The sequence below is a fragment of the Ictidomys tridecemlineatus genome, chromosome X, assembly GCF_052094955.1.
Source record: "Ictidomys tridecemlineatus isolate mIctTri1 chromosome X, mIctTri1.hap1, whole genome shotgun sequence".
Lineage (NCBI taxonomy): Eukaryota > Metazoa > Chordata > Mammalia > Rodentia > Sciuridae > Ictidomys > Ictidomys tridecemlineatus.
The window spans coordinates 41,031,257-41,164,034 of NC_135493.1; the positions used below are offsets into that span (position 1 = coordinate 41,031,257).

Below are 132,778 nucleotides of genomic sequence, written 5' to 3' on the forward strand. Positions count from 1 at the left end.
CACCGAGTTAATAGCTGCATAGCATAAACATGAGGCTGTGTTAATCTGCTGTAGTAAATATATTTCATGTAACAGTGTAGAAATTAGGGTACCACTCTGTTGCACTTATAGTGGTCTGGTCTGTCATTTTCCAAGATCTTTTCCCCTTAGTTTTGTGCATTAAATATAGATATGACAAGTTCTAACACCCTCACATAGTTAGATGTTTAAGAATGACACTAATTTCCACATCTCCTTGCCAAATACAATATTAATTTTCCAAATACTTCATTTTGGAAAATTTTCAGACTTAACCAAAAGTTGGAAGTACCATACCACAAACATCCATATAGACATAAAATAGATTCTAAAATTTACATTTTATTATATTTTCTTTATCATACATTTTTCCATTCTTCTATCCACCCATCAACCCATCTAACTTTTGTATGTATTTCAAAGTAAGTTGCAGATATCAGGACACTTCCCTTGAAATACTATAGCATGCATATCTTTAGGGATCAGTGTTTGTCTACAATTCCTTTTTTGGTGAAATTTTCAAGAATGAAATCTTAACCATACCATTTGATGACTTTGACAAATACATATAGTCCATGTACCATATCATTTAAGCACTCCTCCCCAAACATACAAAAACACATGGTAGGTTCCACCTATGTGAGCCAACAAGTTACTCGTTTGGTACTTTATGCATAGGTTAGACTAGTACCTTCTTTTCTCTGACCACCACATGCTCAGGGAACACATATCCTTGACTCACCACTGAAGAGTAGTGCCCATGGCCAGCTGGCACCAAGAGGAAAAACCCGCAGGGAGGTCAACTTTTGGTGTGCTAACAGTACAATTTTTCCAGGCCTGGAACACACCTCCTCACCATAGGTACCCATTCCTATGTTCCTCAGGTAGCTAGAGATTCTCTTTCCTTCCCCCAAGACGCTCTGAGATCCTCGTCCTGTAGGACCCAGGAGGACAGGCTCCTCAGATGTATCGGGATAGGAAAACAAAACCACTGAGAACACCTGTTCTCAGTTAAGCCAAGGCCCAAGTCCTAGGACAGGTTCACTAGGGCCTAAGAAGACCCCAGGAAGAGAAAGAAAGAATTGAATTAAAAACAAACACAACCCAGGCAGAAGAAGGCCTGGGTTTGGCACTGAGCTGGGGGAAAGTGGTGTAGTGCTCCTGGTGCTCGGCCTGGCCCTGCTAGAGTTTCTTGCCAACTGGGAAAAGGCAAGAAGCCCCTCCTGGGCCTGTTTGGGGTTTGGGGGAACTGGGAGGGAGAAAGAGGAGGCTCATTTAATACTTGGTTCTGTCGTCTGCTTCTGACAGGCAGGTGCATGTGAGTGTGCACTCCCCCACCACAAGCCTTTTGCCTCTCTTTTTTGGGGCAGGCCTTTATGCACCTCTCCCACAGCCATCACTCAAGCTGGGAAGGGAAGTTCTTTCAGTTCACACCCCCAGCCTTTAAGCTGAGCTCCCTTCCAGGCCCTGATATGCTCTACTGAGCTTCTCCCACAGAGCTCCCTTGAGTCCTTGGTGTTTCCTTCCCAGGCTCTCAGCCAGCCCTGCTGCACTCCAGCCCCCACTCCTTCCCCAGGGAAGGATCCATAGCTTAATCATGCCCAAGTGAGGCAGTCCCCTGCTCCTCTTACTATAAAACAGCCTGGCTAATGTAGTTCCCTAGATCTATTTAGATCTGTAATTGATCTGTCATTTGGGGAGTATATTTCCTTCACCTCTGCACTTTATTTTCTCTTTATTTTCTGAGATCTGTTTGCCCTCCCTGAGTGTTCATGACTGCAACTAAAATCAGCTGTAAAACACACCATGCCAGTGGTTGTAATGAAACTGGTTGAAATCTGTTCAAATTGCTTATTTACATTATATCCCAAATGTTCTGTTTTGGTGCCAAAGCTTTTACCAGTAGCAAAAACCTACTGAAGAAAATAAGTATTAAGTGCAATCAAGTTAGACCAGCCACAGGCACCATTCAAAATCACCAATTAAGGCAGATAAATCCAGAGAATAGTGAAAGGAAGTTCCTCTAGTTAGTAAACATGGCTTTAGATATCCTCTCCATCAATGTTTCGTCTTCCTTTGTATCTTCTGTGTAACATGGAAGAAGTAGCCAGAGAATACAGAGTCTGAAAAAGCAAATGACGTTCACCGTTCACCCTATATTTTTAATCTAGTTGGCACAGTACAGCCAGTGACATTTCTCAAACTTAAGCCTGTGTCAGAATCACCTGGGAAGTCTGGGGTGGGGCCTGAGAATTTGTGTTTCAAACATGTTCCCGAGGGGTGCTGGTGCTGTTGGTCTGGGGACCACAATTTGAGAATCACAGCTTTAGGGGTTGTGCTGAGTAGGCATGAAGCTTATGGGTCTTTGGTCCTGGGAGGATATGTGCAGAAGCAGGGGCTGTACCAGATGACCTGGACAAGTTCTGTGAGGCAAGCAGTGGGAAGAGCTCAACAATCTGCCCCTGGGCCTCCTACAGTCACCAGAAGAGCACAGGTAACACCCAGGCCTCCTGGCCAAAGTTCAATTTCCTTTGGCATTGTCTAACTTCTGCTGTCATGCCTCCCTCTTCTTGGGTGAAGAGAGGATAGTGAAGGAAACTCAGACACCAGTAAACCCTGGATCAGATGGCCCAAGATGAGCCCTGAGCCCTAGAGTAGTGGCAGTTAAGAATTCCCTGGGGTAACACATAGTCCACAGGCCCCACCCAGGAGTTTCTGGATAGAGGCCTAGCTGAGAATGCACATTTCTAAAAAGGTTCCAGGTGATGCTGACTGATGCTTCTTGCCAAAGGGAATAAAAAGGTTTCTGTGTTCTCATGACTGAGGCAGAAGGGTCTTGGCAAGAGAAAGAACAGACCAGGAAACAGCTTGAACATACCTTGGGAATTTATTTGGCCCTAGACAAAATCCTAAGTGACTTGATTTTTCTTAAATTAAATATTAGCAACAAAGTTACCAAATTATATACAGCATTTAGTAATTCTAAAATATTTTTGAAACACATCATTGGATGATATTATTTACATTCATTTATTTTCACAAAGGGAGAAAACTAACATTTACTGAGCTCTATTAAGCTTTGAACTAGAAACTACCTATGTTATCTCATTTGCTTCTCATAACAACCAGACAAAGAAAGCATCAATAATCCTTTTTTTTGTAGATAAAAAAGCAACTTCAGACAGCTTAAGTGACCTGCCTAACGTCACACATCTTATGAGAGCTGCACCTGGATTCTGCTACACCTCGCTCGGGAATGCATAAAAGATGCATTATTATTAAAAGAACAGAAGAAAGAGAAAAGAGTGTTTTCAGGAAAACATGATAGAAACAAAATGTTCAACATGGAGAGTACATAATGAGGAAGGAGGCTGAAGGAATAGTTTGGTGGTAGATTGTAAAGGGCTGTGAAAGTTACCTATGGAATGTGTACTGTGCCACAGCCAATGAAGAGTCACTGCAAATAGGAAGAGCTGGGATGTTAAATCCAGTGTAGCTTAAGAGGAAGGAGAGTGATAGTAGAGGGAATGGCTGTTGGAGTCAAAAGCCCTGAGGTCTGAAGGGCCCCTAGAGCTCATCCTAGTTATTCATCTTATAGGTGAGAAAACAGAGACCCAGGGGAAGTAATTTTTTGAATTGGATACTAGAGGGTTTCCCTGGGCCCTGCCCCTCCCCTTTAATACCAAAGCACTAATTTTCCCAGTTGTAGGGAATGCTGGTGGCTGATGGCATACAATGAAGTGCCTCTCTAGGAATGGCCTTAGCTGAAGAGAGCCACCATACCTAAGGCCTTGCCTTGAACACTTCCCAGGTAATGGTCTGTGTCCCATGACTGCTCCATGCGAGAGCATAAATATCTGGCACTTTGTTGCAATTCAGGACCTCTCTGAGCTCCATGGGATCAGCTGAGGTCTTACCTGTGGCTGCATCAAAGTTTGCCCAGTCTTAGTTTATCACACCACTGCAGGTGTTGATCCTGAGAGTGCTCCCAAATCCTTCTGCCTACAAAACTCTGGCTCAGTCTGCTTCCCTGGGAACATGCCCTGTGATGCAGCTCCAAGGTTATAGGCCAATTCAGAGAAGGAGTTTGGAAAGGATCCTGGGCCTTTCTAACTTTCTAACATACCTGGCTGACCTCCCACCCTGATACCTCTAGGGTTCATCATATTCATCCAGAAACTAAAGACATGTGACCTTAGAGAATGGGTCAGAACATGCTAGGAGAAAGACACACAGAGAGATATACACACATCCTGGTTGCCTGGCATATTAATGGTTACATGCTTGTGGAAAACAATTAGATATCTCTATTACAGGTCAATTTACCAGGAGGAAATGCCAAGTACCTCTCTGACTTTTCCAGGGCAGGAAACAGCGTGGACCAGGAGAAGGGAAGACTCTACATAAAAAAGATTACATAGGGGCTGGGATTGTGGCTTAATGGTAGAGCACTCACCTGATAGACCCACTCTGATTCCCTCTTAAAATTGGGAGCCATCTCACCACAAAGACATGAAAAGCTAATTTTGGCTTTACTATAACTTACTGCAAATTCTGAACTGTCTAACACACCTAGCATGTGTGAGGCACTGGGTTTGGTCCTCAGCACCACATAAAAATAAAATAAAGGTATTGTGTCCAGCTACAACTAAATATATATATATATATTTAAGATAATGTAGACACTTCAGAGATTCAGACTTAAGGCCCTGGACCAAGGCTGGTTTTGAGATCTAAAGCTCTGCCGTAAGAATCCTCTGGTGTTTCACCACACCCTGTTGATGTACTTCCTACTCCTCATTTTGCAGCAAAACCCAAGGTTTTACGACTGGCACCCATGGAGCACCAACTGACAGGATATGTTCACTGAAATCCTCCTTCACAAAGATGCCAGCCACTGTAGGAGCCTGCTTGGTGGTGAAGAATGTGAAACCTCACGTTATGGCCTTTATATAGCCTCAGGGAGCCACAGTGATGGGATTTGTATGAATTCATTTACTGCTTTTGTTTATTGCTGCCCAGTGGCGGTAAGGATAGAGAAGGCCAAGCTCTAGACTTTAAACATCTCCTTTGGCTGCTCAGGATTGCCTGTGTTGTGGGGAGCTGGAAAGGGGCTGAGAGGGGGCCTCTGACCCCAGCTGCCAATCAGAAGACTAAATTGCTTGGAAAAGCATCAAGCTTTTGTTTTAACATCAAATCCCACAAGTAGTAAACAGGCAAACATTCAGAGTGGCATTCACAGTGCCCAGCAGCAAGCAAGACAGAGGGACCACACAAGCACATCTTAGAAGAAGGTAGTAAATGGTCCTTTTAAAGTTCCCAAGTTTTGAGCCTCAAGATCAAGAGCCAAGCAAGGATTTCAAAATGCTGCTTTGTGCTCAGGAGGAAGAAATAGCAGTGGGTCACTCTGCAAAGAAGACTGAATGTTCCATCTAGGCATAAGGGTTCTGGTTAAAATGTCTCTAAAATAGGCATTTATCATCTCTGCCTATATAGATTTTCCCTAGGGAAGCCATGTTCTATTTACTATTTCCACAAGTGTTTTCTAATCTCTCTGGCTGCTCTTTCAATCTTGCTACTCATTTTGATAATTAAACCTACTTGACTTTAACTCAGCCATGATGTCTCTATCACTGCAGAGTTCTGCAAACCCCACTGCTGTAGTGAACCTAGTTGTGTATCTTCCACCATCATGCCTAAACTACAGAGGATATCTTTGTGAACCTCTCTTTGAGTTTTCCAGGCTTGTTTGATATATCCACTTCAGTATGCACACTTTTGAGTCTTTCCATACCTTATTCTGCTATTTCTACAACAATGTTGTCCTTTCAACCTCACTTAGCACAGAACATCACTTTTTCAATACTTATAGGAGTCATCTAGTATGAGTTCACACCATCTCCTGTGGGCCTTGTCAGGGTATTATATATTCCAGGAGAGTACTCCCACATTAATAAACTCTCCTTGGCCTAGGGTTGTGGCTCAGCAGTATAGCACTTGCCTAGCATGTGTGAGGCCCTGGGTTTGATCCTCAGCACCATATACAAAAATTAAATAAATAAAATAACAATAAAAAAATAAACTCTCCATTATCCAATCCTATACTCTAGCTCCCTTAATGAAGCACACTCAGAATCCAGTTACACGTGAACCATTCTAGCTTCTATCAATCCATGGTGGTTACATTTGTAGTTCCTTGGAGAATAATCACTCCCCTCCCTTATCCAGCCTATCATGTCCATGCTGTACCTCAGCTCTTGTTACAGGCCTAGTTCCAGGAGGGGAGAGGAGTGTATGTGTTCTTTTGAGGGAGAAACTCTCTGTGTCTCTAAGCAAGGGGGGTGGGTCAGAGACTATCAACAGGGTAGTTCAGCCAGTTTTACAGGCTCAGAGAAATCTGAGGATTCAAAGATTTTTGGTGGCATCAATTTAGATACTCCCAAACAATGTAATAGTGTCCTATTCTTTCCCAAGCAGCATTCAATTTTTCACACAGCAAAACTCTCTTCAACTGGGAGGGTTTTTTCCTACCTGTTTTTCATTGGGAGATGAGTTTTTTTAAAAAAAAGAAAAATATTTTTTAGTTATAGGTGGACACAATACCTTAATTTATTTATTTGTATGTGGTGCTGAGGATTGAACCCAGTGCCTCACAAATGCTAGGTGAGCACTCTACCACTGAGTCACAACCCCAGCCCCAAGATTGACCTTTTTTAACTACCGCATTTCATGGATCTTATATCTACTACTTCCTCCATATTTCTCAAACAGGTGCTATATCACACCAGATAATATATTCCCTTGTACCAGTATACAATTTCAATTTACCCCCTGGTAGAAATCTTAACAATAAAAGAACTGACATCTCAGGGCAGGGGGCAACCAATGCCTCACCTACTGCCCTGTGATGTGTTCCTGTCAATTGGGCAGTGAGTGATCTAGCTCCCAAATAATCACCTTCATGCCAGATTTCTTGGATTACTATCAATTTCAAGTGGCATAGTTTGAGTTTCCCAGGAGGCAAACTCTAAAACATAGTGTGCAGAGATATTAATGGGATTAACAGCTGTGGAAAGAAGCGGGTATGGTCATAGGGGGAAGTTCAGCTGCAATATAGACCCAACAACAGTCTCTACCAACCTCACAGAGGGATATGACCCTTTTGAATTGTCCTAGGTTGGGCTGAGATGGCCTGGCCTTTATATTCCTGCTTTGGTCAGTCACTGTTGAGCTATTGCAGAAAAATTTACAAACTTGGATGAGACAGAGAGACCTGAAGGAACTAATAGCTGAAGGTAGCTTGTTGACAGGTTTCTAAGGAGCTTAGCCAACAAGTCTTTTATTGAAATGGGAGAGGTGATATGATAGATATTACAATATCTATCACATATACTCTTTCCTGTAAACATTGTTGATTAATAATAAAGAGTTAGCTGGGTACCTGTAATCCCAGCAACTTGGGTGGCTGACACAAGAGAATCACAAGGCCAGCCTCAACAATGGAGTTGGACTCTGTCTCAAAATAAAAATTTTAAATGGGTTGGAGATGTAGCTCAGTGGTAGTGATCTCCTGAGTAAAGAGTTGGGCTGGAGGTGTAGAGCAGTGGGAGAATGTTTACCTAGCAAATATGAGGCCCTAAGACCCATTTCCAGCACCAAAAATGGGGTCCTATTTGAATTGTATTACAGAGAAACTAAATAGTCATGGTTTATGGGTTTAGATTCTATACAGAGAATCCAGCTAATAAATTAGAAAAAAAATGTGAGATTAGACTATCAATTTTGTGAGCCTAACACATTTTTTTTTCAAACAATGAGTATCTGGGCTGGGGTTGTGGCTCAGAGGAAAAGCACTCACCTAGCATGTGTGAGACACTGAGTTTGATCCCCAGCACCACATAAAAATTAAATAAAGGTATTGTGTCTACCTACAACTAGAGAATAAATGTTTAAAAAATGTGTATCAATTGATGGAATCATAAGATAAAAGGTTATGTGGAAATTTATAGTGGAATGGTAGTGGAATGAGATGGGTTGTCCCCATCTGAACCCATTGTTGAACCTGAACATTTCTAAGTATTGTATGTACCTCCTGATGTTATGCAATAGGACATGTACAACATCATCTATGAAAATCCCTGCTTAAAAAGTCATTGTTCTGGAATCTATTTAGACCTTTAGAGCCAATTTATAATTTATAGTTAAGTTACACTTACTCTCTAACCAGAGGAGAACAACATAAGTGACAACATAAATAAAAAGAAAAAATGGGAATGTAGGGCGTTCATCCATACAACTGACTTGGTTTCTTCAACAACTCAATAGCATGAAGAAAAGGGGGGATGTTTTAGATTAAAACATATTTCAGATACATAACCAAATGCAATGTCTGCATGTTGTTTGAATCTGGATTTAAGGAAACTAAATATAGAGGACATTTTTTGATACAATTGGGGAAATCAGAATATGATCTAGGTATTAGAGGATTATCATAAACTTTGTTTAGTATGAAAGTGGAGTGATAGTTACATTTGTCAGAAAATGTCTGGTTTTTATAGAACAGAAATGAACATATATAGGGTAAAATGGCATGCTGTTTGAGATTTGCCCTATAACGCTTACAGAAATGAAATAAAATAAATATATAAAGCAGGTGTCTGTTGTTCAGGCTGCTGTAACAAAGTACCATAGACTAGGTGGCTTCTAGAAAATAGAAATTTATTTCTCACAGTTCTGGAGGCTGAGAGTCAGACATCAGAGTACTAACATGGCTGGGTTCTGATGAGGCATAGATGGAAGACTTCTCCTTGTGTCTTCATGTGGAGGAAAGAGGGTTCGAGAGCTCTCTGCAGTCCTATTTATAAAGGCACTAATCTCATTCATTAGCCACCTCCCTTATGATCTAATTACCTCTCAAAGGCTCCACCTGCTAATACCATCACATTGGGGTTGGGATTTCAACATATGAATTTTGTAGGAATGAAAAATGTTCAATATGTTGCATCAAGCATGGCAGTCTTGATAATTTCTGCATCAGAGCAATAAGTATATAAGATTTATTATGTTGTTCTATGTATTTTTGTATATTTTTTAAAATTAAAGAAAAGGTAACTTAAAAAGATAAATGCAGCCAGGTGTGATGGTCTACACATATTCCCAGTGACTCAGGAGACTGAGGCAGGAGGATTGCAAGTTTAAGGCCAGCCTCTGCAACTAAGTTGAGGCCCTAAGCAGCTTAGTGAGAACTTGACTCAAAATAAAAAAATAAAAAGGGCTTGGGATATAGCTCTGTGGCAAAGTGTCTCTGGGTTCAATACCCAGTACCCACACACACACACACACACAAAAAATTCAAACGACCCTGTAGTGGGAAAATGGTGCTCAAAAGATACAAATAGGTGGGCTGGGGATATAGCTCACATGCATAAGGCCCTGGGTTCTTATGCCCAGCACCACAAAAAAAGAGATATAAACAGGCAATAAAATTTGAAAAGATATTCAGCCTCACTGTTGATCAGGAAAATGCAAATTAAAACAATAAGATGATACTATTTTCTATCCAAAAGACTGACAAAAAGTTAAAAGGTTAGTTCCATGAACATAGCCAAACAGCTGGCTGTTGCTGGGAAGGCAATTGCCTTTACCTTACAGTATTTATAAAGATTAAACCACATGCATATTTTTAGAAGCACCCATCTCACTTTCTGGAATTTATTCTGAAGAAATAATAGTACCAGAAATTAGTGACCTGTGCATGAGAGTATTTGAGGCAGCACTTTTTGAACTGTCAAAAAAAAAGTTGAAGACAACCTAAATTGTTATAGAAGGATGGTCAAACAAATTTATAATCCACTCATGTCATGGAATATTATATTTTTACAAAATACATGAATAATAGGGTTGTGGCTCAGTGGTAGAGTGCCTAGCACATGCAAGGCCCTGGGTTCTATCCTCAGCACCACATAAAGATAAATAAATAAAATAAAGGTATTGTGTCCAACTACAAATAAATATTTAGAAAAAAACAAAATACATGAATAATAGTACAAAATACAAATAAAATGGGAAAATGCATAATTCTAGACTCAGAGATATCAACTTGATTTATATTAAATGTTTTTCATTGTGTGTGTATATAGTTGGCTTTCTGTATCTGTGAATTCTGCATCCACACATTCAATCAACTGCAGGTTGAAAGTATTCAGAAAAAAACTGTTTCTATACTAAATATGTACAACCTTCTAGTCATTATTCCCTAAATGATATAATATAACAATGATTTATACAGCATTTACATTTATTAGGTATTATAAGTAATCTAGAGACAATTTAAATGTATGGAAAGATGTGGGTAGGTTATATGCAAATACTACAACATTTTATGGAATGAAGCATCCATAGAATTTGATATCTTCAAGGGTGATGAAACCAATCTCCTATGGATACTGAATGATGACTGTATCTGTATGAATATATTTGTATGTGTGTATAAATACGTGTGTATGTATACACACACACACACACACACACTGTGTTAGGTTTTCATCACTGTGATCAAAATACTGAGACCATCTATTGCTGGGACCATCTAGCACAAACAACTTGGAAGAGGAAAAGTTTATTTTGGCTCACAGTTTTAGAGGTCCATGGTTGGCTGGCTCCATTTGTTTGGGCCTGAATGAGGCTGAACATCAAGATGGAATGGTGTGGCAGAGGAAAGCCGATCAACTTATGTTAGCCAGAAAGTAGACAATGGGGAGGAGCGGAGACAGGGAGGAAGTGGCCAAGGACAACATAATCCCAAAGGGCACATCACCAGTGGCTTATTTCCTCCAACCAAACCCCACCTAGCCTATAGTTTCCACCATCTCCAATAGTCCATTCAGCTATCAAGTCACCGATAAGGCCAAAGCCTCATAATCCAATCACTTCCCCAAAGTCCTATGTCTGGATATTGCTGCACTGCAGAACAAGACTTCAACATGTGAGCTTTTAGGGGGACATTCCAGAAACACCGTAACATATGCATACATATATTTGGTCTTCCAATAAAAATATATCACATTACACATCATGTCATTTGTTTTATTTTGTTTTGGTACCAGGGATTGAATCTAGGACCTCTTAATCACTGAGCCACATCCTCACCCTTTTTATTTTTTATTTTGAGACAGGATATTTCTAAGTTGTTCAGGGCCTCACTAAGTTCTGAGGCTGGCTTTGAACTTGCCATTTTCATGCTTCAGCCTCCTGAGTCACTGGGATTATGGATGAGTGCCACCATGTATGGCGCATCACAATGTATGTTGCAACCTTTTGTTTTCTTAACTCCCTCATAAATTCATTTTACATCAATAAACAGTCACCTAGAACTAACATTCAAAATACGTGAGACATGTAATGCAACAGCAAAAAATTAATACATAAAATTACCAAATTAAAATGGGCAAAAGACCTTAGACATTTCTCAAAAGAAGACATACAAAATACCAACAAGTATATGAAAATGCTCAAAATAATTTGTTATCAGGGGAATGCAAATCAAAACCACAATGAAATATCCCCTTACTCCTGTTAGAATGATGATTATAAAAAAGACAAAGAAAACCAGTACTGGTGTGGATGTGGAGGAAAGGAACACCCACCACACATTGTTGGTGGGGATGTGAATTAGTACGGCCATTATGGAAAACAGTTGGAGGTTCCCCAAAAAGTTAAAAATAGAACGATCATATGATCCAGTAATTCTAGTATGGGGTTTATATCCAAAGGAAATCAAATCAGTACAATGAAGAGACATCTGCATTCCCATGTTTATCCCAGCACAATTCACAATCTTGGAGACTTTAAATCAACCTAAACATCCAACAATGGATGACTACATAAAGAACAGGAATACTATTCAGCCATAAAAAAGTAATGAAATTCCATCATTTGAGACATGACATGGATGAAACTGAAGGACATTATGTTGAGCGAAATAAGACAGATGCAGAAAAGAAACCACCATATGATTCTACTCATATTTGTAGTCTACACTAAGAGTTATCTGATAGAAGTAGAGAGTAGAACAGTGGTTACCAGAGGTGAGACGAGCTTTGGAAAGCTAAGGGTCAGGAGCAGGTGCTCAATGGATACAGAGTTAAGTACTACTGGATGGTCCTGCACATTTTGAAATAGCTATAAGAGAGGTTTTTGAACGTTTTCATTTCAAAGAAAGATAAATACACGAGGTGATGGATACGCTAACTATTGTCACTTCATCAATATACAATGCATACATGTATGTGAAGGGAAAGTGAAAAAGAGAGAGGCAAACGAGAAATGAAGGTCAGAGACCAGGAAGAGACCTACACGAAAGTTTACTTGTCAAAGCTGACAAATAAAGGTCATGTCTCTATAGAGAGGATAGAAGCCCTAAGATGTTTGGGTGTTCAGCTTTTGTGGGGTAGGGGTTTGGAGTTGTAGTTGTGGTGCTATGGGATAGGCTGGAGGTGGGGTGGTGTTCGTGTCAGAGCTAGGGGCGAGTGTGGAATAGCATGGGATTGAGTTAGGTCATGGTACCATGGGGTTTTCCAGAGCCAAGGGGTCCTGTCCTTCTGGGATTGGCGAAGGGTTATAGTACCATGGGGTAGGTCACTAATGGGGATTGGGGGAGTTCAGTAACAAGAAGTACAGGAAAGGGAAACTTATCTCATAAGAAGGTGGTTAACATTTAAGATGGCTGCTTGAATATTAATCAATACTTTATAGTATGCAAACATCAAAATGTGCCCCATAGGGGCTGGGGTTGTGGCTCATCTTAGAGTGCTCATCTAACACATGTGAGGTGCTGGGTTTGAACCTGGGCACCACATAAAAATAAACAAATGGAGTAAGGATATTGTGCCAAACTATAACTAAAAAAATATTTTTTAAAAATGTGCCCCATAAATACATAAAATTATAAGTGTCAATAAAATAAAGATTAATCTACAAACATGGCTTTAAAAATGGCTATCATTTTATTTCATGGATATTCCATAACTTAACCAATCCACTGTTTGGCAGGAACATATTTAAGTTAAGTTCAATTTCTCCTTTCATAAACAGCCTCCCTACAGGCCTACAGTCTCTCTAGACAGTTTGCCAATCATATTCTAGAAAGTTCTGGGCACTTCCAGAGGCATTTGAGGTAGCTAGTCCAAATGCTTTCCCTTCACGTAAGCCTCCTATTTTCCCAGTTATAGCAAAACTGTACTCTTTAGAACTTGAAAAACTTGTCTTATCCTGCCCGTTAGTCATTCAGCCTTAGAGGGACTCAGTTCCAGAAATCCCATGCACGCTCTTCCCTCCTCTAGCCTCATTCCCGCCCCTCCTCACGCGCCATCCCCCCGCCACCCCCCCACCTCGCGCTTTCCCGCTCGGCGGCCTGGCCTATGGCAAACGCCAAGAATTAATTAGGGGCGGGGATCAAGGAGCGGCTGTCAGGAGGTCGCCATATTTCTGTACGGCCCTGAGGCAGCTCTGGCAGTCCGTGGATCCGTAGAGGTGCTGACAGGGCGGGGCCGTGGCTCGGCTCAGCCGGCCTCACCCCTCCCGCTGGGGACAGGTGGCTGGATTGCGCCCCGCCTCCGCCAGCTGCGAGTTGGGAGCGGAGGAGAGCCAGTCCCGGACGGCCGCCGCCAGCTGCGACTGGGAGTGAGTGAGGGCTAGTCCGGGACGGCCGGGGCGAGGAGTCCGGCGGCAGCAAACGAATATCGTGGCGGCCAAAAAAATGCTCCTGTACCGAGGGGCCCCCGCGGGCCCTGGCGCGCCAGTCGGCGGGCTGGCCCGGCAGGGCAGTGGCCCGCAGGCCTTCGGGATCCGCCTCAGCACGGTAGGTCAGGGGCCCGAGGGGGCGGACGCGTGCGCGGGCCCCAGGGCTGAGGGGGGCGCGCGGGGAGGGCCTGGCGGGCCGAGGCCTCACGCGGGACGGGACCTTCTCTCGCCCCCAGATGAGCCCCCGCTACCTACAGAGCAACTCCAGCAGCCACACGCGACCCTTCAGTGCCATCGCGGAGCTGCTAGGTGAGTGGCGAGGGCGGGCCTGGCCGCGATAGCCCGAGGCAGTGGTGCCAGCGTGGTGCTGCGGACTCGAGAGGAATGCGCGGAGCTGCACGGGGTGGGCCGGGGCTGGGGTGGGGGCCTCTGGACGGTGGCTCCCTCACCGGGGACGAGGTTGCGTGAATAAAGCAAAAGCCGAGGAAACGAGGTGTATCCAAAGAGTCAGGACTCACGTATGGTTTTTCTCTTTGGTTCGTGATGTTCCAGGCACTTTAGGGTAGCTTAGTTAATAATCAAAAGGAGATACATAAAAATATCGGGCCCCAAGGCAGCTGGCTCAACAGCGCCTGGCGACCCATGGAGGGCTCCAAGTTAGCAAAGGGGCCTAGTACAGGACTTGGTAGGGTCGTTAGGAAAGGTCTGGAAAACAGAATTCTCTAACTTTTGGGCTTAGAAAGTCTAGGAATGATGGGACATCTCTTAAGAGATGACACGAGTGCATTTGGCTCCCTGAGGCTGCAAGAGGGCTGGGTCCATGGTCCACGAGCGCCCTCACACCGCTGGAATGAATATTGAGGACTTAACCTCTCGCTCCACCGGTGTTTGCTTTTAAAGCGTTTTCAGTTGATCCCTTGAAGCCAAGTACATCAGCTTTTGCAGTAGTATGCTAAATACTGTGTGGAAGGCAAAGAAGAAAAGCAGTCCTGCATAAAATGCAACCGCATACAGAGTACATTATAAACACTTCAAAAATTGAAAGAAGTTTGAGAGATTTATGGGGCTAGGTAACACAGGACAAAATTGAACATGATTTCAAAGCTCTGTGAATGAGCACTAGTCCTCATTTAAGCTCTTACTGTGGCTATGCCATGAAAGATGTCTTGATCTAGAAGTTGGTGGGTCGCAGGAGAAGTGTCAGGAGAGTTATTTGGAAGATGATGGAAAATTTTTATGATTAATTTGACTACAACAATGAATACTTACACGCACGTTCTCTCTCTCCCTATATGTGTGTGTGTGTATATATATAAAATATGACTTTATTAGAATATTCAGAGGAAAAAAGTGGCATTGACACATTTGGAATCCTAGATAACAGGGCCTGTATCCTTTAGGTTTTACACTATGCCTCCAGTGAATGGCTGTAGCATGGAATAAGATTTGTATGCATGTAACTTACTAAAACAAAACAAAAAAGGTAAAATTAACAATTAACATAGTGGGAGGTGGGAGAAATGTAAGAAATGTCATGTTCTTCACACAGTTGCACCGTGTTGTACCTATGTTGTATTGTGTGTACTGTATTTTAAAGGTGACTTAATGAGTTTTCAATTATTGTCTTAAGCATTAACCTAAAGAACCATATCTTGGCCTAAGATGTCTAACATGGGTGTGGATATGTATGAATATTATACACACATATGTGCATGCTTCCAGATATATAAAAACATATTTTAAAAGTAAGTAACAAATGTTTTTGAAAATAGAGAATAGGGAGATCAAAATATTAATGGCTTGTCTAAAGTTTTCATTTTCAGTTTTCCTTCAGTAGTTAATTCTATTATGCATTAATTTGCTAGTGAATCATATATTGTGTATAAGCATCTATTGTGTATAAGACCACTGTGGTAGGTACAGAAATGAACAATATGGATTCACCCTTCAAATAGGGAAGATAAGAAATATACTGCAGGCTTAATCTTTGTACAACAACATAGAAAATAATATATCAACAAAGATACGCACAAGTGCTGTGGGAGTTCAGAGGAAGGAGAAATGACTTCCAGCTTATCAGGAAGAGGAGAGTTAGGAAAGGCTTTGTGGAGGAGGTGACATTTGAGCTGAGATTTGAAGGATTGGAACATATGGACATGGTAACATGGAGGGCATTCCAGGCAAAATAAACAACTGGATGAACAAAAGCATGAAGAATATTGAGTTGTTGCATTTAATTAGAGTATGGAGTTCATGTATAGTAAAAACTATAGGTCCCTAGAGTGTTTACAAAGAGCTTTCACAAATACCTTCTTCACCCTTTGAGGTAAGCAATATTAATTTTTTTCATCCTGCAGATGAAGAAACACAAGATCAGAGAATTAATTTACTTTTCAAAGGTTTCATGTCTAGTAATGGCAAATCCAGGACTCAAACACAGGTCTTTTTACTCCAAGTACCAAGGAGCAAGTGAGGATAGAAATGTGAACTGGGACCAGGATTCAGACCTGAAGGCTCTGGTATTTGGCCTGTTCATCTGAAGTTTTCTGACCAGAATAATGTCATGATCAGAGTTGTGCTTCAAGAAAGTTAAAGTTGCAGCAGCATATAAGATGTATTAAAGAAGAAAGATATGGATTTGAAAGACAAGTTGGGAAGCTGTTTCAATAATTCAGATGAGAGGGATCAAACTCTGCAAATAAAAGGACAATGGGAATAGAAAAAGCAAGATATAAGAGAATCTAGGGTTGTGTTGAGCATCAAGAGGGAGAGATTTTAAAAATTATTTTTGTTTTTGCTATGCTAGGAATTGAACTAAGGGTCTTGAACATGATAGGAAATGTTTCACCACTGCCTGGCATGAGCTACTGCCCCAGCCCAAAAAATTACTTTTGAGTTTCAAATTTGTGGTCATTTGAATGCTGATATTCCCTCTCTCTTTATCTCTCTCTTTCTTTCTCTCTCCCCTCCTTTCTTCCCTCCATCTGTGTGTGTGTGTGTGTGTGTGAGAGAGAGAGAGAGAGAGAGAGAGAGAGACAGAGAGAGAGAGAGACAGAGAGAGAGAGAGAGAGAGAGAGAGATAAAGAATAGGCTTGTGACAGAAGGTAATGATGTTACTTTCAGGCAAGAAAATTTTACCTACTTGCAGAATGTCTGTAGAGCAACAACCCTGCCCTGGTGACCTTACATGTACCTGATAGAAGGCATGTGAAGTGCTACCTTAAAGCTATCTCTTACCCACCATCTTCTCTCTCCTGAGGGACTATCATTGAACAGTTTTTCATTGCCTTCCAGGTTCTGGTGAGGCATGAGGCTTCAGTTGCAATGCCTTTTTAGAAGACAAATGATTGAGTGGACCACATTAGGGTGTAAGATAGATTCCTCATGCTCTTGCCGAAGGGGTGCATGAAGGGGGAATACCGATAGGATTTTCCTTATAAGAGATAACACAGGCCAGGTGAGACTCCATGGAATCTGGAAGCAGATAGGGTTGTGCAGCCAGGATAGGGGATAAAGACACTCCAGGATCTGATAGTGCATCTCTTTTTACCTAAGTATTAGTTGAGGAAAGAGAAGTAAGGGATCTCTCATTATCCTACCTGTTCATAGGCTAAGTGGGCTGGGCCATGGGAGAAGATAGATCTCCTGGAATTTGATAGCATATGCTACATATTGAACAGTTTTTAGAAGGTTAAGAAGCAAGAAATAGAATTGAAACCAGTTGCTAGTTTGTGCCTTATTAGTATAAGTTCATCTGTTGAGGCCAACCTTGTTATTATAATTTTATTTGTTGAAGCCAGGCAAAAGGCCACATAAAATGGAAAGTAAGTGCAAAACTGTGCTTGTGGGTGGCCACCCATTGATCACACTTTCCCTGTTGCTCCAACTGACCCTGGCCTCTCATGTTCTCCCTCCCCCACCCTATATTCCACAAGCTTCCAACCAAGGAGGTAAAATGTCTACCTGCACTTAGCAGCTACCGTGAACTCTTTAAGTGCCTATGCTAAAATTCTTTGGTATATTCCTATTGAAAAAACCTAGTAAAATTTGGGAAAATTTTACAGTAGAGAGCTAGGCGTGGTTCTGCATGCCCGTAATCACAGCAACTTGGGAGGCTGAGGCAGGAGGATGGCAAGTTTGAGGCTAGCCTCAAGAATTTAGTGAGACCCTGTTTCAAAACAAAATATAAAAAGGGCTGAGTATGTTACTCAGTGGTAAAGTGCCCTTGGGTTCAATTTCCAGTAGAAAAACCAAAACAAAACAAAAAAAAACCTTACAGCAGAGAGGGAAAAAAGAGGCTGATGTGATTTTTCTAGAGACCCTGTTTTATTCAATACACTGTTGTAAAAATGTGTAATTGGATCCATATGCTATATGTTTGAATTGTAAATATTCTTAAACTGTTAGAAAATAATTTCACAATGTCTGAAGTTTTCTATGTGTAAATGACATCTGGTTGGTCAACAAGTTATCAGTCTCAGTGTCTTTGGCTATCCATCAATAGGAGTGACTGATAAGAGCCTGCATGCCAAGTAAAATTTCTTTAAAGAATGTAGGCAGCTATGCAACTATGCAGGGCTGAATCCTTCTGTCAGTTAAAGAAAAAAATACTGCTGCCTCTTAAAAGTAAAGAACAATATTTCTGAGAAAGGTTCCATTGCATGCCAACTTGTAACTCTTGCTTGATGTTAGCCACATTATATGGAATTTAGGTGCTACCTGGGCTTTAAAAATCGACTGTATCAGACCTCTTAACCAACTTTTGGGATTATTGATGATGACTTACTGCTGTTCAAATGTTTTTAGTCAGTGAAAATTTTATCAGTGACTCTGGAAATACTATTGTAGTTTTTGAAATTAATCTATGTCTTGTTTTATTTGGAGGACATTCCATAATCAAAGTGATTGTAACTGATACTTTCAATTGTATTATAAAAATTTGGAATATGTGGAATAATTTTCTTGATTATAAGAGATGCTCCCAGTGGAGAAATATGATTTATCAGTGATAATGGGAAAGTATGCAACCAAGACCCTATCTGACTCTCTGAGTGCAGCCTTGTATCATCAGTAAAGCAATATAAGATGTCAGGGCAAAGGAAGTGGTTTGAAGGAAAGATCTTTATCTTGCTTAAAGAAGAGCTAGTAGAGATAGGAATGATTAAGGACTTTATCTGTACTAGTCCATTTCATGTTGCTATAACAAAATACCCAAGGCTGGGTGTTTGTCAATAAAGATGTTTATTTGATTCACAATTCCACTGGCTAAAAGGTTCAAATGTCAAGGGTCCTCAGGCTACATCACAACATGGTGGAGAAGCCAAAACGGAACTAGCCATGTGCAGAAGAGGCCAAGCATGTGGGGTGACCTCACTTTAAAACAACTTACACTAGCAGGAGCTAATCCAGTTCTGTCAGACCTGACAGCATGAATCCCTTCCAAGGCTAGCATCCTCAATGACACAATTACCTTGCACTAGGCCCCACCTCTTAAAGGTTCCACCACTTCAACACCACCACAATGGGGACCAAGCTTCCAGCATATGAAATTTTGGGAGACAAACTATATCTAAACAATAGCACTATCCAACAGATTTTACAGATTGTCCTTGTATTGAGCCACTTATATCAGTGATTGACAATAGTAGATACTAAATTTTTTTTTTTGATGGTGCTAGAGATTGAATCCAGGGCCTTATGCATGCAAGGCAAGCACTCTACCAACTGAGCTATATCCCCAAGCTGACAATAGTAGAAACTGGACTGGTACTTGTGACAAAAAAAAGAAAAGTAAAGAAAAGAAAAATAAATGTGGCAACTAGACAATAGCACCCTCTGGAGTGGGGACATGGTGCATATTTTAGAATATGGATAAATTTGATGTCTTTGGAGTTTTAAATAATTAACTCATCATAAAGATGTAACTCAGGACAAATTGTTGAACTTTATATGTACATTTTCCACTTTTTTTAGTTGTAGTTGGACACAACACCTTTATTTTATTTATTTTTATGTGGTGCTGAGTATCGAACCCAGTGCCTCACACATGCAAGGCAAACACTCTACCAACCGAGCTACAACCCTAGCCCTGTTTTTCCAATTTTATTTGGTGCTCTCCCTTTCATGAGAGAATAGACAGCCTCACCTTGAAGACTAGTATAGAGAAAGGCAGCCAAATTGCTTTTTTGCTCTAAGCATGCTTGCTACCATCACTGGGATTTAGGCAGGATTTTAACCTGTAATTCTTTCAGTAGCACTTGTACTATAAACAGGGATGGTGATGATATCTATGTTCTTTAACACATGAAGTAATATTTTAAAAAGTAGAAAATAAAATTGTCATATATAAACTGTAGTATGTGTAATATGTATTTATTTTTACCAAATTGTTGGTTCAGTTTTTCTCTGTAGCCAACCTTTACTGTATGCATTCATAAGCAGTAAAGTAGCTAAAAGACAGGAAATAATACAGTGAAATCAGAATAAAATTGGAGTAGTTACTTTTCTTTTATACCCTGAAGTTAATAGGGAGAAAGGCAGACTACAGATCAACCATGAAATCTAGAAATCAGCTGGGCATGTGGCACATGCCTGTAATCCCAGCAACTCAAGAGGCTGAGACAGGAGGATTGGAAGGTTGAGACTAGCCTCAGCAACTTAATGAACAATTTAGCAAGATCCTGTCTCAAATAAAAAATAGCTGGGGATGTTGCTTGGTGGTTAAGCACCCCTAGGTTAAGTCTCTAGTGCCAAAAAAAAAAAAAAAGCTAGAAATCAGCTTTATAACTCAAACTGGCATCACATGTGTTTTTATGTATAACTCAGGTATATTATATTAATGTCCTCTGTTTAACTTCTGAGACATCCATATGAGGGTACTGTAGGACAGTTTTCCATGTACTGGGGACACTAAATTAGAAATTTTGATAGACTATTGGAAAAGGGGATCTAAGATCACAGATTTCTACCTTTTGCAGATAATGCTGTAGATCCAGATGTATCCGCCAGGACGGTCTTTATAGATGTTGAGGAGGTCAAGAATAAATCTTGTTTGACCTTTACTGATGATGGATGTGGAATGACACCTCACAAACTCCACCGAATGCTCAGGTAAAAATGCTTTTATTCTCTTGAGTTCACAAGCTCTATTTAAGTTTTTATAATTTTCTTTAATATTTTAATTTTACTTTATTCATTCAACAAATATTTATTAAGCATCTGTTAGTGCCAGGGCACTGGTTATGAAATAGACACTGTTCCTGCTGTCACAGAGCATACAGTCTAGCTGGCAACTCAGTTAAGCAAATAATCACAAGAAAATGCAATAAGCGTAATGGTAGGAAAACACAGGATACATGGGATGAGTCAACAGGGTAACCCAATCTGATACCAGAGGTTAGGAAAAGCCTCCTAGATGAAGTTATATTTAAGCCGAGATCTAAGGGTGGGTAGAATTTAACTAGGTGAAAAGGTGCAGAAAGTAAGGAATGCGAGTTCAAGCAAAGAGAACAGCAAGTATAAGGACCTGGAGGCTTTCCCTGATCTAAGACCTTCTCCAATTCCTAATTAACCTAAAATCACTTTTAAATCAGAAGTATTAGAGTTGGAATAATTTGTGGATTAGAACCCTGAAGGTATCTGGACATAAACAAGCCCCATTAAAATAAATAGAAGGCAACCACACATATAATCTGGAGATTTTGCAGTAGAATTGCAAAGTTATAAAATTCTCTTTTTTAAACATTAAAACTGGTGATAAATTTCTGTTGCAACTCTGTTCACTGGTTGATGGTTAAGAAAATGTTTGTTCTTCATTACCTTCACACATCATTTAGTTCAAGATGAATGTTTCCTTAACTTCTTTCTCCTCTCTTCTTTCTTAGCAGATGAGATTGATTATTCTTCTATGTGTCTCCCTGAACTAGAGTATGTGAAGCATGAGCAACAATGGAGGGGTGCTGAGGAGGAGGGAAAGGGCTCAGGACCCTAAAAATGAAAAACAAATTCATTTGGTTGTAGTTGTCTTTGAATGTTTTCTAAATCAATAACCTTGTTGGTAAGGAAATCCCTTTGATCCATTAAATAAATAAAAATGAAATTTAGTCAAAGTAAGTAAGTAAGTGGTTATAATTTACTGTCCAGTAGTCTATATACCTTGTGTATTAGACCCTTCTAAATAGAAGAATATTTGAGGAAAATCTCTAGACATGATACAAAAATATGACTAGTATATTTGTGAAAGTAGAGAGTTGGCTGTATCCTTTAACTTATTCTACCAGTCTGATTTCCTAAACTTAATTTTAGATGGGAGAGAACCAAAATATGTTGAATTCTGTACATACTAGTTTTCCCCCTAAATTCACTTATCTTCTTTTTTTAAAATTTCTTTTTAGTTTTTGATAGACCTTTATATTAGTTATTTATATGCGGTGCTGAGACTTGAATCCAGAATCTCACTCATGTCAGGAAAGTGCACTACCACTGAGCCCCAGCCCCAGTCCACTTATCTTCTTAATTACTCCTTCCTACCACACTTTATCCAGTGACATGGGTGTCAAACATTAGGCCCAGCAAATCTGATCACTTTCCATTTGTCAATGGAAATACATATGAAAGTTGGTATAATTATAAGACAGGAGGGAAAAAGAGGATTATTTCAGAATAATTGTAGCAATTTTTGCTCCATATTTGTTGTTTTATTTTTTTAAATTTATTTATTTATTTTTGCATTACAATTCTTAATACACCATTATACCATAATTTATCATATCTCTGATTATATATAAGGTATGTTGACACCAAATTCACATCTTCATACATGTATTTTGTATAATGATGAAGGTGTCCTTTCACCATCCATGCTATTCCCCTTCTCCCTCCCTTTCCCTCCCACCCCTATTCCCTATCTAGAGGTAATCTTCCTCCCTTGCTCTCCCTCCCAACCCCATTTTGAGTCACACCCCCCCATATCAGAAAAGACATTTGGCATTTGTTTTTTTGGGATTGGCTAACTTCACTTAGCATAATCTTCTCTAATGCCATCCATTTCCCTGCAAATGCCATGATCTTTCTTTTTTATTGCTGAATAACAAATTCTTACTAAGTACCTGTGCATATGGTATTGGAAATAAAGTGGTGAACTAGACAGATATGATCCTTGCTCTTAAATTAGTGAGAAGTAAAAGTTGACTAACAATAGTCAACTTTTGACTAAATAGGCTATTCTACCAGTGGTAAATTATATAAAAGAAGAGTACAATTTCTTTGAGATTATATAGCACAAGGATCTAATCTAGCCTAGGGAATCAAAAAAGGCTACCCTGAAGAAATGACATTTGAAGTGAAATATGGAGGATCAGTGTCATCCATTAAAAAATCTGTTTCCTTCCCAGGGATCAAAGTTGGTAGAAACTTCTTTAGCCATAACATTTTCCATAGCATACCAAATATACTCTCCCCAATAGTTTGCTCTGGAAATTGTTCCACTTATTTAAAAATTAATTTTGGAGAACTATTTTAATGAATTTTCAATGTATTATGTGTACTCATTTTGCTATTATGTCTTAAACAAACTTGAATCAGCCAGAAGATATCATTTATTTAAAAGAGATTATTTTTAATCAGATCCTAAATTATAACAAACAAGTCCACTTTCCACAATTTTTTTAAATAATAGAATTTTAGAGGTAGCTTTTGTATTGGAAAAATAATGAATAATTCTGAAAAATTATTAAGCCTACAGAAATTCTGTTGACTTATAATATTGGTTATCCTATCCACATTTTCCAGCTCTTTATGCTAACTCTTCCTATTTTCAGGCTGATAAAATAGGTGGGTAACTACAGCAATAGTTTCTTCCATAAACACAGAATCAACATGAAAATCAAATTAAAAAGGAAAATCCTATCTTTAATTCCTTAAAGGTTAACTTTTTATTCTCTTTAGCTTCTAGGGATAGTGTGTGAATCAAGTAGTTTATATATTCAGCTGCCTTTTTTAGCAAAGTGGAAAACCTCTTTCAAAGGTCAAGAATTAAAAACAGCCATAGAGCCACAGATTCAAGGTATTTGCTACCTCTGCACAGAAGTACATATAGGTCTATTCTAAAGCACCAGCTAGACAATAACAGAAAACTTATCATTCTTTCATTCATTTATATTACATATTATATCACCAATATATCTAGAAAACAATAGTGCATCCCTTTGTATGTTCATGGATTTTATTAAGGTTTGTTTCAGTGATCAGCATTCCAAATTTAAATTTATCTCTCTAGAGTCTAGATTTTCAACATATTAAGGTACTCAAGAGGACGTTGCTTATTATTGGATTCCATTCAATGAACTAGTATCTAAGCCCCGTTGGTGTGTAAATAGTGCTGTCTCTTACATGAGAGGATAGGACTGACTTAGAGAATAGAAACCACCTGCCTAAGCCAAGATTGCTCTGTAGAAAATTACTGAGCTATACCAAACTATGTAAAATTTATTCCTATAATATTATCAGTATTTATATCATTATTTGATTGGTATCAGGCATTCATTTTGCAAATTTGCAGTCAAATAGAATAACTAACATGGAAAATTAGGTTAAATAATAACACATGGGAAGCATTAAGTGAAACATAACAGCAAAAATAAAATCTAGAACTTGTAGCTCCTTTCATCTCACTTTTATCCTTTCCCATTCTGGTTCTGGCCCCACCCTACTACTTATCTTTTCAAGCTTATATAGTCATCTGGCCTCCCCAAAATAAGTAACATGAGGATTTATACATACAAAGGGAAAAAGAGGTGATAGGTGGCAGAAGATAGTAGAAAATTAATGTAGTAATATAGTCCCCCTATTTTTATCCCTTTCTTTGGCCACCTAATTTAAACTTTGTGGTATTAGAGTAATTTTAAATCCAAATAACCATACAAATTCATTTCACATGGTAGATAAGATTTCTGTTTATGAAAAGTCTGAGTTTAGAGGTGATATTAGACCAGAAGTAAGGGTATAGAATAGCATATAACAATTCTTAGAATGACTTCTAGAGTTGGCTTAAAATTTTTAAAAAATTGACTTTTGAGTACTACTTTATAATTAGTATATAATTTATAAAATTATATACTAGTTATAAATTATAATTTATAATTAGTATATAATTTAATTCTTATAATGACCTCATGTTTCCTAACCAATTCTTCCATAAGAGGAATAAGAATGTCTGAATTTTACCAACTTATACATCTGTTTTCCTGGAATACCCACAAACAGCATTAACTCAGCTCTCTTTTTTTCCCCAAAGGACCAGTTCCCTGGAGATTACATTTCTATGTCACTAGATTTATTCATAGAAAGCTTTAAAATGTTTGTATTCTAGAAGGACATATGGTACTTTAGCATTACACTTTGAGATAGAAAATTGAAATATAGTCTACTTTCTTGGGGAATAAACACAAAACCACAACCTTCAGGAAATGGAAAACAGGCACCTTACCCCTCCGTGCTCAAAAGAGTAAAGCCAAGACCAAGCTGCTAAGTAGCATCTAATCTGTAATATATGAAATCCTTTCTTAGACTACAAGCTATGAGAGCAAGAATCATACCTGTTTTATTAACAACTGTATCTCCAGTGCTTAGCATAATGTACAGCACATAGTAGGTGCTCCATTATTATGTGTTGAATGAATGCTAGTGTACACCATAGTAAAATTAGTCAATCTGGAGAGAAATAATCCTTAAAATTAGTTTTATTTGTAGTGTGGGAAAATATAAGAAGATGATCATCATTTTCTAGAATTTATATCATTTTGGTTTATATCTTGAAGGGAAAGGTTCTGGTTCCCAGATCAAACTGATCATGAAGGGCTACAGAGTTTGCTGAGGTGACTCATTGAAAAGCCCTTAATAGAACAAGACAGACTTTATACTGCAGCTGTTTGCAGATATTCAGAGGCAGAACTACCTATTTTTATCTCTTGGCCATATTCCAATGGACTGTCCCAGCAGATGGAGCAGAGAGTAAGAATTGGAATGGTCATCCTTTGGGTGGAGAGTCGAAATTGTCAAGATATATGATCTCTGACTTTCAGATTTCTAAAGGATGACATAACAAAGTTAGGAGATGCCTTGTCTAGTGCCTTTGATCAGTGCCACTATTTGGGACTTTTTGTTGCCCTTTCTAGGCAACTATCCTTTGTACATTATCCTAACTTTTAGAAGTCAGGACTGTTTTATCTAGATAAGAAAGGCAGTAGCACAAGGCCTTCTCCAGCTCTCTCTGTTAACCAGTGAAAGGGGGCCTTCTTTGCATTTCCAAAGTGTGACTCTTACACAGTAGTACTATTTAAGTACACACCATCCACACAGGAATATCAGTGTCATCACCCCATAGTAGTGTCCTATGTTTTTAACTTAATAGCTTTACCTGGAAATACCAAAAAAAGTAAAAAAAGGAGGAACTTTTTATATGTGTTATTCATGTGTCAGCCAAACATTCTGCCTCTCACCTATCTTAGGATGCTTTTTACCTTTCTAATTCCTTTTTTTCTTGTGTAATTACAGCTTTGGCTTTACAGATAAAGTAATAAAGAAGAGCCAGTGTCCCATCGGGGTCTTTGGTAATGGTTTCAAGTCAGGCTCCATGCGGCTAGGAAAGGACGCTCTTGTCTTCACCAAGAATGGGGGTACTCTTACTGTTGGACTCCTATCACAGACCTATCTGGAGTGTGTCCAGGCCCAAGCAGTTATTGTACCAATTGTTCCATTCAGCCAGCAAAACAATATCCTTTCTGCAAATGGAGAATGTTGGTTAAAAATTAGTTTAATTTGACTATTTTAACAGAAACTTTTTCCTTCAGGTCAAATCCATATTTTTTTCATATTTCAAAAAAGTGTTCATGTTTTTAAAGTATTGAAATGTCTTAAATTTACTACCATTTCTATTAAATATTTTTAAAATAAATGAACCATTGACAGAAGCATAAAGATATTTTTGCTATGTTGAAATTTTTATATTATGCAGTTTGATTTGTATCAACTTTTCCCAACTACCACCACCACTATAGTTCCCAGGGCTTTTTTACCTTAAGGCTAGCTACATTTGTGTTTATACTTTTAGAAACAAATTGTTTTCCAGCTTATCTGATAGCATTTCCCAATACCTGGACAAGCTATTATTTCTGTTAGATACCAGGTTGTTTTCATAGGAGCAATATAGCAGTAAGATTTGAACTTACTGCTTCCAAATAGTTTAAAAATTAGCCTTTGATCATCTCCATAAATATAATACTGTCTTTGTTTGCACTGCATCTTTGAGGCTATATCCTGCAGATGAAACTGAATTTGGTGTTTATCTCCACAACCTTTTCTCTTTCCTTCCTTCTGTAGCAGTAATTCTCATGCTATAAAGCATAAGTCTTTATTTTTTATCTAAACATGCAACCCAAAAGGTGCTCTTCCTTCTTGATAGCATATTCTTTTTAAAAATATTTTTAGTTATAGATGGACACAGTACCTTTATTTTATTTATTTTTTTATGTAGTGCTGAGAATCAAACCCAGTGCCTCCCATGTGCAAGGCAAGTACTATACCACTAAGCTACAACCCCAGCCCCTTGATAGCATATTCTTAAGATATTAATTTTTCTTTGACTATATTTGGTTTTACAAAAAATGATTATTACTGAGGATTCCTTGCCCAGCCTGGAAGCCATCTTGAATTATTCAATTTTCAACAGTGAAAATGACCTGCTGTCCCAGTTTGATGCCATCCCAGGCAAAAAAGGCACTCGTGTTCTCATTTGGAACATCCGCAGGTATAGTATCTTGAAGGTGACAGATTCTAATAAGCAAAGGTATTATGAAGCACATTTTAATAAGTCTTTATACAGAAGCAGAGTTGATAAATTTATACATATATATATGTGTGTGTGTGTGTATGTGTGTGTGTATATATATATATATATATACACAATTGCATACCTTTCTATATCTTTCACTTGAGGTAGTGGTTCTTGTTGTTAATATGCTATGTATTTAAAGTAAAGCCATGCATATCCTGAGACAGTTGCCACAAATAGTATTCTAACATCCTCAGAATCCTTTATAAATATCAATTTCATATTCATGGACCTTTTATTGAAATTGATAAAGAAAGTTATTTTATATATTTGACAATTAAAATGAAGCATAAGAAAGAGAAATTAGAGTTACAAAACACAACATGATCTTTTAAAATAAGAACCTCTATATTAGTGCTTTTAGAATAGCACAGCATTACAAAATTATTTGAAGCAGATCAATTTTAACTATAATGTGTGGCTTAAGATCATGTCTTTAGAACTAATAAAACAATAAAGAAATACTCTATGATACATTATTTGTTTAATCATGGCATGTAAAATGCAATAAATATTAAAACCTAAAAATTAAAAACCTAGAAATATTAATATAAAACAGATGCATTACTGGTGTGTTTAACAGAACAGAGTATCAGTTATATTCATTCTTTCTTTTCAACTTACATCACCTGTTTTGTTTCATTTCTTAACTGGGTAAAACTTATTTAAAAACAATACTGGTTTATATACAGAGAGTACTTAATAATTAAAAAGAAAAAATAAGGACTCACACAGGCCTTCCATTTGTCCTACTGGGAAAAACTTCAATAATATCATATGTATTATTCAGGATCATTTTCCTGAGGAATATCCAATGACTTACACATATTAAGCAGACTTATTTCTTTGCACAAGTTATATGTTATATAAGTAAAGAAACATATAAACACTTATGTAAAGTGTTATATAAGTAAAGAATTGCATGGTCAAATAAATTTGGGGAAAACTGGATTAATGAAGCTTACTTTGTTATTTTGGCCCAGGACTTCTCAGAGGCATTCATATGCTAATGTGCATTGAAAATACTTACACTGTGGTGTGGTGATGCAGGTGTGTAATACCAGTGGCTTAGGAAGCTGAGGCAGGAGGATGCAAGTTAAAAGCTTCAGCAGGACCCTGTCTCAAAATAAAACATAAAAGGTTTGGGGATGTGGTTCAGTGGTTGAGCACTCCTGGGTTCAATCCCTGGTACCAAAAGGCAAAAAGAAAAGAAAATACTTAAGGGAGCAATATAATATGTTGCTCAGTTTTTAAAAATGTTTCTTCAAGCCTCTTTTTCTTGGGTAGGGATGATAGAGGCAGGGAGGACAGGCAACTCTCAGGATGTATTTGTTAGAGTTGGGTGGGATAGTGAGGATCAAAATTATCTTAAAAAATTCAGAATTATACTATTACAGAGGCATGGACTTTATACAGGTGGCATGTCACAGTGGCCCTGATTTGGTTCTAAGAATAGGGCTAAATTTTCCATATAGTAGCTCTGAGCTTATGGAACCTGAATTATAAAGCAAGTAGCACTAGACCTTGATGTGAATCTGATGTTGCTGAGAATTATTCCTCAATTTTACTTTTATTTGTTAATTCTTATTAAATAATATTTCCAGGGACTGTTGTTCCACAAAACAAATTTTGGGAACTATCATTCTGAATGAACTATATACATTTTCCATATAACCCATCATTGTTTTCAGTTTTTTTTTTTCTGGGGACAAATGGCTCTTAACCTTTTTTTCCCTATGATATAACTAAGGGTCTTAGAATGGAGCAAAGTTAAGTGACCTGAAAACATTATGGCAATAAGAAAGTTTCTTATGAAAAGAACATCAGTACTATTATATTTAAGTGATAATTCCATAAATAGTATTCTAGAGGACTAGTAAATATATGTTGTTTGTATAATAATCTTTTCCTTCTAAGATATAGAGTTGGATATGGGGGAAATCTTAGTATCTCATTAATACTTATATGATTACAGAAGTTAGTGGAAATAGATTTTGATTCATCTATTCAGTAGGGTAAAGTGATATTGGGTGACTTATCCAGCAACACCAGAAAAGTGGGATCTATTTTAGGATTCCTCTTTGAGGATAGCTGATACTCATTTGATTTATCAGATCACAGACATTCAATATTCCTTTTCTTTACTTATGAACTTGGTATCACCACCAGTGTGAAACATAGATTTCTATAGACTAGAAATACCCTTAAATATTGTGTGATTTCAAGTTAGTAGTTTGCAGTTCCCTTGGATTGGTGGTCAGTGTAAGAACCAGGTACCTGAGTGTTGTTCACATTGTTTCTTTTGGTTCCTAGTACAATTTTGTCCTTTGGAGCCAGTTTTTGTTAGATTGGTACTTGTCTCTTTTACCCAGAAACAAAGATGGGAAATCTGAGTTGGACTTTGATACAGATCAATATGATATCCTGGTGTCAGATTTTGATGCAGAAGAAAAAGAGATTAGTGGTTCTGAGTTGCCAGAAACAGAGTATTCTTTACGGGTGAGTAAGAGTGGTTTTCTTCAACATTAAGAGGTAAGATTTCCTATAATATGAAAATATTATAGAATAAGACCAAAGTTTACTTATGTAAAGATGACAACCTTTTAGCTCTGTACTAGAATTCTTTTCACCATGTCCACTAAAACAATTTAGCTAAAATAGCAGCATTTTAATGTTGTGGTTGATGTGCTACAAGGTATAGAAAGTAAGGTAGATATTTGCCTAAAATAGACTCACTTGGCTAAAAGTGGTTAATGGGTATTTCAGTAGAATTGTCAGTATTGCATATAAACTTTCCCTTTACTGTTCCATAGGCATATTGTAGTATTCTATATATGAAGCCACGGATGAAAATTTTTCTGCGTCAAAAGAAGGTGACCACCCAGATGATTGCCAAAAGTCTGGCCAATGTAGGATATGATATATATAAACCTACCTTTACAGTATCCTTTCAGCTACACGTAGTTAACCTCTGCATTTTGGGATTAAGTTTTCTAGGTTGGCACAGAAAAACAAAAACTTGTCTTTCCCAGATCAAAATTGTGTCATACACACAAATCCTGTTACACTATACTCTTAGGAAGTATTTCTTATATGTCAGACTATACTCCAGTTTTATCAGAACTCATAGGGAAACTCTTAAATAAGAATCTTGAGATTTTAGATTCTGGTTCAGTAGATTCTGAAATCTTTTTTTAATAAGAAATACTTGTCTGTTTTAAGATACTTAGCTTTTAACAGAGGAGCAGTTACTCATTTTCACTTCTATATTCCTTTGGAATAGATTTTAGATTCTAGAGAAAAATGTTAAAATAAACTATGGAAATGAGGTCAATCTTCATTGATGGCTTTTTTTAGCAAAAACAGGGAAGTCTTTGAAAGGCTGAGAACTCATAAACAGGAAGAATTGATCTTTTAATTTATTTTCTAGTAACCATGCGTAACTCTTGATCCATATTTGCTTTATCAAAGATATACTCTTTCTCTTTCTTCACCTGATCAAAAATTAGAAATTGTTTTTCCTTTTTATAAAAGTCCATGTAGTTTTTATTCATATGCACATTGATTTTATCCTTTTGGGGAACACATACCTTCTCCACTAGGAAACTTTTTTTAAATCCCTAAAGAACCTGAACAAAGCCAGAACTCTGAGCATATTAGTTATAATAGCACCTTATATGAGCTAGGATCTTAGTGCTGTAGGTTCAACAGAGCTGATATAAAGAAGTGCTTTCCCAATTACTATATTAGAATATACCACATTTCTGTCTGTAGGTTCTTTTTTTAAAATATTTTTTTAGTTGTAGTTGGACACAGTGCCTTTATTTTATTTATTGTTATGTGGTGCTGAGGATCGAACCCAGCACCTCTCACGTGCTAGACAAGTGCTCTACCACTGAGGCCCAGCCCCAGCCACAACCCCAGCCCCTCTAGGTTCTTTTTTTTCATGGGTTTCTATAATCAGGCCAACTTCTATGCATGCATTTTATATATACCCAAATTCTTCTCACCCTCCCTTCCCATTAAACCAGTTACCTTCTTATATTAGAATTTGGATTAAATGGATTCACTATAGGCATCAGTAAAATGATACTGCTAATAGAATTTCCCCAAGGTTACTAAGGAACAAGATCATTAATGCTGGCTTATTTGGTTTCCTCCTCAGTTTTCAAAGGCCTCTTTTCTTTTTTCTTTCTTGGCATACTAATTTGGGGAGCTTTCTACCCCATTGTAACCCCATTTCATAATTTAGAATTTTAAAAATATATAATAGAGAAAGGGGATCAAGAGGGAGGGAGAGCATAGGGAAATACTGGGGAGCAAAATTTACCAAATTGTGCTATGCCCATGTACCAATATACTACACAATGAATCCCACTTACATATATAATTATAATGCACTAATTAAAATAATAATAAAAGGTCAATAGAGTAGAGCAAACAGAGGAGGGGAAGGGAGGAAAAGAGGGAAAGGGAAGGTACTGAGGAATGAGATTGATCAAAGTATGTTATGTGCATGTACAAATATGGCATAATGAATCCCACTATTATGGGCCTTTATTTAATTTACTTATTTATATGTGGTGCTGAGGATTGAACCCAGTGTCTCACACATGCTAAGCAAGCACTCTACTACTGAGCTACAACTCCAGCCCTTAGTGAGCCTCACTATTATGTATAATCATAATACACCAATAAAAATTTTAAGTGTACAAGAGAAGGAAAATATTTGGTAATCTTTAAGATGTTAGTTTTATAATGTGGGAGTTTGGGTTTGTTTGGGGGAGTTTTATCTTGTTTCATTTTTGCATTGTAATAAGGCCTTACTTGAGGTTCCACTTGAGCTCAGAAAATTGTGTTCCGAGTTAAATATTACTGTTGAATACCCACTTGTGTTTGTATCATACCTGACAGAGACATTTTTATATGGTTTTTATGCATGTAGTTTATCATTTGGAGAGGGCAAAAGATCATTTTAAAAAATAAATTTTCATTCAATCCATTTGAATATTAAGAATTCTCACTATTTTTTTAATGAAAATATCAGTTTCTCTAACTCCTCTTTATCATTGTCATTCTCTTACATTGGACTGCTTTTTGTTTTATTTATTTTATTTTATGTATATATGTATGTTATTTATTTTGTGGTCCTGGGGATCGAACTAAGAAGTACTTTACTACTGAGTTACATCAGCCCTTTTTAGTTTTTATTTTGAGACAAGGTCTTGCTAAGTTACTGAGGTTAGCCTCAGTCTTCCCACCTCAGTATCCAGAGGAGCTGTGATTACAGGCATGCACAACTGTAACTAGCTTAACTTGGTTTTTAAATCAAGTAGAAATTTTTAAAAATTTACGTCCCAGTGCCTTTGGAGGCTGAGATAGGAGAATCATAAGTTCAAAGCCAGCCTCAGCAATAGGGAGGCGCTAAACAACTAATGAGACCCTGTCTCTAAATAAAATACAAAATAGGACTGGGTATGTGGCTCAGTGGTTGAGTGCCCCTGAGTTCAAAAAATTCATCATTACATATGTTTTACATATAACGATTCTCATAATTTGATCTACCCAAATTTGCTAACCTCTTCCTATGAAATATTACTACAAGACTATTCATTGTCTTTTACCTTTCAAAGTTGTTTTGTTCTTATTGGTTTTGCTTCCATTGTATTTTATATGGGTTAACTGGACTTACAAATATTGTCTGTAATTGAATGTATTTGTATTGTACCATTTATAACTCTTATCAGAACCTGTGAACCTTAGCAGCAAAATGAGCAACTAGGAAGGCTTAAGAATTCTTTTTTATTATTCATGAATTATTTAATCACTGGTAGAATTTTGGTATTTTTCTTAGTCTTTTCTATGCATGTATAAATATTATATTTTGTTATATGTGATGTATTATTACATCACATATTACTATTATACATATATGTGTTATATAACAATGCTTGTTATTATTCTGAATATTTCCTAATATTCCAAAATATTATTCAGGAACACAATTTTAAGAGCTGTATAATAGACCATATTTATCTAATATTACTTTATTGTTGGATATTTAAATTATCTGTTTTTCTGCTGTTGTGATTAATTGAAAAAAAAATCTCTTAACTCATCAACTTTTGTGGGCTTCCTCAACGAATTCTTTTGGATAAACTTCTAAGAAGACAATTCCTTGGTCATATCTTAAAAATATAGTTAAATTATTGCTATAGATTTTTAAATGCCCTATAAAAGGTATCAATCTACATCCAATGGTGTAATCTATAATATGGTGCAAAATTTTGTTTGCCAAATCCCCTGGTGTTTGTCTCCTTAATAATTTTCTTCTCAGAATAAGCAGGTGAGAATCACTTTTGGATTCTCCTGCAAGAAAACTAACCAGTTTGGAGTAATGATGTATCATAACAACCGGCTCATAAAGTTCTTTGAGAAGGTGGGATGCCAGGTAAAGTTGAGTGGTTAATGTTTCTTTGGCATAGAAGACTGAAAAGAGTAGGGAGAGAATTTAAAATTTGCAAAGGACATAGATTGATTAATGGTTCTATTCCCATACTGGAATTCTGTGTTATCAGTGAGCATTCTTATGTTGGTTTGCCATAATGTAAAGTAGTAATCCCCATGAGTATCCTCTTAATTTATAAATTAGATGGTTAAAGCACAGTGAATTATAGACTGCTTTATATTATGCAGTACACAATTACATAGGGCCCCGGATAGCTATTTTCAGCCAATCATATTTGTTCTTGTTATGTCATTTTTAGACAACTTATGTTTATTTGCTGGTCTAATTACACTTTGACTTAGTTTCTTCCACTAAAATAACAAAGAACTATTTTAATTCACAAAACATTTTACATCAACTTATAATTAATAAACACAGCCAGTCTGACTTTCTTTGGTAGTTATTTGGTAGTCTATATATGTGGGGAAAATACTTACTTGAATAGATAAGGTGTAACTATCACATAACATCCCTAAAATTTGGGGGTAGTGATGAAGTTTCCTTTCAGTTCCCTCAAATAGTAGTATATAATCTTGCTTTTTTAGCAGTGTACTTTATAAAAAATATTTTTTAGATGTTGATGAGCCTTTATTTTATAATTTATTTATATGCAGTGCTGAGAATCAAACTCAGTGCCCCACACATGCTAGGCAGGTGCTCCACCACTGAGCCACAACCCCAGCCCCAGCAGTGTACTTTTTTATTCAAATGAAATCTTATGGCAATGCTGGAATGTGAAACTGATAAAATTGTAGGTTTGTAAGTGAAGAAGAGTTATTATTCCTTGAAAAATCCTATGGATCTATGAATCATTGAAAATCTCTGTTCTAAAATTTTTCAGATTACAGTTCCCTATATATTGCAAGTTTCAATATACTTGCAGTATATTGAAGTACATTCTAAGTGTTTCTCTATAAGTTAATGGTCTTTCCTTGCCCATGAACATTATATAATCTTTCTAGAATCAAAAGGAAATGCTCCTAGGAAGTCAACAGTAATGTAAGTATTGAAATTAATATTTTTCTTTTAAGCCAACTCATGGAGAAGGTGTGGGAGTAATTGGAGTCATTGAGTGCAATTTCCTAAAACCTGCCTATAACAAACAAGACTTTGAGTACACCAAGGAATACCGGTGAGTCGCCCCAACCTGAGGTGCTTCTGATAATTTGTTCAGATACAATTCTATTCTCTGCAGTCTGTAAAACCCAGCCAGATGAGTTAACTTAAAATTACTTCAAATCTGTTTTCTGTGATTAAAGATAAAATGATTTTATTTTAAAACAAAGCTTACTGGTATACTTGATATATAGAGTTCAGAGATATTCTTACCTTTAAAAAACTATGAAAAGAACATAGGAGTTATTTAGTAAAATATTTCTATGAAATGAAAAGCCTTGTTATTGATCTTTGAAAAATATGAGTCCATATAAAGTTGTTGAATACTTTGGAAGGGGTGGAATTTGAAATTTGTTCCAAAATATTTTCTTGAAGCCAGTAAATAGTCTTAGAAGAAAAAGTTGAATGACAAGAAAGATGTGTGCTTTTATAGAAACATCTAGACTTGCTAGTAAAGACAAACACATAAGAAACAGAAAGGAACTTGACATTGAGTCTGAAGCAGTAGGTACACTTTTAGGAGATGAAGAAAGAAGTTGGTAAAGCCAGATGAGAAGATTTTTTTTAACTTTTGGGAAAAGAGAAGTCTTCTATTCCTTCTTTCAAATGCCTTCTATGTCATGTACAAAGGGCATAAGAATGAAAAATTAGAGTCCTTGATGCCTATGAACAATTGTGATAAGACATATGCAAATAGGAAACTTAAATACATATAAAATAATTGTTTTAATGGGGGTACATATAAAAATGAGAAGAACCTTTAAATATGCCTGAAGGAATCAAGGATGGCTTTGTAAAGCAGATTATATTTTAGATTAAACTTGAAGGAAAACTTGAAGTTTTCTAGATAGACATAGGTAGACATTCTAAGCAGAGGGAAGTATATGTAAGGGCACAGAAAGGAAATGAGTGTTCTGCAAGTATGAAGAAAGACAAAGCAAGAGGACATTTGGTATCATTTCTCCTGAAGTTCTTACAGCAATTTTTCTTAGAGTGAAAGAAAAATAATTCCCCATATCTCTTATTGTGTTCAAAACATTATAGTTAATTAAAAATTTACCTTAATTTACCTGGAACCATAAAAACTTCAGGTTTAGTGTTTCACAAAGAGAAAGCTGTTTGAATGGCAGTCCCAAGTTAATTTCAGCATAGTTGGATTTGGGTCACTCAGGCTACTCAGTGGTTATGGCAACTATGTTCCCTCAATCAAAATAAATTGATAATTTAAATATAAGTCTGACCCATAATGGAGATCTTTGACCAGCACTTGACTCTTAAGAGTGAAAATCTATAAATGACATTGGTTTAACAAAAGTCTCAGAGCTAAGTCATTTGGGTTCTCTTGAGCCAAAGGAATAAATGACTTCCAATGATTATCTAACTAATTAAAATATGTGGAATGCAAATATTAGATATTAAAAATTACTTAATACCTTTCTATGTTACCTTTGCCATCTTCCCTCCAAAATCTGTTTTGGATTTTAGACACATTAGACTTTTCATTTTTGATGTCTAATTTTGGTAGGATGAGTTTGAGATGATTACAGAAGATCTAAATAGAGATATTCTGTAAACAGCAGATTAATTCAGTTAAACATATAGGATTTCTGGCTTAAGTAGCTTAATATGTACTCTATATTAAAAGCAGAAAACTAGTACATTATCCTGCATACAGGCTTCTGATGATAGTAAATTTACACAATTTTATCCAATTCTGGCATTATTGCCCCATCCTTTTTGAGCCTGAGAGTTGAATCCATGGTGTTGCACATGGCTGAGCATGCACTGTAGAGTAGCATTTAGGTAAAAATTCAGGAATTTGAGAAAGGGATTAGAGAAGGTTATATGCTAGCATAAACTTGTCCTATGTGTATTAGAGATATCAAATCTGTAAATGATAAAAGAGATACCGGCAATCACATTGCTGGAATGTCTACAAATAAATCACCTGTAATATCACTTAACAGTTGTGGATATCAGATTTCATCTGCAATTATCAGGGATCAAACTTAAAACATTTTTAGAGTGAACTTCACTTTAAAAGATGCAATCAATGCACTGAGCACTCCACTGGTACATAAACATAGTGGGTAGGTTTTGTGGAATTTTCCAGAGAAATTCAAGACATAGTTGCTTTTTTAAAGAACCTTACAGTCTATTTGTAATAATAGATTGTCACATGTATGAAATAAATTGGACAGCGGTAACATGGCTATTTGATTAATCAAAATCTAATTAGTACGGTATAGGAAAAATGCCTGATAAGTAAATAGGGAAAGTTTGAGATATGCCTTAAAGGATACAAGATTTAGTGGGAAAAGGAATAGAATTCCAAGAGGAAGTTGTATTATGAACTAAAGTAGTGACAGGAATTCAGAATGGTAAGTGTAGAGAGTGCGGATATAAGATTGTAAGTGGAGTGAAGGGAAATCAAGTTAGATGGATAGAGTAGGGTCAGGTCCTAGACAGGGATTGGCAAATATATTCTGAGAACGTCCAGAAAGTAATTATTTGGGGCTTTGATGGCCATATTGTCTTCTTTTACAACTACTTAATTCTACCATAGTATGAAAGCATATATAGACATTAAGCAAAGAAACAAGCCTGGCTGTGTTCAGTACAAGTTTGTTCACAAAAATAGGCAGTGAGTGGGATTTGCCTTCTGGGCTACAGTTTGCTGGCCCCTGTACTAGAACCACCATTCCTGAACTATGTGTACCAGATTACACATAATGAACTCATAGGAGAGCCATGAAATATTTTAAATTTTAAGGGAAATAGCAGTACTTGATGTCTGTCTATAAACAATAGAAAGTGTCTTTAATTGTTGTAAGAAGCTACCAGAAACTTGGTGGCTTCCAATACTAATTTAACTATCTTAGAATTCTATAAGTTAAAAATTTGACCAAGATCTTGTTAGATTAAAATCAAGGATTTAAAATCAGACTGCATTCCTTTCTTGAGGCTCTAGGGGAAAATCCATTTCCTTGCCTTTTCCAACTTCTAGAGACTGCCAGCATTCCTTGGCCCAAGGCCGTCTTCCTCCAACTTCAGAGTCAGCAGTGATGGGTTGAGTCCTCCTCACTTTGCATCATTCCAGTGGCCTTGTTTCTGTCATCACATCTACTCCTCTGATTCTGACTCATCTCCCTCATTCTTCTGTTTTTAAAGACTAATAATCCTGTCTTGAGGTCAGTTGATGAATGACCTTAATTTCATCTGCAATTTTAATTCCCTCTTGCTATGTAATCTAGTGTATTCATAGGTTGTGGGAATTAGGACATAGGCATCTTTGGAGAACCATTATTTTATTTACAGGAGTCTGTCCCTTGATCTTCTGAAATTCACTTATTTCTCACATGCAAAATGTGTTCATCCCAACACATTTCACTCATGCTACAACTCCTTCCTGGTATTCCCAAAAGTAAAATCTCAGTTAAATATCATCAGTTCAGCCAGGCACATGGTACATGTCTGTTATCCCAGAGGCTTGGAAGGATGAGGCAGGAAGGTCACATGTTCAAAGCCAGCCTCAGCAACTTGGCAAGACCCAAGCAACTTAGTGAGACCCTGTCCCAAAATAAAAAATAGAAAAGGCTGGGATATGGATCAGTGGTTAAGCACCCCTGGGTTCAAGTCCTAGTACCTCCCACAAAAAAATCAGCTCAAGAGTCTCAAATCTCATGGTTTAAATCACATATGGATGATAACTCTTGAGTATGATGCATCTTGGGACAAAATTCCTCTCCATCATCACATGTCTTTGTCTCTTCCTCTCTTCTTCCCTTCTTCCTTTATTCCTTTCTCCTCTCCCTCTCCTTTTTCCTCTCCCTCTCCCTCTCCTCACCTTGCATTTTACACCTAAAATACCATAGTAGGGCAGTCACAGGACACTAGTTTTAAATCTGGGCCATGTGGGAGAGAAAATGGAAGGAAAAAAAAGAGTCACAAATACCAGGTAATATCTTAAATCCAGCTAAACAAATTTTATTAAATTTAAAAGACTGGGAATAGTTTTCTAGGGCTTGCATCTCTACCCTCTAGTCTTTGAGTTTGGTGCCTCTGGTTTTATGGTTCCACTCTTGAAATCGTCTTTCCTTGTTGATGAAGGGTAGCATGTGTTTGCAGCTGAATAGTTTCATCAGCTAGTTTCCTGGTGGTAGAAATTTGAAGTTTTAAGGTACAACAGACTACATTCATTTTACACTCTCTCTATCCTTTTCAGTCCAAGCTAAAAATTTTTGTGCTTGTGGCATTCTCAAGAACCTTGTGGAAAAAAAGAACCTTGTGAATCTCCCATGAATATCATGGATATTCACTCTATTCAACAAGAGACCCTTGACAGGTCTTTCCTAGATAATCCTATTTCTTTTCTGTCTTCAGCTGAGATTGCTGGAGAGAACTGAGTCATGTACCTAATCATTTTAAAGAGCCTTTTGTTAAGACTGTGACCTTTTGATCTATTGCAGTATTATTAAAAAGTTATCCAGCCCTACCTTTAGGTTTTTTTTTTTTTTTTCTCACTAAGCACACTTTCCTGGTGGGGAATCTCTAAGTTTCAATGTCTTCTGCAATTTGGATAGACTGAGAGTTTTCCAAATCATCAAATTATGGCTCCTTTTAACTTAACAGTTCTTCCCTCAATTTTTCTCTTTGTCCTTGCATTTTACATGAGCAACCAAAGGCCACAAACTATACTTTTAGCACTTTTCATGGAGATCTCCTCAACTAAATGTCCAATTCCATCATTTACAAGTTGTGCTTTCCACATAACTGGGGGACACTGTTCTGCTAAGTTTTCTACCACTATTTAACAAGCACCACCCTCAAGTTTTCCAGTAAGGTGCTCCTCATTTCCTTCTGAGTGTTCTTTAGTAATGCCTTTAACATCCACTTGTCTATTAACAGTCTGTTTAAAATGATTTAAGTATTCTCTAAGGCACTTTATATTTTCTCTACCATGCTTCTCCACTTCCTCTGAGCTCTCACCAGTGAAGTGTTTAAAATCTATATTTCTATTAATAATCTGTTCAAGGAAATTTAATTTTTTCTCTCATGCTCCTTAAAATTCTTCTAACCTCTGCCAATTCTCAATTCTGAAACTTAGTCCTACATTTTTAGGTATTTATCAACAGTATTGCCCATTTCTTGATACCCAAATCTGTTGTATTCTTTTTGTTCTATCATATCTTTATGAATCTGAATTTAATCTACTTACTTTCAAAGTAATCACTGGTAAGAAGAGAGTTAATTCTATCATTTTGCTATTTATTTTTAATATGCCTTATATGCTTTTGTTCCTCATTTTCTCTATTACTGTCTTATTAAAAAATTTTAAGTTGTAGATGGACACATTATCTTTATTTTATTTATTTATCTTTATGTGGTGCTGAGGATTGACCCCACTGCCTTACACATGCGAAACAAGTGCTCTACCACTGAGCCACAACCCAAGCCTACTGTCTTCTTTTTTGTTTAGCTGATACTTTTCTGTATGCTCCATAGCTGTTTACCTTGTGGTTATCATGGGGATTACATTTAACATCCTTAAGTTATGACATTAATTTGAATTTATGCCAATTTAACTTCAATTATGTATAAAAGTTCTCCTTTAACTCTGCTACTTCCACTTTCAGTTATTGATCTCACTAAATTACATCTTTGTTCATCATGTGTCCAAAACCATAAGCAAATAGATTTAATGTATTAGTTTCTTAAATTACATAATGCAATTTAATTACAAAATTTGGACTTACAAACCAAAGTCATGATAATACTGTCTTTTAGACTCTTTTCTTTTAAAGGTATCTTTTAAATTTTTTCTTATAAATGTATTATCTTAAATCCTGTAGAAAAAAATGTAGAGTTAAATATTCCAAGTATCTCTTGAATATGACAAGTTACTACTCTCTTGCTACTTTCAAGGTTCTCTTTGTTTTTGTCTTTCAGTGGCTTGATTATAGTTGTGCCTTAGTGTGAGCCACTCTGAGTTCATTCTATTTGGAATTTGTTGAGTTTCTTAGATGCATATAGTCATGTCTTTCTTCAAATTTGTGAAGTTTCAGCCATTATTTCTTCAAATATTCTCTGTCCCTTTCTCTCTTTCTTGAACTCCACAATGTGTATGTTAGATTACTAATAGTGTTCCACTGGTGCCTTAGGTTGTGCTCACTTTTATTCACTTTTTATTCTTTCTGATCCTTGGGCTTGGATAATATCTTATCTTGGAGTTTACAGATTCTTCTTCTGTCTGCTCAAACCTGCCTTTGAATCCCTCTAGTGAATTATTGATTGCAATTTTTGTACTTTTCGATGCCAGGCTTTTCTTTTTGGATTCTTTTTAGGTTTTCTGTCTCTTTATTGCAATTTCCATTTTGTTCATGAATTTCTCCTCATCTTCCGTTGGTTCTTTGGACATCTTTATATCTTTATGAGAGTTGTTTTAAAGCTTTTGGTAGATTCATTATCATATCTTTTCATGGATGGTTTCTGTTGGTTTTATTTTTCCTTTGAATGGGTCATGTTTTCCTGGGTTTTTTTTTTTTTTTTGTATGCCTTGTGATTTTTGTTGTTATTATTGAAAACTGGACATTTGAATCTAGTAACTCTGGAAATCGCATTCTCCCCCTTTCCCAGGATTTGCTGTAGTTTTTGTTTTTATTGTAGTATGTTGTCTCTGTTCTAAGGATCAGCCTGAAATATAAACTTAAGGTCTTCTTACTTGTTTTCTAATCCTGCCTTTTCCTGGGAATTCACAGTGACTTTCTTATTTTCCTCATATATGTATTTGCTTTTGAATATCTTACCTTTTAATGTCTGGCTCCCAAAACAGAAAAAGAGAAAAATGAAGGAAGTCCCCTCTTTAGCTAGAGGGTAAAGGGTTCATACCAGTAAAAGGTACAACAGAAATGGCTACCTGTCTTTTTTGTCTGTACTTCTGTGTTCAGAAAGAGCTATCAGAGATGGAAGCAGAGATCCCCAGTATTTGGAGGAAATCATCCTTTTACTTGTGCTGTGTTCTACAAATTGCTCTTAGAATACATACAGGATTGTTAGCCATGGAGTTGAAGGTGGGGGATGTGTAGCTGCTACTGTCCTAAAAAATGAAATTAACCAAAATTAACTACAATTTACCATCCAAGCTCTCTTCTAGAAGTTACAAGCCTTCAACAGATTCCTGAGTTCAAAAATACTTACATCAGACAAATTCAGCTAATGCGGTTATTATCTAGATGAGATAGATTCCATGCATACTACTCTTCCATCTTCCCAGAAGCCCATCTGATATATTTCTTTTCAGAAACACACTACCACTGAGCTTCATTCCCAGCCCTTTTTATTTCTGATATTAAGACAGGTCTCAGTAAGTTTCCCAGGCTTGCCTCAAACTTGTGATCCTCCTGCCTCAGCCTTCTAAGTCATTGGAATTATATGCACACACCATCACATGCTGCTATACTTCTTTTAAAAGCAGATTTTAGTAGATTTTTAGGGGAACACAATGTATAGTTTTATGTTCTGTGTTGAGGGAAAGATATAAATATGGAGGTAGGAACACTAGTAGGTTAGAGGGGAATAAGAGTTATAGGGGGTCTCATGATTATTTTATTCTTCTCCATAGTGAGAATCTAATTTAATATGAGTAATTGGACGTAAGATTGATTTTTTTTCTTAAGAAGAGAAAAAGTCTGCAGAAACCTTGAGGAGTGGTCCACAGGGCCCAGACATTTTTTAAAAGTATATTTTTCATTGTATATGGACACAATACCTTTATTTTATTTTATTTATTTTCTTGTGGTGCTAAGGATGGAACCCAGTGCCTCACATGTGCTAGGCAAGTGCTCTACTACTGAGCTACAACCCCAGCCAGGGCCCAGACATTCTTAAAAATTCTAAATTTATGGTGTTCTAGGTGTATATAGGTCTGTATTGGGTTGTATTCTTGGACTGTAGTGTTCTGTATAGGTCTGCATTGAGTTGTATTCTTGGGCTGTATAATTAAGTAGGAGTTATTAATTAGGAAGTTACAAGTTTTTAAATATATTTTTTTGTTGTAGATGGACACAATACCTTTATTTATTTTTATGTGGTGCTGAGGATCAAACTCAGTATCTTACACATGTGAGACAAGCACTTTACTACTGAGCCACAACCCAAGCCCAGGAAGCTACAAGTTTTTACAATTAAAATGCATGCTCTGACTTTTTTATTTTAAATGTATTTATTTATTCTAATTTGTTATATAAGACAGCAGAATGCATTTCAATTCATAGTACACATATAGAGCAAATGTTCATGTCTCTGACTTCTAAAAATCACATTTTTGGTGACCCTAAATCTACCCTTGTTTACATGGGAAGAGAGAGAAAAGAAAAAAGAGCACAAACCAGAACTCACACACAGCCTCCAATAACAGCTATATAGTAGAATGTCAAAGGGGTTTTTATCTATTAGGGCTTTACTAATATGATCAGCATTTTGATGCAGAGGAACTATATAGACATTTTTAAGTTAATATTTGATTAATTCATAAGAGATAGGGTATAGTGTTTGATCCTCTGACTTTCAACTTAATTCTCAATTACTTGTCATTATCTGACAATTAAATAACTTCCTATCAAATTACCAGTATTTGGCTCTGTCCTAGCTTTGCAGTTTGGTCCTCTGTCATAGTCTCCAGGGTCAACTTGCCTTCTCCATGATTCTACAAACCCTGAAAATTTTATAGATCTCTACTTTTTAGGTCTTGTGTCTATTTTACACAACGTGACTATTGAACATGATTAATCATTATGGATTGTTTAACGAGTGCTAAACCTTTATATACTTTTTGCATTTTCTTTCAGATTGACAATAAATGCCCTTGCCCAGAAGCTTAATGCTTATTGGAAGGAAAAGATATCTCAAGAGAATTTTGAGATCTCCGCTACAGCCAGGCCAGTAACATGAGTAATAAAATAAAGAATATGGGAAGGATTATGGGTAATGTTCATAGATCAAATCGAAGGAACAAGGGTAAAATGTTTTTCACATTAGGAAGTTTAATTCACAAATTGAGAAAGCACAGTTACTAATTGTATCATTTTTTAAACTTCTTTAGTCTGGTTTAACATTTAGGTGGTTTCAATCATAAATACGTCAGGAGTTTAGTATTTCTTGTTTCATAGAGGCAGTGTAATATAGAGGAAAATGATGGCCATTTAATTAGACATTTTTGGGCTAAATGTCTGGATTTGTTTCTTAATATTTGGGTGGGCTTGGGATGGTTATTTCATTTCTCTGAATGTATTGAATTAAGTGGCATAATGTTTTTAGCACAGTACCTGGCATAGAGTAGGTATTCATTCATTTTAGCACACTTCGCTTTCTCTTTATTCCTAGTCAATATTATTGACACTAAACTAGTATTGAAATACTGGAAACCCAGTATTAGAGAAAAAGTAGAATAGAAATAAGAGAGAGTTTATTGGATCTAAGTCAGGAAATCACAATGAAGAGGTTGAAATGCTTCTGAAAGTCAGGAAAGGAGCATAATATAGAGGATAGGCTGTATAATAACACAGTTATACTACCATTAAGACAAAAATTAACATGTTAAAACTTCATTTGGGGATGTTCCCTTTTTTTAAATGGAAGCTACCACACAAATGTATGTTTAAAAATGTGTTTCATATGCAACTATGGCTATACGTATGTTTCCACCTTATTCTAAAGATATCAGTTCATGTCCATCTTCTATATTTTTTCGAAGAAATGCATGTTAAGATGAGATGCCTTTTTACCTTTCAAATTAGCAATGATTAATGCAGTGAAACACAGATATCCATATACTGCTAGAGAGTGTATGTGCTAGAAGCAGAATTGTAATAATGCTAATTGTTTATTGATTACATATAAGCCTCACATAGTTCTAATTTTTTGTGTATTTTTTTAGTTATAGATGGTCAAAATACTTTTATTTATTTTTATGTGGTGCTGAGAATCGAACCTAATACCTCATACATGGTAGGCAAGCGCTCTATCACTGAGCCACAACCTCAGACCCTAATGTTTTTTTAAACTGACTTTTGAACCCAGGGGCAATCTACCATTGAGCTACACCTCCAGCCATTTTTATTTTTTATTTTGTGACAGGGTCTCTCTAAGTTGTAAGGCTGGCTTCAAACTTATGATCCTCCTGCTCTTGTCTCAGCCTCCCAAGTCACTAGAATTATAGGTTGGGCCACTGTTACCAGCATTTCTAAGTTTCTACATGCAGTAATTTAATCACTGTAACTCTGAAATAGACATTATTTATAGATGTAGAGACTGATAGACTGAAAGCCTATAGGTTAGAGGGACCTTCTCCTCCAAGAATGGGGAGTCCCCCTCTACCCTGGGTGTGGTGGGAGCTCCCCCTGACACCCAGGTTAGAGGGACCTTCCCCCCCAGAGCGGAGAGTCCCCCTCTACCTTGGGTGCGGTGGAAGCTCCCCCCACACCCAGGTTAGAGTGACCAAGGTAAGACAAGTAGAAAATGTTAGAGCCAAGATTCAAATATAAATGGAGGGAGACGTTCATTGTTATACTAAAGCACTCATAAGAGGTTGCGAGGGGAATGGGTAAATAAACAAGGAGAGAAGTGAAATACAGTAGATGGGGTAGAGAGACAAGATGGGAGGGGAGGGGAGGGGGGATAGTAGAGGATAGGAAAGGGAGCAGAATACAACAGTTACTAATAGGGCATTATGTAAAAATGTGGATATGTAACAGATGTGATTCTGCAATCTGTATTTGGGGTAAAAATGGGAGTTCATAACCAACTTGAATCTAATGTATGAAACATGATATGTCAATAGCTTTGTAATGTTTTGAACAACCAATAAAAAAAAAATAAAAAAATAAAAAAAAGAATGAAATGGAAAATAAATCCTAAATTAATATTGCAAAAAAAAAGATTCAAATATAGGCAACTAAAACTCTCAACCTAAGTTTTTAGCCACTACAAAGCGAGGGAATATACTACAACTTCCTTAACTTCCTGTTTAATGCAAGCATGAGCTAAAAGCCTCTCCTACCTGCCTGGATTGAAAGATCCACCGTGATTGCATATAACCCAAAACAGAGAGTTACTGCCTCTAAGTGTGCCTGAAAGAATTATACTGTCATCTTTCTACAACAGACTATTCTGTATATATGTGTACAGGCTAATATGACCTTTTTCTTTCCTCCCTCACCTCAACACTACTGCTGAAACCTTTTGCAAGGTCTGGCTTTAAATGAATCAGTGTCTGTGTAGAAATATATAGAGGTCAGGCCTGAGCTTAGAGCTTAAAGGTTATAAGTCTGGAACATCCTGCAGCTAAGAGATAGGAAGCTCTAGGTCCAAAAATGTGTATACACTGTGTTAAAACGAGTTTTAAAAAAGAAGAGACATTGTATTTGAATGGTAGAATTATGAGTGCTTTTAATTTTCTTCTTTATATCTTTCTGTATTTTCTAGTTCTTCCTAAGGAGTTTATTATATTACTTATGTAACTAAAAAAGAAGCATGTTTGAAGCAATAAAGAAAAATACTAAACTTAGGCTTAAAAGAAACACACCACTCTAATAAAATATTTAGTATTATAGCAGTATAAATATAACATACACAAAACTCACCCTAGTGGTTAAATTGGCCCAAGGTGCCCCTCTCCCCTCTTTCTGTCTTTTCTCTAGTCTTCCCTCTTTTAGCTCCATTCCACTCTTCACACCCTAGGTACTGAGTACTATTATATATGGGCCGTCTCTTTTCACAGAGAAACAAATTGTCTTTGGGGCATTGGTTACTGGATTCTATTTCTAAGAGTGGATGGGAATGGGTGTGTATTTCAAGAGTTGAACTCTGGAAGACTTCATCTTAATTTAATTCAGTTGTTGGTCTAAAGCCACCATTTCTGGTCAGGATATTTAAGCATTTTTAAAGAATAATTTTGGGAATATCAACCTAAAAATTTTGGATTGAAGCATTATAAACAAAGGGTTTTTTGAAAAAAAACAAAAAAGGGATGGGGAATATCTGCAGGGAAATGAGCAAGATGGTTTAATGACTGTGCTTCAGTGATTCCCTTAAGTGTACTTTAAATCTGTTATGTAGTTGGACAGAAGTAAATAAAATGATTCAATGGTTTTATTTCTTGGTAATAATGTAACACAGATACACACACACACACACACACACACACACACACACACATATACACGATGCCTTTTCCTAATAAACTTTTTGAGTTAAAATTATCCTGTTATTAGCTTAGAATAAAATTTGCCAAGATAAATACTATTGACCTCCATAAATAATGTCAGTGTTATCTATGAAATTCAAAATAAACACATTTCATACATCTATAACATTTCCAACATAACTCATATATAAAATTAATTATTTTCACTTTTTGTGCCTTTATAATGTAAGGCAGAGCACAGAGCTAGGATATACACAGTCACACTTCTATTTTCCCTCATTCAGGAAGATTCCTGACCAGACATGGGTACAGTGTGATGAATGTCTTAAATGGAGGAAACTTCCTGGCAAGGTGGATCCATGTACATTACCTGCAAGATGGTTTTGTTACTATAATTCCCATCCAAAATACAGGTAAGGTTCCAGGTCTCAGTATTGTACCTGAGACAACTCTTAATGTGTCTTTATATTCTAAATACTTCATCTCAATTATACACTCTTCAGCTAACATTCAAATCCCTATGCTGACTTGCCCCACCTTACTTACCCAGTCTTATTTTTCATTATATCTTAACACAAATCTTGTACTTTGGCCAGATTTGTGACTTCACTATTCCCTGCATGTGCCATGCTTACTTTTTCCTCCATGATCATCTTTCTGTTGCTTTCAGTGATCCTCTGCATTCCATCTGCCTATCCAGATCTTATCCATATCTTGTGGGACACTTTTCCCATTGACAGTAGTTTACAGTGACTTCCTGCATGTTTTGATTCATGACATTTGTTCAAATACTGTTTTGTGTTGTGGGGTGTTTTTTATATGTATATGCTTTTGCTCCTCAAGAGATTTTAAATTCTTTTTTGTTCACTTTACATGTATTGACTTTTATTTTTTAGATTATATATGACAGCAGAATGCATTACAATTCTTATTAAACATATAGAGCACAGTTTTTCATATCTCTGGTTGTATACAAAGTACATTCACAACAATTTGTGTCTTCATACATGTACTTTGGATAATAATGATCATCACATTCCACCATCATTTCTGACCCTATGCCCCTTCCCTTAATTTTAAATTCTTAAAGAATAAAGTCTTTACATTCCAGGTTAAATTGATTTTTATGTTTCTTATCGAGAATCAATGTAAACAGTACCTATTGTACATTCAGTGCTATTTGTTTAAATATTTGTCTTCCTAATATACCATGTGTTCCTTTCAGCATTCAACCTCTAAATATTGCCTGGCATATCCATTTGTGTTAACTTTAATTTAACAACTTTTTATTTGATTCAGTAATCGCATATGTCTGTAATAAGTCAGTTTGCTTCAATCCAGTTGTGACTTTCTTAAGATTCTTTTTTGCAGGATAAATGCTAATAGAAAAAAAATATTCTACAACAGAGTCTGCTTTTTAGGGGAAAATGTCTAAAATGGAGAAAATTAATTAAATGAAATCTAATGGTCTTCAGATGTGCCTAAGTACCTTTTCATGGTGAATAATGAGATCATGTGATTAGAATTTGGGACTGAGTTCTTAGAAGCTTCGTTTTTAATACTTTATTTTTTATCTGTTGACACTTAGTCCAGGAGATAGGCTTCCAGGGTACTTCACTCTCTTATAAAATGGATATAACAGTTTCTAATTATTAGGTTTTATTTGTTTTTAGGATAGTTTTTGACCATTGAATAACTTTTCAGCACTCTTTCAGTTTTTACTCATAAAATATTCTTCCTCATGCTTTACGTATTAGTGAAATTTTTTTGTTTGTTTGTTTTTACTGTGAGATCTGAACTCTATAATATTAGAGGATTGTCAAACTGCCCAGTAATAGTGCTAAGGAAAGTACATGGTAAAAGTGAAGAATACATTTTGCTTCCAAAAGATGATTTACTCTCTGTTTTGCAGGAGATGCTCTGTTCCAGAGGAACAAGAACTCATTGATGAAGACTTATATTTGAGCAAAACTAAGAAACAGTTGAGTATGCATGAGGTGATGTTCTGCATCATAAAGTAGAGGATCCTGGCCCTTTGTATTAACCCAGAGTTTTGAGAAGAAGGATAATTTTTGGTGTTCTTAAGGTTTTCCTCCTTAGCTCTCTGTTCTGCCAGTTCTTTATTCCTTCTTACCATCTCCTGAATGTCTCAACTTTGATTATCTTTAGAGTCTGTCTGTCTCTCCCCACCCCATTTCTCTCTCTCTCTCTCTCTCTCTCTCTCTCTCTCTCTTTCTCTCTCCCCCTCTCTCCCCCCTCCCTCCCTCCCTCCCTCCCTCCCTCTCCTCCAGCCCATCTCTCAGAGAGAGAGAGCATTTGAAAACTTCCTTCAGTAGTATAGTTCAGGAAGGCACCTTTAGTTACTCAATGACACACTATTTCTAACTTCAAATGAACATTATAACCTAAATCTGTAATTGGTAATCCATTTATACTTGAGACATTTCATGAGTGAACTAAATAGCACTTTTATCTTCTAGAGATCAATCTGTTGAGAAGAAGAAGATATCTATGGAAAATGAGAACCTCCAGGTGAGAAATAGTCCACTCTATTCCTTTTCTCACACACAATTTTCCCCAACAGAAGATATAGGTTGAAGAAAGCAGCAATCTTGAAATCTACATAAAATAACCATTACTTCTTGTGGTCTTTTCTTTTTATTGGAACTTTGGGTTTTGTGCTGATCTGCTGTTACTGATGCTCAGACCACCTAAAATAGAAGAGTCAAATAATTTATTTCCCAGATTTGGGTTCAGTACTGATTGTGGACAATACTGTCACTTTTGGCGTCATAGAATATTCAGGGTTGTGTCCCATCTTCTTACAGGCTGCTCCTGTTGAGTGTCTGGTTTTCCTGTCTCCTTTCTTCCAGGATTCAGGGATGATTCCTTCCTCCTTCCTCTTGGGAAGAAAGGGTGGTTCTTTGTGCCTCTCCCCAATCCCTGCTTTCAGGCTGGCTGGCTTTATAAAGACTCTGCTGTTTTGAATTTTCAGGAGCACTGTCTCTCGGACATGGTTGCCCAGCTCCGGACGCTGAAGGGTGCAATAAGGTTGGCCGTCCTTTCAGGGACACTCCTCTCCTGACAGCCACCATAGCACCCATATATCTTCCCCACCCAACCTTGCCATTCTGCATGATTTCCCTCTTGACCCTATTTCCCAGAGAGACCTGCTAGTCGCATGTTAGATTCACCTTTCACCCACTCGATCAGGGTAGGTCAGACTGGTGAGGATAGAGACAATTTAATATGAATTCTTCTTCTGATATCCTTCCAAAACACAGGCATATGAGTAATCAGGTTTTTGTATACTAATGTCTTGAATTAATAGTCTGATATAGAGATCAGGAGATTTCCTAGGACTGCTCTGTCCTCATTCAGTTTACCTCCCCTTTATATTCCTTTACCTTAATCATTCATACTATTTTCATAAGCTGGCTCTCCCACAATATCCCAAATGCATGTCTCTGTGTGTGTGCACTGTGAACATGTGTCATCTCCTGCATGCATTTCTCCCAAACCAGCACAGACACTTGCTGCAATGCTTTTTCCCTCCACTCCTACTCTCATCACAGATATCAGAAGAATGAAAACCCAGCCTTCAACTGGGTCACAAGATAGAAATAGACAGTGATTAGGGGCCTTGATTTATGTTGTGGGTAGGATAATTCTAGGAGCCAGTAACTAATTTGGGGGAGGTCTGTTGGTGTCTAGCTGATAAGGTTAATAACTGAATGTGCCTGGGTTCATTGTTCTAGTGTACATTTCTGCGCGCTGTTTATTTTGTGTAGGAAACAGTTTCTTTTTATTTGGCCAAGCGTTCTTTCCTAGCATCAGAAGGATTGACTCATCTTTAAAGCTTGGTTTTAATTTGGGATTTTTATGAATCATTTCTTTCTTTGCTAGGCATTCAGTAATCCACCAAAGATTCCTTCTGTTCAAGATATGGCTGGACTGAATGACAAGACAATCGAATATGAGAGAATTGATAGTCCTACCCTGCTTCCATCTGTTGGAGAAGAAAGCAGATCACCTTCTCTTCAACTTAAACCTCTGGATTCCAGTGTCTTTCAGTTTTCCAGGTGACTAATACACATACTATATTGTCAATAGTAATCCTCAGGGTCTGTTTTCCTATAAGTTGGTATGTCTTACTGTATCAATGTTTTTCATAAATCCTTGTATAGAATTAATAAGAAGAAACACAATTTTGGGTTGATGGAAATGTCTTTCATACACCCCCAATTTTTCTACCTTACAACTGCCAGATCAACTCTACATACTTTCAAGGTGATCATTTGCTGATGCTTTTTTATGTATTATGTGTCCATATTATGTTGGGAATCATGCAAGTGAAAAATATGGACATAAATCTTTCAAAAGCATTAAGTGCTATAAAAATAGGATAATATCACATAAACATTGTTCCTTTCCGTATGTTTTTGGATACTGAAGTCCTTTGGGGGTTCATTAGTAAAAGTTACGTCTTGGGCCTTGTTCATCTTCAAGTTATTTTATTAGTTCTTATAATAGGAAGGAGCATAACTATTAATTTTCTTAAATATTAGGAATATTTGAAACACTAAAGGATATGAATGTCCCCATATTGCTGCAAGAATGAACTCGTACTCCTAATTATGACTCCTTGCTTTCTCCTCTCTTCTGTGCTTCTCACTCTCATAGAGCCAAGTCATAGGGCAGACACCAAGTTGCTCTCTGATAGTAGACTCTTCTATAGTCATCAGTAATATGACTTTTATATAATGGATGTTTACTTGTTATTGATCCTTTTCAGTTCAGGTATCTTTTTAACATATTGGAATAGAGACAATAGAATATATCAAAGGGTGTGATGAATTCTGGTTTGTGATTTTTTTTTCCACCAATGTTACTGATTCTTTCCCTATTCATTGCTTCTTGGGTAGGTCTTTTCAGCCTCTCATCTAGATAAAAATATGTACAAGTATACAGGTGGGCAAGTCCCCTATCAGTGATTCTTCCAAACTCAACCCTATAGATAATGGAGGAAACTCAAGACCCCCTGAACAGGGGCAAACAGTCTCAAGAGAAAATAAACTTTTAGGAGCAAAACTAATAAAACACTTTTTATTTCATTTATTGAGTATGTACCTTATTTTGGAGTAATTTATGGACATCAGTATTTAAAAATAATAAAACACCTGGGCTGATGGTGTGGCAAGTGCCTAGCATGTTCAAGGCCCTGGATTTGATACCCAGAACCACAAAAACAAAATAATAATAAAAACAATGATAATAATAAAACTCTTTTAAAAAATTTAGATGAGAATCTATATGAATAAAAATCTAAACAGTGCCTTGGAACCTACTATAAGTAGGTTCTCAATAAGTAATGGTTAAATCTGAGTGATACTGGAGGAACAATTTCTAAGACTGAATTTTGTAGCAAGGAAGTAAATAATACAATCCAGCTTTAGTTTCAGAACATAATTATTCCCTCTTCCCTCTATACTTCTCAACTCCCATTATAGGTTTGGAGAGATGTACAAAAGTACTATGTGTTTTTGAAGCACATTTTTACATTCCCATCTTGGTCTTCTGGAGATACCCATCATTACTTTTGAATTCTTTCCCTACTATGGTCACTTCTTTTTTTCTCATTATCTCTTTTGTAACTATAGCAGTTTTTGTAACTTCAAGAGATTACAAATGCAAAGTATGCACTGTATTATATATTTTATGAGTGTAGTACTCTAGTACATCCATTGGGTGGCATACTTAATCAGTTTTTATTGGGATTTTTGTATGAATTTTTATAGAATGAGATATATACCGTATGTGTGTGTGTGTGTGTGTGTGCTGTAAGAAAGAGATACGTGATACCTGATTCCCCTAATATAGGCGTTATATAAGGTTAGTTAATGATAATTGTGCCATTTCAAGCTACATGTGTAGGGAGATTTAAATTGACTGGGGAGCCAGGCACAGGGACATGCTCTAATAGTCTCAGCTGCTTGGCACACTGAGGTAGGAGGATTTCTTGAGCCAGGATTTCGAGATGCCTAGACAATATAGGGAGACCCTGTCTCAAAAAATTGAGGGAGAGTCTGCCATTTTAGGGGGGAAATGGAAGCTCTCACAAGTTTAATAAAATACACAGGGTTTCTGATATAACACTGTCCAGGGGATAATAGATTTAATCAAGAGTTACAAAGGTCATCTTTGTTATCAGAACCTAAAATTGATGAGTTCTTGAGTCATGTAGTTTAGCTTACTCACTCTAGATAAAAATAAAGCCTACACTGTCCAAGAGAACTTTAAGAAGTTGTAATGGGATATGTTAGTAGGGTCTCTAGAGGTATAATTGCAAATAACTTCATGAGTCTCAAAAATCTAACAAAAGAAGGAGAGGATCTGCAATAAGGAATAGGTTCAGCTAGTATGCCAGCCAGCATAATCTTTTGGTGGATGACAGTTTATTTCTGTTAAAAGAAGTAATCCCTTCCTGTTTATTCATTCTTCATATATTTGAGTGTTATCTATATGAAAGGAATTGTTCTAGGATAATGATGGGATCCAAGATGAAGGAGCTTACAGTAGTAAGTTTTATATGTAAATATTCCTAATACATGCTAGTTTCATTATGAGTGGTACAAACTAATGTCTAAAATAGTTTTTGTCCCTACATTTATATACAGGACAAGAATTAATGGCTGTAACTTATGTAGTCATTTTGGGTAAACTATGTCAAAACTAATTTAGTTTATATTTTTAAAGGATAACCAAAATTTAGCTCTTATTTTTAAAGGATAACCAAAAAGTATCTCAGTTATACTGCAATTAATGGTGGAGGGAGAGGAGGAAAGGCATTCTAATATGTTTAAAGAAATATTTGAAAAAATAACAAGGCGTAAAAATAAATAGAAGAACAATTTGTCAAATGAATAAGATTCAAAGGCCATATAAAATATAATCTGGGAGAACAACTTCTAGAATGGAGATGTAAGGAGCACAATGAATCCTCTCACCAACAAATAGCTTTTTAACTTGTAAAAATTATTTCAAAAATTCAGAGTTCCTGGAAATTGTTCAGGGGTACACAGCAAATAGAGAAATGTTAATTCAAGAAAATCTACTAAATCTCAGGAAGAACAGCAAGATTCAATGGCATTTGAACCACGATCTGCTCCCATCCCCAACCCCTTCAAGTCCAGCTTTATGGAAACTACTCAAGGGAGCTTTAATCCAGGTGGGTGTGATATAAAAGATGGGGACTCCCTCTTCCCTTAGCTCCCTGTTTAAATCTATGGTTTAAACTGGAAGGGGCAGGCCTCTTACTTTTTTCATCTTCCTCAGTTCTGTATTATAAAATCTCTATTACAAGTAGACCCAGAAGTACTAACCTTTCTTTTCCCACTCAGCTTTTTCTTCCTCACTTAGCCCCCATTGGTAGGGTGGAGACAGTCACAGGGGAACAAAAGGATGATATTAGGCCCCTCACAGCTCAAGCACAAGCTTGCTCTTTGATCAGAGGTTCATACTGTTAAGAGCTAGCAAAAACACCACCCAATGCCCATTCATAAAGAAGGAATTTCACTCTGGAAAAGCCACTGCCTACCTCAAGCTTTTATATAGTGTTGCAGGGGTTCTGCTTAAAGAGAGACAGGCCTTCAGGATGAACTCCACAATTCTACCTAAAGGATTTGACTTTGTAATTTTATGACAGTGCCTAAGGGCATTGTCAAAACTGAAAAACCATGGTTCAGAACAATTAAGTAGGCACACATAAGTCCATGATACAAATTAAAACCAAAAAGTGGCCAAATAATCAGAAAATAGGTAACAGAAAATCAGGGAAAGATAGTCAAGAAGAGCTCTCCTGGGATCATAGTCAATCCTATATGTCAGGAAAGCTGTTCATAAGCACAAGTTGGCATCCACTAAGATAGCAATCAGAGCAGGACATAAGGTGGACTTGAAACTAGTCCCCAAGCTGTGTACAGATCAAACAACCTCACTGGCATAGGGGCTTAAGTACTACCTGGGACCAACCAATGATTAAAATAATAACTCTGACCCAGAGGCAACTTCTAGGAAGCCAAGCTTAAAAATAAAATCACATACATCCCTGGTAACCTGAAAGACTATATATGCTCAAGGCGATATTCTCTCAGGTGTGACTGAACAAGGATCTGTGTGAATGTGGTGCAGAAACATGAACTCATTGAACTTTGATAGCAGCTTCCAAGTCACACACATATTCAATAGCAAAGGGTAAAAATCTAACTGGTTAAGGGGACAAAAACACAGCATTTGATCAATAAGTAGCCTATGCAGGACCAGGGATGAACCCTAGATTTCCAGATAAAAGAATAAAACCAAGGTGCTGGGGCTGGGGCTCAGTGGTAGAGCACTTGCCTAGCATATATGAGGTGCTGGGTTCGATCCTCAGCACCACATAGAAATAAATAAATGTATTTTTTAAAGAATAAAATCAAGGATATCAGAGGTTTTATACTGAAGGGATAGAATTCTTGGAGTCAGTTCTACCAAGTTACCAAATTAAAAACCAGGCAAACAGCAACAATGGAAATCCCCGTGGGAGGGAGGAATCAGAGTCCACAATTGCTATGACATATTATCTAAAATGTCCCGTTATCAACAAAACTTATGAAACATGCAAAGAAACAGGAAAGTATAACCTGAACATAGGAAGAAAAGTAGGCAATAAAAACTGCTCTTGAAGAGACCCAGATGTTGAATTTAGCAGACAAACACTTCAAAGCAGCCATTAAAATATGTTCAAAGATCTAAGGGAGACAGTATCTAAACAATGAGGGTATAATGGCAGTGTCTCATCAAATAATATCAGTAAAGGGGCAGAAATTATTTTTAAAGAACCAAATGAAAATCTGGACATGGAAATGGAAAGTACAATAACTGAAATGAAAAATTCTCCAAAGTACATTAGAGTAGGAAGAAGACAGAATCAATACGTTTAAAGAGATCAGTTATAAACTATGCAACCTAAAGAACACAGAGGAAAAAAATGAAGAAAGCTTCAGAGAAATGTGCATCAAAGGTGCATAATAGTTCAAAGAGAAAAGGAAAGAAGTAGAAAAACATTTCAAAAGTGCTGAAAATTCCCAAAATTTTATGAATAGCATTAACCTATAACATACAAGGTCAACAAATTTGAACTAGGATAAGTGCAAAGAGATTAACAGGTAGACACATCATAGTGAGTATATTGAAAGGCAAAGGCAAAAACAATCTCTAAAGTAGAAAGATGAAATGATTCATCATATACAAGAGAACCTTAATAAGAGCTGACTTCTCATCAGAAACAATGGAGAGAAAGCAGTGAGTTGCTGCTATAGTTTGGAAATTGTCCATCTAAACTCATGTTGATATTTAATTGCCAATGTAACGGTATTGAGAGGTTGGGAGCCTTTAAGAGATATTTGTGGTTATGGGGTTAATGCACTCATGAAGGGATTAATGTAGTTCTCTTTTTTAAAATATATAATTCTTACAACTTAATGGGTTTTTAAAAATATTTTTTGTAGTTGTAGATGGACAGAATACCTTTATTTTATTTGCTTATTTTTATGTGGTGCTAAAAGATTGAACCCAGTGCCTCACACATGCTAGGCAAGATTGAGCTACAGCCCCAGCCCTAATGTAGTTCTTTTGAGAATGGTTTGGTTGCCACCAAAGTGGATATTTATAAAGTGAGTTCAGCTTCCTCAAGTTTTTTCTTGCTTTCTATCTTACCCATGTAATCTCTTTGCCGTTGCCTGCTTGCTCTTCCACTTTTTATCATGAGACCCTCCCCAGAAGCTAGCCAAATGTGGCCACCACTTGGCAACCTTCAGAACTGTGAACAAAAATAAACCTTTTATTTATAAGTCATCCAACCTCAGGTATTCTGTTATAACAACAAAAAACAGATTAAGAAAGATGACATATTCAAGTACTAAAAAAATAAAGACTTGTCAACCAAGAATTTTTATTCCAGTAAAATTTGCATTAGGAAATGAAGGTAAAATAAATGTAGTCCAAGGTAAACAAAAACTGAAAGAAATTTGTTGCTAGAAGACTTTTCTTATTAGAAATACTAAAGGAAGTTATCCAAGGTGAAAGCAAACTGATGCCAGACTGTAATCTGAATTCATGTGAAAAAGCAAAGAGTACTGGTAAAGGTAACTTTTTTAAAAAAGTTATTTATAAATTATTAATTATAAAGGGCATTATAATGGCATATTTCTCCTCTTTCTATTCTTAACTAGTTTAAAGAATAACTACATTAAACAATACATATTTTTATATAATTGCAGGTATCATTTTGTAATTGGGCTTATAAGGCATACAAATTAACCATGACAGTATGAAGGAGTTGGATGGGAACAAAGCTGTACTGGAATAAGAAAATAATATAAAATATTAATTCAGATCCATAGTCAGAAATCAAAGAACAAAAAAGTGATAAATAAAAATGCTGGTACAGCCAGGTGTGGGACACATGCCTGTAATCTCAGCAACATGGGAGACCGAGGCAAGAGGATTGTAAGATAAAGCCCAGCACAGCAATTTAGCAAGACCTTGTCTCAAAATAAAAATGAAATGAAATAAAAATGGCTGGGAATATAGCTCATGACAGAACATTCCTGGGTTTAATTCCTAGAACCTGAAAAAAAAAGGCTAATACAAAAAAAATCTATAAATATATACTTGCTCTGCTTACTTCTTTGGGTTTTCTCCAAAAAATATAGCATTGTCTAAAATAATAATAATATACTATTGTTGGATTTATAAATATTATAGTAGAAAACATCCATAAAATATAAAAAGAGAACCAATAAAGGAGGATCAGAAGAACAAAGAAGACATGACACATAGAAAACAAAAAGCTAAGCTGGCTAAAGTGGCTCACGCCTATAATCTGAATGGCTTGGGAGGCTGAGGCAAGAGGATCATGAGTTCAAAACCAGCCTCAGAAGAAGTGAGGCACTGTGAAACTCAGTGAGACCCTGTTGGAAGTTGAGCCAGAAAGATCAGAAGTTCAAGGCCAACCTGGGAAATTTGGTGAGACCATGTCTCAAAATTTAAAAAAAATAATAATAAAAAGGACTGGGCATGTGGGCTGGGGCTGTGGCTCAGTGGTAGAGCATTCACCTAGCATGTGTGAGACACTGGATTCAATCCTCAGCACGACATAGAAAAAAAATAATAAAATATTGTCCCCACCTATAACTAAAAAATAAATATATATTTTTAAATAGGACTGGGGATATAGCTCTTACCCATGTAATCTCTTTGCCCTTGCCTGCTTGCTCCTCCACTTTCTACCATGAGACCCTCACCTGGGTTCAGTCCCCAGTACCCAAAAAAAAAAAGGAAGCCATTTAAATGTCTATCAACTGATGAATTGATTAATATCCAAACAATAGAATATCACTCAGCCATAAAAAGAATTATAATAGTTTTTTGGTTATTATATGAATGAAACACCTGAGGCTGGGTAACTTTATAAAGAAAATTGATTTATTTAACTCAGTTCTAGAGGCTGTAAATTGAAATAGTATGACACTAGCTCTAGTAAAGGCCATCTTTCTGACAGAGTCCTGAGGTGTTATAAGCCCTCACATGCCAAGAGACAGGTTAGTGCCCATGTCTGTCTACATCTGTATCCTCTGATATCTCTCTCTTGAATAGCCACTTGTATTTAATCCTGGGGGCTTAAGGGCCCTAATTATCTTTTCTAATCCTAACCAGCTCCCTAAAATTCTACCTCTAAATACTATAGTTGAATTATGTTTTCATCCTCTAAATATCTCACAGTGGAGATTAAATTTCAGCATGTGTACCTTTAGGAGACCCACTCAAACGTTATCCACAACATAGCAGCAATGAAATATTGATACTAGCTGCAACATATATGAACCTTGAAAACACTGAGTGAAAGAAGACAATTGCAAAAACCATAAAAGAGGCTGGAGATGTAGCTCAGTATGAGTGTTTGCCTAACATGCAAGGCCCTAGGTTTGAATTCCAGCATTATAAAAAAAACTGAAAATAAAAATGAACCAAAGACCACAAGAAGCTGGGTATGGTGATGCATATGCGTAGTCTCCTACTTGGGAAGCTGATATAGTAGGATCAGTTGAGCTCACAATTTCAAGGCCAACCTGGGCAATATAGTAATACCCAATCTCAAAACAATATTTATATGAAGTGCCTAGAATCAGTTTGCTATTCCAGATTTATAGAGACTGAAATTAGATTAGTGGTTGCTGAGAAGTAGGTGGAAGTATGGAGAGTGACTACTAATGCATGGAGGTTTCTCTTGGGATGATATAAATTTTCTAAACTTAGATTACACAACTCTGAATATACTAAAGCCATTGAATTGTACACTTTAAATGGGTGGATTTATGGCCTTTATATCTCAATAAAGAGGTTAAAAATGTTTAATCTTGAGTGTAAGTATATGCACTATAAAGGAGACATGTTTTTGGTCCTTATTCTTAACTATCATTGTGCCTTAAGCATAGTAGAAAATGTGGAATGAGTGAATTTTAAAAATAAAGTATCCTAATTTGAATTTAGCCTCTCTCTCTTGGTTAGTGAAATTCTAAAATGATAGTGCTCAAATATAGAAACCTCTCAGAAAACATTTTAAAGGAATAGAAGCATAGTATATGTATATTTTTGTCAAAAAATGTAAAATACTTCAAAGAGTAAATTACTAAAATGTATATATAAAGTGACATTGTTGAATATGACAAAAATAAGAAATAAAATGAGAAGAAACCACACAGTTGGAGAAGAATTCCTAGCATATAAAACCCCTAATTTATCTTTCCTAAATGAGTGAATATAAGTCTAGAATGAGAATCAATTCTTAGAGGGAAGAGCCAGACTTTCCAGACAAGTATAGAAGAAATAAGTAAAATCCAATTATTTTTCTTTCATTTATGTAACAATTCTTTCTTGTTGGCCACTTACATGAAATGTTTTTTTCCCCTTGTCTGTCTGGCATACTTTGTTAATTTCCCTTAGTCTAAGGGTGTTATGCTTTGATATTTTAGTAGGGTACCTAAGACATACATACATGCACACATACACATTATACAGTGATCAATACATATTATAAGAGAGCACTAAAAGGTTTTATAGGAATTCAGAAGTAGCATTTGAACTGCTTTTAGATATGCAGTGTTAGGAAGGACAAAGGCATTCTTATCAAAAGGAGCAGCTTGGGCTGGGGATGTGGCTCAAGCGGTAGCGCCCACGCCTGGCATGCGTGCGCCCCAGGTTCGATCCTCAGCACCACATACAAACAAAGATGTTGTGTCTGCCAATAACTAAAAAATAAATATTAAAAAAATTCTCTCTCTCTCTCATTCTCTCTCTTTTTTTTTTTTTTTAAAAAAAAAAAGGAGCAGCATAAGTAAAACCAGGGCTTTCATTTTGGCTGGTGTTTGTAAAGCGGGTAATGGGAGATGAAGTTAGGGCCAAATTGTGTTCTAGCTCTATTACTTACTAGCTAACTTCAGAAAATTATTTGACCTCTTCCAATGCATTTGCTTAAAAAAAAACAATTTGAGATAGTAATACCATTTACCTCAAGGTTATTGGGAGATGATTTAGATGAGAATATACATGTTGAACATGTATATTCTGGCACAAAGTGCTGAATAATGTTTCCTATTATTTGTCACAGAGGCCAATTCCAAGCTAAGACATTAGAGCATTTATGTTGTAGAAAGCCAAAAATAAGGGTTTTAAATAGAGAGGTGGCATAATCAGAGCAATGCTTTAGGAAGATTAACATGGCAGTAGGTGATCTAGAAGTGAAAGAAAGGGAAATCAGAGACCAGAGGAAGTTATTGCAATAGACCAGGAGAAACAATAAGAGTTTGATAGTTTATAAATGACTATAAAGGGGCTGGGGATGAGGCTCAAGTGGTGGTGCACTGGCTTGGCATGCATGCAGCCCGGGTTTGATCCTCAGCACCACATACAAACAAAGATGTTGTGTCCGCTGAAAACTAAAAAATAAATGTTGAAAAATTCTCTCTCTCTCTCTCTCTCTCTCTCTCTCTCTCTCTCTCTCTCTCTTTAAAATAAATAAATAAATAACTATAAAATTCTGTAAAAATTACGATCTGATGGTGGTAACACAAATAGGAAACAGGAGAAGGAGCAGATTTGAAGGTAAACATGAAAAGTCAATTTTATATATACTAAGATACCTATGGAACATCCAGGAAAAAAAATGGGATGGGTAGTTGAAAATCCAATACTAGATCTCAAAACTTGAGAGAAGGTAGAAGTTATAGCTCAGAGGTTGTATGGAGTTACCAAGAAGGAATACAGGGTCAGAAGAAACAATAGTTAAGGACAGAACCCTTAAAGGTGGAAAAATGAAGATAAGGCAAATAATATGACTTTTATTGCTTTTCATAAAACTTAATGCTATCTGCTATTATATATGCATTTCCTTCTTTCATGCCAACTGATTGTTTTATTGTCTTACTCAGTACCAGAGCTAAATGGACCATCTCTAGTAGCCCTTATACATATTTAAATATGGGTGCATTTGTTCTTACATAGCCCTTAAATTCTTTTGCTCTTCCTTTAAGGCCAACACAGGCCTATTGAGATGGCAAGCCAGTTTTTATCTGAAGAACATACAGGGCATCAAAAAAAAGCTAAGGTTTAGGATGTCTTACAGATGTTCTAAGAAATTACAGATATGTGGGCAACCTTGAAGTACTATGATGTGGCAAATAATATGCCTGATTCTTTCTCAGTAGAAGTTTGAAAGTTGAAGGCCAGGTGCAGTGGCACACTCCTGTAATCCCAGTGGCTTGGGAGGCTGAGACAGGAGGATCGCAAGTTTAAAGCCAGCCTCAGCAACAGCGAGGTGCTAAGCAACTCAGTGAGACCCTGTCTCTAAATAAAATACAAAATAGGGCTGGGGATGACTCAGTGGTTGAGTGCCCCTGAGTTCAATTCCTGGTACCAAAAAATTAAAAGTTGATTTTACCTTGAATTTTTTTGTTTATTGGAAAGAGGATAATTATAAGGACGACAGTGGAGTTCCCATCCTGCTGAATGATATAAAATTGCCTGTGGATTTCTCTAGCACCAGTTGTTTTGCTTCAACCAATAGTGCTTATGGCAGCCAAAAATGAAAAGCGATTTGAGGCTGTCATCCTGGGCTTCTCTGAAAAACTAAGGGAGTGCCTGTTTGTGCCTGACCAAGGGGAGTTTTTTGTCACAGTGGGGAAATGACTAGAACTGGATAATTCACTTTCTTTGTTTCTGACTAGTGCCTTGTGTTTTAATTAACTTTTACAAGTGAATAATGGGCAATAGCCACAATTCCCTTGGCTAGCAAAACAATCGTATAGTGTTCTATTACAATATAAAAAATGTGCATAAGTCTTTGATACTGGAAGGTTTTATGGCACTTTAAAATTAACAAGCTTGTTTTATTCTCTGCATATACCAGTAGATTTTTATGACCTTTTAAGTCCATTCTTCTGTTAGGGTATTTTGTGTGTATATTTTTTGTCTGTCTTCCTTTACTTGCATTTAGGGAACTTCTAAGTCAGGCTGGTTTCAAATCAATTTTTAGAATTTTTACCAAGTTAATCCTAGTCCTGTTTTATTCAGATGCTAACCTTTTAAACCTTTCAACTTCACCTCTCCCTTAAAACCAGTTACTAACTCAACTGGTTGCATGAATGAAGGGATTGAGGCTTATAGATAAAGTTGCTATACTGGTCTGGTTTTCTTTTTTCTTTTTTTTTTTTTGGTTGTTGTTACTCTAATGACATACATGAGGCTTGGTGATTTTATAAAGAAAAGGGGAATATAACTGCTAACCCATAGTTTCATGATTTAACCATAGTTTACCAGATATATTTCTCTTATGAAAGAATCGGTGAGTGACATCTAAAGGCAGTTTTAATATGGAAAATTTGAGGAGGGGCTCCATAGCATAAGAATATACTTAACATATATTGTGACCACTTACAATTAAATTTTCTCTTCTTGCAGTAAGTACAAATGGATTCTAGGTGAGGAACCTGTGGAAAAACGAAGAAGGCTCCAGAATGAGATGCCAACATCACCTCTGGATTATTCCATGCCTGGATCTTATAGGAGGGTAGAGGCAGCTGTTGCCTACGCAGAAGGGGAGAACAGCCATGATAAATCAAGTTCTGAGAGAAGTACACCACCATGCCTTTTCCCAGAATACCCAGAAGCAAACAAGAATACAGGACAGAATAGGGAAACATCAGTTCTATATCCAGGGGCCCAAGACCAACGCCAAGGGTCCCTGCTTCCTGAAGAATTAGAAGATCAGATGCCAAGATTGGTAGCAGAAGAATCCAATAGAGGAGAATCCAATAGAGGTAGCACAAACATAAACAAAGAAGAAGTGAACAAGGGACCTTTTGTAGCTGTTGTTGGTGTTGCAAAAGGTGTTAGAGATTCAGGGGCCCCCATTCAGCTAATCCCTTTTAACAGAGAGGAGCTTGCTGAGAGAAGAAAAACTGTTGAATCCTGGAACCCAGTGCCTTATTCTTCTGTGGCTTCTGCTGCAGCCATTGGGGAGAAAGGAAGAGGCTATGAGGAGAGTGGAGGTCGTAACACACCAAAGATGAAGAATCAGAGAGAACTGGAAGAATTGAAAAGAACCACAGAAAAATTGGAACGTGTTTTGGCTGAAAGAAATTTGTTCCAGCAAAAGGTTTGGGCAACATCTTACCACTAGGAATTAGAGCTCATTGTAATCAAGGGTATGGGGTGTTGGTGCTCTGATGGTTTCACGTTCTGAGGCCTTTAAACAAAATATGTCAATGAACCATTCTGTGGTATGTTTCAGATTGAGTGAGCCCTAATGGGCTTCCCTTCCATATTTTAGGGTTGAAAAGAAATTTCTATAATTAATTAGAGGAATATGTATAATGGAATCACAGGGTAAAGATAGTAAGAACAATTTTGGGCACTCTATTAAGGTTTCAGTAGTATGTGGGCTCATTGAATTTTTTTCTTGGACTTCAGGTGGAGGAGCTGGAACAGGAGAGGAATCACTGGCATTCTGAATTCAAGAAAGTTCAACATGAATTGGTGACCTATAGTACCCAGGAGACAGAAGGGTTATACTGGAGCAAGAAACACATGGGTTATCGCCAAGCTGAATTCCAGATTCTGAAAGCTGAACTAGAAAGAACCAAAGAGGAAAAGCAAGAATTACAAGAGAAATTGAAGGAGACAGAGACACACCTGGAAGTGCTACGGAAGGCTCAGGTCTCCTACCGGACCCCAGAGGGAGATGACCTAGAAAGGTTAATTACTAGGGTTTAGTTATGAGCTTGTGAGTGCTAATGGGAAGCATCTCTTAGGACCCCCAGTTAATGGTCATAGACAAGGGAGGAAGCCTTAATTCATAGGCCACCAAGGATTGGATAATTACTCTTAGAAAGCCTCAGCTCCAATTTCCATGTGTTTGGTGGCATTGTGCTTTCTTCTTTCTTTTTAGCTAATGGAAACATAATTGTTGAGAATGTAGGCCCATTTTGAAGGGACTTCATTTTATTATGTTGGCTAATGACTTCATGTCATCTCTTCTCCTGCCCCCTCACTCTATCATACAGGGCTTTGGCAAAGCTTACGCGACTGCGTATCCACGTCAGCTATCTTCTTACTTCTGTCCTCCCTCACTTGGAGCTTCGTGAGATCGGGTATGACTCAGAACAAGTGGATGGGATCCTGTACACAGTGCTGGAGGCAAATCACATACTGGATTGAGCACCAGACTATATATATTCTTTTCTTTTCAGCCTGTGTACTGTATATACTCTTTCCTATACTTCTCTATTCTTCTCTTGCCTTCCCTCTCTTCTCTTTTTCCCTTCCTCCCAAACACACACACAAAAAACTTCTTTCTCTCTCTCTCTGTCTCCTTTATGCCATATGTAGAGAATCTTTGAGTAAATCCTGGATCTTAATCAGTCTGCTGCTTACTCAGTTATGGTGTAGACAGAGAAACCAATTAAATAGACTTTCAAGGTTCCAGAAACAGAAAAGCAAGAGTCACCAAGCTAGGTGATCAGAAAGCTTTTTTACTTGGCCTATTTTATATCCTTTCTGAAATGGTTCATACTTGTTTTGGTCAGTCAGTAAATACTAGGTCCAACATACCTGGTGTTTCTTGATGAATTATGAAGTACTCATGGTTTCAGCCTACTAAGGTTCTAACAAGACACCAAGTTACCTAATTATCCACAGAATTATATGGTTTATACAAGTTAGTGGTAAAAACATAGAAATAGGGGAAGGGAGCTCAAGAAAAGCATCACACCAGAAATGGGACCTAAACTAAGGTTTAAAGAATGAGCATGGCCATACTGTTAACATGTATTGTTCTTTAGGTGGTAGGATTATGGTTGATAATTTTTTTCTTCTTCCTATCTTCCTGCCTTTTTCAAATTTTCTATAATAAACTTGATATTCTTACATTTGAAAAAATGAATTATTTTTTAAAGAACAATTAGACTTGGATTTGGGTATCAAATGAGAGACTGTGAAACTATATGTAATATTCCATTTATTATTTAGGTTAAATTTAGCATTACCTCTGGAAGAACAGCACGCATGAACAAAGACACAGAAAATTCAGAATGGGAAAATTGTTTTAGGTAGGAGTGGTAGGTTAATGTAAAGGGAACTGAGATTAAATCAAGACCCATCTACCTACCCACTTTCCCATCTACTATGATATTTGCTTTTTAATTAGGAATATTAAAAAAACAAATCTTCAACATTCATCAATTTTAAATGTATATCACCAACTTGAAGATTTTCAGTTATAGGGAGAAGTATTTTACAGTAGGGAGATCTATCTGATGTCTCTCAGAATATACCTATATATCCTTCAGGGTATCCTGAGTGAGGGATAGACCTCATAGTATTAGAAATAGTAAAGCTTATACTCATGTAAATTGAAATGTTTTATTCATTCATTGCTTTATTATATTTATATAGTGCATACTCTCCAAAGAGTTCCAGGTGCTCATCAAAAGACATTGAACAAAGAACATATAAAAACATCAAGGAATAGGGTTGTGGCTCAGTGGTAGAGTGCTTGCCTAGCATGCATGAAGCCCTGGGTTTGATCCCCAGCATCAAAAAATATATATCAACAGTGAAAAATAGGAAGTATAGAAATATAAAAGCAAGGTAGGCTCAAGCAGTGGCAAAAAGGATTAGCTAGACAAAATGCTTTGGATACTCATTCTGTTTCTCTTCTGCAGAGTTACTTCAGAAGACTTTTACAAACATATTTTACCTCATTTGAAAGGAAGCCCATTGTAGATAGTCCTGTGAGATTGCAGGAGAAAGGAGGAGGCCAGAACCAGGCTTCACCATTAGAACATGTACTTAAAGATATCCCTGGCCACTGCCACATCACCTCACCTCACCTCACCTTAGCTTGCCACATGATTAGTTTTTATGTTGGATATTTGGATCATGATAGTCAAGGTCTCATTTTATCTAAGTGTAAATATTACTGAGGGATAGGGAGCATATTATGCCATTTTTTCAGTGATATTTGCTTGTCATTTGGGGGCTGAGAGGGCATAAGACTTTGTACAGTTATGAATAATATGAATGGGAATCTGGTAGAAGGAAAAGTTCAGATTGTTGAAGGTTCAGACTTTGTGTTCATTGGACAAGTGAGGGGCAGAGTAGGAAGGAGGACCGGCAATTGAACTTTAAAAGGAAAATGATGGAAAATTTAACTCATCTTTACTAATACTTGCTTTCAGTTTACTCCCTGGCCCATTCCCTGAAAGCCCATGGTCTTGACCCCACCACTTGTTTTTTTTTTCCTGGCAACAGTTATCTGTGTGAGTCCATTCACTTCAATAATATGAAGTGTTATCTGTTTACTATGAAACCATACCAGTATGAGTTCTAAATACCACCATGGAGAAATTAGAACTTGTTTTACAACCTTACTCTAGAGTCCGTTATCTAGTGTGGAAGCAAAGACATTGAAAAGGTTAGGTTAACATGATCATAATCTTACTTTCAAATATCTCTCACATTTGCCTTTGAACTTTCCATTTCCAAGTTAACATTTAGGCCTTTATTATCTCATGCCTTGATAATTTAAATAGATTCTTAATTGGCCTACCTTGCTTCCTGTTCTCACTTAGTCCACCCTATTCAATATATTAAATGGCTTTTAACAATTTTATCATGTCATGCCTCTGTTCAAAGATTTGCTAGTGCTGACAGTTGCCCACTGAATGCAATACCAATTCCTTAGCATGGTGCTCAAAACCATTTGTGACCTGGCTTCAACCACTCTCTCTAGACTTATTTTCCAACATTCCGGACACACAATATATTCCATCCAAACTGAACTCTTTCAGTTTCTAAACATGCCTTAAGATTCTCTCCTTTTCTACCTTTGCTATTCCATTCCCTTTTACCTAGAGTGTTCTTCCTCATCATCTTTATTTTGGCTCAAATGCCATTTTTTTTTCTAAAAATTTCTTTGATTAACCAAGTTAGACATGACATTTCCCTTTGAGTATTTAAGTTTTATGTCACTTATTAGGCTCTTACCACAAATTTCCTTGTCTAGTCTTCATATTAGATAGCTCTAGATTCGAATATTAAACTGCCTATTTGACATTTACACTTACATATCTCATAGATACTTCAAATAAAACATGTTAAAAATGAACAGTGATATACCCCAGGACTGTTCTTTCCTCCACAGTTTTCCTTGTCTTAGAAAATGGCACCTCCTCCCACCCAGTTGCTTAAACTGGAAAACTGGAAGTCATCCTTAGTTTTCTTCTTCTCTCATCCTCTACATCCAGTCTGTCAAGTCTGTCAGTTCTATTCCAAAGTATATAGTGACTATTCATTTTATCATAGCTAACTTAGTCCATCTCCAATGGATTATAACAGCTCATAACAGGAGTTTTTATGTCCACTCTTATTCCCACAATTGTATTTTCACTAGAGATGTGATTTTTAAAATTGCAAATTAAATCTTATGACTTCTCTGTTTAAAGCCATTAAACAACTTCTCATTGCACTTAGAATAAAATCCAAACCCCTTACAACATCCTTTAAGACCACTGTCTACTTCTTTTACTTTGTTTCATGAATCCTTTTATCCTACACCACTTTTACCCTGGCTCACTGTGGTCTTTCCACTGAAGCATGTCAAGCTCTTTCATACCTCAGAGCTTGTACCTTTACTGTTCCATCTCCTGAGACATGTTTTACCCCTACTGTTCCTTCTAGAATGCTTGTATCTCCATTCATGGCAAGGCTATCTATTCCTTATCCTTCGGGTCTTGATATGTCACTTCCTCAGACAGGTCTTTCTTTTTCTCTATTATTCTCTCATTTTTTCCTGTTTTTTCCCCAAACTCATATCAATCATCGCTCGCAATTTATAATTATATATCTGGTCACATACCTTGATTCAACAAATATTTATTGAGTACCTACTGTGTGCTGCAGTGGTGAACACAACACATATGATCCCTGTATGACTCCCTCAATGATAAGTTGCATGGTGGGCAGGGCTATGCCTGTTTTTGTCAACCACTGTATTCTACTTCTTATCTTAGTACCTGGGATATAGTAATCAATAAATGATTGCTAACAAATGAGTTTTTGATTGGAACTGTGTTTTGTTCATATCTCCCTGTCCCCTAAGGATTTAAAACAGTGTCCCATTCATAGACAGGGTTGGATAAATACAGCATGAGTGAGGTAGATAACAATCCTGGGCAATAAACTCTGAAAGACTGAGACAATGCATTGCTCAGGTTATTGGGGGTGGGTAGTGATCAGAGTGGCCTAGTGTTTCTCTTTAGCTAATCTATGACGTGAATAATTAGAAAGGCTGCCAAAGGAGGAAAGGAATATGGGTGTTCTTTACTACAAACATTCTGAATATTATCTAAAAGACTTCTCTATCGGGCAAATTTTAAATGCTAAGGACTATAGAATAAACCCTGGAGAAGGCTATAGAGACCAGATCTTGAGACTAAGAACCAAAAGGAGGAGAAAAAAAATCTGAGGCTTCAGTATTTTCAAGACTTGTCTTAGTTTATTTCAAGTGAAGAAAGAAGAGCTATACAAAAGCAAAGAACAAACAGAAGAGGTCTCAAGGAAACAAGTTCCAGGGACATGTTAAGAGGTCAGTATATATTGGTTGGATGAAAGGGACCTAGACCAGAGACTTTGTGGCACAAGGAGGCAGCAAGATTTGCTGCCCATGGTCAGTAATTGTAAATTATCTGGGCTAACAATTTAGAGGCTGAGGCTTAATTGGCAGGTTCTTAGTCCCAAGGGCAATCTCAAGACAAAATGTCTTTCAGGATTCCATACTATGAATTAAAACCCCTTTCTGTAATACTCTATTAGGAGTGAAGCATGGAGGTCTGCTCAGGAATGCTGGATATGAGCTCAGGCTAAGCCAAAAGTGATTGCCTCAAAAAACGACTTATGTTTCATGACAAAGGACATCCCTAAATCATGATTTATATTAGGCTGACAGGATATTTGAAAACCATACATTCTGAATCAAAAGTGAGAGCACATGCTTGGATAATAAACAAAGTAATTGAAAGAAGAACTGAGATAGTCTTAGGCATAGGAAAACTTCAGTCATTAAGTAAGACATAAATATTATTCATTTTCTTTTTCAGTGCCAGAGATTGAACAGGCCTTGTAAATGCTAAATACATGTAGTACCACTGAGATATGCCTCCAGCCCCATTTTTTTTTTTTTTTGGCACTGGTGATTGAACCCAAGGGTGCATTGCCACCAAGCTACATCCCTACCATCTTTTATTTTTTATTTTGAGAAAGGGTCTCACTAAGTTGCTCAGGGCCTCACTAAGTTGCTGAGACTGGCCTTGAATTTGCAATCCTCCTGTATCAGCCTCCTGAGTCACTGGGATTACAGGCATACACCACTGTGCCTGACCCCAACCCCATTTTCTAATGGAAAATAAAATCTGCAGATGAAATTTGTTTTGTTCCTTGCCTCCATCCATATACCCAAAGTTTTTATGTGAATCACCAGAAATTCCCAAACTACTTGTAGATAAAATAGGACATATTTTGGATGCTTTCTACATCCCAAATGCCTTCCATACATCTGCCCATTGTGTTCTTGGGGGCAGACAAGATAACTTTAGGCAGGAACTGAGGAAAGTGTTCTCTAAAGGTTTGGTCTTCAAGATGGACCCAGAAAATCCAGAAGAATTGGGAAGGTAGTGGTGTTGGGTGAGGGTTTCCCAGTTATCCCCATAAAGGATAAGAAAAGTATAAACAAAGTCACAAGATGACAGATAAACACAGGGAGCACTCATAAGTAGTTGAGAAAGAGTGAATTATCCAATTTAGAGGATAAGTAACGGAATGAACCAAGGACTTGGCAATGCTGGCAAGAGGTAGGGTATGCTGAATCTGCCTAACAATGGATGTTTTGGAGGCTAAAAATTAAGAAAGTGACTGTTGGAATCTCTCCAGTTGTCCTTAAGTTTAGAAAATTAACCCCACTCTGCAGTTCCTTTGAACTGAAGTTTTCTCTAGCTCTGGGGTATGGTGAATCATGATTCAGTTCCACCCCAGATTCTTAATAGATTTTGATGAGGGTAAAAGAGCCATCACAGGCTGTTTTCCCTCCAACTTCTCAAGTCTGCTTTTCCCCCTGGCTTCTGTTAATAGAATCTTAACAGTAGAAGCCTATCCAAGGTCTTTAGGGTATTCAGACTTCAGAGAAGAATCTTGAGACATTTTGGCCTGGGAAAGACTTTCCATACTAAATGTAGATTCAGAACCATGGTAAAAAATACACTTTACCATCTGCCCCCACATCCAAGATAAACACAATTTGATATGATTGGTACTATCCCCTTTAGGTTCCCAGTATGCTTAGATAAAAACAGTTAACCATTTCCCATTACCATATCAAGAGGCAGGTATTATTCCTATTTTACAGATGAGGAAAACTGAAGTGTAGAGAATTGAAGTAGCTTTCCCATAGTGTTAAGGTAAAATCCAGGTTTGTCTGATTCCAGAGTCCAAGCTCTTTGCCAATTACACCATACAATGAGTCTCGTATTCTTTTTGATAGGAAAATGCTAAAGCCAGCCCACACTGATAGGAATTTCCAAGGAAGAGCATTCCATAATCCCACACAATGTTTAACTGCCCTCATGATCAGGAAATTGTTCACTTATGTAACGAATATCCCTCCAAACAACGTGGAAATTCATTTCCTCTTGACTGGGTTTTTCACTCTGGGCCGTTGCTTGGCAGCTTTCCTGATATCAAAACAGTCATCAAGATCCTATTCTTACACTCCAGGAGGTCTTGGACTTGTTGGCCTCTGCCCGTGGGTGTTCTCACTGGCTCCTTTGAACCCCCCTCCCCAGACAGTGCTGAGTTGGGCAAGTCTCTTGGGGAGTGAGAAAGTGACACTTGAAAACATATTGGTTTATTATTACACACAGAGGAGTAAAATTAACCATGAGATGCCTCTGGAATTGCAAATAGGAGGATGTCACCGTCTTCTCATCCTGTCTGCCTTTTTCTTGATTTTTACTTCCCCATCTTTGAAACTGTTGAATTATTTAGTTGAAGGATGCATAAGTAACTTAGAAAAATCCCCTCCTTCTCCAAATTCCAGTGTGTGTTGTAGCTGAATTGCTGTTCTAGTTTTTAAACTCACTAGACTCATCTTTTCTGATTTCTTTTAAGGCTAAAATGATAAACTAATATAAATTCAGGTATGTGGCTGAATGTTTTTCTTTTCCCAGTAAATACACTTGAGTTTTAAACTGAGTCCTTTAGTGCTTTTAAACCAAGGAAGTCTTCACAGTATCATCCCATGTGGGGGATACAGATCAATTCTCTTGCATCCCACTGGGTAGTTCCAGAATAAACAGGCTTAGAGGAAGCTGCAATGAGCACCTTCTCTTGTTCTTTTTGTGTGACTAGCCTTTCTCCCAAACAACCACCAAAAAGTCTGGAAAAAGCCTGAAAGTGCTATTGGACAACAGGAGCTACCACTGAAATGCTGGATTGCCTACCATATTACCAGTACTCATCTGACATCTAATTTCACATCACATCATACTCCTTATTATCTTTTTTAAAGCATGTGAGTATTCTCAGTGTTATCTCCACACAGTCATGAGTGTTTGCAAACTGAAAGTTTTCAAAGCCCTCCTAGGACATGACTTGTGAAATGGGTGTCTTTCTGGAGGAATGAGACTTAAGGAATGACAAGAAATCAGTAGCTTTCTCCTAAAAGGGACCTTATGATGTGCCCTTACATGTTGGCCTCCAGTTTTGTCAAGCCCTAAGACACTGTTGCTTGTCTTCTGGAGCAATGAAGTCTATGGAATAGAATTATAGGTGAGAGTTAGCTAGGAATTCCTAAGTATAATTCCCAGGAAAGTGGTGGGTTGTGGGTAGGAGGTGGGTGGTCGGATTACAGTCTCTATATCACTGTACCTGATAACAGCTTGTTAATCTTTTATCACTGATTATATCACATACAGTGAGCCTCAACATAGGGAAGAAGAGAGTGATAACTGCTGGATTTCCTGTTTGTGGTTCCTTTCACTGTTGAGATAACAGAATGTCTCATCAAAGCCAGTAGCCACTTAGGCAGGGAGATCAGGCTGGGCCAAGGCCAGGCTTCAGCCACCTGAGGAGGAGCACATGTACTTCCCAGCCTGGGGCCTCTGTGTCCTGGAGTGGGCAGCTACAGGCATGAAAGACTCCCCTGTGCATAGGCCCAGGGCTGAGTGGGAGGGAACATTTGACCCTGTTAGACCTCGTTAGCCTGCCTTTAGCACTGAGCCCCTACTCTCTCCTCTCCTCCTTCTCCTATACCCATGTTTCTCCTCTGGTTCAGAGCCAAAAGGCCCCAAGCTACTTGGTTGGGCACTGCTTCTGCTGCTCCACCAATTTTCACATAACTTCCCAAGGAAAGGATATGAGGAAGGTGAAGCTGAGCCTCAGAATCACTCCCTTTCTTAAAGTCCTTTAGGGGTCTTATAACTCCCAAAGGGCAATTAATAGCTTATTTGTGTGATATATCCCTGTTAGCTCCTTAGCACTCCTATTCACCCTATTTGTCAATTTCCCATAGTTCTTCAGCTGCAGGAAGCAGTTTCTTCTAATCAGCCTTCCCCACAAAGTTCAATAATGCCAGGCACTCATTTCATATGGATTGGAATTTAAGGAAACATGCGTAAATATTTTTCTTAGCCCCTGACATCTCTATTTTGAATCACTTTGTTCCTATCTCTCCTAAGAGCATCTATATCCAGCCTTGTAGGACCGGGGATGTAACTCAGTGGTACAACACTTGCCTAGCAAGCTTGAGGCCCTGGGTTCAATCTCCAACACCACAAAATACATACATACATACACACACACACATACACACACACACACACACACACACACACCAACAAAAATCAGATTGGTATGTTAATTCTGCCTTTAGTAGTCAGATGTGCATGACTTTTCTCCCCTAGATCAGCTGTCAAATCATCTAAGGCAGATTTTTTTTTACCATATTATGTATTGGTGCACTATAATTATACATAATGGTGAGATTTTTGTTATATGTTTGTACATGTATACAAGGCAGAATTTACATCGTTTATCACCCTCACAGCTCTTAGCACATTGCCTAACACAAAGGAAGAGCTCAGTTTGTGTGGGCTGGCTGACTGTCTGGCTAAAGGGCTGACTGAGTGGCTATTTGGCTGGCCGAAGGTCTCTCAAAAAGTTGGAGCTTGCTTTTCCGCTAGGAATCCAGTTTCAGTCTCCCCAGCTCCATTAATGATCACGTAGCCATGGGTCACTAGGGCCCCAAGGGAGAGAAAAAATGAGTCACACTATTATCAGAGGAATGGAAGTCAGAAACATCTGTCCTTGTGCAAGGGTTGAGCCATGAGGTAGGGGAATAAACACAATGACCTTCACTATCCCTCTAGGTCTATGGTTTATCTAAATTACTTTATAATGGAAGGTAATGGTGTTAGCTGATAGCTGGTCAACTTGGGCCCAGACTTGGGAAGATTTCTAGGAAACTATTTAAAGCAAGGCTTTTCTTATTCAACCAGCCAAGGGGATCAGTGGCTCTGTCAGGTCTGCCTTGGTTTTTCTAGTTGATGATGAAATTCTATTTTCTTCTATTGAAATTTCCCAGATTAAGAAAGGTCACAGGAATCCCCAGTCCAACCCCACACTAAGACAAAGGGAAGCTCTATGTCCTTTTTCCCTCACAAACCCTTCTATTCCAGAAGTGACAGGTTCAGGGAATCTGCAAGAATTTGAAGAGCAAAAGGCTCTCAAACACCTTCTGAGACTGGAATCTCAGATCGTAATGCCATGGAAGGAGTTTCCAAGCTTATATACAGATGAGGGCACTAACACCATTCTGTAGCTTGAGGGATTTTATTCACTCTCTAGACCTCCATTTTGTCTCCTGTGAGAGATCTACTTTGCTGAGGTATTTGAAGGATGCAGTGAAGTTGGTAGCTCTGAAGGTGCTTTGGTTGCCAGTGAAGGGTCATTAGAGCCCCTTACCAGACTGCTGCCCACACAGCTCAGCAGAGTCAATAAGGCAACCCCTTTTTTCAACCTCTTATGAACCCTAATCATGTACTTTGGAATTCCTGGTACCAGACCAAAAACATGACTTCTTAAGCTTTTCTTCAAAGATCTCTCCCTCTCCCCGTATTCCCACCTGCTGCCATTCCCTCTAAATAGGCTTGAATGTTGTGGTTCTAGCCTTTGCAACAAAAAGGCCCACTTAAGAAGTGCAAGGGTAGTGCCATAATAGGCTCCTATGAGCTGATGACCCCTAGGTTCAGGGCCTAGTTAAGCTAAATCTCAAGAGCCCCATTATTATCAATGTTGTCCTAGTTAACAACACCCTTATGAATTAGGCTTGGTTAATTCCCAAAGAGGCTGAATGGCCTCCTAGATTCCCATACTTCCCATATTTAGGGTAATTGGAACTGAGATGCTGTGTCTTATTGAAACATAAATCTGGCATTTCCTTGGTGGGACAATTAGTTGAGCCCAGCTTGGCCAGTTGGCCAGCATGGCAGGAGGGGAATTTCCATACCTGATGAAGTCTTGCTTTTCAAGATCACCCTCATGGGAGACATACCCCCATTGTTACCTTGCTAGCTTTAAGTTATTTTCTTCAGGCTCCTTGGAGACAGTTGTTAGGCTCTTTCTATTGGCTCTGAATACTGTTGGATCAGCAGGGTCTTATTTTGGGAATTAGGAGACTGGGGCACAACACTAGCTGTGTGGACCTGGAAAAAAATTTATTCCTGTGTCGGCCTTATTTTTCCCCTCTGCCAAATGGAGATTGTGAGATCTATTTCATCCTCTTCATAATGGTGGTTAAAAGAATGAAAGAAAGGGGCTGGGGTTATGGCTCATTGGTAGAGTGCGTGCCTCACATGTGTGACACACTGAGTTCGATTCTCAGCACTGCATATAAATAAATGAATAAGATAAAAGTCCATCAAAAACTAAATAAATATTTTTAAAAGAATGAAAGGAATAAGCACATAGCCATTTAGTAGATAACTTAAATGAAATAACTGTTCCAAAAAGGCAGCAGCTCTGGCCAAGATGGTTAGTTTCCTTGGTGAGGGGCATTGTCATGTTTTCTAATTATTTCCAGTAAAAATATGGAATTTTCTATCTAACCTCAGGGACAAAGTCCAGCTTCCACCCTCCCGACCCCTTGCCCCAATTTCTTCTAGTCACATGTACCCAGTTTGGATCCCTTTTAATCAATAAAACAGTTACTCAATCAAAAAGTGTTTATTGATCACCTATTGTGTGCCCAGCACTGTTACACATAGTCTGGGGTGTACAAAGAGGTCTAAGATATAGCTACAAGTGTTTACAATGTGCTTTTGAGATCAGATACACACACACATAAACACACAAACACACACACACACACACACACACACGAAACTAACAACCAGAAATTGTGAATGATGAGCATCAAGAAGCAATTTGTACATTGGGGGTTGAAGGAAGGAGGGGAAAGAGAGGGATGGAGTGGTCAGAGAAGGCTCAATGAAAGAGGTGGTGCTGAGCAAGTTCTCCAAGCATGGGGAGGACTTGGCTATCAGAAGAGGACTTCCAGGTCAGTGAACAACTTGAACATAGTAAGAAGGTGGAAACATGAAAGCATGTTACAGACCATTAATGGGCTCCTTTTGCTGGCACTGAGATTTGGGGAGGTGTACTGGATTTCTTCCAAAGGTGGTCAAAGCAAACTGGTGAGGAAAAATGTCTCCAGTTTATGACCCCCCACCAACTCCAACTCCAGGAGAATTGGAGCATTCTCAGAAGCTTGGATGTGGAACTGTCTGCCTGGGAACCATTTTCTACACTTGTGCCTCAACTGCAATCCCAGTTCTCATTCAGATCATGGTCACAACACATTGGGCATGTATGTTTCACACTGCAGCATTTGAATTCCTTTGGGATTATCTTCTGATGGATGGTGAGGAGGATAGGAAGGGTGACAAAGGACCCACCTGGTGTTGGGTTCTTTCAGAGGCTCTATAGTGTTCTGTGAGCAGACCCCATGCAGGGGGCTGGTCTCAGCCCTTTGGGCTGATTTTCCGTTAGGTCTGAAGACTTTCTGGGAGGCTGCCTCTTTTTGGCACAGTAGAAATACCCAGTAGAGTTACCACACATGTCCAACCAATTTCTTAGATACTAAAATTCTTATTCTTTTTTGGCCAGGGTCAAGAAGTAGTGTCTTGCTCAGTCTCCCACAGCTTTCCTGTTGTCATCTCCCAGCCAAGGACCAGTTCTTGAAAAACTGGTTTATTGTTCCTCAGGAAACCATTGTCTATGGCCCTTAGCCTTGTGGTTTAGACAGGAAGCCAGGTCAGGTGCCCCAGAGGGAGGCAGAGTCTTTGGTGAAAGTTGAAACTGCAGTTTCTGAAGCAGTTCCTCAGTGGAGTCAGTTAGCAGCTGCCTTGAACTTTCCACCATATCTTTTTTCCTTGTCCTTCCCTCTAGCTATGGGCTTGATCCTTAACACACATATGTGAAGGAATTCTGGGAAGTGCCCTGGGAAAATGGTTCTGGCTTTTGGTTCCAGGCTGCTTTTCTTTCCTCCCATCCTGCACCCAGTTGCTTTCCATTCCCTAGACACCATAGGATGACCTTCTTTCAGTTCATGCACAAACCAGCCTGGACACTCTGGAGTCATAACAAGAGTGGGTTGGAGGCTCCAGGGCTCATTGCTGACCAATCAGTTTCTTTGGAAGGTGGTTTGAGAAGGAGGTTAGAGCGATGCCCATGTAAGCCACCATTCCTTCTTCTCTCTATCCCCCAGCAATGAGCTAAAAGCCAGCCAGAGAGACATCTTTGATCACAGAGAGGGTCAGTCAGTGGGATGTGATTAGTAGGTTTGGGGATAGATTTCCACATAAACCAAAATGTAGGAAGGAGCCTCTGGGGCCTGGTCAAAGATAGGGAGTGGGATTTGGAGTTTGAGGTTGAGGACTTGGGGTGGGGGAAAAGGTGAAGGATATAGGCTGGCTTGGCGAGTATACTTGGCAATTCAACCTGCATGCTGCCATACCAGCTCCCATGTCTGCCTTTTGCTCCATCCAATAGCCAAAGTCAGTCTATCCTCAGCAGCACCTTCTCACATGATCCAGTGGCAATGTCCCTCTCCTGTGCCCCTGGGGGCACTGTCCCCTGGTTTCACAGACCCAGCCACCCCCTGGCCCCAGGTTCTTCAGACATACCCTGTCAGGCTGTAGGAGTTGAACTCACTCTTGGCTTTGGGCGGTTGATTAGGCCTTGGAGAGCTCCTTGTGGCAAGAGGCTGGGCCTGGTAGCCATCATAGTAGTTGGCATGATTTCCCTGGGATGAGCAGGAAAAGCAGAGGATGATTCCAGCTATCAGGGAGAACAGGGAGGAAATAATGCCCAAGTAAAGAGCCTCTCCAATCTCAAATTTCATGCTGTCAGGCACCAGTGGTGAGTAGAAGTCCCGCAGGATCCCATGAAGATTCCAGGCAACAGGGATGAAGCCCAGGAGGCCTCCAAGAATGAAGAAGACTCCACCCACTACTGCCACTCTGTCTTTAGCTCGGGATTCCTGGCAGAAGACTGTGCATCTCATGCCCACCACAGAGATAATGCAGGCCAGTGAAGAGATTGCACTAGATGTCACCATCATGGCCTGGGCAGCCTGGATGTCAGCGGGCAGGCCTAGAAGAGTGCTGTAGATGTCACACTGGGTAATGCCTGTGCTGTGTGTGGCACACTCCATCCAGAGACCCTTGGAGAAGCCGACTGCTGTCACAATGCTGGCACCAACATAAGAACTTGTTCGCCAGCTAGGAAGCAGCATGGCAATCAATGTGCCCAGCAGCCCCAGAAGGCCTAGGACGTAGCCCACAAGTTGGACGCTAAGAGAGGGCATGGCAGACCTCTCTGCAGAAATGTCTTCAGGGCCTATTCCTTCGTCTTCTGGATGCAGAACTCGATCCTTGAATCCTGGCCTCTAATCCTTCATTTCAAGGTGTCTCTCTCAGGCTGACTTCTCTCCTCCTTACAAGTGTCTGTGGGCGGCCACAAGCAGGCTCAAGAAGGCATCTAGAAAACCTAAAAAAAATCCATAAACCAGATTAAATATTGACCAGAAGCTTATGAGAAACCAGAAAATGCTGAATGCCTTTTGACCTTTGTTATCTTTAGAAATAACACATGAGAAAGGAAAAAAAAAAAAACTTTGAAACTGGAGCCAAAATGTCATCACCTCCTGCGTAGGCACATGCCTTAGGTTGGCAGTTGGACAAAGGCAGGGGCCAGACAGGTGGCTATTTCCGAGAAGGTAGTAATGGCAGTGGCGGTTATGGTGGTTGCATTAACTCCACTGCTAGTCTCCAAGGACTGCTGTTTAATGCATTGCCAAGCAACAGTGCCAAAGGGCCCCACAATTGCAGACTGAGGCCAAATTCCAGGGGACTGGATCAGGACGAAGAGGTCCTAGAAATGTAGCCTTGGACTCCAGCTTGTTAGAGGTTTCTTGAATCTCTAAAGACTTAGAGAGTAGTGGCCTGAATCATCCTGCCCACAGCAAAAATCTACTCCAGGGCAGATTGGGACAGGAAACAGAGCTGTTGCCTATACTCTGAGAGTTCAGGTATTCCCAGCTTTTCCCAAAGTCCTCTCTGTGAGGCTGGCCTTAAGCTCCTGCAAGTATAATACACCAGATATATCCTGTCTGTTCTCCTATTAGATGCCCCCATCATCAGTCTCTCAGATGATGTGGGAGGACTCTAGAGAAAGATTGTTCCAGATCCTAGGTGGATCCCTAAAGTTCCCTGAACTATCTGTTAGGGGCTATAGGATAGAGGAAAGGGAAGCTGCTTTGAAATAGAGGGCTTTATAAGAGGCAGACATCTGAACCAATCCTTTGGACCCCCAGAGCTGCACAGGATTTTGCAGTGTTCAGGGAGTCTCCACTCTTTCCAAGGTTCAGGACACTAAGGATGAAGGGTACATCCTTTTCTATCCTCTACAAGACCCTTCAGTGCACTAATTCTTCAACTCACTACAATCTGGCTGTTCCATTTTAGCCTTCTTCAAATTTTCTCCTTCCATACTCATTTCTTAAGTGTATTTCTGCGAAGTTCATTCTTTTCTCAGTCAACATTCTACCACTAAGCAAACACATCTACCCCTATGACAATCTATTACCTATCCATTGGGACTCCCAAATCTGATTTTCTAATACAGACACTCTTGACCTGCAAAACTAGCAGAGGAATTCTCTATTCAAAATTTCCACAGGAGAATTTCATAGGCACCTCAAATCTGGCATGTCCAAAAGAAAACGCATTACTTCCCCTGTTGCATGTTTCTTCAAACAGTTATCTGGATCTCCTGTGGTCATTGAATAATACCTCTGTCCATCTCCTTATACCAGAACAAAATCCTAGAAGTGATCCTTAATACCTTTCTTATTCTTATCCTCTGCATCTAATAGTTACTATGTCCACCAATTCTATCTCTTGAATCCATGACTCCCCCACCACCTTTATTTTCATTTTCACTGCTACTTCCTAGTATAGGGTTTCATCATTCTATCTCACCTGGAAGCAACAGCTTCCTAACTGGTCTTACTTACAATCTTGCCTCTTCCAATTCATTCCCCACATTGTTGCCAAGGTGATCTTTCAACACATTAATATGATCAAGTCACTACTCCATATAAGACATTCCAATGGCTCCCTACTGGATAAAAGATGAAGTCCAAAGTTGTTTGTATTCCATGACCTCCCAAACTTCACCTCTTGCCATTACCTTGTTAAATTAAATTTTTCTCAGCTCCTCAATCATGTCAAATGATCTTTAGCTTAAAAGTTTTAGTACAGGCTGTTGTATGTAGAATGTCATGCATTTTCCTTCTCTGTTTAGTACTTTCTCATCCTTTAGGAATTAGCTCAGATGTCTCTTATTCTATGCTTGGTCAAGTACTCCTTCTCTATATTCTTATATTATCCTGTATTTCTTTACTTTAATTATCACCATCCTCATAGCAATAATAATAATACTTTAGTGTTTCTCATGTAATGATTAATAAACATTTTACATGTGTTAGCTTACTTAATCATCACAATCTTTTTGTGGTAGGTACAAATAATACCTACTGAGGAAACCAAAATAAGGATAGTACTTTGCACACTATATTGTAATTTCATATTTAAACTCTTATTCTCTTTGCTAGTCTGCAAGCAACTTGACAGCAGAGACTACATTTGATGTATCTCTATCTCAAATATCTTACACAGTGCTTAACTTAATGCAGATGTTCAAAAATATCTTCTTTTTTAATTTGTTTTAGTTGTTGATAGACCTTTATTTTATTTATTTAGTTATATGTGGTGCTGAGAATCAAATCCATCACCTCATGCATGCTAGGCAAATGCTCTACCACTAAGCTACAAGCCCAGGCCCAAAACTATCTTCTTAATGAAAGAATAAGAGTGGTAAAGAGGTTTGAGGAGGTCCATATGACTATAAAAGACAGATTTTCAAAATGAGTCAATGACATTGAACTATAATGGTTACAAAGTGCTCCCCAATGTTGGGAAAAAAGATTTAGATGAAGGATATCAAAAGAAGAAAGGAGTAAACACAATAGGGGGCGATGGGGAAACGGGCAAAAAACAGTTTCATAATACACATGCACATACACCTATATACATATGCATGAATGTATGTATATGTGCAGACTCATTTGTTGAATATCTTATCTTTTAAATTAAATTATAAACAATTTTAGGGTGAAAAAAAAACTTCTCTTGTGCCTCTGCAGCATTGGCCACATAGTTGATAGTCAATACAATTCATCAGTGTCCAATATGATGTTGCCAGTGTTGATACAAAGCAGTGCAGAACAGGAACCAATAATTCGATGAACTTTGTCACTTTCGGTTGTGACACTGAGCAATTTCTTTCCTGACACTTATTTTCTTGAAGACATTAGTGGTTTTTGTTTTGTTTTGTTTTGTTGTACTGGGGATTGAACCCAGGACCTTGTACTTGCTGGACAAGTACTCTACCACTGAACTATATCCCCAGCACTCTGGCATGGTTATTGTTAACTTGCATTGAGTTGCGTTTATCCCAATCATGATGAGCATAACAGTGAGGCTTTCAGTGCTGCTTGGTGATCCTAATTTTCCCTGGAATGCATTCTACTTCAAATATTTACCACTCTTTTTAAAGCTCCCTGCTCTGCCTTCTCCCCATGAAGCTATTATCTTCTTTCTTGATCAATCTCTTTGCAGTCCAGATCCCTGAGCAAGCCATTTAATACTGATGTCCCTACTTCTTCACCCTCCCAATCACTTCTCAGTTCTCTGCAGTCTGATTTTTTGCCATTAGTCATCCACTGACTATGTTCTCACCAAGGTTATCAATTACTTCCTTGTTCCAACATCCAATGGTTCTGTCTATCATCTTTCCTTCTCCATCTCCTTCATAAAATGCCTTCTCCCTTGTCATCTATAGCAGCATTCCCAGATCTCCCCACCCCTCAAAATGATTCTTCTAGGCATGGTAGTAAATACCTATATCCTGGCTACTGAAGAGGCCAAAGTGGGAGTCTTCCAAGTTTGAGGCCAACCTGGGCAATTTAGTGAGACTCTGTCTCAAAACAAACAAAAAAATAAAAAATAAAAAGGCTGAGGATACAGCTCTGTGGTAAATGACTCCTAGGTTTGATCTGTAGTATGGAGAAGAGGAAGAAAGATTCTCCTATGTCTTCTTCATAAGTTCTTCTTTGTGGCTGGGGATGTACTCAGTGGTAGAACACTTGACTGTCATGCATGAGGGCCTGGGTTCAATCCCAAGTACAACAAAAAACTCCTCTTCCGTTGCCCACTATTTAAATCTAACTATTCCCCTAGATTTCCTATGGTCTGTTTATTCTTCACATTCTCCATGGGTGATCTCATTTACTGTGCCAATGACTAACTACCATATCTCTCTCTCTCTCTCTCTCTCTCTCTCTCTCTCTCTCTCTCTCTCTCTCAGTTGTAGTTTCTGTAGTTACACTATTTATTTTTTATCAGTTGTTGATGGACACAATACCTTTATTTTATTTATTTTATATATTTTTATGTGATGCTGAGGATCAAACCCAGTGCCTCACATGTGCTAGCTAAGCGTTCTACCCACTGAGCTACAACCCCAGCCCTAGATCTCTCTCTTGAGTTCTTTGTGTTGTCAACTGCATTTGGAATGGCCCCACCTGAATGTGTTAACAGTACCTCAGATTCAACTTCTGCAAATCTGAAATCATTTGCCCTTTTCTCTTCATACTCTCAAACTATTCCTCATAGAGTATTTCCTATCTCAGTTCCTATCTCAATGGAGTCATCAGCCATCAAATAATCCAAGCCAGTCACTCTTGTTTCCTCACCTTTCCTTGATATATAATCATTATGAAGTCCTATCAGATCTACTTCCAAATAAATCATGAATCCATTCACTTCTCTCCATCTCTACTACTGAAACCTTAGTTTAGGCCTTGCAACCATCATCTTTTATTCATTTGGAAATCACACAGGTACCTCAAATTGGTCTAATTCCACTCTCAACTGCCCCTGCAATCAATTATCTATCCAGTAGTCAAAGACCTTTCTGAAGTGGAAATGAAATAAGGACTGTCACCTCACCCTTTGTCATGTTTAAAAAAAAAAAAAAAAAAAAAAAAAAAACCTCCAGAAGTCTTTAATTCCATTCAGGATGAAGTTCAGTCTCCTTATTGCAGGAAATCAGAAAACACCTTCATTGTTTGGCCCCTGCTTTTCTTCCCAACCTCATATCTCACCATTAACCTCCAATATCATGGTTTATGCTCCCATGCATGCACATGTGCACACACACACATGAGCCAATCATGCTTGAACACTTATATTTCTCAGAATTTACATTTATTTTGTCTCCAAACCCTTAAGCCTGCTGTTCTACCTTCTACTACTTGTATGGATAGTTGCTAGTCAACCTCCAGGACTCATCCTCTCCTTGAAACTGTCCCTGGGTCCTCTTCCCTTTCCCACCTAGGATGAGTTAAATCCTTTTCCCCCTTCCTTCTATCTACATCTGTGCTTTCAGTCAAAGTTAGTGAACAAACTTGATGATTTGCTGGAGAAGACCTTCTACCTCCCAGAGAAGTAGTTTTCACCTCAGCCTCCCTGAGATGGCACCAGAAGAGCAGCCATGCTTGGGTTTCCCATGAGAATCGACAGCATTTCCCATGAGGAGTGCTTTTCATCAGAGCCAGTCCTGACTCAGGTAAAGTAAAAAAGTATTTGGGGGGAAAAGTAAAGAAAATGTCATCACTGAGGTTTAGAATTTCCAAAGAGTCCATTTGGCATAGCTGGGCAAGAGGAAGAACAAGTCATTAGAGCTTATTCTACAATGGCCCCATGGGGATTCACTTTTTGGTCAGGGTCAGGAAGACAAGGTAGAAAAAATTACAAATGGTTGGGTGGTGATCCAAGCTACAGTCTGCTTTTATTTGTTTGATGAGCAGTAGAAAGTGAGGGCAGATAGGATTTAGATAAAGGCTCTTGACCTGAGTGTCAAAAGATCTAGTTGTTTTTTTTTTTTTTCTCAGTTCTGCCTGAAACCTGTCCAGGAAGTTCCCTATCTTCTCTAGGCCCTATTTGCTCATCTCTAAGGTTTTGCATCTCAAATAAGGTAATGGGGACAGGGAGTCCTAACAAATACAAAAGACTGAAGAGCTGCTATTAGAAGCAAGTACCTTTAAAAGATACCTCCCTTTGAGCGATCCTCCTAGAGGCCAAGCACCATCTACTCTGGAGGTACAGAGAAATCTAGGCCCTGCCAGCAGAATTTGTCCTCTGGGCTGGAGGCCAACATGCTCCATGGCCCAAGGGCTGTGGAAGAAAGTTTCACTTAGGATCCTTACCTAATCTTCCTTAGGGGAGGGATTGGAACTGCAGGAGAGGATTAGGAGGGTCAAGACTGACAGCAGCTCCTGACTTAACCCTTTCTCACCTGGGTACTTGCCCTGATATTTTTCCCATCTTTTGCTCCAAGCATCTAGTGCACAGTACTCCTCTTTTTAAGGTGCTTTCAAAAGACTGAGTGTGACATGGTGTCCTTGGGCTTAAGATATGATCCGAAGCAGCCTTTGGTATCTGATAGAAGCTACCACTGCCTTCATCTGTAAATCAGCCTCACTTTTCTATCCATTAATCACACAGCCCCTCAGAGGAATTGCAGACACTTGCTCCCTCTTCTGCACCTCACTTCTAGCTTCCAATGGCTCTAGTAGGTGTTCAAGCCATTCCTTAAGGCCATATTTTGGGAAAGTTTGTCCTTGGATCAGTTAATCTTCCCTTCTGCATCAGTTGATTGATGACAGTTCAGGAAGGAACTGCAAACAGATTGAGAAACTTTCTAATTGCTTTAAAAATAAGTTCAGTTTTGTCCTTATTATTGAAGCAAAGTGTGCTGGAAAACACAGAAAGGCAGAATTTAGAAAACAAAAACTACCTAAAATCCCCTAACTAGAAGTGCTGTGAATGTTTTGGCTACAACTTCATTTTAATGGAAGATACTTGAAAAGAATAATGCTTCATTCTAAATAAGGAATTTCTAATGGTAGACATGCAGACCACTAGGAGAGTTATTTAAGGGCTTAAGGGGAAGGCTTTATGACTTCTCTCAGGAATCTACCTTCTGCTGCCTCCCTGAGCCTTTATGCTAAGGAGGACTCCTGAAATTCCAGCCCTCCTCAGCACCCCCACAAATAGGCAGAGAGGTTAAACGCAGCTCCTCTCCTCTTGTATTTACCATGCTCCTTTTATCCCCAAAGCTCCAGTTAGAAATTATCTGATTTGAAGGGTTCTTCTTCTGGTTCTGTACCGTTAAAGACTGGAACCTTTGAGACATCTTTGAAGAAAAAAAAAACACCAACCCAAGTACCAGAGGAATTTTTCCTCCCATATCCTTCATTCAGAAAGTCAAGGTATCCCAGCCTGACTCTACCAGGAGCTAAACTAACAACAACCAGGAAGGAAAAACACGCACTTAGGTGATTAGCAAAGGCAGTGACTAAATCAGGATTGAGATACTTACAGAACAATTCTTTTGTAGAGCCACAGAGGAGGAGATACCCCAGGAGAGGAAGGAAGGGGTCCTGAGAAAGGGGAACAAGGTCCAAGGGGCCACAGGCTGAGGTGATAAAGGATTTCTAATTGTTAACCACAGCTTTGCAAAATCCATCTGCAAATCTGAGCCTTATTACAGATGAGAATTAAACCCCTGGAGACTGGGAAGGATTGAGGTACTTAAAAAAAAAAAAAAGGTTTGGTGGGTTTTGTGTTTTTTCTGTCAAAAACTCCAGCTGGGCCTTTGTGTGGTGACCTCTGTGAGCCCAGAAGAAACCTTGTGGGGAGGGGGGTTTGGCCCAAGGAAGAATTTAGAACATTCCAGCTTTGGGGGGAGAAAAGGGGGCTCTGTTGCCCATTAGGTGTCCCTGGCTAGCAGCCCTGAGGCCCAGCAGGAAGTAAGCCTCATAAACACAGCCCTGGAGAGCTAGTGCCCAAGCAGCCCTGCACTGTGGCCCTGTGTTGCCTATAGCTCCACGGATTCTTCTACCCATTTTGGTTCTTCAGCAAGCCCCCAGCTCTACTCTACCCCTAAGGTTGACCCCAAGGCTCATGGTCAAACATGTGCTGTAGATTCAGTCTCTGCAAGTTTAAAGAGCAGGACCTACCAAGTGAGGACTGAGGTGGCTATCATAATGGCAGGCTTACCATTTTTCACCACTCACACCAATACCATACACTATGCTATTTAAGCTACTCCAAAGTTCTGCGTAGTGCACATTGGGTTTCTTTCCCAAGTGGAAAAATTGTTTTCCTTTTTTTTTCTGAATAGGAAATTACTAGATGGTATTGAAAGGAATTCAGAAGAGAAAGAAGAAATAGAGGTCCTCATAATGCCATGAGCCAGAGATCATCATTGCTAACATTTTGATGTACTATACAAAATATTAATAGAATTACTTTTTACGAAATTTTGTCATGCTGTATCTACAATTCTGTAACTTTCTATAGTTTCTAAAACTTGTATCATGGACCTGTTCCCATGCCAATAAAAAATAGAGCTACATCATTCTTTTATGGCTTCATTGCATTTTATATAAAAACATGATTTCTTTAACCATCAACAGATATTTTTGTTATTTCCATTTTTTACCATTAAAACCTCACATCTTTACACATAATACTGCCAAATTCCTAGGCATACAATTGCTAGGTCTGAAAGTATGCATTCTTTAAAGGTTAATACAATACATTATAAAAATTAGGCAGTTTTTAGTATTCCCAGGTGAGAAATCTAAATCCCAGTTAGATGAAAGAATACATTACCAAACATCTCAAGTTGAGCATTAATATTTAGATCTGGCCAGGAGAGGTGGCACATGCCCATAATCCCAGCAGCTTGGGAGGCTGAGGCAGGAAGATAGCAAGTTCGAATCCAACCTCAGCAAAAGTGAGGCCCTAAGCAACTCAGTGAGACCCTGTCTCTAAATAAAATATAAAATAGGGCTGGGGATGTGGCTCAATGGTTGAGTGCTCCTGAGTTTAATCCCCGGTATCCCCCCCAAAAAAATTTAGACCTGGAATCCACATGTCTAGGTCAGTAAACTTTCCAGTGAACCACAATGAATCTTTTCACAGGATCTCATGTAAAAATCATAAGGCTAGTGGATGCTAATCATTGAACACTTTGTGGTGCCAAGCACTGTGTGGAGAGTTTCACATATATCGTCTCACTGAGCTAGGACAGAGCAGAGGCAGACATGAGCACTAACACCTGGCCAACTCTGAAGTTTGAATCATTATGCTGGATTTCCCTTCCTCAAGTAATATTAAAACAAACAGATTTGTTGCCTAGGGTGAATTCAGTGAAGCAAATCAGAAATCATTCTCCTTCCTAAGGTGGCCCATCCCTGTCTTGCAGGTATGAATAGGGCACTGATCCCTCGGCAGTGCTCCAGAACAGGGGTCTCTCTGGCATGTTCCCCCTTGGCAGTCTGGAACAGCCTAAAGGACAGCCAGGACTGAACTTAGGCACAGGGAGTGTCTGGGCATGAAAACAAGCTAGGCTGAAGGGGCTAGAGGAATACCAGGCTAATCCTGTAACCAGCTTTGTGACCTTAGGCAAGTCTTTCCATCTTCTTTATCCAGTGTTTGCCCAGGAGACTTCCTGAGGTTTGGAATAATGAATCTGAAAGTATTTTGACAGTAGAAATTGATGGTTAAATGCAAAATATTAGAATTTGTAGTTGAGGGGCTCTTTATTGGTCTGCAGTGATTCTATGTAATTGAGGATAGGAAAATGTAGAATCTCAGGGTCAGGTGCCAGGGCGGATGAGGGCACAGTGCTGGCAGGATGTGGTTATCATATTGGCAAGCACTCAAGGACTAGGTTCTAACACTGTTTTATACAGGTCGGCACTGTCAGATCCTTGTGGAATCATGCCAAAGTATATGAGTCCTTAGTGTGGAGCCTGGGTAATCATTCTACTGAGACCCCCTGCTGAGATGGAGGGAGCCTAGAAAGGTGGAGGGTGGAGAGGGATCTGGAAGAAGAGGGGAAAGGATAGTAGTCTCAGAAAAGCAGTATCTGGTTAAAAAGAGAAGTGAATAGTGGGAGAGAAAAGGGGGATAAGGGTCTGGGAAGTGACAGTTTAAGGAATAGAGCAGAAGAGATGGGAAGAGGGTTCTTTAAGGAAGAAAATCTAAGGGGTCTTCAAAACTTTACTTTTGAAGGATAGAGATAAGTTGGTGCTATGAAAAAAGTCTAGATGGAGAAACAAGAGCAATTCGAAGGGAAAAAAGAGTAGAGATGAAAGGACTCTGGAAGAAGGAGTTAGGGTCTAGAATAGAGAGAGATTTCAGCCTGACTATTCTACCAAATGAAGAAGTTCTTGGGGTTGTGGCTGTAGCTCAGTGGCAGAGCACTTGCCTAGCATGTGTGAGGCACTGGGTTAGATTCTTAGCACCACATAAAAATAAATAAAATAAAGGCATTCTGTCCATCTACAACCACAATTTTTTTTAAAAAAAGAAGTTCTTGTCTTGTTCACTAATGACCCATATCACCAAATTCAATGGCCACTCTCCAGTCCTTAACTTTGCTTACCTGTATGCAACATGGTTTCAATTGCTACCTATAATCTGATCACTTTCAAGATGTTATTTTCAGCCTAGACTTCTCTGAGCTTCAGGGCTGTATGTACTGGACATCTCCAATTAGATAGCTCAAAGGTATCTCAAATGCAACATGTCCAAAATTGTCTCTTTGATCTTCATTTTGAACCCAAACCAACCCTCCATCAGTTTTCTCTATTTGCAAAAACCAAATTGTGTGAGCCAGAAATCTCAATTCCATCCTTTCTTCATTCTATGACCCTCTACATCCCACTTTCTCTGACCTATAAGTCTATCCAATTCTACCTCCAAAATAAAGCTTTCTCATCCCTCCACTGGTTTCAACTTCTACCTCCATTACCATCATCTCTTAGACAGACACCGTTAACTGCCTTCTGATTTCTCTGCTTCCATTTATTCTTGGTTTCTGTAGTTTATTCTCCACACAGTAGCCATGTATGACCTGACCCCTACATAGCTTTCCAAACTGATTTTATACTACTCTCCTCCTCATCCACACTCCTCATTGGCTTCCTGTTTCTTAACCTTGTCATGCATCCCTTCACCCTTGGACCCTTACATGTCAGATTCATTTTGCCTTGAACTCTTTATGCACCAATGCCCAACCTTCTGCTAGAAACCTCCTTATCACTCAGCTCTCTGCTTAAGCATTGCTTCCTTGATTCCTGATAAGCCTTAGATGAATATCTCTCCTCTGTGATCCCCAAACACCTTGTTATCTTTGTTATGCCCCCCCTCACCAATTCTCCTGGATTGTCATTGATGTTTCTTTTCCCTCACTGTACTGTGAATGCCTGGAGAGCTTGGTTTTCATTTGTCATTTCCATCACTCTATTCTAGGCAACTACAGTGATTAGCATATGGTAGGTGTGCCAGAGGATTGATGGAAATGGACTGAGAAGGGCATGTGGTGAGAAGAGAAATAGTAGATCAGCTAGAGAAGGGAAGATTCTGGGGGAATAGAAGGGAGAGTCAAAATAGTTCTATATGGGAAAGGTAGGTGAAGAAGAGGAGTTCTGGTAGGGAAGGTCAGAGAAGAAACCTCGAAGATGAAGACTGTGAGGACAGAGACTAATGGTTTGAGAAGAAATGGATACAAGCAGGGTGCAATGGCTTATGCCTGGAAATCCCAGCAGCTGGGAAGGCTTGCAAGTTCAAGGCCAGACTCAGCAAAAGCGAGATGCTAAGCAGTTCAGAGAGGCCCTGTTTAAATAAAATTCACTATAGGGCTAGGGATGTGGTTCAGTAGTCAAGTGTCCCTGAGTTCAATCCCTGGTACCAAGAAAAAAAAAGGAAAAGAAAGAAAGAAAGAAAGAAAGAAAGAAAGAAAGAAAGAAAGAAAGAAAGAAAGAAAGAAAGAAAGAAAGAAAGAAAGAAAGAAAGAAAGAAAGAAAATAAATACATGCAAAGATCTAGTAGGAGGAAAGGTAAGGAGTAAGTGGTTCCTAAGCACTGATGCACAGACGTTTTAAGAACTAAGGAAGAGCTGGGCATGGTGGTGTGCCCCTGTAATCCCAGTGATTCAGGAGACTGAGGCAGGAAGATCACAAGTTCACAGCCAGCCTCAGTAACTTAGCAAGGCCCTAAGCAACTCAGCAAGACCCTGTCTCTAAATAAAATATTTTAAAAGGGCTGGGAATGTGGCTGAGTGGTTTTTTAAAAAAAAAAAAGCCCATTGGGTTAAATTAAAAAAAAAAGTAAGGAGGAGAGCAGTGAAGGAATCACCAATAGGTGAAAACAAAGAAACAAAGGCCAGTGCAGAGAGATTTTAAATTATATAAAGCTTATTCAATTTAAAAAACTAGTTGTAATTCCATGCTTATTCTTCGAATAGTTGGCATTTTAAAAGTTTCTTTTGAAATTAAAAAGTAGTTAGTAGTAGCATTTTATTTTAAGAAGAGAGAGAGAGAGAATTTCTTCAATATCCATTTATTTATTTTTTTAGCTTTTGGCGGACACAACATCTTTGTTTGTATGTGGTGCTGAGGATCGAACCCGGGCCACACACATGCCAGGTGAGCGCGCTACCGCTTGAGCCACATTCCCAGCCCCAAAGTAGTAGTAGTATTTTATAATGCCCCCAACTAGAAAATCAGAATGTTGGCAACTACCTTTTAATTCCCCCTCATTTCTAAAATTTTGAGATTGTACCTATCCATGAAATCCCAAAGAGGGGAAAATTCTGGGAGGAAAACATTCTGTCAATGGGTCTCAAAATTTTTGGTCTCAGGACCACTGTGCTATCTTAAAATCATTTAGGCCAGGTGCAGTAGTATATGCCTGTAATCCCATTGACTCAGGAGGCTGAGGCAGGAGGATCAAGAGTTCAAAACCAGCCTCAGCAACTTAGTGAGGCCCTAAGCAATTCAGCAAGGTCCTGTCTCAAAATATAACAGGACTTGGGATGAGGCTCAGTGGTTAAGTGCCCCCTGAGCTCAATTCCCAGTACCAAAAGAAAAAGTCATTTAGGAAACGGCCAGGCATTATGACAAATGCCTGTATCCCAGTGACTCAAGAGGCTGAGGCAGGAGGAGAGCAAGTTTGAGGCTGGCCTGGGCAACTTTAGTGAGACCCTGCTCAAAATTAAAATTAAAAAAAAATCTGGGGATATAGCTCAATGGTAAAGTGCCTCTGAACTCAACTCCTAGTACCAAAAATAAAAACAAAAAAAAAATTAGGAAATGACCCAAATATCTTTTCAGCTCCCGAATGGGTAAACAAGCTGTGCTACATCTGTACAATGGAATACTGGTTGGCAATGGAAAGGAAAGTACTAACCATATTCACAACTATATGAGTGAAATGAATGTATTATGCTGGGTGAAAGAAGCCAAAAGAATCCAGACTTAAAAGGCTACTTATAATATGATTGCATTTATATGACATTGTCAAAATGACAAACTGTAAGGAAGGAGACTAGATTAGTGGTTGCATGGGGCTGGAGTAGGGGAAGAGGTTGCCCATAATGATTATTTTTAGCATTGGTCAATCATTATGCATTTGTCCAACTTCATAGAGCTGCACAACAAAGAGAGTGAACTTTTTGCACAGTTCTTTTGGTTTTTAGAATGCAGGCTATCTCCAGAGGAAGAGACAACCTCCTATGTTACCTTTATGTTTACCTTTATTTTATTTATTTTTATGCAGTGTTAAGGATTGAACCCAGGGCCTCATACATGCTAGGCAAGCACTCTACCACTGAGCTACAACCTCAGCCCCCACCCTTTTATATTTTGTCACACAAATATAAAAACATATGTACATTTAAAAAGAAAAAAAATAAAAGACATTAGTAAAAAATTATTGATGACTCCAAAGGGCTTTCATTTGTATGGCATATATCATACTTAACATAGTAGAAATTAAAATAAATGCATATAAAACTAATACCTTATTAATTTGAAATCATAAATCTACTACATGATAAAAATAAATAATATGTATTTTTAAAATGACTAAAGTTTCCAAAACAAAGAAAAAATGACGAGAAAAGTGGCATTGCTGCATTTAAAAAAAATCTATTTAATATCTGGCTGAATAAAAGGCAGCTGGATTCTTATATTAACTCTTGCATGTAAGCTGTTGCTATATGTTATTTTGAAGTATATAAAGAAACTGCAGCCTCACAAAGATAGTTGGAGAAAAGGGGCATTTAATAGCCTTTGTGGACAGAAATCTAAGATTGACCCCCAAGTGAGTCTCACTTGTATATAAATCCACCCTTTGAGAATGAGTGTTTATAATGAGATATGATTATGTCATTTAGAAATTATCCAGGTGGGCCTAATATAATCATGAGCCTTTCAAAAGAAGGTTTCTAGTGGTAGAAGTCAGAATCGGATGGGAGAAATACTTTTTTCCCCTCAGTGAGAAATACTTGATATGCTACTAATGGTTTGGAAATTGAGGATACCATGTGAGAAGGAATATGGACAGTCCCTCAGAGCAGAGAGGAAGAAAGAAAACGGGGACCTCGGACCCAGAACCAGAAGGAACTAGATTCTGCTAATAACTTGAGTAGGCACAGAAAGGGATTTTTCCTCAGAGCCTCCAGATAACAGCCCAGCCCAGCTGACAACTTTACTTCACCCTTGTGGGCCCCTACACAAAGAACACAGGTGAACCCACCTGGACTTCTGACCTACACAAGTGTAAGATAGTGAGTATTGGATTAAGTTGTTAAGTTTGCAGTAATTTGTTATGGCAGCAATAGAAGACTAATAAACTGTGTGACTCTTCTTGATAACTACACCTAAACTCCACAGTGGTAGTTTCTTAATATTTATTTGCAGTGTTGAAAGTACACCGTATCAATGAACCTTTTGTACTCTGTTATATTAAAATCCATCAGTTTACCTTGCACTTTGAATAGATCCATTATCCATAAATGATTTTGAAACATCATGAATTAGTCATGTGTAAAATATCAATCCATCCAGTTATGCAGATCTTCCAATTATTGACTCATTTCCTGATTATACAATATTTAAAAATCATGTTCATTTATACCATTACTAATCTTATCAGAAGGCCATTAAGTGTTTGGGAATCTCTAAAGCTCACAGTGGCAGATAAAGTTTTCAAAAAAAATTATGAAAATAGATAGAACCCCCCTGAATCTTAGGGGCCTCCTGAATTCTCTGGGCCACACTTTTAAGGAAGGGTAGGAAAGAGGCTTAAAGAGGGTGTAGATTTATTTATTTATTTATTTATTTATTTATTTATTTATTTATTTATTTATTTATTTGGTATCAGGGATGGAACCCACTGAGCTCTATCCCCAGCCCGTATTATATTTTACTTTCAGACATTGTCTCATTATATTGCTTAAGGCCTTGCTAAGTTCTGAGGCTGGCTTTGAACTTGCAATCCTTCTGCCTCAGCCTCCTGAGCTCCTGGGATTACAGGTGTGCGCCACCACGCCCTGCTGGAGATGAAATTTTAATCGTGCTTAGATACGTCCTGTCAGCAGTGGTGGCAGCTGGGAATGAAGAAAGGGAGAGAAGGTGGAGGATCCTTTCCCAAGGACCTGTGCTATGCCCCATCTGGCTCCTGATCTGCCTTGTCACTGAGCTACCCTCTGAAACTGCCCTCATTCTGAGATCTTGGAGGATGTTTTTTCCTTAAAAAGCCAAAATATCAACAATCCCCTCCTGGCCCAGGTACCTGTCATGGCTGTTTGTCACTCTACACTGGAGACCCACACCCTACCCTGCTAGACTAAATCTCTTTGTCTTCTTCCTAGCACCCTATGTCAAATTGTCAAATTCTATTCATGAAATGAACACCTGCTGTGTACCCAGTCCTGTGCCAGGTGCTAATGGGAGGAAGGAGACATGACAAAACCACAACCCCTTCCTGGATCACTTCAATGGTGAGGCTTGTTTGGCATCTGAAAAGGTAACTGGAAAAAAAAAAGGCTAGCATCTCTTCATGGAAGGGGAGTTCAGATGAGAGACGTGCAGTAGGAGGCAAATGTTAGCACTGTTTGGAGGCTCCATGGAATTAGTTTCGGTTCAAAGAGGACATGAAAGGAGGGGTAGAATTCATGTTCTATAAGAGAGACAGAAAGCAATCTAGAGCAGGGGGTGAAGACAGTCACATGTAGGCACAGTGTAGTAACAAGCCTGCTGGAAGTGACAGGAGAACTGGGTGGATTTGGAGGTGAGGGTGAAAATATAAGGAAAATAGGTGAATGTCTGATTGATTTCCATCAATCATGGGTTGCCAATGCAGGGATTTGAGAAGGATGGAAACTGTTTAGGAAACCGAATCTGGTCCAATACGCAGAAAACACCCATTAGGAGGCTGGGGATGTGGCTCAGTGGTAGAGTACTTGCCTAGCATGTGTGAGGCACTGGGTTTGATCCTCAGCACCACATGAAAATAAATAAAAATAAAGGTATTGTGTCCAACTACAACTAAAAAAATTTAAACCCATTAATATAGATGACAAAAAGGACTAACACCAATTTACCTTCAATGTTTTATTTCATCCTCACTTCAGCCCTGCACGATAGGTACTATTATTTTCATTCTGAAGTATTTGAGACTTATATGAACTTATACTCAAGTTCACCTGGATGATAGATGACTACTGAGGAGGGATTTCAACTTAGGCCTGCTTCCAAAGTTTATGCTCTGAATAAGCACAACATATTCAATAGTCAAGGGGATAACTATAATAATGATAAAAGCCAACATATACTGAGTGCTAAACTACAACCCTCTTAGGTAAAACCCATTATTATTCCACAAAGCCCAGTCTAGAGTCCAGGATTTTCAACTTTAAGGGCTTCTGCAGAAACACGGGCATTAGATAATAAGGGCTTGAGGTAGAGTGGCAGCCATACCACTTTATAGCAATTTGATTCTTCCTAAACCATATAATCTCTCTGTGTCTCACTTTTCTGCTCATCTTTTTTCTTGGGGAGGGGTACTGGGAATTGAACCCAGAGGCACTTGACCACTGAGCCACATCCCCAGCTTTATTTTTTATTTAGAGACATGGTCTCACTGAGTTGTTTAGTGCCTCACTTTTGGTGAGGCTGGGTTTGAACTTGTGATTCTCCTGCCTCAGCCTCCCAAGCTGCTGGGAATATAGGTGTGAGCCACCGTGCCTGGATTCTGTTCATCTTTAAATGGAAGAAATAACACCTTATAGGATTTTTGTAAGGAATAAATGAAGTAAAGCAATAAAGTACTCAACACAGTACCTGGCACATAGTAAGTGCCCAATAATTGTTAGCTATTTTAATGTTATGGTTGTCATTATTGCTAGTCAGGGTCTACCTCCCAGGAAAGTATCTGCCACCTTTTGCTTTTAGCCAAGATTATAAAGACACCAACAGTAAAGACAAAGGACTACACTGCTGAGAATTCAGTATTTCTCTATCTTCTCAAAGCTAATGTGAGACTGGGAAAGGAGGCAGTCTCAGAGAAGAGGGGTTGGAGAGGTTGGTGGGAGGACCCAGGGCTGGCTCTGGGTGACTGAATGGTGAAGGGAAGGAGCTAAGTGGGGAGTGACCTTTCTGAGCACCCTCCCTCCCTCCCTCCTCCTTCCTCAGAATTTTGTTTTTCTAAGCCTCTGCACTCCAAATGAGGAGCAAATGGGGAGCTGCGAGAGACTCTGCCAAGAGAGCCCACACCACATGGCCCAGCCCTAGACTCAAATGGCGGGACAAGAGGCAGAGGGTGCAGACAGAGAGCTGATCTAGCAACAAACTGCTCTCCAGAGGGGACTGCCTATCCCAGGACCCGAGAGGCTGGTTTCAAAACTTGGCACATTTGCGACATTTGGACTTGAGGACAGAGGCCCCAGGCACCATTTGCTATTTTTGGTTTGGGAGAGAGGACTTTCTCCTTTCCTTCTTGCTCTGAGCAGCTGCTGCCTCATGCCTTGTCTCCAGTTGGCACCCTCATTGGGTGTTTAGGCCTTCTGCCACCAACCCAGGGCCCTGGCTCAAAAGGCAGAGGTTAGAGGGAAAGAGGAAGATCTTCTGAAGGGAGAAAAGAACCTGTTTCTGGTACTTTCTGCCCAGCCTGCAAGATTCTACTTCACCAGTGTCTGCGGGCCTAAGCTCTCCCTGTTCCCTGGGCAGTTCACTCTCCTCAATGATCTCCAGTGACAGCAGTGTGGTGCAGTGATTAAGAGCACAGCCACTAGCTCAACCCAAATCTCAGTTTTGTCAGTTAAGCTCGGTGACCTTGGGCAAGTTCCTTAATCTAATCTGTAGAATGAAGATTTTAGTAGTATCTTTCTCATAAGGTTGTTTGTGAGGCTAAAATTAACCCATGCAAAGTGCTGAGAACAATGCCTGCACATAAATGTTTAACAAATGTTCTCTACTCTTACTATCTGCTTCTGTGCCAGTTCTCTCTGCCAAGATTACATTTCTCCCTTCTTTCTGCCTCCTTAAACCCAGCTCAACTCAATTTCTCCTTCATCCATTCTCCTGAAGTCTGTTATACTCCCCAAGGAGACCAGGACCTTTATGGAAGTGAAAGACTATGACATGAAAGCCACCAACAAATCAATCACAGAATAATAATCACACGAAGCCCTTTAGTGCTGTCAGGTTTTTTTGATTGTGACCCAGAGTTAAGAAATATATTTTACAGCAAGATCCAATGTATTGGCATATCTATACATAGAGATATATTCAGGAGTGAAACAAAAGTTTCACAGAATAATATATACCATTACCACATGTGATTCCCTCTTATATTTTCTATTCATTTTGTTAAATTCTGGTTTCAACCACTAGATTGATTGTGACACAGTTTGTAAAACACTGCCTCAATATTGACCCTGAATCTCCCCTCCTCTGTGATAAACTCTATTCAGGGTGAGATTAAGATGTTCAGAGACCTTAAACCCTGAAAAGATAACAGATAAATGGCATGCTTACAGAATGGAAATAGAGTCAATAGGAAGCTGCTGTGGACAGTGTGTGAAGGACCAGGGGAAGCAGAAGCCTGGAGAGGCAGGATGGGTTGAAATGATGGAGGGCTGCCACACAGAGGAGTTGGATTATTCTTATAGGCATCCAGAATCACTGGAATGTGGATTTTGTGTGTGTGTTTGGGCAAGGGAATTGAACCCAGGGGCACTTTATCACTGAGCTACAACCACAGCCTTTTATTTTTAATTTTGAGACAAAAGTCTTGCTAAGTTGCTGAGGATGACCTCAAACTTGAAATCCTCTTGCCTCAGCCTTCTGAGTCTTGGATTATAGGTGTGTATCACCTCACCCAGCTCACTGGATGTTTTTAAGATGAGGAAGAGCACACTCAGTGGTGTTTTATAAAGATATCTGGGGCACCAGTGAGAATACATAGGCAACAACACTAAGTTAGGGAGAATCAGGAAGCTGTTTGGGGCATACTGGGTGAGAGACGATAAAGGAAGCCATCATTAAAGAAATAACCAGGAGAGTAGGGGGCATAGAGAAGACAAACACAAGGAACATTGAAGAATAAATCAATAGGACTCACGGGCTCAGGTTGTTAGCTCAAGTGACTAGGTCAATATGATGCTGCTTACCGAGGTAAGTACAGAAGCGGTTTGTTGGGGAAAAATTTTTCACCTTTGGAATGAATTTGAGATGGCTATGTGGAAAATTTCAGGCTGGAAATGTAACTATCATTCTTTCATTTATTCAATAAATATTTGTGAGACTGACATAGAGAAACATTTCACCAAATGGAAACATTAGAGAAATAAACTAACATTCACTATCACCAAAATTTTGAAAAAGATAAATTTTATCACCAAAAGTTGAAAGGGCAGCTAGGTGTAGTGGTGCATGCCTGTAATCCCAGTTACTCAGGAGTCTGAGGCAAGAGGATGGCAAGTTTGAGACTAGCCTGGGCAACTCAGAAAGACCCTGTTTTAAAATTTAAAAAAATAACAAGTATTGGGGATGGTGTAGGGTGCAATTTAGTGAGGCCCTAAGCAACTTAGGGAAACCCTGTCTCTAATTGAAACATAAAAAGGGCTGGGGATGTGGCTCACTGGTTAAGCATGCTTGGGTTTAATCCTCATTACCAAAAAGTGAGGGTGGTGGTTAAGGATATAGCTCAGTGGCAGAACACACCTGGGTTCAACCCCCAGTACCAAAAACAAGAGAGAGAGAGAGAGAGAGAGAGAGAGAGAGAGAGAGAGAGAGAGAGAGAGAGAGAGAATATGACTGAGAATGAAAGAATATTTAGAGAGAGAGAGAGAGAGAGGGAGGGAGGGAGGAAAGAAAAAATAGGAAGGGCATAATCTCAGAATGAAGGACAGTTGTTTATAATTGAATAGATTTAGATTGTTGAAACAACCTCTTAGGCAAGCTTTTCTCATTTCACTATGACCCATTTAAAGTGTCACTGTGTTTCAATCTGATCTGGAAATAGCCATTTCAGAACCACTGATTTGAGAAATGAGCAGAGAAAGAGAGGTCAAGACTGTAAGGTTCAATCTCCAGCACCAAAAGCAGGGGAGGGAAGGGGGAAGAGGGGTGGGAGGGAGAGAAAGCAGGAGAGAGAGGAGGAGGGGAGGAGGAGGGGGAGGGAGGGAGGGGGAGAGAGAGAGAGAGAGAGAGAGAGAGAGAGAGAGAGAGAGAGAGAGAGAGAGAAGAGAGGAGAGAGGAGAGAGACAGAGAGAGAGAGAGAGAGAATATGACTGAGAATGAAAGAATATTTAGTTCAAGGAATGGTTCCAGACATAGGAGGAAAACAAGCAGAGTGTAATCATGGAAGTCAAAAGAGGAAGGAGAGTTTCAGAAATGAGAGTGCTCGACCAACAATGTCTTTTGCTATCCAGAGTTCAGAAAGGTCATTGGATTTGGCAATTAGGAGGATATTGGTGACCTTTGGCAGTGCTCTTTCACTGGGATGATGGGACTGGAGCCAAACTGGTTGAAGTGTGAATGGGAAGCTGGAGAATGTTGAAGTCTAGGCTGTAGAGTCTACTTTAAACAAACTTGAGGGTGAAGGAAAGGTAAGAGAGAGAAGGCAGGAGGGAGAGAAGAAAAAGTTTGAGAGAAAAAGAAATTTAGGGAAGCAAGAGAACACATGTGGGGAGGGTAGGGCGCTTGATTTTGAAGGTAACAGAGTCAGGTATTTTATACTCAGAAGAGAAAGTGGTGTTATAGGGCAGCTGAACTTTCCTGAAGGGAAAGAGCATAATGTCTGAGGAAGGGCCCAGAAAAGGAGGGTGGATGAGCCAAGGCCCAGGTGAAGGGATTAGCCTTTAACGAAAGGGGCACCTTGTCCTCTAAGAAGAGAGGGCTGGAGGGGAAGGAAGTTGGAGAGACAGGCCAATTGCAGGTGGGGGGGCGGGCAGGGCACTGAGGTAATTCATGCTTGAAGGGCTCTGTTTTCTCAGGGAAGTATGAGCAGAGGTTGTTCCTAGCAGGGAGAGGTGTGGGGTAAGAACATGGTAGGGAACTGAAAAAGTTTGGAATGTGGCCCAGGGAAACGTGGAGGGTGGAGCAGGGGAGTTGACAAGGGAACATGCTTGAGGATTGGCTGAGAGATATCAGCCATGCATAGGCAGGCCAAGTTTTGTCTTCCCCAAGCAGCATTGGTCTACCTCTCTAGGCTGTGAGGCAGGGTCCACAGCACCTTCTTCTTTCTAGTCTATCCTCTTGTTAAGCAATATCCAGCAAAGTGGCCCCAAGGAGGCACCCAGTCCTCTCAGAAAGGCCTGACAAAGCCCAGAATAACTATAAGGCTTTTAGAGAAAACAAGAAGCAAGATCTTAATTGCCCTGATAGGAAGTTCTCCATTTTAGTTGATCTAGGCATTTTCTGCTACCCTGCTGACCACCTTAATTTTGTTCTCTGCTAAATGTGAAAGAGAATGGCCTGGCTCCCATTTTTGCCTAGCAACAGACCTTTAATCCTACAGGCTGGGGAGAAGCCAATAAGAGGGTTCAGTGGCTTCATGTCCCACACCTGAATGAGACTATGGCAATTCTTAGGAGGCAGCGAGACATAGCAGTTGTGTAAGGAGAATAAACAGCCATGAAAACAGGACTGAAGGTTCCCTGGACTCTGGGAGAGCATGCTGGGAGTAAGACGTAAGGGGAACCCTGAGGCCTCCTGCTCAGGGAAGTGAAAGGAATGGCCGAAGGAGCACAAGTTCAAAGTGGAAGGTGGCATGTGTTGCACAACTAAGTCTAGTTCATCAGTATTACAGGGCTCAGGAGAAATGTTTATGTGTTCCTCCTGCCTGTTGTCAGAGGCCACCTAGAGGTCAAAAAAATTCCAGGGTGTTACAATATTTCTTGAGCTTCTTTCTCCTGCACATGCTATCTGCACGTCACTTCTCTTGGCCTCACTTCTCGTTTCAGCCAGTGATGCAGTACAAGCAAATTTCTATCTCTTGGAAGTTAATTCAACTAGAATTTTCAGAGACCGGTAGAAGCTGGAGCTCCCCAGTAACCCTTCCTTCCCCTCCAGGATTCCCCTTTTCAGAATCCAGGGTCTAGCATACACTTTCAGGAATACAGAGCTCTCCCCTGAGCCCTAGGCAGTGCACTCATTTCATCTCATAGAATAAAACTGTTGAGGGCTGGTACAGTGCCAGGGCCTTGGGTTAGGTAGTGACTGAGCTGTTAGAAAGTTTCCCGTCGATTGAGCCAAAATGTGTCTCCCTGTAGCTTCTATCCTTGGGCCTCAGCCTTGTCCTTTTAATTCACATAGAACACGTGTAAATGCATTCAAATATTTGAAAATGGCTGTTGTTTCCCCTAAGAATATTCTTTCTGCCACAGATAAGCATTTTTTCTTTCAATTGTTTTTTTTGTCATTACTTTTTTTTTTTTTTTTTGATACCAGGGACTGAACCCAGGGAAGCCTAACCACTGAGCCACATCCCCCCTCCTTTTTTTAAAAAAAAAAAATTTGAGACAGGGAAGTTGCTTAGGCTGAGGGTGGCTTTGAACTTGCAATCCTCCTGCCTAGGCTTTCTGAGCTACTGGGATTATAGGTATACACTACTGTGCCCATTTGTCTTTACTTTTTTTTTTTGAAAGAGAGAGAGAGAGAGAGAGAGAGAGAGAGAGAGAGAGAGTTTTTTAATATTTATTTTTTAGTTCTCGGCGGACACAACATCTTTGTTTGTATGTGGTGCTGAGAGAATTTTTTAATATTTATTTTTTAGTTCTTGGCAGACACAACATCTTTGTTTGTATGTGGTCCTTGGGGACCACTGGGCTGGCAGCCTAATCTCACACGTGAGAGAACGGAGGCCTCAGGCCGCACGCATGCCAGGTGAGCGCGCTACCGCTTGAGCCACATCCCCAGCCCTTGTCTTTACTTTTAATAGCAGTTTGGTTGTGTATCTTTCTTGAAAATCCAGGAATGCATATAGAAGGAAGTAGCAATCTGCCATATTCTTCCTCTCAGAACCAACAACTGTAACATTCTTTCTTGTAACCAGTCTTCTTTCCTCTGTATACTGTGCATTCTACACTGTTTTCCAACCAAAATGGAATCCTTTTCTACATAATATTTTAGAAGATTATATTTTTCACTCTTGAAGGTATTGACTTTTCCCTCATTCTTCTACTAGGCTAATTTTCATATGAAATTCTTTAACTGTTTAATAATTGATTTAACTTACTTTGTCAGGCAAGACACTTAGGTTGTTTTCAATTTTTCTTTACTACAAAGAACACTGGAATTTGAAGTGGGATGGGGTAGAGAGTAGGTGAATGCAGAAAGATGAGCCCTTGAATCAATTAGTCATATGACTTTAGCATCTGATTTTTTTTTCCATTTTCAATGTTTATAATTATACTTCCTAGAACACGACCATGAATGCCTGCTTAGTATTTGGTTGCAAAGATTTACCCAAATTAATATAACTGGTTTCCTATTATTGGACACTGAGACAGTTTCTAATTTTTGATGATTACAAACCAGGCTGTGATGAATATCTAAGAAGCTAAATCTGTGCTGGTGCTGGACACTGAGGTCAGTAGGGATATTTTCAAGACCTCTAAAGAATAAGGTGCCTGCCAGTAGTTGTAACTGGAAGCTTTTTGGCAAAGACCCAGAAGGCTGGCTAAGGCCAAGGACTATGGTCAACCCTCTGGGCTTGCCTGAGGTCAGTACCCATTACCCAGCTACCATCACATAGTGTTCATGTTGGCAGGGACCTTGGGGACCACTGGGCTGGCAGCCTTATCTCACACGTGAGAGAACGGAGGCCTGGGCTGGTCCTTCGACAGCTTAGCACTGGGCAGAACTCTGCTTCACCCCAGCCCCTGGCTCCTGAATAGAAAGCTGTGATCTGCTTTCAGATTTGGAATCCGCCCCAGAGGCCCCAGGAACTCCTGCCTGCTGTCCTTCACTGGACCATTTACTGCTAAGGCTGGAGAGAGAGGACTCAGGCACTTTTGCAAATGAACTGAGCAGCAAGGGGGTGGAGGGTGTTAAAAGAAGATTGGAGGGCTACCCCACAGGCAACTGGGCCTGCTCCACCCAGAATCCCCCCTTTTTTTCCCTAACCCAGGTGATAGTCTTAGTGGCAGTCATCCTATGTAAGGTCCATCTGGCAAATCTATTTGGGGTTTAAGCTGAAATAGCAGGTGAGTCCCTCCCTTTCCTTACAGGGGTCAGCTGTTTGTACTAGGAACCAGCTTTGCTAAAAAGGCCTGTCTATCCTGCCCTCTGTCCCCAACAGCTCTCTGTGGTTTTGGGTGCTAATGAGCTCTCCTCCCTCCCTGCTTGGGCCTTGCTATGGGCTGGGGAATTCACACAAATGGTGTGCAATTTGTCCCTTCTGGGTTTTCCTTTCTGACTTGGAGCTAAAGCAAACCCCTCAACCCCCACTGAAATCTTGTTTATTCAACTGGGAGAGATTTAACACCCAGGAACCCAGCTCCCCTCTCTGAGCTCCTTTCCCAAATCTTCATCCCCTTCCCAAGCCCCCAGCCCTGCACTCCCTGAATAATTTATAAGTCTAGGCAGGGCTTATAAAAGGGTCTCTAGAGAAAGACCAATAGTGTGTAGAAAGTTTTGAGAAGTAGGAGAGCCCACTGTCTGCCTGACCTTGGTGTCCTAAGGATGGACTCTGCTGTTCCTGCTGCTTTGGTGCCTGTCCCAGACCTGGCTTTGGCCCTACCACCAGTTTCCCAGGAACTCCCTGGCCTATTACACCCATCATCCCTTCTCTCTTCTGGACAAGAAATACCTGGGAGTGAAAGGTAAGTGGAACTTGGCATTTGGCAACCTGAACTCAGGCTTAGGGGGTTTCTAGGAGAGAGGGGAGATGAGCTATTGGAGCACTTCTGCTCTGTAAAGGGGAGAGGCAATGGCCTCACAACCCCTGCTTCACATCTCTGGCCCGGAATATTTCATTTGGCTTTTCACTTCACTAATGCTTCCAGGTGGCAGGAGGGGATTGGGGGACAGTGGGCATTGCCAAAGCTGAAGGTCAAGCAGCCAGGTCCTTGTAGGCCAGGTGTAGAGTCCACTGAGTGGCACTGGGCCTAACATGCCTAGACTGTGGCTAAGGATGTAGGGAAAGAGCCAACATCTAAAGAAGCCTTTGACTGGGGCAATTGTCTTTTCCCCAAACATACCATATGACTCTCATCTGCTTTTTTTCCCTACCTCTGTAAGTCCGGTGGGGAAACAATGGGCCTGGGAATATTTCTGGTTCCTTTCCCCAGCCCAGGAAGATGGTAGGGTTCTGAGCTCTACTTCTTGGAGCAGGAGGTAGGAGGCAAACTACCTCCCAACCCTCATTTACTCCTCCAAATATTTCACATAATTTACTAAAGCACCTGTTATGTCCCAGGCATTGTGCTAGGTGTTGAGAATTTAGATATGATCAAACATCTTATTGAGCCTAAGAAACTCAGCATCAATGGATCTCTTTTTTCTCCTAGAGGAGCTTGTCTTTGGAGGCCCTGGCTGTCCTCCACAAATGACCCCCCAAGGCAGGTGAGGAAGTTGGTGGATTGGGTGAGTTTGGGTCCTTGTGATATATCTTTATAGGCACATGCAGCCACATTCATTCACACTGGCCAAGTCCCTTCCCAGAGAGCTCCTGACCTCAGTCCAAGGCTGCAAATCTGAGACCTCATCCTTATGGCTTTGCTAACATTTGAATTCCACAGCAGCTCTGGGAGGCCCAAGATTTCCACGTCCAATGGAAAAATGAAGAGACTTAGGCTCAGAGTGGGAAAAATGTTTGGGAAGGCCCCATAGCCAGTGTTCAGCAGAGCTGGTGCCCAAATCCCAGTCCCCTGGCACAATGCCTTTGTATTCTCCCACCCTACCTCCCTGAATCTTGGCTGCTCCAGTAGAACTCTGTCCCCTGGACAGCCTCCAAACAGGTGTTAGAACAGGGGCGGGAAAGCAAACAACCCCAGGACTCTGTCCATTTGTTTTTCAACCAGAACCAGGACAGACCCACTTGTTGTAGGACAGGGGGCTGGGGAAGTAGACCCTGGAAACATCTTAAGATCTCTTCCAGATCGTCCTACCTGCAGATTTCTGACCTCTGATGTGAGGGAGGCAGTTATCTGGCCATGCACTTTGAGCCACATGCTAGCTTTTGCTTTGGACAGGCTGCTGGTGGGGTAACGGCCGCTGAGGCCACCAAGGCTGACTCTGAATTCCATCACCCCGTCAGGTAAGCTTCTGGCACCAAGCTTAGAACTTTATATAGATACATTAGCTGTCTAAATCCTCACAACAGTCCTGAGAAGCAGGAGGAAGGAGGCATTTGTGTGATCATTGTTTCACAGTCAAGGAAACTAAGCCCAGAGAGGTTAAGGGACTTTCTTGGCCAAGGTTGCTTTCCCAGGAGGCATTGTCACTCTTCCCTAAGGATGAGCCCCTGTACACACAGCAGTAAAGAAATCTATAATAAAAAAGATGGGAAGCACAGCAATAGAGATTTCTTGGCTAGAAGTCTCCTGGGAAGGGGAGTAGGGTAAGGGCTAGAACTGATGTGGGGCTAGGTCCTTCCACAGCTGTAGGTCCACTAAAGGTGACCTTCTTGCCAGGGTCATTTTGTAATCGTTCAAAAACTTCTATTACAAAGCTCTCTTTCAACCTTTCCCTCTCACCCCATTAATCCAGTTAAGAGAAGGGGTTTAGGGGCTGGCTTCCTTCTTGGTCCTACTGGTGCCTCTGTATACTCAACTAGTCTACATTTGAGGCCATGTTTTTTCTCTGCCCACAGGCTCTTCTGGCCGAAATCACGCTCCTTTGACTACTTGTATAGTGCTGGGGAAATTTTACTGCAGAATTTCCCTGTCCAGGCCACTATCAACCTTTATGAGGATTCTAACAGTGAAGACGAAGAAGAAGAGGAAGAGGAGGAGTATGAAGAGGAGAAAGAGGAGGCTAATAAAAAGGGGCCAGAAGGGTGTGTGAGAGTACCAGGGCCTGCACCACACAGGGCCACAGCTCCTCCTGTCCAAACTGAAGCAGTCACTGATTGGCAAGTTTCCAAGGGCCTTTCCAAGGGACAGCTTTTTGGACTAAAAACTGGGTCCTCAAGCTGCCCTGCTCATCCTGGCTTACCCAACTAGCTGATGAACTCAGGCCCCTGGCATCTCATTGTCTGGGCTTCTGACAGGATTCCTAGGAGCTCTAGGGAAAGGAAAACCTGTTTCTGAAGCCCCCAGGAAACAGAGCAGGGCGGGGCATGCCCTTGTGGAGGAGAACAGCCACTTCTCAGGGCCTTTGACAACCAAGCCTTCCCAGGTGGCCACATAAGTCCAGTCTCTCCCATGGGAAGCCTGACTTCTGACTTTACCTCCAGGGACACCAATACCAAATCCAAGCAAATTTGGGGCACCTTTCTGATGAGTCTTGTAGGAAGACAAGGAGGCATCTAGAGAATCAGCTAGCTCTGGGGACTCCTTCCCCCATTTTGCTTGCTCTCCATTGAAATCTGAGTGTTGGCATGAGATGAATCAGGAGAAAAATAAACTACATGATGTTTGCCTTTTTCTTGGAACTGTGCTGATTTCTTAACTGAACTCTGCCCATGTTGTGAAGCCATGAGTGGAGGGTCAGAGACCAGCTCAAGGCCAATTCATTGTTGTACCTGAGGTCAGTTGACAGATTTTTCTTCTTTGGGATGTAGGGCTAGGGACCCAGCATGGTGCCAAGGCTTCTCAATTTGTGAAATCAGGCTTGTTTAAATTTCTAGGATAGTTTAGAAAGCCCTCAAAGGGTAGCTTGAAAGTTGGGAGTAGGGGATGGGCTTCAGGGGAAGGAGGGAGTGTTGGAATGGCTGTGCATGTGTGAGGAGGGGTATTTGGGGTGCTACTAAGTCCTGTTAATTTTTTTGGCACCAAGGATTGAACCCAGAGGCACTAACCAGTGAGTGACAACCCCAGTTCTTTTTCTATTTCATTTAGAGACAGGGTCTCACTGAGTTGCTTAGGGCCTTGCTAAATTTCTGAGGTTGGTTTTGAACTCACAATTCTCCTGCTTCAGCCTCCCAAGCCACTGGGATTACAGGTGTGTGTCACCATGCCTGGCCTATCCTGTCAGTTTTCTGTCCTTAGTTCCCTTTGTGTCCCCCACAGCTCAGGCCTTGTTGTTGACCTTGCCCCAGTTCCTCTTCAGCTAATTTTGTTGCCTCCAGCATGTCCTTTGAAATTTGTTTTCTGAACTGGCTATCGAACCAGGCTAGGTCATGTCCTTACTTCACCAATAGCTAGGCTTATGGTTGTTCTGTTTGGTTTAGGTTTTCTGTTTGTTTTTGATCACAGAATCCCTTGGAAATCTAGGGCTTCCCTACCCAGAAAAAAATACATGTGTATACACACATACAATGCTATGTATTTCCAAATCAAGTCCTTAATGTAATATTCTAAGGTTTTCAATTATCTGGATTTGCCTCTCTTGCTTATTTACTTGTTTTGCAGATCTGGGGATTGAACTCAGGGCTTCACATATGCTAGGCAAATGTTCTACCACTGAACTATATCCCAAGCCCAGATTTCTGTCTCTTTAGATTCATCCCTTAACTCTTGCAATTTATACTGTGTCCTTGAATATGGCATACTTTCTAACATCTCTGTGGCTTTAAACTTCTGTCTGCAATGCCTTTTCACTTTTGCATATCTTGTACTCCCATCCCTGCTATATGAATAGTCCACCGACACTCCTATGAGAAGCCACTCCAAGTAGACTGACCTCCGCCACTCAGTGCCTCTCCTACCATAGCACCTGCCTCCTTTCCTATCCTATGCGTAAGATATAGCAGGGTTTGATATCCCCATATGGCTTCATAGCACAGCAAGTGACAGGCACAAAGGAGTTGCTTAGGAAATGCTGAAAGTCAAAATTCTCAAGTCTTCTTAAAGCAGCTCTTGGTAGAACCAACTTCCATTTACTTGCCTGTATCCCTATATCTTAGCTACAAAGAGGACAGGATAACATCTTATTGAGAAGCAGAATGATGGCTACTTTTCTTTCCCCTCCTTTTTCAAACTGAGATAATCAGCTTCAGTTCTGAGCTATAGTTGGGACTTTGCAAATTCAGATAGAGCCTTGAGTGGGCCAACAAACTCACACACTGGTGCCATCTATTGGTCAAAATTTAACCTTGTTCTTTAATTAAAGCTGCTAGTTGATCTTTGACCACTTTAATCCTTTTATTCCATTCTGTTTCTGCTTTTAAGTAAAATGGAAACTACCATGTGCTTGTTGTATGACCTTGGGCAAGTTACTTATCCACTCTGAGCCCTCTCTTCATTGGTATAATGAGGATAATAATGTTACTTCCTCTCAGAGTCATTGTGAGGATTCAACAAGATAGTATGTAAAAAGTATTTAATCTGGGTCCTGGCACATAGGAAAACCATCCAGTAGGTGATACTAGTCATAATAATAGTAGTTGTGGTAGCTGATATTATTAATTTTATAAAAGAAATGAGATTATAGGGTTGAGTCAACTAATGACTAATTTATTAAGTACCATTTGATTGTCTAACCAGTCAAAACATCTTTGCAGTGTTCATCTCCATTAAAAACAAACAAACAAACAAAAACCCCAAAAGTTAAATGACAGAGGTCAAGTACTGTTTCCTGGACCACTCTTGACATTCAAATGGCAGCCCACAGGTTTTGGGATCCTGTCCTAAGACAGCGATTTTCAAACCTATTTTCATGCTTTCACAGGAAAACCTTTCTTTGGAATTGTGTTTTGAATCAAGTGCAGAAGCCTAATATATAAGTCAGATAAAATGGAGCTGCCCTGGAGAAGCCAGAATCCCTGCCCTAGTGTCCTCCACTCTCCTTTAAACTCTCTCTACTCCCATTTATTTATTTATTTTTGTAGTACTAGGGATTGAACCCAGGGACACTCTACCACTAAGCTGCATTTCCAGTCCTTTAATGTTTTTTGTTTTAATTTTTTTTACATTTTACTTATTTTACTTGTAGCAAGGATTACTATCAAACTCCACTCATTGGGTCAGAATGGAGTATTAGCAAAAAATACCCCTCATGTAGCATACTACCTATACTTGCAAGTACATTTTATGTTTTAATTTTAAGACAGGGTCTTGCTAAGTTGCTGATGGTCTCACAAAATTCCTGAGGCTGACCTGAAACTTGCCATCATCCTGCCTTAGCCTCCAGATTCACTGGAATCTCCACCCTCTTTTGTGAAGCACTATTAGGAATCCCCAGATTGTGGGGAAGACAGTCATGAAACCACTGTCATAAGGGTTAAAATCAAGAATGATATGAAGCTGAGGGGGGATTAATTAGTATTTTAACAGGACCAGTGTTCCGTTTAAAATCCTTGTTTTGGGTCCTATTTTTTAGGTCCTATTTTGTTAAAATCCTTTGTTTTGGGTTCTATTTTCATATCTCAAAAATTGCTTGAGTCCTTATACCATAGGTTATAGGGATTTAAAATCCTTGGAATCCCAATATCCTTGGTTTTAAAGTATTATATAGCATAGAATTACAAATCCCAAAATCCCCAGAGGTTTAAAGACCCTAAAACCCTTGGAACAGTAATTCTTAACTCAGAATGAGCTATTCTCACTCCCCCACACCTCCCTCTTACTGTGCACGTGCTGTTGTTTACTGAGTAGACATTTTGTCTCACTTTCCTTCCAGTACCATGTCCTGAAATGGCTTCCAATCCTCCTCCCCTCCACATGGTTGCTAAGTGATTGGAACTCACCATTTGGACTAATCAGAGCCCAGTGTGAGTTACTTTGGTATCAGTGTATTCAACTCCCATGCACAATTGTAGGGAAAAAAAATCTTGTTCAGAACCCAGAGTCCCAGAGTCCTTCCTCCAACTCTGCTCAGCTGTCCCATCCCAGTGTCACACAATACCTTTCCCCAACCACATAGCAACAGAGAGGGCATATCTGTTGAGAGTGAAGTTGCATTTGAACCGGACCTTGAAGGATGGACATGGATATAGATGGAGAGAGAAAACTTTCCAGGAAAAGGAGTACCTCTTCATTTACTAAGCACTACTATATGCCCAGTGTTAATACTGTAGTGATTAAGAGCATGATCTTTGGAAGCAGATGTACCTGGTTTCAAATTCCATATTTCTCACCCGTTGATTCTAATCATTAGCCTATGCCCCTGGAGTGTTAAGTTCAGCTTTCTGCTCTTAATCTCACTGCAATCTCTGTAGTTCTTTATTATATCTACTGCCACCTCATCCCACACAAGTTCATTAAAATAGTTGCCTATTCTCTGCCTCTGTGCACAGAATGTCCCCTACTCATACTTCTGTTACCAACTCCGCTTCTCACCCCTTCCCCACAACTGTACCTGTGTGGTTGTGTATCAGGTAGATATGTTATCTCCTTTCTTTGCCAGTCCTATGTTGTAAAATGGTGGCCGATCTTTTTCCCAAACAGGTTGTTATGTGGCTTGAGTTGACTGTTTTGACCTGTTAGGAGCCTGGTGTTGGTTACTGTGTTTTTGTTTTACCCCCAGTTGGCATGGCTTGTAGCAGCCTCCATGCAAATGTGCAAACCCAGGTACAAAAATATCCAATAAGGAAGGCTGGGAGTACGGCTCAGTGGTAAAGCTCTTGCCTGGCAGGCATGAAACCCTGGGTTCAATCCCAAGTACTGCCAAACACACACACACACACACACACACACACACACACACACACACACACACCCTAACAAAAAGTTAAGCAAAGAGTAAATAAATGCTCAGTGAGTGAGAGTTATAGCACTCACTCTGCCAGGCATTTACCATAGATGGTATGCCCTTAATCTTGTATGATACTATAATCACAACAATCAGGTGATAGGCATAATCAGTAACCTTCATTTATGAATAATTCTTTCTTTCTTTCTTTCTTTCTTTCTTTTTCTCCTGAGTTTGTGCTTGCATGGAGATTGCATGGGGTTATGGCTTGCATGAGGCTTACCAGCTGGGGGTAAATCCAAACCCAGTAGCCAACCAGGACCCTGGCAGGTCAAAAGAGTGAAGGCCACTATTTTACAACAGGGGACTAGGGAGGAAAGCAGGCGAACTGTCTGTCCGCTAGATAGCCCCAAAGACACAATTGGGGTGGGTGAGCAGGAGGTGGTAACACCCACTCAGGTGGAAGAGGGGCTTTCCTGTCCAGAGAGCAGGTAACAGGGTGAACAGGAGGATAAGACAACAGCTGATTTTGAACTCTTCTAGGAACTTTACATGGATTAACTCCTTTAATACAATATCCCCAAGGGGTAGGTAAAGTTAGGGAAACTGAGGCATAGAGTGGTTTTTTAAAAAAGAATTATTCCAGGGGCTGGGGTTGTGGCTGAGTGGTAGAGCACTTGCCTAGCATGTGCAAGGTGCTGGGTTTGAGCCTCAGCACCACATAACAATAAATAAAATAAAGATATTGTGTCCAATATAACTAAAAACTTTTTTTTTTAAAAAAAGAATTATTCCAAATCACACAGTTGGTAATCTGTGGCATCTTCTAAGTGCCAGATTCTTGACATGTATTACCTTACAACAACCCTAAAAAGTAAGTACTATTATTGTCCTGATATAATAGATGAGGAAACTTGGGTACAAAGAGGTTAAGGAATCTGCTCAAGTTCATGTAGTTAATGATTGAGCCAAAATTTAGGAGATGGCAGCACTTGCCTATAAGTACACTGATGATGCAGAAGTAGGATTTACATTCCTCTGACTAGAGCCCCAAGCCTTCAGGAGATGGAATCAACAGGGTTAGGTGAAGGATTAAATCTGTGGGAGGGAAAAGAAAAAAAAAAAAGGTTTCAGTTCTGCCTGGAGGGAAGTGAGTCAGAGGATATGAAGAACTCTGGGCCAGGGGCCAGGAAAAGCTGAAGGCCAGTGAAAGGTGTCACTGAGGAGGGATGTTTGGCAGCCTCCTGCTAGGCAATGGCAGGCTCTCATGGAACCTGGGCTTTGAGTACAGGGTTACCAGAGGCAAGGGGCTGATGAGGGAATTTTGTTCCTGCCTCTCAGTGCTGTTCTGTCTCAGAGTAGAACAGGACTTTGCTGCCCATGCCTCGTTCTGGTTGAAAAGTCCAGGCCTAGAAGAACTATCAACAGCTGAACTCTCCTGTGGTGTGCCAGACACTGTGCTTGGTGCCCCACACACTTCATCCAGAATTAGCCTCACCAAACCTCAGCAGGGTGTGTAAGATTATCCTCATGCTTATAAGATAGGGACCCAGGTAAAGTGACTTGTCAGCAATTACACAGTGGGACAGCCTAGGCAGAACTGGGACACTGTAACTACAAAGTCCTAGCTTTTAATTACTAGTTTCTTTCTCTTCTTTTCCTCATGTCCCCAGACAAACCTTGAGAGCCTTGAAGGCTAGCAGCTGTCTCTGGCCTCCTACAATCTACAGGAAAAAGAAGAGTGTAAAATGTTACACAAAGGCACTTCTATACCCATCGTGGGTGATACCTGAGGCTTGAGGTCAAGTGCAAATTTTGAGGTTGAGAGGCAACACAGGAATCAGCTGGAATCAGGCTCTGGGTTCTTCCAGATGTCTTCCACTTGAGAACAAGCTCCACGTGTATATTAACAACTGGAGAGGCTGTGCCCTCTAGTGACCAAAATGTCAATTTACAGCACTATGCACTGGAGCAAGAGGCCCATTCACCCAGAGGATTCTATGGCCAACAATTTTTAGTCCTTGGTAGTTGCAGAGAAAGGCTCTGGAATCAAACTAAATCTCGGTTGAAATACTGGTTTTACTCCTTTATATCTAAGTGATCATGAAAACATTAGACTCTTAGCCTTAGGACGGATAATAATACCAATTCAATAGAGTTACTATAAGGATTAAGTTAGATAATACATGTAAAGGTTTAGCAGATTACACATTATGATTGTAATATCTATATATGGCATATATATACACACATTATATGCACATTTTCATATATAAATATATGCAATATAAGCACATATATAAAATAATTGTTCTATTTTTTTACACATGCTATCATATTAGTAGTCACATCTTTTACTTCCTTTGTCTTCCTTCCCCATTTAGCTCTATTAGGTGATCTTGATTTAGCCATTCATCTCACGTTGGACAAAACCATCAGGATCTCAGAAGGGCAACTCAATCTCTAGTGAACCTCAAACCCACTGTCCCACCTCAGGGAATGCAATGCCAACATTTTTCTTAAGACTTGTAAACCAGACATAGGCTAAGATATTTGCTTTTTTCATGTATACTTTAAAAAACTTAGACCACACATCTTTGTCTTCAATATCCTGTGAATATTAATATGTCTGCTTTATACAGGTGTTGGGTTCTTTCTACGTTTTAGAGCAACTTTACATCCATATCCATGTTCTCATTAATGATCCATAATTTTTTTGTACAGGAATCTAATACAGGAGTGCTTAACTACTGATCCACATCCCAGTCCTTTTTCTTTCTTTCTTTCTTTTTCTTTTTTCTTTCTTTTTTTTTTTTTGAGATGGTCTCACTAAGTTGTTTAGGGTCTTGCCAAGTTGCTGGGACTGACCTAAAATTTGTGATCTTTCTGTCTCAGCCTTTTGACTTGATGGGATTACAAACACAAGCTACTGTGTCCAGCCATGATTTTCTTAATACTTAGTGAGAAAATCAAGTATGATGAGAAGGGAACTTATTTCCTCAAGGTTGCACAGCAAGTCAGTACAGGATTCAAGGTTAGAGCCCAGAATTTGCTTTTGTACTGGGGATTAAACCTAGGTTGCTGAGCTATATCCCCAGTTCTTTTCATGGTTTTTGTTTGTTTGTTTGTTTTTGTTTTGCAAAGGGTGTCACTGAATTGCTCAGTCTGGCCTGCAATTTGCAACCCTCCTGCCTCTGGTTCTCAAGTTGGATCCCCAAATCTTAATGTTTAATCTAGTGCTTTCCACCAGCCCTTGCAATCACACAAAGCCCAATGCTCTGGCTAAACGAGAAGCATCTGTAACCCTAGACATGGCTTATTCTTGAAGACCATCTCACTGCACTCTGACGACCCATTTCCTGCTTCTCCTAAATATCCCCAGTACATTATCAAATTATGATTCTTCACATAAAGAAATGGCAGCATGTTGGTAAGACTGGTGACCCCAAATAGCTAAATCTCCAAAACTTGCTAAGAATACAATCAAAGATTAGATGACAGGTTTGGGGAGAAGTGAACATTATCTCTTCAGCCAAGCCATGTGTACTGCTGAGAAATTAGCTGCCTTCACAGCCAGCTTGATTTAGCCACTCATCTCATGATGGACATAACCGTCAGGGTCTCTGAAGGGCAACTCCGTCTCTAGTCACTACAAAGACTGGGAAGTGTTGATGTGTGTCATCAGCATGGGTCCTAATGGTAGCAGCTGTTTTCAGGCAGTGAGGGAAGCAGTATGATAATAACTCAAAGCTCTCAGTGTCACTTGACATGACTCTGGGGGCAGAGAATGCAGGCTTGACTGCCAGTACCAGGGACTGTCTGCTTTCATCCTAACACACTAGCAACAACACAAGCACTGCAGAGATAACAAATCATTGAGTCCAAAGACCCCCTACCTATCTCCTAGGTGACACCAAAGCACTGGCAAGCTTGGCTCTGCTCAAGAGGGAAATCTTATTACTTCCTCCTGGAGTGCTGGAACTCTGGGTGGCACAAAATTTCTCTTTCTGCTGTCACTTGTTCTTTGCTCTGTCATCACCATGGCAACCCAGGAGTGGAAGCCAGCATTGAAACCAACCCCTCCCCAACAAATATTTGTGGAACAGCAAGTGTAGGTCCTCTCTAATATTAGGTGAGCTGAACATTTTTAACCCTCTCTGTGTGCTTCAACCTTGTTCACTACAGAAAGTTAATACTTTTCACCTGTAATTTCAGGCAGTTAATGTGCCCCTTTCTTCAATCTTTCTACATGGGAGTTACTAATCTGACTGGTCTGAGATCAGTCATTGGGCCACATGTCCCTAGGATCACAACAGTGAAAAATAATACATATCTGTGACTCTACAGTCTGTCCCACTTGCTGCTGGATTATTAGGTCAGGTGAAATTTTTTCTGAAAACTTCAGCTTCTCAGATTCAAAGGAAGGTAGTACTCTTAAACTGCATTTCACAACCCCCTTTTTAAAAAAAAACAGAGGACTTCCTAACAGAAAGAAAGAGGAGGCACAAGGTTACCAGGTCTATGCTGACTTCTCAGATCAATATTTATAAATATTTTGCTCACTGATTTCCTATGGTTCCTTTTGAATTTAGCTTCTTTAGTGGGAAACCTAGGGAAGAAGAGTGAGTGATGTGATTCCAGTATGAAAATTCCATCTTGAACCCACAATACCTAGGAAGATTTGCCCAGATTCAGAGTTTCATCCCAGCCTGTCTACACTGCACAGAAAGGGGACACATGCTCAATGTCCTCATCATCCACTGACTTCTGAGGACCTGGGGAGTACATTCAATTTAAATTCAAAAAAATAATATTTTAAAAATTGACACAAAGTAATTATCCATGTATGGGGTACAGAGTGACACTGCAATACATGTATACAATGTGTAACAATCAGATCAGTGTAATTGGCATTTCTGTAGCCTCAGACATATACCCTTGTGCTAGGAATATTCAAAATCCTGATTGCTATGTTGAAAGAATCAATTAATTGTTGTCAATTACAGTTCCCCCCCTACTGTTAGAAATGATTCCTCTTATCCAGCTGCACTCCCTTGCCCATACACATCCTCATCAGCCTATAGTAACTACAATTACTTTCAATATGTCTATGAGATCAACTTTTTAGCTTCCACAGTTAAGTGAGAACATGTGGTATTTGCCTTCCTATGCCTGACTTATTATTAAATTCAACTGCTATATTTCACTTCCAGTTGTGTGTAGCACTTGCATTGACACACCCATGTTGGGAAATTATTAGGCTGGGATTAGAGTCTTTGCCATGGGCTGACAGTGAAAATTCCCCCAGCTCAAACATAACCATGGAAACCTGCTTCATTACCAAAACATTCTTGGAAAACCGTTGACAATTTCCATATGTAAGAAAGGCTTAAAATAAAAAGTTATTCTTTGTAAATTTAGTAGGTTTTACTAATGGATATTTAATATTTTATGAGTTGAGGGCTATGTGGTGGGAAGGAAAGAGGCCAGATTATCAGGAGACAAGACTTAGGAACTTTTTCAAGCTGTCATTTATTATCTATATAATATCTTAGATAAGTGATCTAGTATGCTCATCTCTAAAATGGGGATAATCTTTAATCTACCAACCTCATAAGTTCCTTGGGAATGAGGTTTGTGTTGCCACTTATATGATGAAACCAATCTGAAAACTGTAAAAGGTTATATAAAGTTGTATTTTAATAGGGACTATGAAAGGAACTTTAGGGGTTTAATCCCCCTACCAACAACAATAACAGAACAACAGAGAGAGAGAGAGAGAGAGAGAGAGAGAGAGAGAGAGAGAGAGAGAAGAAGAAGAAGAAGGAGGAGGAGGAGGAGGAGGAGGAGGAGGAGGAGGAGGAGGAGGAGGAAAGGAAGGAAGGAAGGAGGAAAGGAAGGAAGGAAGGAAGGAAGGAAGGAAGGAAGGAAGGAAGGAAGGAAGGAAGGAAGGAAGGAAAATAAATAAATGCAGGCTCAACTTTAAGAAATATCTGGAAGAAATCCTTGGAGATCTGGCATCAAAGCCATTCTGGTAAATTGCCAGAGAAGTTAAAGCTCATGGCTTCACTCCTAGAGGTAGCTGAAATATTTCAATTTCTCCTGGATACCCCATTTCCTAGTTAACTTGAGTAAACTATCCAAGAGGTTCTTTATGTGAAACTGAATATGGGAGCAGTATCTTTGCTTGAGTGTTCAAAGTGGTGACATCTGGTGGTTGCCATTGGCAAGGGCTTACAAACTACAGTTCATATTTTTTGGTATTTCTCCAAAGCTAGAATACCTGAGCATTTGGGGTTCAGTAGTAGAGCGCTTGCCTGGCATGCGTGAGGCACTGGATTCGATCCCCAGCACCACATAAACAAATTAAATAAACAAAATAAAGGTATTGTGTCCATCTACAACTAAAATAAATAAGCAAATAAATAAAATGAACATACTATGTTACTGTGAAAGTGGTCAACATGTTAGGAAAATAGACTTTTTTTAGAAACCACATTAAGAATTCATACTATTTAAACTTCAAAAAGGTACTAGGAAATGTTCAAATGTAAAATTGTTTGAAAAAGTACAAATAATCCATAAGAGAATTACCACTGGCACGAAAATCACACTAAAAATGGTAGGAGAAATCCAACTGACCAAAATGTTTGCTAAAAAATAAGAAGTAAAATGAAGGCAGAGTTGTGGGAATATGAATAAAATGATCAATGGCAGAAGTTTCTTTTACTTTCAAGAAAGTAAAAAGGCTGGGGTTGTGGCTCAGTGGTAGAGTGCTCACCTAGCATGCTTGAGGCACTGAGTTTGATCCTCAGCACCACATAAAAATAAAATAAAGATATTGTGTCCATTAAAACTAAAAACTACATATTAAAAAAAGAAAGTGAACAGCAGAGATACTAGTCTTTATGTAATGTATTATGTTTTTGTGTACCCTTTCCCTCTTGTATATATACAAAACCATATGTAGGCCCATAAGGAGTTAGCAGAAAGAACAATATTGCTCTTCTTATCCGATTAGAAGGTAAGAATCAGAAGAATAGATGTTTGCAATGCTTACTTACATTTATTTTTGTGAATTCGAAAAAATTGTATGCAATTGAAAATACTAGAACTGAAACCAGAGAGAAGGATTAAAAAGAAAGAAATAGGCAGAGGACTAAAGAATTAACCATATTTAAAATGTTCATAGAAAATTTGTATATAGAGGGCAAATCTGTGGCTATGTTGAGTTGTTGGCATGAGATGTAATTTCACATTATTTTCTTTTTCAAATGTTTCTTAAAGAGCTTACATTGTTTTTTTTAGACTTTTTTTCATACTAGAGATTGAACCCAGGATGTTTAATCACTGAGCCACATCCCCAGCCCATATTTTATATCTTATTTAGAGACAGAGTCTTGCTTAAGGCCTTGTTAAGTTGCTGATGTTGGCTTTGAACTTGTGATCCTCCTGCCTCAGCTCCCTGAGCCAATGGTATTAGAGTTATGTGCCACCATGCCCGGCTGGACTTTTATTTTTTATTTTTTCCTCAGTATTGAGGATTGAACCCAGAGACCCTCTACCACTGAGCTATATCTCCATCTGTTTCAGCTTTTTCATCACTATGATCAAAAGACCTGACAAGAACCATTTTAGAGGAGAAAAAGTATATTTTGCACTCAAGGTATTGGAGGTCTCAGTCCATAGATGGCAGATTTCATTGCTCTGGACCTGAGGTGAAGCAGAATATCATGGAGGAATCGTGGGGAGGAAGAAAGTATCTGAGGACACGGCACCAGGATTTGCAGAAAGTTCTGCTGAACAAGGACAAAACATATACATCAAAGGCATGTCCTCAGGGACCTACCTCCTCCAGCTATACCCTACCTGCCTGCAGTTATCACCCAGTTAATCCCCATCAATGGATCAATGCACCGATTAAGTTAATAGTCTTCTAACCCACTCATTTCACCTCTAAACTTTCTTGCATTTTCTCACACATGAGATTTTGGGAGACACCTCATATCTAAACCATAACATTCCACCCCTGGCCCCCCAAAACTCATGCCTATCACAAAATGCAAAAGACATTTAGTCAATTTCCAAGAGTCCCCATAGTTAACAGTTTTAGCATTGCCCCCAAATCCAAATCCAGTCTCCTCTAAGACTCAAGGCAAACTCACAGCATGAGGTCCTGTAAAAGTCAAAATCAAGTTACATACATTCTATATAATGGTACACCTTAACATTTCTGTTCCACAAGGGAGAAATTTGGGTATATATTTTGTCTTTGTTGAAGGGAGCTCCCTCTTTGCTTCCTGGAGACCATGTCCTAAACTGCTTTTCTTGGACCCAGAGCAATGGAACCAGTCATCTATGGGCTGAAACCTCTAAAACTATGAGTGACAAATAAACTTTTCCTCCTCTAAAATGGTTCTTGTCAGGTCTTTTGGTCATAGCAGCAAAAAAGTAGACTAAAACAACATCCCTGTTTATTTTTTATTATGAGACAGGGTCTTGCTAAGTTGCTGAGGCTGGCTATAATTTTGTGACCCTCCTGCCTCAACTGCCCATGTATTATGTGTTACCATGCCCAGCTTGTTTTTAGACTTTTAAGGATTAAGGCAGTCCAAAGAAAATTGACATTTTAATCTCAAAAGAGGAACAATAAAACCAACAACTTAATAGAACCTGTAGAAGTCAAAGAATGTTATGATCTTGTGAAAGTGCTAGAAAATAAAACAAAGTACCAAGAACAAAACAGAACAAAGTCTAGAACTTGATATCTTGAAAAAAAAAACTTTAAAATGAAGGCTAGTTGGGTGCAGCAAGGCACTCGTATTATTCCAGCAACTCAGAAGGCTGAGGTGGGAGGATCACAGGTTCAAGGCCAGCCTGGGCAATTCAGCAAGACTCTGTCAAAATAAAAAATGAAAAGTGCTAGGGAAGTAGCTCAGTGGTAAAGTGTCCCTGGATTCAATCTCCAGTACCAAAAATAAAAATAAAAATAAAAATGAAGACTAATACATCATACAAACATCAAATTGATTTTTGTCAAAGATACATAGCAACTCTACAGATAAAGATAGACTTTTCAAAAAATCGTGCTAGAACAAGTGGATGGGAAGAGGCAAAAATAATCCTTGAATTAAACCTCATACCTTATACAAAAATTAACACAAAATGCCATCACACAGTATCTTGACACTCTGTACCTGGCCTATTTCTGTTAACATAATTATTTCTAGTTCTATCTATATGTAACAAATGACAGAATTTCATTTTTAAAGACTTAACAGCATTTCATTGTATATATTTATCACATTTTCTTTATCTACACATCTACTGATGGACCCTTAGGTAAATTCCATTTCTAAGCTGTTGTGAATAATGCTGCAATGAATATGGGAGTACAGATGTCTCTTCAACATACTGATAGCAGTTTTTTTTTTGTTGTTGTTGTTGTTTATTTTGTTTTGGTACCAGGGATTGGACCCAAGGGCACTTAACCATTGAGCCACATTCCCAGCCCATTTTTTGGGAGTGGGTACTGGGGACTGAATTCAGGGGCACTTGACCATTGAGCCACATCCCCAGCCCTATTTTGTATTTTATTTAGAGACAGGGTCTCACTGAGTTGCTTAGCGCCTCAATTTTGCTGAGGCTGGCTTTGAACTTGTGATCCTCCTGCTGTAGCCTCATGAGCCACTGGGATTACAAGCATGTGCCACTGTGCCCAGCTTCCCTAGACCTTTTTAATATTTTATTTAGAGACAGGGTCTTACTGAGTTGCTCAGTGCCTCATTTATCTGCTGAGGCTGGCTTTGAATTCACCATCCTCCTGCCTCAGCCTCCCAAATTGCTGGGATTAGAGGCATGCACCACTGCGCCTTGCTCTGATATCATTTTTAATAAAATTGTTCTCATTGAAGTAGAGTGGTGGTTACCAGAGGCTAAGATGGTTGTGGATAGTTGGGGGAATGTTGGTCAAAGGATACAAAATTTCAGTTAAATAGCTGGGATAATTTTGAGAGATCTATTGTACAATATGGTATCTATAGTTAATGATATGTTGTATTCTTTAAAACTGCTAAGGATTAAGTGTTGTCATCATAAAAATACTATGTGAGGTAATGCATATATTAATTGGCTAGATTTATTCACTCTATAATGCATATACACCTTAAAACATCCAGGTACACATGATAAATACATACAATTTTATCTCTGGAATTTTTTGGGCTATGGGGGGATTGAACCCAATGTTTTATATGTACTAGACAAATGTTCTACCACTGAGCTATACCCCCAGCCCTACACATTTTGTAAAAAGTGAAATAATAGAAAAAATTAAAAACCTAAGATTAAAAGAAGAATAAAAGGGAAAAAAACCTAACTCAAAATGGATCATAGACAAGTGTAAAATCATAAAACTTTCAGAGAAATCCACATAAAATATCTTTGGAATCTGCAACTTGGCATGGAGTTCTAAGATGACTCCAAAATCATGACACTATAGCCCTTTTGACCAGCAGACTACTGGGAGAGGTCAAGTCCAGTGACCCAGATACACCCACACTGGCCTGTGAGGGACCCAGGCTCACAGTAGGCCCAGGTCCACCCCTCCACCCACAGGCACTTACCGGAGCCCAGCCTCCAACATAGGACTGCCTCTTCTGACTAGCAGACTACTGCGGGAGCCCAGGCCCAGCCCAGAGCTGCCCATACCGACTTGGGCAGAGACCCAGGTACAGGGTAGGTCCAAGTCCTCCCCCCCACACACACACCTGGGAGCCTAAGCCTAACCCACTTCCATCTTGGGACACTGCAATCATTGCCATAGCCTTCCCCACACAGTAGCCTTTAACTTTTTAACAGCAGACAGGGCCTAGAAGCAGCTACATCTCAGAGCAGGCATCCCAAAGGGAGTGTGAGGCCCACCCTTTCAGCCCCATCTCTGTAAGACATTGCTTCCATTTTGAGGCACCTTAACTATTATCTCGAGTTACCTCAGCTATTGCTGCCACAACCTTTAGATGCAGTAGCATACATTGATGGACACTAACAGGGTCTGGAAGCCCAACATCAAGGTGAGGTACAGACAATCTGCAGGAGTACTACAAGAATATAGGGAATAAACTGTAGTATCTCAGATCCACACTGCAAGAAAGGAAGACACATAGATAACATGAAAAATCAAGGGAGGAAAGTGCCCCAAACACACCAGGATACTATAATAACAGAACTCATGAACAGCGAAGTTGATGAAATGTCAGAGAAGGAGTTCAGAAGGTTCATAGTTAAAAATTACCTAAATGAGCAAATACAGGCAAAAGTGATCAAGAAATAAGGGAGCAAATACAGGTAGCAAAAGATTACTTCAAGAGAGAGAGAGAGACTCTGAAAAAAAAACCAGTCAGAAATCCTTGAAATGAAGGACACAATGAATCAAATAAAAAACCCAATAGAAAGCATAACCAACAGACTAGATCACTTGGAAGAAGGAATGTCAGATAATGAAGACAAAGTATACAATCTGGAAAATAAAGTTGATCACACAGGTAAGATAGTTAGAAACCAGGAACAGAAATCCAAGAATTATGGGACAGAATCAAAAGACCAACTCTAAGAGTTATTGGGATAGAGGAAGGCACAGAGTTTCAAACCAAAGGAATACACAATCTCTTCAATGAGATAATATCAGAAAATTTCCAAAGCATGAAAGACAAATTGGAAAACCAAATACAAGAGGCTTCCAGGACACCAAATGTACAAAATAACAACAGATCTACACCAAGGCACATTATAATAAAAATGCCTAGCATATAGAATAAGGATAGAATCTTAAAGGCTGCAAGAGAGATGAGTCAGATCACATATAGGGGGAGACCAAATCGTATCTCAGCAGATTTTTCAACCTAGAACCTCAAAGCCAGGAGATCATGGAACAACATATACCAAGCTCTGAAAGAAAATGGATGTCAACCAAGAAGCTTTAGATTGATGATGATATAAAAACCTTCCATGATAATTAAAAGTTAAAAGAATTTACAACTAGAAAGCCAGCACTACAGAACATCCTCAGCAAAATATTCCAAGAAGAGGAAATGAAGAACAATGATGAAAATCAGCAGAGGGAGGTATTACACTAAAGGAGAAACTAATCAGAGGAGAAACCAAATCATGTTAAATACCAAAAATAAACAAAAATGGCTGGGAATACAAATCATGTCTCAATAATAACCCGGAATGTTAATGGCCTAAAGTCACTAATCAAAAGACATAGACTAGCAGGTTGGATTAAAAAAAAGACCCAATAATATGCTGCCTCCAAGAGACACATCTCATAGGAAAAGACATTCAGAGACTGAAGGTGAAGGTTTGGGAAATATCATACCACTTACATGGACTGTGGAAGCAAGCAGGGGTTTCCATCCTCATATCAAATAAAGTAGATTTCAAGCTAAAGTCAATCAAAAAAGATAAAGAACGACACTACATACTGCTAAACCATACACCAACAAGACTTAACAATTATAAATATATATGCCCCAAACAATTGAGCATCTACATTCATCAAACAAACTCTTCTCAAGTTCAAGAGACAAATAGACTACCACACAATAATTTTGGGTGACTTTAACACACCTCTTTTATCACTAGATAGATCTTCTAAACAAAAGCTGAACAAAGAAACTATGGAACTCAACAATACAATCAACAACTTAGACTTAACTGACATATATAGAATATTTCATCCTTCAACAAGAGAATACACTTTCTTCTCAGCAGCACATGGATCCTTCTCTAAAATAGACCATATAATATGCCACAAACAACTCTTACCAAATATAAAAACATAGAGATACTACCCTGCATTCTATCACATCATAATGGAATGAAATTAGAAATCAATGATAAAGGGCTGGGGCTGGGGCTCAGCGGTAGAGCACTTGTCTGGCATGTGTGAGGCACTGGGTTTGATTCTCAGCACCAAGTGAAATAAATTAAGGACTATCAACAACTAAAAAGAATTTTTTAAAAAGAAATCAATGATAAAATAAGAAATAAAATCCACTCCAGCACTTGGAGACTAAATAATATGCTACTGAATGAACAGTGGGTTGCAGAAGACATCAAGGAGGAGATTAAAATCCCTCTTCTCAGTCTATACTTAAAAACAGCATACTACAGGGACACAGCCACATCAATGTTTATAACAACACAATTCACAATAGCTAAACTGTAGAACCAACCTAGATGCCCTTCAATAGATGAATGGATAAAAAAAATGTGGCATATATACACAATGGAATATTACTCAGCAATAAAAGAGAATAAAATCATGGCATTTGCAGGTAAATGGATGGAGTTGGAGAAGATAATGCTAAGTGAAGTTAGCCAATCCCCCCCCCAAACAAATGGAGAATATTTTCTCTGATATAAGGAGGCTGATTCATAGTGGAGTAGGGAGGGGCAGCATGGGAGGAATAGATGAACTCTAGATACGGCAGACGGGTAGGAGGGGAAGGAAAGGGGCATGGGGTTATTAATGATGGTGGAATGTGATGATCATTATTATCCAAAGTACATGTATGAAGACATGAATTGGTATGAATATACTTTGTATATAACCAGAGATATGAAAAATTGTGCTCTATATGTGTAATAAGAATTGTAATGCATTCCACTGTCATATATAAATAAAAAATAATTAAAAAAACTTAATCATGACAGTATAAACAAAGTGATAAACTAGATTTCATCAAAATTCAAAGCATTTGCTCTGAGAAAGAGCTTGTGAATTAGATGAAAAAACAAGCTAAAGACTGGGAAAATATTTGCAAATCACATAGCTGACAAAGGACTCATATCTAGATTATAAAGGCGAAATTCAACAGTTAAATAGACATACAATTCAACTATAACAGGCAAAAGACAGAAAAAGATATTTCACCCAAGAGGGTATATAGATGGCAAATATCCATGAGAAAAGATGTTCAATATCACCATCTGTATTCAATTGCTAAAGCTGCCCCAAATAGACATTTTTTCACAGTTCTGGAGGCTTGAGGCCCAAGACCAAGGTTGTCTGCATTGTTGGTTTCATTCTGAGGCATTTCTTCTTGGCTTGTAGATGGTTGTCTTCTCATTGCTTCTCCACATGGTAGTCTCTCTGCATATATACCTCTGGTATCTTTCTCTTCATATAAGGACATCATTCATATCAGATTAAAATCCCAACCTAATGATGCCATTTTTAAATTAATCACCTTTTTACAGGTTCCGTCTCCAAATACCTGAAGCACTGGGGGTTCAAACTTCAATGTATGAATTTGAGGGGGCACAACTCATCCTATAACAACTAATAAGAACAGCAAAACATGTTCAACATCATTAAACATCAGGGAAATGCAAATTTAAACCACAATGAGATATCACCTCACACCTGTTAGAATGGCTGTGATCATAAAGACTAAGTTAACAAGTATTGGTGTGAAGATGAAGAGAAGGGAACACTTGTACACTGTTGGTGGGAATGTAAAATTAGTATAGCCGTTATGGAAAACAGTATGGACATTTTCCAAAAACTAAAAATATAAGTACCATATGATCTAGCAATCCAATGGATGGGTATATTCACAAAGGAATCAAAGGTCAAAGACATATATGTACTCCTATTTTCAATGTTGCACACATTATTCCACAGCCAAGACATGTAAAAATGTATGTGTCCATCAATGGATGAATGGATAAAGAAAATGTGGTTTATAGACACAATGAGATACTATTTAGCCTTTTAAAAAGAAGAAAATTCTATCATTTGGGACTTCATGGATGAATGCAGAGGACATCATGCTAAGCAAAATAAGCCAGGCACAGAGAGACAAATACTGCATGATCTCATTTATATGTAGAATTTAATACAACAATTACTAATAGGGCATTATGTAAAATTGTGGATGTGTAACTGACATGATTCTGCAATCTGCATTTGGGGTAAAATTGGGAGTTCATAACCCACTTCAATCTAATGTATGAAATATGGTATGTCAAGAGCTTTGTAATGTTGTGAACAACCAATAAAAAAATTTAAAAAAAACAAAAAAAGGAAAAAAAGGACAAAAAGTAAAAAAAAAAAAAGAATTTAAAAAGTCAAAGTCAAAAGAAGTTGAGAGTAGAATGGTTTGTATTTTTCCTCAGGATTTGTTAGGTTATAGAAAGGTAAGTTCTCAGCTGGGGATATAGCTCAGTTGGTAAAGTGCTTAAATTGCCTGCACAAGGCCCTGGGTTTGATGCCCAGCGCGCGCGCGCACACACACACACGGAAGGTCTCATCAAGGAGCACATGGGTTACCAGGACCTGAGGGATGCAGTGAAAATGGGGAAAAAGGACATGTGGGTCAAAGACTAAAAGATCTCAGAGGAGGAATGTTTTAATGATCTATTGAGCATCATGGTGACCATAATTAATATTATGCCTGAAAATTTCTAGAAAAGTACATTTTAAATGTTCTCATGACAAAAATAAATACTTGAGGAGATCTATACCAATTATCATGATTTAATAATTCCACAATGTATACATATGAAAATATCACATTCTATCCCCCAAATGCATACAAAATAATTGTATGCATTTGGGGGATAGAATGTGATATTTTCAACTAAATATAAAATTACATTTTATTTTCTATTGATTTTTTTTCAGATACTGTGGATAGAACCCAGGGGTACTCTACCACCAAGATACATACCTTCAAGCCCTGTTTTAAATTTTTTGAGACAGGGTTTTGCTAAGTTGTTGAGGTTGGCTTCAAATTTGCAATCTTCCTATCTCACCCTCCAGAGTCACTGGTATTACAGGCATGCACCACCATGCCTGACTCTATTGAAAATTGTTAAGGGGATATGAAAAAGTATGGAGAATATTGAAAAGGAAAAGAAAATTTCTGGATGCCAATTTCAGTCCTGCTGTATTTTTCTTTGCTTCTTTACAAATCAGTGATTAGCACAAGCCAGTATTTAGACTTTAATCACTTTCAATGTATTCATTCAAGTCTTGGTTTAGGAGAGGAACAATTACCTTGGGCCTCTGAGAATTTCTAAATAGGAAGAAAAGATCATAGCTAACTTCAATTTTTAATTGTAATTAAGTGAGAACATTCCTCCAGGAGTGGTAAGCAAGAAAATGAACAAGTCTCAGTAGTTAGAGTGTGATGCTTAGCATAATATTAATCAGTAACTAGGAAAGAAGTAGTATCTCTACTAGGTTCTAGAAATAACAGGACATGAAAAAGCCAATTCCCTGAGATGGGAAGAAACAAGATATTTCTATCTTATATAGACTAGTCCTTCCTTCCTTCTCCTTTTCTTTTCTTTTCTTTTTTTTTTAAAGAGAGAGTGAGAGAGGAGAGAGAGAGAGAGAGAGAGAGAGAGAGAGAGAGAGAGAGAGAGAGAGAGAGAGAGAATTTTTTTTAATATTTATTTTTTAGTTCTCGGCAGACACAACATCTTTGTTGGTATGTGGTGCTGAGGATCGAACCCGGGCCGCACGCATGCCAGGCAAGCGTGCTACCGCTTGAGCCACATCCCCAGCCCCTTCTCCTTTTCTTATTCCCTTTGAAAACAGGAGAAAACAAGGCACTTTTCATAAAATCTCATTAACAAGGTAAGTTAATTAGAAACAAAATTTGAAATGCATATAGCAAAATGAATAAACAAAAGCACCTTTGTTCATCAGAATTCCAGGAGACCATGGGAAAAAATGTACATAGGGCTAGTGGGCTCCACACAACAGAAGTTACCTAGAGTAGAGAGAAGTGCACTGTTTCTTAAAAGGATTTGTATGGAATGGAGAATCATACATGGAAGAGTGTAGACTTTGGGAAGAACATGAACTTGAGGGAATCAACTTCAAGAAAAAGAGAGGAAGAAGCCTGGGGACCAATGAGATGGCAATTCTCCTTGGTGGATGTGCTCCTTGATGTGACCTTCCTCTTCTACAACATCACAAATCTTGAGAGTAAATAAAAATATTGTAAGCTCATTTTTTGTATTAAAATACAAAATCATTGTTTTTAAATTTCTTTTAGAAGATAGTGAGGTGGTGTTTTTGAATAGGTTCTTATTAGAGATCTTATAATAAAGCCCTCTGCATTTGGATGCAGGGAATGATTCAGAGAAACACACACACACACACATACACACACACCAACAAAACAAAACATAATAAAAGTAGGGAAAGAACCACAGAAAAACTGCTTCCTGTGATCCTGGAATTGAGGCTCAAGGCAAATATACTAAGTCTTCACTGAAGGATGAATATTATTGCTTGGTTTTCAACTCCATGTCCCACTCACCTTAGTGCCATTCTACACCGTGAAAATTATATATATATACACATACATTTCCCAGATTCCTCATGATTTAGATCAAGCCAATCAGATACACTTGCCTAAGATTTGGAAGGTAGAGTATGGCTTTTGCTGCCTCTAACTACAATCACAGTGCTTAAGGTGTTTGGTTATTCTCCAGAGATTTCAGGATCCAGTTTATAACTATATGGGAGTCAAGAGGTAAGGAATGCATCACCCATTTTGCTGGTGTAGGTTATATACAACACGTGGCGTGATTCTGGAGCTGGCAGTAGTAATGACTTCCTTATTATGGCAATAGTAACATGGTTCTGGATCCAGAAATTTCCTGATTGTGTGAAAAGACAGCTATGGAGGACCTGGTTTTGAGTCATTCTTGAAGTCTCATTTTGACACCTGTTTCTTTAGCTCTCCTAAGTGATTCTGTAAGCCATTGGATATACTGCAGTAAATTGCTCCTTCCTTAACTAGCTAGTTTCTGTTCTCTGAGACTAAAGTCTGACCAATAGAGCATGTTGTACCAAGAGTGACTGCAGGCAATGGTATTCCAAAAAAAAAAAAAAATGTGACTGATTATATAACCTGGCTGAGTTGGAAAGCAGTGATAATTCTGTTAGTGTTAGATGAAATGCTGGCAACCCACAGCACACAATGGTAAACCCATCAAATATTATCAATGGACATTCATAATGAAGTGTCTACTGAAGACAAAACTAGATGAACCAAGTAGCTTCTAGTATAGATTATTTTGACATTAATGATGGAACCAAGAACTGTAAAGTGGACTAACTCCTAACTAAGCTCTGGAATTTAAAGAAAAAGACAATCTCAGGATTTAAATTACCCATTGAAGAAACAGAATACTGAGTTTCTATTCTTTTTGCTTCTTTCTCATAGGAGACAGGGTCTCACTATGTTGCCTAGGCGGGCCCCAAACTCCTGGGCTCAAATGATTCTCATGCCACAGCTTCCCAAGCATTTGGGACTGCAGGCATATTGTCCAGTTATTCTTATTTCTTGTTGACAAAGAGTTGACACAGCTGAAAATTAAGAGTCTGATCCAATGCATTATTAAATTACAATATACATTGAACTCAAAGCCCCACTGGGTCACTTTTGCAAAGTAAGTATAATTATTAGAATAGAGTGAGAGCCCAAGAATAGTAATGGAATCATTTGGTTGGACTCAGGTGACTAAGTACTCCAATAACGAGCTTCCTTGCCAGCACAAGCAGCCTGTTTGATGAGGCTTGCTTGAACAGCTGAAGTTATTTTCAGGAGAATGTCAACTCTCTTCATGTATCACCCCTACCACCTCTCACCACTCCCAGACATACAACTAGAGTTAGATCGATGCCCCCAAGAATAGATGGAGATGATATGTGTGTGTATTTTGTATATATGTATGAATGAACTGAAAGTAGATAAGAATTTCAAGATTTTAATAATTTATAATGGCAGAACTCTGAAGAAGATCTGTGCGAATGTATTGAGGATGTTAAACCATGGAAGAAGGCATGTAATTTTATATTAGGCTGAATACATTAACATCTATACACTTACTAGATATTCTGCACTCAATTATTAGCTCACCTAATTGGAAGTGGTTCTCTTTGCTTAATTGATTCACTGAAGCCAAAGTCTCAAGAGTAACCCATATTAAATGAAGTTTATATGCCAACTTATTTGTTGGTATTATATAGAGGAAGTACTCTAAAGGATTAAGGAGATAGGAACATCAGGGTGTACTTATGACAGATGGCCCACTCACCTACATTATAACCATGTCACCCTACAGATCCCAGAGGATGCTCTCTTCCCCAAGACATTAAAAATTACATTAGTAAAAGGAGCCTGTGTATACTTAAGATATGCTACAGTGCCTGTCTTCTGTAAGTTATATGTTGCCATTGACAAATTTTACTAATCTACTGAGAATAATGAGAACACGGAAGGGTAGAAACCAAGTGTCAACACATAATCACCAGAAATTAAGTGAGCATTGTCAGAGAAGTAATCTGAGTGTTTTAACCTACAAAAATAGTGGTGTCTAATAGTTCTTCAGGTCCCTTAGATCAATATAAATGAGCAGCATATTTTAGAGCCAAAATATTTCTGTCTGGTGAATAGACCTACTTTGTCAGGACTATTTGTTGTCAGGACGAAGATTCATTTGTAGACCTGCCAGAGGCTCTCAAAGGGAAGTCAGGTGCCTTTGAAGAACACTTCAATGCCCTGAGCACACACTGTATATCTTTCTTCTAGCTTTCCTTTTTCTAACTGGAAAGGTTAGAAAAAACTGGATATACTTTGGGAAAATTAATATACTCAGATTTTCAGAATTATTGGACACTGAATTTACACTTATCACTGGGAGTGGGTGCAGTGGAGTTAGAACACAATGGTCATCCACTGATCAGAGTCAGAGTTTATGGAGTCAAGAGACATAGTTTTACCTTGAATTGATGTCATTGGGTCCAGTGGATCTGCAAATACATTATATGGCCATTTCTTAGTTCGTGGGTAGTGAACTTAGTTCAATATTCACTGACAGATCAACCACATTTTCTTTCTGATCAGTACAGTAGGGGCTATTTATGATAGGAAGGGACAAGTAGAATTCACTGTATCTGCCAATATTACATTCCTGGTGAAATTGGAGGCTGAGGCAGGAGTACTGTAAGTTTGAGACAAGCCTCAGAAACTCAGAGTACTCCTTGGCAATTCAGTGAGAACTTGTCTCAGAATAAAAAAATAAAAATGGCTGGGAATGTAGCTCAGTTGTAAAACACCCCTGAGTTCAATCCCTCATACCAAAAAACCAAAAAACATGTGTGCACCCTGAATCTCCAAAGAATAAATGTATGTATGGGAGGTGGGGTTGATTTGAACCACATCTTCATGTAACTTGCTATTTAGGCTGTGCAGAAAGTGGACAGATCTTGGAGAATGATAGTCAATTATCAAAATGTAATTATTAATCCCAAACAAGATTTTTAAAAAGATAGACAATTCATCATAATCTTCAGAACACTGGAAAGGTCCAGATCTTAAAAGCATCCATAAAGAAAAGTCATTATCTGAAAAGGAAGACAAGTAGAATTAAGACCTAGAAAATCTATTGCTTGATGGGATGGAGGAAAGATGTAGTTCTGGGAACCAAAATGAAAACTGAAGCATAATGTGATCTAAAAGTTAAAATGCACTTTTTCTGGTGATTAGATGCCTGGGAATGTATCTACTGGAAAAATTACCTTGCCTTGAGGGATCTGGTGCTACAGAGTCCCCAGAGTCACATGTATCAGTATACTTGAAGCCAAAGAAACAGATGCCAGCTAATAAAAGCAAACACTTCACTGACTCTATCACTTACTGAAATACTAAAATACTCCTCCTAAAAAAGGGAGAGAGGATTAAGTCTTGGTGTTCAAACCACTCTTAACTCCTACCTCAGAACTAGAATGTTGATGTGCAAATAACACCACAGTTATCAGAATATATTATATTCTCTATTGTTCCTCTGCTTGCTACAGATTGAGAAATTCCAGGTAGAAGTGCATGATTAACCATTCCTTGGTCACATGGCTGTAAGGATCAGGGATGTAGGGAAAGCAAACATCTGGTCTTTCATAAGGAAGACAAAGAACTAATCAGTGGTTGATTAGGAAGAGAGTATATAATAGGATGCCATGAGGCAGTTTTTCAGGATGATGGAACTATTCTGTATTTTAATTGCTGTGATGGTTAAACCTGCATTAAAATTCATAGAAATGTACACCAAAAAGTTGAATTGAGGTATGATTAAGAAAAAAACCCACATTGAGAGAGCCTCATGATCAGTTGCCAAAATGAGAACTATAGAAGATACCATTTCTTCCTGTTTCTTTGAAGTACATATTTATTTATGATAATCAATTTGCTTATCTGCTTTTCCTCTACTATTTTGTATATGGTGAGTTGATGATAATTAACTTTGCAATTTAGCCCACACATTATAGGATACCAAGATGGGATTGAGACTAAATTAGGAAGAATGAACATCTGTGGTTGGATTCAAGTAACTGATAGAAACCTGGATCTTTCCTTAGGAGAGATTAGTGTACTTTTGTTTACAGGAGGGGGATCTATGTTATGAGAGGAATAAGCTGCTTGCTGTTGCTACTAGCTATTATTTAGAAGTCTGGGAAATAAGTGGGGCGTGGTTGTGCACACCTGTGATTCTGGCTACTCAGAATGCTAAGAAAGGAGGATCACTAGTTTAAGGCCAGCCTGGGCAATGTAGCGGAACCCTGTTTCACAAAACAAAACAAAAAAACCAAAAAGAAGCATGAAAAAAGTGTATTGTAAGGTGAAAAGGTGAATATCAGACGGCGAAGATTGGGGCTTGTGGTTAATAAGACTCTGTGTACCACTCATCCCATGATCTCTATCTCCTAATGTTCATACT

The 132,778-nt window shown here is 39.0% G+C and overlaps 3 protein-coding genes and 1 long non-coding RNA gene across 4 annotated transcripts; 2 read left to right on the forward strand and 2 right to left on the reverse strand.

The window, feature by feature from the left end:
* Positions 1-13,471: 13,471 nt before the first annotated feature.
* Positions 13,472-65,274, forward strand: Morc4 (MORC family CW-type zinc finger 4). Its single transcript, XM_078034437.1, has 16 exons — positions 13,472-13,876; positions 13,995-14,067; positions 20,736-20,868; positions 26,311-26,528; positions 27,415-27,562; positions 30,019-30,145; positions 30,460-30,588; positions 33,984-34,097; positions 35,186-35,286; positions 44,117-44,210; positions 47,761-47,885; positions 49,385-49,453; positions 49,953-50,004; positions 51,379-51,554; positions 63,529-64,225; positions 64,540-65,274. Exons 1-16 carry the CDS (start codon positions 13,775-13,777, stop codon positions 64,840-64,842), a joined length of 2,661 nt encoding a protein of 886 aa, XP_077890563.1. The 5' UTR covers positions 13,472-13,774; the 3' UTR covers positions 64,843-65,274.
* LOC144371706 (uncharacterized) lies at positions 20,865-30,022 on the reverse strand. The gene is made up of 2 exons (XR_013431710.1): positions 28,677-30,022; positions 20,865-21,744 (listed from the first exon to the last, which is right to left on the reverse strand). It is a non-coding gene; the product is annotated as an uncharacterized LOC144371706 (long non-coding RNA).
* An 11,108-nt stretch (positions 65,275-76,382) lies between the features above and the next one.
* Cldn2 (claudin 2) lies at positions 76,383-86,378 on the reverse strand. The gene is made up of 2 exons (XM_005323384.5): positions 86,248-86,378; positions 76,383-79,227 (listed from the first exon to the last, which is right to left on the reverse strand). Exon 2 carries the CDS (start codon positions 79,043-79,045, stop codon positions 78,353-78,355), a length of 693 nt encoding a protein of 230 aa, XP_005323441.1. The 5' UTR covers positions 79,046-79,227; positions 86,248-86,378; the 3' UTR covers positions 76,383-78,352.
* A 16,500-nt stretch (positions 86,379-102,878) lies between these two features.
* Ripply1 (ripply transcriptional repressor 1) lies at positions 102,879-106,832 on the forward strand. Its single transcript, XM_078034438.1, has 5 exons — positions 102,879-103,440; positions 103,918-104,058; positions 104,746-104,800; positions 105,430-105,494; positions 106,050-106,832. Exons 2-5 carry the CDS (start codon positions 103,919-103,921, stop codon positions 106,399-106,401), a joined length of 612 nt encoding a protein of 203 aa, XP_077890564.1. The 5' UTR covers positions 102,879-103,440; position 103,918; the 3' UTR covers positions 106,402-106,832.
* Positions 106,833-132,778: the final 25,946 nt, after the last annotated feature.

Coding starts and splice junctions, on each gene's coding strand:
- Morc4 (XM_078034437.1), top strand. CDS start 13,775: ATGCTCCTGTACCGAGGGGCCCCCGCGGGCCCTGGCGCGCCAGTCGGC. Junction 20,869..26,310: donor AAACTCCACCGAATGCTCAG/GTAAAAATGCTT, acceptor GTGTAATTACAG/CTTTGGCTTTACAGATAAAG. Junction 64,226..64,539: donor GAAATTTGTTCCAGCAAAAG/GTTTGGGCAACA, acceptor CTTGGACTTCAG/GTGGAGGAGCTGGAACAGGA.
- Cldn2 (XM_005323384.5), bottom strand. CDS start 79,045: ATGCCCTCTCTTAGCGTCCAACTTGTGGGCTACGTCCTAGGCCTTCTG.
- Ripply1 (XM_078034438.1), top strand. CDS start 103,919: ATGGACTCTGCTGTTCCTGCTGCTTTGGTGCCTGTCCCAGACCTGGCT. Junction 104,059..104,745: donor GAAATACCTGGGAGTGAAAG/GTAAGTGGAACT, acceptor TTTTTCTCCTAG/AGGAGCTTGTCTTTGGAGGC. Junction 104,801..105,429: donor CAAATGACCCCCCAAGGCAG/GTGAGGAAGTTG, acceptor TGCTTTGGACAG/GCTGCTGGTGGGGTAACGGC.